The sequence below is a fragment of the Gouania willdenowi genome, chromosome 6 (assembly GCF_900634775.1).
Source record: "Gouania willdenowi chromosome 6, fGouWil2.1, whole genome shotgun sequence".
Taxonomy (NCBI): domain Eukaryota; kingdom Metazoa; phylum Chordata; class Actinopteri; order Blenniiformes; family Gobiesocidae; genus Gouania; species Gouania willdenowi.
Window position 1 is genome coordinate 9,366,530 of NC_041049.1, and position 119,619 is coordinate 9,486,148.

Below are 119,619 nucleotides of genomic sequence, written 5' to 3' on the forward strand. Positions count from 1 at the left end.
ATTGAACAAAACAAACACTGACCGATTGTGCACAATAATGTCTCTGTTGTCTGCAAGTTATGTCCCCGAAAACAGTAACAGAAGCGCTGGTTTGGAAAGGAAAGCCAAAATAAAAGAAAAAATGTAACATTTCTTTCCTAAATTGAGTGTAAAAAAAACCCAACAAAAACAAAAAACACCCCATAAAAATCCTTTAGTATTCCATAAAATAGCTAGCTTATTAAAACATTGACTGACAACAACATGCACGATGCTTAGCCGGCCACGTTGGAGCAGGCCAAGCACAGTTTGTACAATTTGTAAGTAATATTCTTTTTTTTTTGTGAATGAATGTTTCAATTTGATCCTAAACAACACGTATTTACTCCATTACGAGTGCCATTAGCTGTCATTCATCCGGTTCTCACTTTCCAGGCTTGTTTTCCACAGAAAGCTCCAAGTTCGTCTGCTTTGAAAGTCTTTTTCCAAACACTCGGCCAGAGTTCAAATGCTCGGAGGAAAGAGGGCAGCAGCTTCCTGACAAAGTCCCCACACCTGGACTCTCCACATATTAATACGTTCATTTCCTTTCAAACAGACGCCTCCACATTGTTTCTCCAAGTCTATTTTTTTGTAGCTTATGTACAGGGGGCTGCAGCGTCTGCCAGGCGGTATCCCAGGCAACCGGACATGTCCTCACACTTGAACGGGACGTGTTCCAGTTTTTCCAGTCCTCTCATCTTTTCTCACAGGGTATGTGCATTTCTGGATCTGTCTTTAGAAAGAAAAACATTTTACTGTTGTTGTTGTTGTTGGGATGAGAGACCCTATAGTTCAGGCGGCTGTTATGAGGATGTCGTCGGACTTTTGGGAACACAATGAATAGACGGTGTTGTGCATGGGTTTGTGCTTGTCTATCTCCTACTTTTTTGTGCTTCCCCCTCTCAAACACTTCGCGGAGGTCTTTGGAGCTCATGGGTCCTCCTGTTGCGTCCCTTCTTGTTTTCCTGCATCCGTCTCCATTTTGTCGCATGCTGGCTGTTCGCTCGAGGTCCCCCCACCACCGGAGAACCCCCTATCGGCCCCTTCTGGCTGTTTTGTGATTTCTGGTTACTCCTAGCTGCTGGGTTGCTCAGCATACCCAGGTTTGGTTGAGCTTTCTGAGGCCCCTGGCCCCGCGTGGGTCCCTCTACTGTTGGAGAACCAGACTGAAGCCATGGTTTGCTTTGGGGGGGACTTGCTTGCTGCTTTTGAGCATTCGGTGCCAAAGCTTTGGGTCGCAATGCAGCGATGGACCCACTGGTGCTGTCGGTTTTGTCCTGGTTCTTCCCACTGGGGGTCTTCACCCTCTTCTGTTTACGCTCTTTCTTCCAAACTCGATCACAGAACTCTTCCACGCTATTGAGCTCAGGGTGATCCAAGAGAGACAGAAAATCCCGGTACCACACCCTGTGCTTGGCTGAGTGACCCGTGCCGCCGCCCACACCAGGAATTCCAGGAAGGATGTCGCCAAGTCTCTGGGTGGGAATGACTTGGATGTTGAGGCGCAGCAGAGGCTGGATGAAGCCGTGTTCCACAGCCTGGCAGTGGTAGATACCAGTGTCCGATTGGGACAGGCTGCGAATCAGCAAACCCTGATCTGTATGAACCACTCTGTCGTCTAGTTTGATCTAAAAAACACAAAGAGATGAGGGAAATGTCATTAAAGGGGCAGTATTATGAAAAACTCACTTTATAATGGTTTTGCTACAGTAATGTACATCCCTTTAGCCTCATTCAGAGGGCCACAGTTGAAAAAGTTTTGTTTCCTCCCTCCGTTGGTTTTCCACATTTTGTAAAAAATCAACTCCAAATGGGCGAGTTGGATTTTTCTCAAGTTGTGACATCACATCGTGGAAACTCCTCCTCCTGACTAATCTGGCTCTTCCTACCCTATATAAGAATGTGAGCTCCTCTCTCTCTAACTGCCCCACAGGTAAAACAAACACTGCGGTTAAATATAGAATATACATTATCTTTATTGTCACATATGTAAAGCTACATACACAAAATGTGTTCTCTGCATCTAACCCCTCCCTGAACAGCAGTGGACAGCCACGGAGTAGTACCCAGAGCAGTTCCACTTTTAGTAGCCGTTATGCCGCCTCGTATAGCCTTTGACATGATCTGACAGGTTTGTGACACAATACGATGCAGCGGTTGGACAAAAAAAAAAGATTATCACCTTAAATGGACAAGTTCTGCGGTTAGGAGAAAGTATCTTAGCAGCTTAACACTCCACTGAATGTTTGAAGCAGATGACTCAGCGAACAGTTTACTCTGCTGCCGTCGCTGCTGCTGTGATTAACACAAACCCTGAAGCGCTGAGACTCACAATCACAATAGCCGCTTAAATAGCCATGTGTTTACTCTAATGTGCAGTTTTTTTTGCCTGAAAACAAGTGTGTGGATAGCAAAAGAAAATGGCTTTGGTGATAGCTGACCCTCGCAAGTGCAAGGAATGAAGTGTGCGTCTATAGGCACGCCCACTCGTGCATATGCATGAAGGCCCCAAAATAGCCTGTTTTTAGAAGTGCCATGAAATTGACTTTTCAGAGGGCTAAAACTCCAGAAAACAGCCAAGTTTGTGAAAATAAACATGATGGAAATGGGTGAAAAACAGAATAATACTGGACCTTTAAAACTGATGACAGTGAAGACTTATAGAAAGTAATGATGAACCAATCTGCTTTTCTCACCTCCAATACCGATTTCTGGTGTTTCTTACTGGCCGATACCAATCTGATCCCAATACATAGAGAAAACGCTTAATTACCCAACAAATGGTATGTCTCATTGTGGAAAATACTGAGATCAGTCTTTCATGCAAAAATGTTTTTTTAAATTAAGTCAACTATTATTTTTCGAATGATAAACATTGAATGGGGTCAAATTGACCCCAAGGATAATAGGAGGGTTAAAAGATTGACCAATAGCTTCAAAATAATGCAACTGTCAAACCCAATGTAGAGGTGACTCCACCCAACTGAAGCTGGAAACTATTGTTTTACCAGGAGATCTTCCCAAAAAAAAAAAAAACAACAACTATGAAACCCTTTTTTCTCCATTTGATAAACTCTCGGAGTCTTCAATCTCTAACTTCAATCAGATTCTTTCCTTGGCTCATATTTCTCTTTCTTGCTGATCTAGAAACGATATTCCCTGAGCGCCTTGCTACAAAAATACAGGCAGGATGAAAACTTGCAAAGTCATCGGTTACTTCCAAAGGTCACAAGTTAATCCAAACATCCACACCCTGGGCTTTTGACGGGTTTCGATGAGGGGTAAAAGATTATAAGTCAGAGGTCACTAATGGATAGAAATGCGTTATGTCTGAAGGAACCTCTATTCTAGACATGGGTAACTGGTGGCCAGGGGGCCACAAAATAAAAGCAAATATACACATACGGACTCTAAAAATGAATAAAAGCAAAAACAGAAATAAACAAAAATGACTCCAAAAGCACAAAATGACACGAAAAATACATAAAACTAAAAATTACTCTAAAAACACAAAATTGCAAAAAAAATAAACAAAAGAACAACAAAAATACTCAAAAGGATAAGAACCCCCCCACCCCCGAAAATTACTCCAATAACACACAAAACCACTACAAAAATAAACAAATACACAAAAATGATTCCAAGGGCCTATGCTATGAATCTAGATAATTATATCCTGGATTAATCTCCATTAGTGGGCTTCAACTAACCAAACATTCTCCGTCAGAGAGGAGCTGTCTTACAACGGTCGATAACAACACGATAAAACACATAAAAGGGGTGGAGATTGCAGAGTCTGACCAATCAATGCAGAACCTGGCAGAGCGACCGTATTTACAATGGAGGGACAGCTTATCATTGTAAACAAATGAATTTAAATCCATGATGACAGCAAAGAGCAACAGTGCAGCGGACCAGGAGGCGGAGCTTTAATACTTGCTCAGATCTGATCCACTTCATAATCTGGTCACGACCAGGTTAGGTGTTCAGCTTAAGTTTAAAATTAGAGTGTTCACACATCACCTTTTATTGGACAGCTCGCTTTCCAAGAGAACTGATTGGTCAGGAGGCGGGACTTTAGCACTCGCTCAGAACCTAGCCAGAGCAAAAACTTCTCCTGACCAGGCTAGTCGTTCAGCCTAAGTTACCATGGTGATTTAGCTCCGTAAAACATTAGTGAGCTTCATATTCTAGCACACACTGATTAAATCCTGGAAGTTAGCACGATAAGAGGTAATCTCGCTTCGTAACATAGGCCCCAAAAGCACAAACTACTAAATAAATAAACAAAATGATGACAAATAATAATATACAAAACAACAACAAACATATACAGAATGACAGAAAAACGCAAAATCAATCTAAGAACTCACAGAAACTCATTGTTGTTCCCTGTATTAATGCTAAGGTTGGTTATTATTCTAATTGTCATCATGAATGTTGACAATGTGGCCCTTAGATCAGACAAACACGTTTGTGGCCCCTGATGTGATAAAAGCTACAAATCTCTGCTCTCCATAGATGTCGTGAGTGTCTTTGAGGACGACAGTATTTAAAGGTATAGTGTGTGTGTTTGTGTGTGTGTGTGTGTGTGTGTGTGTGAGTGTGAAGCACACACCTCAATCTTGCGATCGTCGTTGGGTTTCTGCAGCTGCCAGTAGATCAGAGCTCTCTGGGACTTGGGGCTACACTCCAGGAACATGCTGCTGTTCTCCACACCAAACACACTCCTGTCCTCCACACTGGCTCCTCCCTCTCCATCCACATCATCTGATCACACCCAGGGATACACAGGCAGTGGGGTCAGGTGTGTGTGTGTGTGTGTGTGTAGGCCTGTGTGATGTAGTACGGTACCATGATGCTGGAGGTCAGAGCACTGTGAGAGAGGATCTCCATTTCTGATGTCTTGACGTCTGGTTCGTCTGTGAATAAATTAAACTCAAAGTCACGTGTGTGAAACTCAAGGTCTGGGGGCCAAATCTGACCCGTCAAGCAAATGACAGAAAAAAACATGATTCATTGTGTAAATCACAAGCTGATTAAGTTGTAGATATCTCAGCCCATCCAAATACCAAAAATTCACTAAAATATTTGATTTGATTTACATTTTATTTTTAACATGAACACAAACAGCAGTAAATTTACCACAATGAGAAAATAATAATAATAATAATAATAATAATACCCTGAGTACTGTACTTTATTTCTATACATTAATCTTCTTATAATGTACACCTATTTACACTATAAAAGGATACATCATTATAATTATACAATTCACGTAATCCACTATACATTCACCTGTCCAAACGTACACATACATAAATATATACACATCTATTTAAAATTCAACATATAATAACACTTATGCTTCAAGAAGATACATTTTATGTATTTATGTTTAAATTGCTTTAAATACAGACATTTTTATTTATTTTTTTCCACACACAAACTGTTCCACAACCTGGTTCGCTTTTCTTTTTTTTTTTTTTCATGGACCACAGTTTTCTTATGCTTATATCACATGATGGAAGTCAATTTCAATCCTAAATTGTTACAAGAACTCTTGATTTCTTTTAAAATCCTGCAATTGTCCTTAAATTACCCCAGAAAATGTCCCTGAAGTGAATAAAAATTGGTCACAAAATAAAGGAAATTACAGTGAACATCCTGGAGATATCAGTCGCTTATTACCTGAATATTGTTGGTGTCTTACATACTTTACATTTCATTTTTACATGGATAAGTGCAAACTAGGGCACATTAAATAATAAAATTGCTGGTTTTTCAGTCTAAAATCTGTGGCCCTTTAGACCTCATGCTTGGCCCCTGAACACCTGCTTTAAGTGAATGAATGCATCACATGAGCTGGTACTATGTGATTTGTGGCTTCAACCACCAGGGGGCAGTGTTACCCAGTGAATTAGATTAGCTTGCAGATTTAAAAAGTAAAACATTTATTCCCTGGTTAAAGTGTGTTTCTGTGTTTTTAAAGAGAATGGCAGAGGTATGAGACACAGCCTGCTACACTTGTTGTGATGTGTGCTCATAATGGAACGCAAACAGGATTGTTTTGCCCTTGAAACAGCTCGTAAAAAGCAGCCCTGCATTTTGTCATCTAGATATTTACAAGGATTTGTAAGGATCTTTGAGATACTTGCTTTTCTGACTAAATGTTTTTTTTTGTTTTGCTTTGTTTGTTTTTTTGTTCAGCATTTTAAAAAAGTTGGAGTGCACAGTAAAAATTCAGATAGCATGAGTCAAGTGCAAGGCCAGGATGGAAGGAAATGTTCAGATAAAACACAGGAATATGTAGTTAAAAAAATAATACAATCCAGTTGTGTGTGTGTGTGTGTGTGTGTGTGTGTGTGTGTGTGTGTGTGTACATGAGCTATTTCAGCATGTGCATTTTTTTTTTTCTAACGTCTGTATGTCCCAAACATTTAGGCAGAGGTGTAAATAAAACTGATATATCCTACTCAAGTAAAAGTACTGTAACTGAAAATGTACTTAAGTACATGTAAGTCATTAATAAAATACTGAAATATAAGTAAAAAGTATCTCAATGAAATAGTATTCAAAGTAAATATTACTATTACTTTTTGGTCATAAATCTTGCCACAGTTCCCTTTGCATACAGTAAACATATCATGTATAAACTTAAAAAGGAAGAATATAGGAAAAAATAGAAAAGGAAAAAACAAAGAAAAAAGGAAAAAATGGGGGAAAAGGAAGAGAAATTCTTGCACAATTGGAAGTTAAATTATTTTTTTCAAAGGCATCTGTATAAAATTAAAAGTTTGTCAAAATGTACAATTCTTTGAAAAATAAAATAATAATGGCTTAGATTTATAGAGTGCTTTTTTCGAGGAGACTCAAAGCGAGTTACAGGAATCATTATTCATTCACACCAGTCACTCATATCAGTCATACCGGTGGTGGTAAGCTACACTGTAGCCACAGCTGCCCTGAGGCATACTGATAGAAGCGTGGCTGCCATTTCGCGCCTACGGCCCCTCTGACCTCAATTCATATCCATTCAGGGTAAAGTGCCTTGCCCAAGGACAACAATGACTCGGATAAAGTGGGGATTTGAACCCCCAACCCTTCAGTTATTTATCCACTCTACGAATGAGCCACGGTCGTCCCTAAATAACACCAATAACAGATGCTTTGTCACCATGGGTTACATAGTGCTTGTTGATTGTCGTAATAACAATAATAATAATAATTATAATAATAATAGATTTAATTTATAATGCACTTTTCGTTCAAAGGAATCTCAAAGTGCTACATTTAAAAACACAATAAAACTACACAAGATTAAACACTTAAAAGCTTTCCTAAACAAATATGTCCGTTGATCATTTTGAAACAGAAAATAATCATTTAGTCTGTAATGTTTGTAGAAATGTAAATAATTACTTTACTTCTTTTGAAACATACTTAAGTACAAGTAAAATTACTGATATGTATAAATATCAATTCATCACTGTAACCTGACAGCTTTGATTGTTGTGTATATCTGTATCATATTTGTACATTTGTATTATTATTATTTATCTTATTTTATTATTTTCTACTGTAATGTGTGCACTTGTATTTATTCCTTATTCTTTTACTTAATTATGTACGTTTTTCTCTCTTTCTTTGTTTAGTGTTTTTTTTATCAATCTTATTTGTTTCTTTCTTGAGTCTCTGTAATGCAAGTCATTTCCCCCTGGGATACATAAAGTATTTCTGATATACTCAGTACCTCTGCATTTAGGTCCTATAGTTTTCTCCCTCTTTCTTTCTCACACACATCCTTCAGTACATTTCCTGAGCTAACATTCCTGTCTTTCTTTCTGGCCGTCTGAGCACGTGCACGGACGGGCGTCTGCTTTTCATTCTGGAAGAGGAAAATATTTGCAGTCAGTCCTGGCCTTAAAACATGGACTGTGCCACCTCGTACGCAACGCTGCCAAACTGGAGGATACCCACTAGCCTACTTCTGCCAGTGTGAGAAGTTTGGGATGAATGAGAGTCAGAACTGTCCTGTGTGTGTGTATGAGTGTGTGTGTATGCGCAGTGGTCAGCCTAAGCCTTCTGGATACAGCAGAGGGTAATTTGAGGGTGTGTATGTTCATACCACTTGGCTTTAGGGTGAAGCGGTCAGACAGCTCCTGTTGGCTATAATTTAGCGTGCGTGCTTGCCGTATGTGTGTGTGTGTGTGTTGGGGTGTGTGCTTTTACGTATATAGTCACTAGTGTTTTTTGGTTTTTTTTGTCTGTGTGTGTAAGAATCTGGGCTGCAGGGTGATGGAACCACAGCCCAGAACAACTGTCGCTGGCTCAGGACTCAACCAGTGGTGGTGAATCACACTCTTCGGAATGCAAACTTTGAAAGTTTTCTAAATCTAATGACTGTTTTGGACGTGTGTCACATTTAAATTGCTTCCTTGTTTAGAAGTTTTGGAGCAAGTTCTGCTTCTGTGTTAAATTTTGCACTCTAGTGGAGTTCTCAGTTAAAATAAACAAGGCTGTGTATCATAATACCTTGAAGCATATGCTTTTTAAACTGCAACGGTATGTAGCAGGTGCTCTACCAAATACTGAGGTGTATTTATAGCTGCTGCGCAGCAAGGGTCGGGGCCAGGCAATTGTAGGCAAAACAAGACAGCAGCTGTTAACGTGTACATGCAAATTTTAAACGGCTGTCAAAAATGTACTTTAATTTAGTAAAAACAAAAACAATACATATAACTTAAAAGGAATGTCACAAAACCAGTTAGTTTCCAAAACAAGTCAAAAGTAATGAGATTTAATAAAACATTTACACATTCAAAAAAGGAATAGGAAGAAGTCTGACTCATCATGAATAAAATCAGAAACTATACATATTGCATCTAGGCAGCATGGATGTGTTGGTATGACATAAAATGTGGAAGTTTTCCAAATCCTCTACAACATATGTGCCAAACTCAAGGACTGGGGGCCAAATCCGGCCCTTTAGAGCATCCGTTTTGGATCATGCATTTTTTTCTCAAATGATTCTACAAAATCTCCCCAAAAAATGTGGCACTTATTGCTAAGATATTGTTGATGCCTTCCATGCTTCAGGTCTAATCTATAACTGGAAGTGCAAACTTGGGCGCATTAATGTTGACAATGTTTGTTTTCCTTTTTTGATCAAACTGATCTGTATTGAACTAAAATGAGTTTGACACCCAGTGACTCTAAAATTTTGTACTTTTTTCAAATGAACATTGAAAATATATTTAGCAAGAGTTTGCAAGTATATGTTTACAATACTGTTTACAGTCAGAAATTGTATTCACTGTAGGCTCAATTTTTGATAAATTCAAAAAATCTGTGTAGATGGTTTGTGTAGGACAGTCTGAAGATTTGCTGTAGCAACTTTGGTGTCAACTCAGCAAAAATTGTAAAATAAGATGATAAAACATTTTTGAAAGTTGCACTTTTGTGGCACATATTGTTGCTTTTTTGTGAATATTCAAAATTCTAAACCTTAGAGGCTTACTGTGGCACCATCTTTAACACTTTTGGCTTGTTTTTGCAGGCATGGGACTGAACCTTTGTGCAGAATATGCAGGATAACAATCAGTTCCGTAGCGTAGACTGCCTGGCTTCATGACATGAAATAACTTTAATACAATGCTGCTAAAAAGTATCGCGAATGCTGAGGAAATCTAAAGGTTAAAGAGAAGACTATCATGCTCCTACCTCTTGGCTGTAGGAAAGTATCTGGAGCACTCTGCGCCGTCCCAGGCACAGTACGGGTCTCGGGCCAGGCAACACTCTGCGCACGCTTTCCCGTACACCTCGCAACGGTGCAAAGACATCTGTGATACACCCAGGGCTGAGCCAAGGTACAGCTGTTGCTGTAGGAACCAAAACAACAAGAACGTTAAATAAAATAGGTTAAATGTTTCTGTGTGGATGACATGGGTGGCTGTGGGTTTTTCTCTCAGCAGGAACATTAAAAACATTCATTCATCGTTCAATCTGGGCTTGATTAAAACCCCTGATTGTCCTGCTGCAATGTTATTTATACTGGACTCAAAGCTGCGTCTATAACTTGAGGATTAATCATGAGGTGTGAGAACAGGATTTTACCTGTTTGGTGGACAGCTCCATGGCAGTAATGGTCGTAGGCTCCTGTAAAAAACAACAAATAAAACCGATCGTCACCACATCTGCAGACGACTTGTTTAGTTTTCAAGAGGTGGGTTTCACAGATTGGATTTTAACACTCAATTTTCAACATCGTACCCTAAAGACAGTCATCTCCTCAAGCACCACCTCCTCCAGGTCGTGCCAGCTTTCTCTGGGGATTGTCACTACCTTCAGCACGGTTCCCATATCTAGAAAAAAAACATTAAAGTTTATCCAACCAGAGAAGATAAACACAGTTTCCCTCCACATTTTATCGCTGGATCTTTTCACGGTTTACACAAATTCAAGGCTGTAAAATATTTTGTGAAACTCTGAAAGCAGCTTCCAGGAATTCTTTTTTTTTTTTTTTTTAACTTGCCAAGCACCGTGTTCTTACGTCAGAGCTATTTCTTCACAAAATACCAAAAAGCTTTTAGTGGAAAAGACAAACATGAAAAAACAATTAACAGCAAAAGCAAACCGATGACAACATCTAACATCTGCATGGAGTCGCTTACCTGTGCCAATGAACATAACATCGTACTGGCCGTCCTCCGCCTCCACTCTGTCCACCACTAGCTGAGAGAACTGGTAGTCTACATCGGTTCGCACCATAATGGGACGGCCTCCTATCGGTAACACTGGGTTGTACATGGCAGGGTGGCCCCTGGCAAAGGTGATCACATCGTCTGGAAGGTCCTTGGTAGAGTCAAAGCCTCCAAATGTTTTACTGGGACACTAAGATTGAGAAACAGCACAAGCTCAGTTGTTAAAGTACAACATATGTAATTTCAGTCAGTTGTTGCGGAACTCCAATATTAGCACTTACGGTGCCGGGACGAGGGTAAGGAACTCTCCCTTGGAAGGGCACCCACTGGTAGGTGGGCCCATCTCTGTGGGCGTATGGGCCAAGAAAAACTCTTCGAATGTCTGCCATGTTATACATGCACACTGCTGATCCTTTGAATATGTTACTGTGGAGAAAACAAGAGAACAAGAGCATGAATGCACAAACCTTAGCCAAGCGCAAAACATCCTTATTTCCAGATATTGGCAGTTATCAGTGATCCTGATCTGCTTGGAATACATTTCTATCCCCATTAATAACGATACACTAAGTCCAAATCTATGGGCACCCCCAGTTCTTCAAAAATTTGTGATTAAATGGGCAACCCAAGTCCAATCCAGATAAAACCCACTGGGGTATTTAAGGAACCAACCTGACGTAACTAAGTCAAACCTCCGCCAAGCACCAAAATGTAATCTCTGCCCGATATCGATAGTTATCTGGATCAGTGATCCTGATCATGGATCCATGATCATTCACACTTGAGAGGCTTGGAAGAAGTTACTACCTCAATATTAACGATGCAGTAAGTTAAAATGTATGGACACCGCCATTTCTTCAAAAAATTGTGATAAAATGCGCATCCTGCATCGGATCTGGATGAAACCCGCTGGGGTATTTAAGGAGCCAACCTGACATAACTGAGTCACTCAGAGAGCGCAAACATTTAGAGGTACTGTATCTACACTACCTTCCGGATCATCTCCAAAATCAAAGTAGTTTTTCCTTTTGAAGTTGTCTATCAGCTTACCAAATTTGTTTTAAATCCGTTCAGAACTTTTTGAAATATCCTGCTAGCAAACATCCACATTAAACAGACGGATGGACAAACGCCCGTGAAAACATTACCTCCTCCACCAAGATAGGAATTTTGGAAATTTCTGCATATGAGAAATAGTAATTTTTCCATTTTTGAAACTGGTTCCGATTCTGATTATTAATCCAGATACCCTCCAAAATGTAATGGAATCTTCCATGGCATAAGGTCTATCTTTGGTTAAAATTTTGTCAAAATCTATTAAGCACTTTTGACGTTATACTAGCAAAAAACAAACAAACAAAAAAACACGTGTTGATGAAAATATTACCTCCTTGATGGAGAAAATGAGTCAAAGGATAAAAAAATAAGGGTGTAGTGGTGAAACGAACATGGATGTCAGAAGATAAACAGGATTGATGAATGAACAGTCACTGGACAGGATTAGGAGTTTGTATGATACTGAAGACAGACAACTAAATGACCGTTCATCCTGCAAAAACCAAGGAGGGCAAGGCTGTCATTAGCTAAGCATAGGAATGACAGATTGAAACTTCTCTTTGATTGCTTCCAGCCTCTTGAGAACAGACAGGAATTTGGGCTCATCACCAACAAATGGAAAACAACACACACCCTGCTTTTGAGCACCTTTATACTTGAATCACAATGGGTGGATTTGGCTTTGGGAAGGTCCCATGGAAGGTCGAGCAATGTGGTTTATAAAGCACATTGATGGGGCTTTAGTGACAACTGATACTCAATCGGGGGGTCATCCAGAATATTCCACCGTGACTCATTTCAATCAAGGAGTTCCATATAAATATCCTAAGACATACAATCCCGTTAGAGACTGTGAGTAAGCACACTGGCTACTTGCTGTACATAAACACCTCAAAACCATTAACCACACACTTTGTAAAGATCTGCTTACAAATTGGCTTTGCTAAGTGGAGTAGTTCAAAATAAGCCCAAAAGTTTATCCACTGACATTCCTAATTCTATTTTTTTAGCAATGATTATTTTCCTTTTGACCAAAAATCTCCCGCTACCACAGGAACTAAATGCCTCAAAAGATTCAAGGCGTCCTTTGTTTGGCTGACTGCAAAGGGGAAGCTGTATCGGGCTAATTAGCGACGTGGCTGGAACGCACACAGTCAACAGTACTCACTAAAGCGTGGAAGATGAATGGATTAGCATTTGAAAATGTTAATAGCAGGGAAATTTAATTAACTCTGGGGAGTCCAAAAAAGACACTCAGATATTTGTTGTTAAAGAAAAGAACACGCAAACATGGAGGGGAAAAGTCAGCATCTGAAAAATGCGCAAACGCAGTGGAAGCGTCGTCGTGCTTCATTAAGCATTGGTATTAAAAGCATGTCCCTCAGAACATTTGCTCTATTTATCTCGGAGAACCGGCCACTTAGAAAACCAATTAAAGCACTCTAATTCCTCAATGCTCCTTAATTGAATTTTAAAGAGTACAAGTGTGTATGTGTGAGTGTGCAGAAAAGGAAAAAATGCCAACCGGTGAAGCAAAGCGGCTGTCAGCATGCGATAGCTTGTACTGCTGTTCTATTCAGCTTGTCTTATCATTAGCTGTGATTGATGGTGAAGTGTTTGTCCTCCTTTGAAAACGCTTCGGAGACGTCACTGGACACAAAATAACTCCTTCTTTATAAATGCAAATGAATCGCCATCATCATGATAAGTGCCACCATCTGTGCCATTTCCGCTCACTAATACGCTTTGCCCCCATGCCTTTACCTCTTCACATGCTTCAATAGAGCCACACCCGGCTTCTGAAAACCCCATTCATGACTGGGGCGCTGGCCAGAGGAGAAGCCTATGTTCCTAGTAAGCGACTATCATGTTTCTCTTGCTCCCCCATGCTCCATAATCTCATTTAACTACAAGCCTGCCAGAGTTTCAATGAAAAGGGGGGCAGGTATTGAAGAATGAAGGGTTCAGATAAAAGCAATTTCCAATGTGAAACGTGTGGAAGGTTGGCATTGCAAGGGAAAGCAACCGTAAGACACTCGTAAGTGGATTATGGGAGCTCCGTCTGGGAATTTGATGGCTGCACAATCTGCCGCCTGTATAATGGCACGTCATTGTAAATGGATGAGGGCTTAAGGTAGGGCAGGGATATAAAAGATATTGGGGAAAAGTAATTTAGCCACATAAAATATAACAGTAAACTTAAAGGTAAAGGTACTTTTAATCAACAAAGATCGGAAAACACATATCGGTCAAGGTTAGCCATATAGTTAAACTCGACCCTAGCCAGACAAGGTCAAAGCACTCAATTTCATTACTTGAGTGAAAGTACAAATACTTCTTGTCTAAAACTACTCAAATAAAAGTCAAAGAAGTCTAATCAAATATTACTTAAGTGAAAGTGCTGAAGTAATTGAAAAAAAACCCTAATGTATTCAAAGTAATTAAAAATCTTGAACATACTGTTCATCATCATAATTAATAAAAAAGAAACAAGTTTATTGGATAGAAATATAGAAATATGTTTACATAGAATATATATATATATATATATATATATATATATATATATATATATATATATATTTATTTATTCAACAATGCAACGATTACCCAATAGTAGCACAACTGAATAACACTATGTGACCTTCCATTAACAACCATAGCATTTAGTGTTTATGTTACAAAACCGTTATAAACCACCGAATGCACAAAGTAAGATGAGTAAATATACTCTGTTATTGTCCACCACTGTACCTAGCATGCATCTTTTAAAGGTGGAAGACACCAAAGTACCCAGAAGACACGCATGGCATATTTTCGAGGTCATCAGTAAGAAACGTACCTGGATGTGGTGAATACCCCGTATATCACTGGATTCTTTGGATCCTTTGAGCTCATGAGAAAAACATCCTCTGAAAATCAAGCACAAGAGGAGCTCAAGGTTAGAGTCTGAAGCTGGAACTTAAAGAGAAACGGGGGCGTTATCTGCAAAAAACGAGCAAAAAAACCAAAGAGTAGAAACGTACGTAATTCGTCAAAGTGTGTGTCAATGCCGTTGAGCCCTGGGACTGAACACATGAGCCGAGCCTTGAGGAAAGTGGTCCACTTGTTTACAAGGCTCCGGTGCCCTCCCATGTCATTCTGAAACAAGACGACACATCACTGTGGGCTCAACAAAACAAAATCTAAACACTGAATACTTTTAATTTGACTTTGACTTCACATTGTGTGTTTTTTGGGCGTGTTGTTACCTTACACAGTTGTCCTATTCTGGCAATGGTTGCCTTTCCAGTGTGCTCTCCATCCATTGCGTTCTCCTTAAAAAACAGGAAGATCTTGTCGTCTTCTGGGTTATCACTTTCAGGGATTAAGTTGACACCGATGAACCTGGGATCTACAAGAAACAAAGAGAATTTTTTTTTTTAACACCACTCATATCATGACTATCCTCTAACTTATATCTCGCACCACTGGAACCAATCCCCCTGTACGATTCTCCAGTCACAGCTTTGTAATAGAAGTCATTCACTATGATATTACAGTATCTGACTTTACCTCGAGTGAGTGCCATAAATCCAAATCCAACATAACCCCTTTTCCCCAACCACATCCTTACAAACACACATGGCTCTGATTGTACTGGGTAACACTTGAATAAATTCATCACAGCCTAAACCATTGGGTAAAATCAAAGGCAGGCAGACAGGCTTGGTCAGAGGGCCGAGATATTTCTTGATGTGTTGGAGGCATAAAGGCTGAGGAAATGTGGCCACAGTTGTTGAGGCGTCGTCACGCGTAAAACGAGCCTGGGGTCTGAAAGCTTCAGAATTAAATGGAAAGAAACAAGCAGTGCCATGTTACACCTTCATGGCTGTTTAGGATATAGAGTGGCTGTGAAAAAAGAGAGTGCGGCCAAAGTGGGAAGCAGATTTATATGAGCTGTGTGTGTGTGTGGGGCAAGGCCTTTGCTACGGATCACATATACCCCACACAGGCTTCATGATCTTGTTGTGATAAAAATGCAATTAAATCTACACCTTTGTAAAATGTATCCATGCGTGATCACATGCCAAAACAAGCTGCTGTCGAACACTGGGGTAATAAAATGGATCTAAGTCTAAATATTCCCAACAAAAGGAAGCTTTATTATAAAATGGCCTTTACAGGTAACGGAGGTGATGATTCAGGTCCTTGAAAACCAAAAGCCTTTAACAATCCCCCTCTATTAAAGATACATTTCCCAGGTTTCCCTCTTGACACATCCGAGTACCATGTTGCATTGTTGATAAAGGCTCAATAGAATATCCCCATTGCAGTAATCCATGCAATTACAATCCCCTCTTTGTGGAAAAGCAAATGGATTTCACCAAGCCGAAGGGAAACGATCCTCAGCGTGTTTGTTTGAACAAGGTGAAAGATCGATGGGGATTAACGCCACAATGACTTCTCCTTCTTACATCGTTCTTTATTAATACGTCATGGTAATCAGCGCTATAGAAAACCGTGTTTTGTAATCCCGAACTGGGTGGAGGAGGTTTGTGGTTTAGGGGGGGACTGGTAGGAATTTGACTCCACCACAGGAAAACAGCTGAGAGTGGATTAGTTCTGAGAGAAAAAGGGAGACAGAAGAGGGATGGCTCAGCTTGAGGGAAAGGTCTGATACGACCTTTCGTGCCTTTTTAGTCCACAGTGGTGGTGAAAGATAGCTGGACGGACGAAAGAGAATGTAACCCTCGCAGCAGTGCTAATCTTTCCAGTTAAAAGAAGATTCTGTGAGTTTGTAAATGAGCTCTGATATCTGATGTCTCTATGTCAATGGATGTCTTTGGAGAATTCAAATCTGCTGAAAAGCTCAGAGGTCATTTTGTCTTTAAAAGGTAGGCTTTACAGTTTTTGAAGTTGAACTAATAAATACTAGAACACAATAAATCAATTTAAAATTATCCAATTGAACAATTCAGACATAGCAATTTATAAAAAAACAAAAAAAAAACCCAGAGTTTGTTGGATTGACAACAAAGTTCTACGATGCTCAAACTCATTGATTATGATTATCCAGACGAAGACCATGCGTGGTCGAAACATGTTGGATTTTTAATGATCTGGCCATTGTAATAAAGGCTTTTTAGTGTCTCTTTCTTCATTCTGATTTTTTCAATTTTGGAGTGCCTGGTTTCCCCATTTTTTGACACATTCCTTCCCCGTTTTACCAAGAGCACCCAAAACTGCTAAACTTTAAACACTTTAAGCACTCAGTGCCATTGATTATGAGTTTAAATTAAACTACCTTTGAATTATTATTTACCATTTAGCCATCTTGAATCATGCTGCTCTGTTCTTATTGGATGTTGATCCCCGAGAGTACGAAAGATAGCAAAGTCTCTTCCCATGAAGTCAGCAGATGTACCAGAGTACAGCTCTCCATCTGCCAGCGAGAAACTACAGTTAGAAGCAAAAAAAGAAAGCAAACACTGTATATTTTCCACACAAGCATATAAATAAAGGGATTACACTCACCAAGCAGAAGCGAGGCAGAGAGCATTTTGGGGTCATAGGGACTTTTCCCGCGGCCGTTCTCAAAATGCAGAGCCAGTCGAAAGATGTTGTCCTGCGGGGAGAAGGTCAAAGTTCAGGCCGAGGCCAATGATATAGAGACATTTATAGCCTGTGTTTCAGATTACAAAGGATTCTTCACTTCTTTTAAAGCTCAAATCTATCCAGGGGTGGACTGGCCATCTGGCAAACCATGGATCGTCCCGGTGGGCCGTCGACCCGAAGTGGGCCGGTCTGGTCCCTTTTTTGACGAGGTGGACGAAGTGGTGGCAGATATGGTAACAGGTGGCAAAAATTGTCCAAATGTGGCAAGAAAGAGTTAAAAGTGACCAAAATGGACAAATAAAGAAGAAACAGGTGGTATGTAATGGCAAAGTGTAGCTTAAATGGAGAAAATAGTAAAAAAAGGGCAAAAATGTGGAACAAAAAGAGGCAAATTGTAGAAGAAAAGAGAAACAAGTGGTATTTATTGGGCAAAAGGTAGCTTATTTGGATGAAAAGTGGAAACTTTTTTGTTAAGAATTGGAGAAAAGTGTCAAAAAGAACTAAAAAATAGGAAAAAAAAGGAATACTTATTAGCAAAAGGGGTTTAAAAGTTTTCCCCTTTTAAGGTTTTCTGAGGGAATAATAATTAAAATGAAGACATAAAGAGCCACATGTTGAGCATCACTGACTTAATAACGGCTTCTACATGGTGTCCGCTAATAATGTAGTGGGCTGGTCTGGACAGGGCTGAATTTTTGTCCTAGTCCACCCCTGAATCTATCTAAGGAGGATATTTTACCATTTGTTACCAAGTGTTGCTAATCAAATTCAACAAAGACTTGCTTTAAAATACTTTGTACATTACCTCTGCCCTCTTGCCCATTTCCAGATAGGCGCAGATTGGGTGAAACGCTCCTGTGCCACAGATGTACAGATGTGTCTGGTTGTATGGTTGGAGGACTCGGATGAAGTTCGAACATTCTTTCTAAAAAAAAAAAAAAAACAAAAAACCAAAAGAAGCATCATCAATCACTGAACGATCGATAAAGACTTGAGCATGTTTTATTTTATTTTTTGATGTTTTTTTAAGCATGAGAAAGTTATGAGGATTTAAATGAAAGAGCTGGCAAGAGCAGAATTCTCATGAAGCCAATTGCCGCCGACACTTCATAAATTAAGTCGTACCCTTTGGAGCAGAGGTGACATTTTAAAATAATGATACAAGTTTTGAGAAAATAGTGACTTGGAGAAGGCAGGGGCCGAAGAAACATTTTAAAAGTAGGGACTTTCCATTTGGTAATGATACAGCACCTTAAAAGCTGGTCTGCTTCTTCTAAATCCCACCTATAAGCAAAATCTACCATGGATCCTTCATGACACATATGTTAGAGTTTAGCAAAGGTATTTGGTTTGCCTTCAGAGTAAATCCCAACAGTGAGAAACTGTTAATTAGAAATGCTAATCAGCAGGATCACTTCATATAAGAGCGTACCAGCCGTTAGAACTTGATTTGGGTACATGTGCTAAAGAAATTAGCCAGGGAGTTGCCTGATTATAAATGGTGTGCATGTTGTATTTGCACCTAACAAATAAAAGAACATTTGCTCGGGGATTTGGAGCCACAGAACACTAAAATGCAGGAATTAGCAGCCCTCTTTTTTAACACATGTATCTGTTTACAGACATCTTGGTTTGATATTGGCCCTCCTGCAAGAAATAAATAGATTTGGGGGCAGTGACATTTTCCAGGGCAACATTGAAATAAATTTACAAGCAGAAAACAGCCTTTTGTCATTACACTATCAACTTTTTACAACTTTTCATAAATCCCTGATGCACTGAAAGTAGCCTTTTTAAATTTCTCGGTAGAGATTTGGGTATTAAACTCAATATCTATTACTGTTTATTGGCAATGGTAACAGCTGGTTGTACTGGAACAGAATGATTCTAATCTGGTGAGCCATGACACACTTTATGTGCTGGGACAAAGAAAAGTTGCACAGAAAACAAATCTCAAGATACTCAAGTGTAACATTCTTAAGTTAACCAATACCACACACTTGAAGTTAGTGTTATTCACAATAGTGAATGCTCAAAGCACTGATGCACATCTTTTAGGATTTTTATGTTTTGTTCAAACCACAGTTGTCTCTTAAGATGGAGCCAACCAAGCTAGAATCTAGACAAGCTAAGATTCTAGTTTGGCTAGCTAAAATCTGAGCTAATTACACTAAACTCACCCAGTTAATTAAGCTACCAGTTTAGCTAAGCTAACAGAATATCAGCTAACAGAACCAAGCTAACAGCTTAACTAGGGCGTCTAATTGTGTCAAAATTACCTAAATTCCATTTCAGGGTTGACCCAATGCTGTGACACGCCAATGTCACGTTACACTTTTCTGTTTTGTTTCTGTTTCATCATCTTTCTATGTTTAAATTACTTTACTGACTATTAAACTTCCCCAAATCGTACCAAACGCATTTTATATGCTTCATATGATCTACAAAATTGGTACGGTTAGGCTGAAATCACGTGGGATTACGTTAGCCACAATGCTAAACCCTCAGACACCTGTTTAACAAGAATAATATTAGGAAAATGTGTGATATGGTTCCAAAACATTGTTTTTTAAAGCTTTAAGTACCGCCAACTGGCAAATCACCCTCACGTTTTGCACAAAACCCCACGCAGCCATGTAATTGTAGATGCTTCTGCCGTGAATTGTCACCATGTAAAATGATCACCAGTTTAGTCATTACACCATCAACTAAACCAGTCTTAATACCAGAGCTTTTTCAGATTTCAGTGCGGTCATATTAATCTGGTCTACTTGTTCATCACACCCATTAAAAAAACATTTCAGATGAAGCTCTGCATGTGTTTTCAATCACAGGTTTAACACAAAGGGAATGAGACAGACGGAATTATGGGTGGAATTGGACATACTGGTCCATTTATGTCAAACTTTCTAAACATGAAGTCATCAATTTTCCAGTCAAAATTAGCATGTAAATGCGTGATGTATCGGAAAATCAGAGGTCCAACTACTTAACTACAAGAATCAAATGACTATATACTTGATCTTGTCGTACACCCAGAACAAAACAACTTTATTGAAGATCTAATCTGAAGAGCTCATACCTAGGGAGTATTTAATTAGTAGATGCACAAATACAGACAATAGCACTGCTTTATTTGGTTTATAAAAAAAGAACATTGGAATGTTCATGTTCCCAGATCCTTCAATGGAAAAACTTGATCTTGCTATACTGCAGTGGTACTGAGTTCCAGTCCATCGAACGTCAGACAAGTCTATTTTTTCCAATTTATGCTATATTAACTTTTTCAAAGCACCATTGAAACCCTGAGAGAATTGAGGGGCGGATTCATTAAAGGTTTAGGGGTGTTAAAAGGTGTGCAAACGTCATTCCATGCGCTAATAAGCTGTACAAACCCCAGGTAATCAGGAGTGTGCGGCTGCTGCCTGTCGCCCGTTGCAATCGTTTCCCTCTAATGAATATGTATAGGAGGCGGAGCTCACAAGGGGAGCAAAAATATGGGAGGAGGAAATGCAAATAAATTAATGCAGGGGAAGCAATGCAATTCATCAAAGCTGGACTTTATTGCTGCCTCTGTTTTTCCGTGTAACCTTAACCGTAACCCTTCCGCACAGCCCACAACCAGGTGGTAACTGTCAAAGCTTTTTACGCAGTGATGGCAGCAGTGATATTTGTGAGGAGACAAGGCAGGGGAGAGGAAAGACAACTGACGGATGGCATTTTCAGACCTTGAGTTAATATATTAGGGATGAATGAATTCACAGTTTTAAGAACTTGTTAAAACCTTTCCCGTTTCGTCTCCCCACCGTGGCTGGGGGGACACAGCGGAGATCCGGAGGCTGCTTCTCCTCTAGGGATCACTCCCGTACACCTCACGCTTGTTAAAGATGGTACCGCGTAGGAAGAACAGGCCATTTTGTTGTTATAGAGCTGCACTTTATTATCTGGCTGCACTATAGACATAAGCTTTTTACCGATATGGCAATCTGTACATATACTGTATTTACTGTTTGTTTCTGTAAATACAGTATTGTTTGTGCAATGTTGAGCAATTTGAATGCACTACCCTTTTATTTGGATTAATATAAACTATTTGTAATTAAAATAACTACTTTAAAGAACTCTAAATAAATACTCAATGATTTTGACATATATGTAGTTAGTTTCCCCCGCAAATGACCTACTATATTGTGCTGAACTCCAAGGTCCTGTGATGATAATAATCCAAAGCAAATAGGCATCTCTGTGATTTAGACAGAAATGGGCGGGATCTGATACGTGACTACGCGTTGTTTTGTTTCCGGTGTCACAGTCTGAGTTTACCTCGTACGGAGATCAATTATGAGCATATTGTATATGTGCGAATGCAACCCTAACCTTAACCCTAATCTAATCCAGTAAACTAATAAAAAATATGTCCGTTTACTTTGACAACAAAAATAAACATGCGCCACATAAAAAGCAGACTTTGGGGGTCATTTATTTATTACATGTGGTCCCTCGGTAAAACTAATCCTGTGCGAATAGAGATTAGAAACTAAACCTTACCCTAAACCCAACTCTAACCCTAACCCTAAAAATTGTTACGATATTGGGTTAGAACCTAAACCTAATCCTAACCTTAAACCTAAGACGCTACGTACTTGTACTTCGGTAACCGTACCAATAGCACCGGGGGTTGTCCGTACGGCAACCGTACAAATAATCTAAAAATGAATTAAATTGTAAAACGATTGAGTGGGTGGATTCGAGGTTTTAAAGTGTGTTCATGAGCCACTTTACCAATAACAGTGTTAGTTACCTGATGATGCTAGCGAGTACATTTTCCATGGTGACAGTAAACTTTACCTTCCAATGCGGTTGGTTCACTGCCTGAATTCACCATAGAGGCATAAAAACACTTCTAACAGGTTTGGGTGTTTTTTAAATTTCCACCATTAACTGATTAGTGCGTGAGCTCCTGTTGAGCCGACACAGAACAACCAGCGTGAGTGATGTCTCACAGCTGACCTCAGCCCGTGCTTGTATGTGACTGTGTAACTTAATGACTTTACCCTCTGTGTTTCCTTCTGTCCAACAGCGGGAGCGCATGTCCCCACACACATCATTCCCTTAGCCTTATTATAAGCATTTCATCAAGCCCTATTACGGCCCCTCCAGGGTCGGCTCCGTTTAGGGCTTATACACGGCTGTCTTTGTTAGACTCATTAGCCCGTGCGGTAGGTAGAGTAAAGTAATCACACACACAGGCGTTAGTTATGGTCATTCTAATTTGCCGCTCTTTGACAAATGGCTATTCTGATCATAAACTGTGTGATTATGTGAAAAACCACAAAATCCACTAAGAATTTGTGAATGAAATAAATGACTCTCACTGGACTGGGTTTTGGCAAAGACAGTCCATCGAATATACAAACAAAAACCTACAGTTTGATTTGTATATATTGGGTTAACTAAAGTTAAAACACTTGTTTTTAAATCAATGCAAATGACCTTTTTAAAAGCCAAATCACAGCACGCCAAAATGTACATCCATGCACTCTTTAATGACGCTTCAATTTGAACCCACACGGGACAAATAATAAATCAAATCCAACAAAATGTGTAATGTTACACAGAGATTATCTTTTTTACAATGGACAGTGAGGCCACATTCTGGCGTTTTTAAGGGGCACAGCTGTTACATTTGTTCCACACGGCTATGTGTATGTGCTGCAGTGCCTTACTCAACTCAGGGTTGGGGTCAATTACAATTTTCAATTACGCTTACGTCTTTAATTATCCATGTTTAATTACAACTCAGTTATGACTACAATGCAGTGTTGGGTCAATTGTAATTGTAATTGCGTAATTGATAATTAATTACAATCATGGCATAATTATAAAAAATCAGTAGCTGCCGTAATTGTAATCAAATTGTAATTGAGCTCAGATAATTGACTTTGCAATTGTAATTGCCATGAAAATCGTATAAAAATTGTCAATTATAATTTAACGCAAAACTGGGGAACCATGATACAGTCCTATGTACAGTTCTACACATATGTAGTTAACAATTATTTAAAAAAATATGTTTCATATCAAGCTTTCCCACATTTTAGCATTTAAAAAAATATAAATCAAAGGCCATACTGACACAGAAACGGCTCAGATGCCCAAACCAAAAACATTAAAACCTATATTTTTATTGATTAGGAAACCTAATAAGATAACCAATAAATAGGATGGAAATTAGACGATAGATATTTGTTTTTAGTGTCTTTTAGAGCTGATTTAGGATCAGTTATCATGAGAGATGCTAACAGAAAGCTAACACAAGAGGAAGGTTAACTTGTATTAGGTTATTTATTTTCAGGCTCAGTAATTGTGATCAATTGTAATTGTACTTTAGTAATTGAGAATGTAATTGTAATATGATAAAAAAAAAATAATAGTAATTTAAGTGTAATTGGAAAAAATGGTGGTCACTGTAATCGTAATTGAACATGCGTAATTAACGTAATTGTAACTGAAGAAAGTAATTGACCCCGACCTTGTTACGGTGACTGGCATGTTTTCCAATTACAATTAAAAGAATAATAATTATTTTCCCCCTGAAAGTAAATTACAATTACCTTTTCAATTACTAAAGTTCAATTACAATTAATCACAATTACTGAGGTTTTAATAAATAAGTCCATAAAATGAAACCTATCTACCTATATACCTTATGATAACGGGTCAATTTGGACCCATGTCTTAAATCAATTGTAAAATACCATTTAATTTGTTTTTTTGTTATCTCTTGGTTACCTTGTTAGGCTTCCTTATCAATGAAAATATTGGTATTCATAGTTTTGGTGTGGCGGCGTTTTAGCCTTTTTATTCTGTCAGTATAACCCTAGATTTAATTTTTAATTTTTAATTTTTTAATGGTAAAATTATCCTGAGTCGGAAAAGTTGATATGAAACATATTTTAATGATGATTATTAACTATGTACATTTTTTTACATTAAATTCTGTAGTAATAAGAAGACATGATGAATGTTTTTGAGCAGTTATTATTAACTACGTATGTGTACGCCAGGTTTGCGTTTTAATCAAATTGTAATTGAACCACGTGATGTTTTTGTCAAAAGAAGTTTCCATAGAATTGCAATTACAATGATCTAAACCCAATTACATTGAAATTATGATTACAACAGAAACACATTTTTTCAAGTACAATTTCACATATAAATACGTCATAATTTTAATTATTATCAATTACACAAATACAATTATAATTGACCCCAACCCTGAACATTTCCTCAGTTCTTAAGTACACGTCCTTGTATTATTATGTTACATTTGACTGTTTATCTCTATATGTGACGCATCAGAGCTGCAGTGTCACTTTTGTGCCAGTAACTTCCTGTCTGTTGGTCTCAAACGCCACCAAGGGACTCACTGGGATTTAGAAAAACTATGTAATTCTAGATAATCCTAAATCCCTGCAGCCCTGCACTGTAGAATCATCCAGCCATGAAATTGATATCAGATATAACACCAAGCAGGGATGGAATACACGACCACAGTCAGAGAGCGAGAGGCGTTCAGGCAGACTGGGACAGAATTGAACATGTGAGATAATACACAGTCAGAGATAACAGAACTCACACCATACACACTGAGGACCACACATACTGTAAATGCACCGTCAAAATAAAACCGTGCATCAGGCCGAGCAGGCGTGTTATTTTGGTTGACAAAAACAACATTGTTTTTAAAGTGACAATAACTCCAACTATAACTATATTAAAAAAAAAAAAAAAAAACTAAAAAAACAAAAAAACACACATTTGAAAAAAACCTGTATCAAAATATGTTGATATTTTCATCAACTAATAAAAACTAAACTATGATTAATAATGTGTTCAATAATTTCATTTGTCTTTTGATATAAATGTGTGTGAAGTTGGGACTCAAAGGTGGGTCTCGGACCTGTACTGGGTGGGTCGGAAACAGCTGGTCAAAATTAAATAAATACTTAATGCCTCTCATAATGGACTTGTCTTTTATTTTGAAAGACACTTTTCTTTTGACAGGCACATGTTGCACAGAAAAATATATGGATTTATGTTTTTTAAAAAAACTTTATATATGAGCTATTTTTTAAATACTAACTTTAGTTGGTTGAAAAACGGTGCGTCACGATTTAATGGCCTTGGAAAAATGTGGGTCCCAAAGTTCAACTAGTTGTGAACCCCTGTTCTAAGTGTCTATTAGCCTTTATTGTTTGTGTTTATTGAAAGGGGAGGAGCTCCTGTACAAGCCCATTGGGTTTCACTCCCTCCTTGCACCTTAAATGTTTGTTTTTTATGTGTGCTAAACATATAAATGAAAAAATGAAAATTTAATTTCTTCACACGTGATGAAATCTAATCAGAATTGTTCAGTGATCATGTGTTCTTGTGCATTAATCAAATCTGTCTGTGTTTATTTACAAACGTTAATACTATCCCATATCAGGTTGATCAATTTTAATGGAATCTTTAAAAAAAAACAAATGGTTAAACTCTTTCACTTTATATTTAATCTTAGCCTTGGCAACAGTTGTGCATATTCACAGTAGGTACATGTTTCTTTGAATATTATTGTTTTTAATTTTCATTGTCCCTTGAATAAATAAACAAATCAAATCTGATCAAAATTCATTTTGTTGACTAAAACTGGAATTCACGAAAACGTCCTGATGACTAAAATTTGATCAAAACTAAATCAAAACTTGTTGTCAAAAGTAGACGTACAGTATAATGTGTATTTGTATAGATTAACTTGTTTGTTTTAATATGTGATGATTGTCTCCTCTCAAACACTGTTGTTTTTTTTTATATTTAAATGAAAGTTATTATGTAGTTGCATGTTATCACAATATATTTTATCATATATTTCCTGAAATTTAGTGTAATTTGTATTCTTTTAAGGTGACAATTGAACCGTCTGTCCAGGGACTGCAGATGAAAAATAGTCTTTTGGCTAATTTCTGGTATATTTTCAGTATTCATTTTAATGTACACTGTCTCTTTTGAATAAACCGATAAAATGAAACGTATGCTTTTCACACACAGGTTTCTGTTTGTGTTGGACGGTAGAGATGATTCTCTTTTGACAGACAATATTTCTTCTAGTTTTCGAACCACTGTAGCTGCATTCACACGACCCTGTTTAATGGACATTTATAAGGCGTGGGTGACCGAAACAAAGACAGTCCATAAAAGATGTTTTAACTCCCACTAAAGAGAAGCCAATAAATGGAAAAGCTCATTTAAAGATATATAGACTTACCCCGAGGTCCTTGCCTGCCCATTTGCATTCATCCCTCTTAGAGGGGGTGGCGGGCCATGCAATCTGTGCGAATATGAAAAAAGACACATTAGTCACATTATCCTGTAGATGAAGAACAGTGGCTATAGAAATATGTTAATGCAGGGTCATTACACTGAAACATGTGAAAGCAGCGGCCGATTAATGCATAATTTATACAACTAGAAAAGGACTGGATTGGACAATTTGTATGCTAAATCAGTGGTTCCCAAATAGGGGTACGTGTATCCCTAAGGGTACAGGAGCAAATTGCAGACGGTACTTGGAAAGATTTAACAGTTAATTGAAAAATAATCTGGAGTAGTAACAGTAATATTGCTCAATAAAATACTACATTTTCCTGTAATTTATTGAAACAGGATTATTTTGTGCTGTAGAGGCCAATTTATCACACTTTTAACAATAAGGAAGCAATATGCCCAGCATTAACATAGTAGAGCTAGCGTTAACGTTATCTATTATTAACATTAGCTAGCATTAACATTAGCCTAGCATTAACATTAACCTAGCATTAGCTAGCATTAGCATTAACCTAACATTAGCCTAACATTAGCAGTAACCTATCATTAACATTAGCGTATCATTAACACTAACCTAGCATCATCAGTAGCCTAGCAATAACACTAACCTAGTATTATCATTTTTATAGCGTTAGCACTAACCTAGCATTAGCATTTACCTAGCTATAGCATTAACCTAGCATTAAGATTAGCCTCGCAGTAGCATTAGCCTAGCATTAGCATTAATCTAACATTAACATTAGCCTAGCAATAGCATTATCTTAATATTAGCACTAACCTAGCATTAGCATTAACCTAACATTAAGATCATTCTAGGAACAACATTAACCTAGCATTAAGATTAGCCTTGCAATAGCATTAGCCTAGCATTAACAGTAATCTAACATTAGCACTAGCCTAGCATTAGCATTAATCTAGCAATAGCATCAATCTAACATTAGCACTAACCTAGCATTAGCCTAGCTTTAGCATTATTCAAGCAATAACATCAACCTAGCATTAGCTAAACATTAACCCAGCAATAGCTTAACATTAGCAATAAGGTTGAAATGGGTTGAACGTATTAGCTGAACATGTTGAAGGTTGAATGGTTTATAATTGGTTTGCAAAGATTTTAAGGTAAAACTGGAGCAGCTCCACTAGTTTAACCAGCTGTTCACTATACAAATGGGATCAGAGCTGAAAAGTCAATGCAGTTTCACAAAAAAATTAATAACTCAAAAAGTTACAAATTATAAAAGTACAAACATAAAACTTGGGAACTTTTTTGAGAGCTTATTTGTCAAAATCGGACAAACGCTGTAGGAGGAGTTAACGACAGACGAAAGAAAAAAGAAGGATGGCTCCTGCATCCTCACTAATTATGGAGAGGGTACTAATGATGTGAAGAGAGGGTCAATATGATTTGACAAAAATGCGAATGGGAACCATTGTGTTAAAGCTTTCCTTTGTTGATAATGCAAGGTTGAATAAAACAAGATCACATTTGTTTATGAGCAAGTGCTGCACTTGTTGTTTCTGCAGAGCTTATTGAGCGTCCTACCAGGGGTTCTGGTTCACATTACAGTGTCAGAGTCCTCGGTACGGTTCAAATCCTCAACATAAGGTTGCACTTTGCACTTCAAATATGAAGGAAAAAACTAAGGCTTCTTTTGCTATTTTGGAGAAAAGGATGGGTTACATGGGGATCCATCTGTTGCCCCTAGTGTCGCATGAATTATAAGTGCACATGGAGCGTAGGAGCGTGCATGTGTGAGCTGCAATAAGTCAGGGAACCATTGTATCCTCATAAATTGGGCGTGATGGAGGCTCTGGATTTTTGCTGCGAGCTACGCAGATGTTAAATGTCAATATAAATGTATGCAGATGCATGTCCCGTGCATTATTTCTTTAGAATGTGAGTCCTCTGTCAGTTACTACATTTTATCGCCTCTCCATAACAGCTGAGTTCTCCGCTCAAAGGAATCGTAGCATAGCACATTTCGGGGGGTAATTACATTCGATTTGCTTAATCACTGCTTTTTAGCCTCCGTCTGATAATGATGCAAAGTTGAGAACAAAGGGAAGGAGAAAACACACACATCCGTGCCAAGGGCAAAAAGAACTCTCTGCACTGACTATGTATTTTTCAGCACTTTTCATTCCCCTGCTCAGCGACTCGCAGCCTGAAGGCAAGTGTGTGTCAGTCTTCTGTTTCTATGATAGCAGCCAGAATCAGATAAAAAGACTTTTAACCTAGTCCAGGTGGAGTAATGGACTTATGGAGGGCCTCGTCTGGAAGGAGGCAGACAGAGGGAGGTGGAGAATGTACTGAATAATGAACACCAGAGGGATTTTTCTGTTGTTTTGCACTGAAAATGTTGAGTTTTTTGTTTTTTTACCTGTCTGTGGTCTCTGTTGATGTTGACGAGGTCAAATGAGAAGATGTGGTCCTCTGCTCCCACCAGTAGTCTCCCTCGCTCCTCATCCATTAGAAATGTGTCATAGCTGGAACTGTTCGCCAAGCCGTTAAAGGTGAGGAGGTTACTTGACTCTAACATCTCTGTAACACAAGAGGAAAAAACATGGGTTGTTTTTTTTTTAATGCAGTGGTTCACAACCAGGGGTTTGACTCAATTTAATTCCCAACAAAATAGGACACATTTACACTGATGTCTACCCCATATATAATTACATGCGACCAGTACAAGACAAAACCTAGTTTGTAGTGGTAGCATTTCAGAGCATGGAGGATGCCGCAAGACGTTCAATATAAACCTAACCACGAGGAACGAGTGTATCATAGTGTATCATGTTTTTCCCTGCAGTCTGTGCCTTCTCCTCGCCCTCCGAGGGCTCTCTTTTCTGTTTCTCGTATCTTGATGCTGGAGCTCACGGTTCCTGATCAATGGTTTGCGGCTCAACTAGTCTGGAACACTCGGATGGACTGATCAATGGTTCGCGGCTCAACTAGTCTGGAACACTAGGGCTGGACTGATCAATGGTTAGCGGCTCAACTAGTCTGGAACAGTAAATGCTTGTTAATGTGGATCTTGTTGGGTTCTTTCTTTCTTACTATGGACAAAGTGCTTTGAGATGACTTTGTGCTATATAAATAAAGTTGAATTCAATTGAATTGAAATTTCTTCATCCATTAATAATAAATTGTGGCATTTCTTGAAATCCATTAAAAGGTGAAGTTCAAAATCTAAAATAATAATAATGCATTGGATTTAAAGAGCGCCTTATTTTGGTGTCTCAAAGCGCTTTACATTACATTTATTTATGTACAGGATAAACCCCTAGAAATTAACCATCTCGTTTTCAAGGGGGTCCTTGGTAGTGTTCAAACAAAAAAAAATGAACAAGACAGAAGCAGCTGTACATGTAAATTAAGAAATAAACTAACAAATGTAAAGTATGAGCAAGAAGACTCAAAAACAGTTACATACATTTTGATGGTATTGCACAAGAGCATTTTAATTATATTAAGGGAGGTTAGAGAGGAGATAGAGGTAGGAAGATCCATCCAATCAGAGGGGGCTTTATAATCAAATGAAAGTTTGCTGATCTGGTCCGAGGAACAATAAAGAATGTTTGAGAGGTATGTCTGAAATTATAGGAAGATCTAAAAGGAATAAATATTGTTTCAATCAGTCAGGATAACTAAAACTAGTGCATTTAAAAATGAAAAGTATGGCCAAAACATAGACAAAACAGATAAATAAAAGGCTTAAATCTGAGGTTATTGTTGGACCAGATGCAAGAATGGGTTCATACGCTTACACAAATAAACGATGCATAACATGAACTAAGGGGTACTCGTGATTTGACAGAAAAAAAGCTATTTTATTTATCTATTCATGTATTTATTTTACTTTGTATTTGTTTATTTGATCACAATTGTATTAGTTACCCAGATGTATGTGTTAGCACATGTGCTAATTTACATCTCCTCTGGAGGCATTTAAAGGGTTTATAGGAAAATAAATAATAGACCCTTCAATGGCCCATGTCACGAGTGATGACGCTTGAGGCAAAAACAGGAAACGCCGCTGGCTAAAGCATAGATACAGTATATATAAACCCTAGATGATGCTGGATTCACAAGCGTAGCTCAACGATGGCCATCTTACCTCAGACAACTGATATTCTGACGCGCTCTACGGTAGATGTTGGAAGGTGAGTGATCAGCTTAACCAAAAATACCCTTAACTCAATGAAATCTTGACAGATTTACAAACAATTTGCCTTATTATACATAGCTATGACATAGGATGCTTATACATGTTGTAATTGCCGCTTGCCTTTTGAAAACTGGTTGATAATTGACCAAGTGAGTGTTACTTAAATAGTACAGGCACCACTGACATCAATGTACTGTAATGAGCGGGGCCAGCTGCCCGCGGTAAGATGGCCACCACTTTGCTACGTCGCACCCCATTGTCTAACAGAGCGGGTAAGTCATCTATGGTGGTTTGCCTCCAGGCTAAGCCCCGCCCAACAAAATACGTCACAATGTTTACAAAAAATCAAAGGGTGGAAAAGAAAGTAAAGAAGAAAAAAAAATGCACTGCACAAAACAATAACACAACAAAAAGAAAAAAGCAATATTTAAAGTTAAATACAGTCAGTTATAGGGCAGAGACAAAACCGGCAAACACGAAAGCTACATGGGACAAAACACATAGCACAGAAATATGTAATATGTAAGCTTTAATACTAATAATTATTGGATGGACATCATAATACACAAACAAGTCTTTCATTTGACTAGTTTGTGTATTATAATGTCTATCCATCCATTTTCTGACCCACGAGGCGGGGCTATTATAATATGACCAAACAGATTTTTGGTCATAATATATAAATCCATAGAAATAACAGGTTCAGCCTATTTTATTGTGATGCCTCACTAACGTATTCTACAAACAAACATTATTGATGCAGAAAAGGACAACTAATTCTACTTTATTTATGGAAAAAATGGTTTTTGATATGTTGTTTCAAGTAAAAGCAGGTATTAGTTTTTCCAATATAGGTGGAAAAAAATGATACAAATGTCAGCCAATATGATGTTTTTATTGCTAAAATCGGCCGATAATATTGGTGTGCCAATAATACCCATCCATCTCTACTAAATACTTTTTTTAAAAATTGAAAACTATAATGGTACTGGCATAAAAATGTTAATCACATTTACTATATACAGACAAGGACTAGTCATTTCCTGCATGCTTATTATTATCATTATTATTAATTTTTTTTAAACAGCATGATTAAATACATTTAAAAAAACATAAATAAAAAAGTGTCATTTTTGTTAATATTTAATATGTTGTCTCAGTAAGAGCACATATTCGTTTTTCAATATTTGTTAAAAAAAAAAAAAAAAAAAAAAAAAAGGTTACAGATGTCACCAAATAATATCACATTTTATTGCTAAAACCACCCGATAATATCGATGTGCCATCATAATAATATCGCCCATCTCTACTAATTTCCTTTTAAAAAGTGGGGAAAAACAGTACTAGCATAAAAATGCTAATCACATTTACAGTATATATAGAATAGACAAGGACTAGTCATTTCCTGCTTGCTTATTTTTCTATTTTTTTTCTAAACAGAATGAATAAATGATTCCTATCCTTTTGGTTGCTGATTATAATAAACTGTAATATAAAAAAAAAAAAATCACTTCACATTTGCACACACTCACGACAGACACATGCCAGTCAAGTGCAGCGTGGAAGCGAACGCAGCGTGTCCCAATCAGGGGACACAGTTCAGACTGTTCAGCCGTGTGATTGGTTAAATAATTCATATGGCTCCGAGGCCAGGGGAGCCACTTTGTGTCAGTGAGCATGTGTGGGTGCAGGCCTGTACCTGGGAATGGATTATTATGCAGATTAACCTTAATGAGTTTTTGACCGCACACACACTTCATGCTCCGTGCTCCACTCAGCTGAAGAGAAAAACTAACAGCATGTCGTATAAAGAGAAAAGGGTAAAGTCGAACCTTAGAAATAGCAGACGGTTAAAATGTAATCCCCTAAAAGGAGTTTGTGTACCAGTGTTGGGTTAGCTGTGTGTATCTGAGTGACTGTAGTACAAAAACAAAAACAGGGACAGCTGTAAATCACACAGATTGAAACATGTTACGTATGAAACTGAAACAGATGCGAGACAAAACAGCTGAACAGCATTATTTTCATGCACAATGCTTTTGTGCACAGCACGCTCACATTGCATCGAGGCTGTTGCACAATTTGTTCAGTATTCAAAGGCTTCTTCAGGACTTGGAGCTGCTTCATTGTGAGCCAACAGAGAACGGATCAGTGCCTAAATGTGGTTTGAACTGTTTTTCCTCATAAATATTATAAAAACAACACACAGGAGGTATTATAACACAGGCCAAGCGATGCATAAATTCACAGTGGTTAAAACTTCTATTACAGCAACGTGTTTGATGGAGACGTTGGACACAAAGATGTTTGGGTTCAGGAAGAAGAGCTCCAAAGCTCCTCTCTGCCACATATTGGCAGTTATGTGGATTAGTTCTGAACCATTTTGGAAAATAATCTAATAATGATTTTTTTTCCTCAATATTGCAATTTAATATGCGATTATTTTTTCAAGGGCCTCTTGTCATGTATTTTTCAACACGAGCAATAAATCAGTCTGTTTAATAATAAACAATTTCAGATTTATTGCAAGTTTAAATAAACATAAAATATATATTTTAAAGCACAGATTACAACAATAAAGCAAACAAATCTGTGGCTTTACATATCTGACTAACTTCATGTTTCATGAATGGACTGCACTTCTTAAACACTCTCTGAACTTAACAGGACAAGAAAAAATAAATAAAAATTGCAGCCTTTGCGATTAGAAAATCTTGTTTTATGATATCGTGATAATATCGCAAATGCAATTAATCAGTCAGCCCTAATCGAGATCAGTGATATGACTTTTGTTGTAATTGGCGCTATCTATCTATATATATATATAAAGTTGAGTTGAGTTTAATTGGAAGAAATTTCTATTCCCATTAATAAAGAAACAATAGGTCCAAATGTATGGGCACACCCATTTTCTCAAAAAATTGCAACGAAATGTGCAATCTAGATCTGATCTGGATGAAATTTGGTGGTTATTCAGAAAGCAATCTGACATAACTGAGTCAGATTTCATAAAGATTGGCCAAATATGACCCGAGATATTGAATTATCGAATTACGCAAATGATGATTGATGGAGATTTGTGGATTATTTTTTTTTTTTGACTGATCAATAATTAGATTATTGGTCCAGATCTCTTCTATGGTGTAAGATCTTTCTTAGGTTCAAATGTTGTCCAAAGTACTTTGTAAGTAATTCTGCTAACAGACAAAAAAGTAATAAATGACGGTGAAATTACCTGGCAAAGGTAAAAAAAAAAAAAAAAACATTTTGTAAATATTTGATGTCTTCTAGATCTTTTTTCCTGTGCTAACCAACATTCCTTAAACTGTTTACAAGACATTTCTTTTTATATTCATTATACGCTTCTAGACCTAGTGTCAAACATGTGGGCCGAGTGCCAAAAGTGGCCTTTTCAAGGCCTACATTCAGTCCAGTGGATCCAATTGCAAAGTAATGTACATTTGTAGATCCTTACTAGTGTTTATGATATAATACATATGGTATATGTTCATTTTATATTGTATATAACATTAACTGGGGGATTAATTGTCATTTGAATGCATATTACATTGTAAAAGTAGATTAAACGTAAATATGCCTCAATAATGTAGTTTACATGCATTAAAGTGTGGCTAAATATGTTAATATAAAAAACTATAAATGTGAAGAGTGGTTAATCAGCCCAATTTCCAATTCAAATTGGATTATTGAAGTCGTGATTTTTGATTAACAATTATGAATTTGATTTTCGATTACTGATTATTATTGATCTTATATTTAATATCAGATAGCTGCTGAATTATTATTTTTTTAAGAAAAAACTTAAATATCACCTTTTTACAGAAACTAATGCCTCTTTATAGTCCTGTCTTTTAATATATGTTGTATTGTATTGTTTTAATCCTGTAGCATTTTGAGGTTTGGCATCAAATGTTGTACTACAAATAAATTGCATTATTATTATTATTATTATTACTTCTCTTTTGAGTAACGCCTAAGAGCACCTTGAATATTGTATATTTTAATAAACATTTCCAAATTATAATTACTATTTTTCAAGAATGAATAATCAACTCATAATCGTCAATAACATAATTGTGTTTAATCAAACATATTTTTAATTTTTTTTTCAAAAGTAAATGCTTTTTTAGATCTTTTAAATTAAAAAATGAAATTTCGTGTAGGAAGTTAGGTAAATAATACAAAAAATAATAATAATGAAGTCTACAAACCTATGCTGGTTTATTCCACAGTTGGCAGAATGTCATTACCAAATTATAGTTGACTTTATGAAATAAAAAGGTGAAAAAAAATCAATATTTTTGCTACAAAAAGTAAAATAAAATCCAGTTTGCTTCAATCTGCTTCTGGTTTGTCTTTCTAAAAACATATGCCGTGTTGTTCAATCATCCAGAGGAAAAGTCCTGTGATACGTCAGCCTGGGATCAGACGTCATCCATCATCATCATCGTCACTTCGTAACGTGGACACACACACGGGTACGTAATATCGACCCGGTCCAAGCAAAAGCATGTGTATACGTTAAATGTATCTACAAGCATGGCGTCCAGTGGCTTTGTGATCTCCCCCCACGGAGCTCTGATTGACGGACTGCTATAGGAGCCATCTGTGCCCACTCACACTGCCTAAGATCTTGGACATCTGTGTCTACATAAAAGAAAGGAACTGATGGAAGGGGAGACGTAGGAAGTGGCGTGTACCGGTGTCGTGGATGAGGGAGGGGTTGTCACCTAATAAAGACGCTTGCAGCTCATCTGCGTCGGTTTGAGGCTCCAGAAACGGGTCGTGGGTGGGTATGAATGGAGGCCTGTGGATGAGTGTTTGTAGCGTATCACAGATGGATTGAGCATGTGTGTGGGTTTCAGCGTGTGTGGGTCTTTATTCTGCACCAAGACGTGGGAAACCGGCGGCCCGGGGGTCACAATTTTATGTGGCCCCCGAAGTAAATGTACAAAATGACAGAAAAATCCACAAAATAAAAGCAATTATACATTAAAAAAAAATACAAAGAATTACAGCAATGCAGAAAAATACAGTAAAAGACAAGAAAAACACAGAAAATACTCCAAAAACACACAAAACGACTACAAAATGAACAAACTGACAGCAACAACACACAAAATTACTCCACGTAACACTTAAACAACAACATAAACACACAAATTGACTCAAAAAGTAGGCAAAAAGACTGGAAAAACAAAAAAAAAAAATGACTACAAACCCACAGTACTAACAAACAAGCAAAACCACAACATAAAAACACAACAAATATGACAAGAAAAAAATGCAAAATTACAACAAAAATACACCATATGACTCCACTTTACAGGAAAAACACACAAAAGGAAAACAGAATCGCACAAAAGCAAGAATACATTAAAAAGAAAATACAAAGAAATATAACATTGCAGAAAAATACAGTAAAAGACAAGACAAATTAGTGCTGTCAACAGATTAAAAATATTGTGATTAATTAATTATGCTTTGTGATTAATTAATCTAATTAATCTCTTTTTTAATCTCACCTAAAAAATGCTGAAAAATACCCTCAACTTGAGGTATTTTTCTTTAAATTACATTATTGTGGCAGATCATAAGAATGATGTATAACAAAGTGGCTTTAATAATATTATTTATTGTTTTTAACAGGCTTGAAACATTTCCATTCCTCTGTATGAGAGTCTATAAAGGGCTAATGACACCTTTAGTTTAGACTTCCATCAATCTCCAATTAATAGAAAATAGAAGTGAAATAAAACGTCAGGTTCATATGTAGTTTGATTGATTGATTGATTCTACTTTATTAATCCCACGAGGGGAAATTCAGTTTCCGTTGCATCCCGACCAATATAAGAGCTGTAAGTTAACACATCATAAACAGTAAGAACAGTTTTCTGAGCAACACAATTAATGAACACGAACTCTCCTTTAGATAATATAAAATGCATAAAACAGACCCATCAATCACAGTGCTGTAAACTGCTACAAAATGAACAAACAGCAACACACAAAATGACTCCAAATATTACAAAACGACAACAAAAATACACAAATTCACTCACAAAATATACAAAGTTACAACTAAAGTACACAAAAAGACAAGAAAAACACAAAAGAAAATGAGTCCGCAAACGCGCAGTACTGACAAGTAAGCAAAACTACACCATAAATACACAAAGACTAGGACACAAAATTCCTCCAAATAACAAAAAATGACAAGAAAAATACACAACATGACAAAAAAATATACAAATTTTCCAAAAATTAAAACATAAGTTCACAAGAAGACAAGAAAAACACAAAAATTACAGCACTAACAAACAAGCAAAACCACAACATAAATACACAAAAATTACTACAAAAAAGGCAAAATGATGACATAAACACACAATATGACTCCAAAAAGCATCCACTACAGGAAAAATACACAAAAGGACAACAGAAATGTACAAAATGCAATCATAACAAACAAGAGAAGAAAAAGACACAAAACAAAAGCAAGAATACACACAGACAAAAAAAAATACAAAGAATTACAACATTACAGGCAAATACAGTAAAACACAAGAAAAACACAGAAAATACTCCAAAAACACACAAAACTACTACAAAATGAACACAGAATTACTCCACATAACACAAAACGACAACAAAAATACACAAATTCACTCAAAAAATACACAAAATAACAATAAAAGTCCTCAAAAAGTAACTGCGGGTTTGTACTCTGCAAACCCGCAGTACAAACAAACAAGCCAAACCACAACAGGAATACAATATGACTCCAAAAAGCATACACTTTACAGGAAAAATACACAAAAGAAAAACAGAAATCCACAAAATGCAACCATAACAAGTAAGACAAAAAATGACAGAAAATAAAGCCAAAAATACATTAAAAATCTACAACATTGCAGAAAAATTCAGTAAAAGTCAAAAACGGAAAACATTCCAAAAACACACAAAACTACTGCAAAATTAACGAACTGACAACAGCAACACACAGAATTACTCCACATAACACAAAACGACAACAAAGTATACAAATTTACTCAAAAAATATACAAAACTGCAACAAAAGTGTGCAAAAAGACAAGAAAAACACAAAAATTTTCTCTGCAAACCCGCAGTACTGACAAACAAGCAAAAAAACAACAGAAATACACAAAATTACTTCAAATAACACAAAACAACAAGAAAAATACACAAAATGACTAAAAAATATACAAAATTACAGAAAATTAAAAAAAAAAGTTCACAAGAAGACAAAAAACACAAAAAATTACTCTGCAAACCTGCAGTACAAGCAAAACCACAACATAAATACACAAAAATTATTACAAAAAATGCAAAAAGACAACATAAATACACAAAAATTATTACAAAAAATGCAAAAAGACAACATAAATACACAATATAACTCTATAAGGGGACGGATCTGGATAAGCAAAATGCTTTTTTCCGTCGCCCTTTCCGGCATGCAAAAGGACAAAAAAAAAAGAAAAAAAAAAAAACAATTATGTGATTTTGCTCTGAATGTCAAAGTGAATTTCTGTGATTGCAACCATGTCGGAAATGAACTGAATAAATAAATAAAAAATAAAAATAAAGCTACACTAGAGGAAAAATATACAAAAGGACAACAGAAATGTACAAAATGCTATCATACACAGAATGACAAAAAATGCTATAAAAACTCTGTTAATTATTGTGTTCATGCTCAGATTGGTCATTATTCTAAATGCTGAAATGATTGTTGATAATGTGGCCCTTTGATCAAGCAAACACATTTTGTGGCCCTTGCTGTGTTAGAAGTTGCCCACCTCTGTTCTACACATTTGTGCACAACGCAACCCTAACAAAACCCCCCCTTTCTCACAACACTCACAGCTAGACGTACAGTAAGAGGTGTTCACTGAGCGGTACTGGTAACGTAGAGCTACCAGCACAGCGGATAACCTTCCTATTCAACATTCACCAATAATATATGACACAGCAGCGTATGGGAATGTGTGCGAGAAGAAAAGAAAGGAAATGTGATTTCCAGTCAACACTAGATCTTATGTTTCAGTTTGGTGAACAACCAAAGGACGGCACAGTGAGCCAAGTCAGACAGTGAGGTGAAAATGATGGAAAATCTAAAAAAGAATGTGTAAAAACCACAAGAAAAGATGTAAAGATTTACAGATTAAATGTAAAAACAAAGCCTGATCAATTCATTGATCTGTTTTTAGCCGATTAATCGACACTTGTCAATACCCCGGTCGATTAATCGATGTAGCTAAGATATATGAATTCTGTTGCTCTGTTTTCTGTATTTCGAATGGACACTTTTGAATTAGCAGTAATGATTAAAATGGGAGGAGTGCACTAGTTATTATTTACAGCTACATTTTGCCTTTTTGTTTATTTAATATTTTTTTTTACATTGTATTCCAAAAATACAGTTTACACCAGTATGCCTTGTCCCATTCTCTCCACCAATATTTTAGCTGCATCTATTGATTACTTGTTTGTTTGATTGTCAGGATTACATCAAAAGTACTTGACGGAGATTGATCCCATTTTAATCAAAGATAGACCTTATGCCACTTGTGTCAAACTCAAGGCTCGAGGGCCAAATCTGGCCCTTAAGAGCATCCAATTTGGCCTGCAGGTGACGGTAGAAATGAGAAAGCATTAATAGTTGCGTAAGTTACCAAAAAATATCTCAAAATGCACAATTTTAGTGAAACTCCACAATATTTTAGGGACTTGCAGTTTTCTCATGCTTACTAACTTTTTAATTACAAATTGTGGAAAGAACTGACTTTTTTTTTCTCCCTAAATCTTGCTATTTCTCTCAAAGAATTCTGAACATTTCCTCAAAATTTGGTAACAAAATCAAGAAGTTGTGAAGTGAAGATCGTGCAGGGACTGATATTGAAAACTGGGGCACAATTTTGTTGTTTTTCCCCCAAATAAAATCTGTGGCCCACTTAAGATCAAACTGGTCCATATTTGGCCCCTGGAACTAAAATGAGTTTGACACCCCAGCCTTATGCCATAGACGATTCCATTCAATTTTGGAAGACATCCAGATCAATATAATGAATCCGGATAAATTTAAATTAAGAAATATCTCTCATTGTTTCAAAAATTCCTGTCTTAGTTCGTAATTGATGGATCTTTATGAAATTGCACTCAGTTTGATCAGGTTGGTTTTAAATTGCCCAATCGAGTTTCATCCAGATTGGTTCTGGTGTCACGGTCTGAGTTTACCTCGTACTGAGGTCGATTATGAGCACGCCCACTACCGGAAAATGATTTTTTGCTACTTCCGCCGTGCTGAGATTGAAAATTCAATTTCAAAGCTAATGTTCAAAGCTAATGTTATTTGACGAGTGCTGAACGGCTCCTTTCCTTGGTGAAAAATGTACAACTGCTCAATATACGAGGCTGGAGAGGTTCCAACGCCACAAAGAAAACACAGACAGGTTAAAAAAAAAAAACATTATAATATACATTGTAGTTAACCTAATGTAACTTTACAATAATAAGCTGTTGTATTCATATAAATCTGATCATGACAATCATATTTTCTTTTATCAATGGACAATTTTTTATCGATGGTCGACTGATGTGATGTTTTAAGCATTTTTTTTAAAATCCGCACAACAATCTCTGTGCATGGCTAATCCAGCACGGGTACATCTCAGTACGTAGCAGTCACCATTCTGAGATTATTTTACAATCTCAGTACGGAGGTAAACTCAGACCGTGACATGGGTTTAGTGCATTTTATCACATCTTTTTGAAAAAAGGGCGGCGCCCATACATTTAGACCTTACTGTATTGTTATTATTGAGGATATACAATTCTTCCAAGCCTTTGAAATGTGAATGATCATAGTACCATGATCAGGATCAATGATCCAGATAACTGCCAATATCTGGATAAGATAATATTTGGTTCTTGGTGGAGGTTTGTGTTTTATTTATCAGTGGATCTACAGTTAAAGCTCCTTATTTTAATATAGTCTTCTGCTCTTTGTCTTGAATCATATTTTGGTTATTATTAGCGTATTTTCTGTGTATATCAATGTTCTTATTTCATCTATGGGCTATTGACCGATGGTTATCAGCAGATACTTCGTATACCGGCCCTAAAAAACGTGTCCACATTTCCTAACTTCCATCCACTGCTCCTTCAGCTACTACTGATCCATTCTACGTCTGCTAAAAGATCTGAAAGCAGAAGCGACGACTGTGGTCCAAGTCGAGGTCCGTCAGGAACAGTTTCCCACAGATGGTCCCAGAGAAAAAATAACAGACACACATATTTCAACACGTAGTGATCCCTGACAAAGACAAGGTGGCCTGTGTACACAAAAACACACACAGAGCGGCCTTTATCCAGGCCAGGATCTACTGCGGTTTGGAAAATCAGAGGAACTGGGGCGTGAGCACCCCAGGATCTACAAGTTAAACACAGACACGCTCATTTGGAAAGGGGAGCGTATGATGACTGAGGGCACGCAGCGCAGGGACCAAGGAAAGGGTATGGACACACACTCTGCAAACACATATAATACATGCTTTAGAGCAGTGGTTCTAAAAGTTTTTTGGCTCAAGTACCCCTTTCTCTTATTTCGGAATCTGAGCACCCCCTTAAAAAACTATTTAAAAACAACTATAGAGCATAATGATGGAATGAACGAGTGATAACACACATTTAAATAATCTAATTATTATTAAGTTCTACTTCCAAATAAATCTGTTAAAATGTTGTTTTATTTTGCATGAATGCTAATATTTATGTTTGGATATGATACAGTGATGTAAAATTACTCCCAATTTCTGCTTAATTTCAGTAAAAAATTCCCATGAAAAGTTTCTATTTTGTAATATTTTCAAAATTCCAGAGCATTTGTTGATTTTGTAAATGTAAATGGTGAGTATTTTTTGACTTTTGTGCACTTTCCAAATAACTTATTTATGCATTTTGTATTGATGATTGACAGATTGTATTGTATTTATGTATTTTAAGCCTTGGGAATAATGTTTGTTTTGTGACCCGCCCAAATTAGCATTTTTGGTAACTCTGGCGCATTTACACATGTTCATCAATGTGCATTGTTTCTTTCAAATATATTACACATTATTATATCAATATTTTACACCCTTTTGCAACCCTACTGAGACATACACAGCTAAATTATTTGGTAATTTACACAATAGTTCATGTTTTTTTCATTTGTACTTTACCCTGCGGGCCGGATTGGATGTTTAAAAGGTCCGGATTTGGCCCCCAGGCCTTGAGTTTGACACATGTGCTTTAGATGGAGAAAGTAGAAGCTAAAACAAATATATTTGTGAACTTAATTAAACTTGAATCACATTTATTCCAAACAGATTTGAAGCTTCGACGACCAACTGAATTAATAACAGTCGTATTTTACACTTGTAAGCATTCACCAATCGGCTTCGTCTATGTCCACATAAGCTTCCCTGAACACACTTACACACACACACACACACACACACACACACGCACATGCACACGCCCTTCCACTCAAAGTTGGAATGCAATCAGAATTTGTGCTTAGCCAGCGTTAACCAGCGGTGAAGTGGAGCGCACTCAGCACCTTCTATACCTCCAACACACTCCCATGTCCTGGACCCCCAAACTCAGCCCCCAACGCAAACACACATCCACGTATGAGTGTATAGTCAGTCTGCCATTATGCATACAAAATTATAAAGATGTTTGTATTCATCAGTGTTTATTTTGACAGGAATTTAAATGTTCATTTTTGTAATAAAAAGGCACTTTTCATACATAAAAAGCAGCTGAAAGTGCTTTTACAAGGTGAAAAACATCCACCATGTACAAAAACCTGTTCACAACCCTGGTGAAATGTGACTTTAACTTAAATGTTGAGTTTTGTTTTATTCATTTTATGGTATTCTATTTAATTTTCACATGAAAGATGCAAGAATGGTATAAATTTAAAGCACACAGTGAAAACCATAAAAAACCACAATCATAAATTTTAAAAAAAGAGGGCAAGCAGCACATAGAAATTGACAGAGATTATGGATACATATACAGTCACATATTTTTTAAATGTTTTAGTTAGACTTTAGTCCACGGAAATCAGTTTTAGTTTTAGTCTCATTTTTTGTTTTTTCAAGTAATTTCACAGTTTTGTTGAAAAATGATGTTTCTCGTGCTCGTAAAAACTCCATCGTAACCATTAGATTAGATCAGATTATACTTTATTTAATCCCACAGTGGGAAAATTCACACATTACAGGAGCCAAAGACACAAAGAGTCACCAAGAAAACAAAAAAAAAATAGGGGAAAAAAAATAGATAATATTGGCCAGGCATACATTTAACTATGTTTGGTTTATTTTTATTTTCTGCAATATTTATTCATAATTTACTACGCTGCTACCTCTAAATACTTAACCTATCAAACCTAGAGTTACTTTATTATATTTTTCTTCTGTTGTTTTTCTTTTTAGCTGTGTGCACTTTAAGGTGAAGACAAATAATCTACAACTGTATAATTGTATAATGACAATAAAGGCATTCATGTTCTAAAACTACATTTTTAGTCATTTAAAGTGAGAATGTACCCTATTACTCTTGTATAATGAAAAATGTCTAAAAGTGCTACGTAATCATGCGTGCAGGTCGGATCACAGTGGAACCTTCTCACTCTGCACATGGACTATTCAAATCTCTCCCCTCAGGCAGGAGGTTACAGTCATTCTGGACCAGAACCTCTCGCCATAAGAGCAGTTTCTTCCCCTCTGCTGTTGGACTTATGAACACTATGTAACCATATAACTCGTTGCTTCAAACCCCTTTTACAGACTCTACAAACTTGACACTTTATATAATTTGGGTCACTTTATAAATCATGTCCTTAATAACCTGCACTGATGACATGTTTATTGTATATATTATCATATCATATTTATTTAGTGTATATAATATATTGTTATCGAGAACGTATTATTGCATGCCTTTTTATTTATTTATTTTTATTTTTTGTAATTTATTTATTTGTTTATTTTAAATTTAACTTAATTTTTATATTTTAATTTTTTTTATATTTTTAATTGCATTTATTTTTTATTTTATATTTTCTTATTATTTTTTTTATTATTTTTTATTTTATCTTATTTTATTTTAATTTTATTTTTTTAATCTATTCTATTATTTGCTATTGCACCTTTTTTTTTAAGCCAAAGCAAATTCCGAGTTGTGAATTCTGTTAATCAACAATGACAATAAAACATTCTGATTCAGATGTTCTTCATAAGTTCTTGTTAATTTTCTCTATAATTGAACAAATTACGTGTAACATGGAAGAACAAAGCTCCAAGTTAAAATTTAAATTCAGATATTTAATTGTTTTAAAAAATCAAAGCATTAAGGGTTATAATCCAGCATCATCTTCTACGTCACATTTTTACTCGTCAGTTGATATTCAACACAGATTAGGTTTGAATCATTTTTTGTCATCAGTACTTCTTAAATTTATGTCACAAAATAAAAGACCAACACTTTTTCTCCATTTAATTAATATTTGATGAAATTACCACTGGTATTTGTGTTTATTATTCCAAGAGCACAAGAGGTTTTTACTCTTGACTCATGAACACATGCCATTGTTCCATAGATTTACCAATGCTTGTATTTTCTTTGCACATTTTCAGTCCAACAAAGGCTGTTCATTCAAATAAATCCCGATTAGATTCTCTGTCATTGTCTGAAATGGAAAAAAAAAAAAAAATCAACAACCTGGCTCATCTCTTCCACAAAAGAAGCTTGATTTAAAAAAAAAAAAAACACAAGTGCAATTGTGTGTGAAGCCCTCTTCACTCCTCCATTCCGCGAGCAGGCGGGCGGCAGTATTCTTTATTTTTTGGACGCCTACATGCATGCCACGCGATTGCGGAATAATGAAACCGTATGAAAGAAAAGGCGAGAGGGCATTAAATTATGTTTACGCGGTAGCTGGAGTGTGTGTTTGAATGGCATTGCACAAAAAAAAGGAAAAAAAACACTTGTTTGGGATTGAAAAGGACAGATGATATTCCATTAACATAATGTGGCTCTTTTTTCAAGTGGTTTTTCCTTTACACGTATTCAGCCAAGCTGAGCAAAAACAAGAGGAAGGTTTTTCACGCTTTCATTCTCTGTTTGCTACAATTTCTATAAAGACTCTTGGTGTGTAGTCGTCTGTGTTTCTGTTTTGTTTTTAATCAAAGGTAGGGATGTTTCTTTACTGGGTTGCAGAGAAAAGTGGTAAATTGCATGTTTGATTTTCAACTACAAAGCCAAAAAAAATCCCAGCACTGTAATATGTGCAGTGGTTTAGGCATCATGCATGTCAACATCTGCCTACGAAGGCGTCCTTTTTTCTTCTACGTGTGTGGCACTTTTCGCCGCTCTCAGGACGACCTCGGCCACAAAACACAGGTGTCGGTTAAAGAAAAGGAAAAAAAAAGAATAAAAAAAAGCAAAAGAGAGAGAGAGAGAGAGAGACGGGCGCCCCATGGAAATGTGCTGAGAGCTTTACTTAACAAAGTGCTCAAATGTTATCCCAAGCTCAAGGATATCCACACACATGCCTCCAAAGTTCACCGTCCTCGCCTTCTTTCTTCTCTACCTCCACAGTGGCGGTTGTGGGCTGGTTGCCATGACGACTGTCTGCGTGGCACAACCCAGGGGCCGAATGCGTTTTCAGAGTGACATTCCTGACAAGAAATGTGTGGCCTCAACACGCGGTGCACCTTCGACTCTGCAATTAAATCACACTCTGATGATGTTCCCCGTGCACAATGAATGCAGTGTGAGGTCATGGACTATTTTCCAGCACTTCATTAGAAACCTGTAACTAATAATAATAATATATTACACGTTTTACAAGGGATTGACCGATATGGATTTTTTAGGGCAGATGCCAATACCAATATATTTATCATCCAAAGCCGATGACCGATACGGACTGCTGACTTTCTTGAGCCAATATTTGGAGCCGATACTACTTTTGCTCAATTTACATTTTAAAAATGACACAATGATGATAACAAATGGTACGAGACTGAATTTTTAAAAGGAACATTTATTGAAATTAACAAAGGTGAGGTAGAATGACAACAAGTAAAAAAATATTTAACAAATATTAAAAACAGGTGATGTAGAACAAGAACAAGTAATAATTATTTCTGCTCTCTGTAAATAATGCGGATCGGCAAACGCAGCAGCCCGCATCGGCCGATGCCGAAAAACGCAAAAATTGGGCCGATAATATCAGCCGGCCAATTTATTCGTATATCACTACTTTTTGACAAATTTTCCAACAAAAATGACTATGCAGGACATTATTTCTTTTGCAAATTTTACATTTTAGTTCATAATAATTTATCTGGTTACAAACTTGGAAGAATACCTATAATTCATTAAAACTGTAAAACGTTCTGACAATGGAAGGATTTGAAATCCCATCAGTGCGTTGCATTGTGGGATTAGGTCAAAGGTCACGATAACCAAAATACAAGTATGGTAAAAGGCAAAGACCGGAGAAATATGAACTATAGACTTTTTTGGTTCTTTTTTCAAACATTAAATTTAAGTGTAGTCGTTGCTCTTTATCTAAAAAAGGTAAACAGTAGCAACATCTACTCTTAAATTTAATGTCTGAAAAAAGAACCAAAATAAGTCTATAGTAATAAGAAGACGTGATGAATGTATTTGAGCTAGAAATATGAACTAATGGTGAATTCAAGCACTAGAAAGTGCATGAATTAAAAAGATAATTACAGTAGATGATGCACAGCGATGGTCCGAGCAAGACATTTTTAGGCTAAATAAGACAGCAGCTGTTAGCGTGTAACGCTGTCAGAATGCACATATTGCATCTAGACAGTAATGATTTATTGGCTCCATTAGTGAAAGTCCCATTTTCCACAAGGGTGAAATTCTATATCCTGTATAAAAAAAATTCAATTTTTGAGATACAATTCTGACATTTTCCCAAACATTATCTACCTTTTTTAGCAAGAGTTTGCACATATTTATTTATATTATTGTTTACAGTCAAACATTTTGATGGACTTTAGATTCAATTTTTTTTTTTAAATTTGGTGTGGCTTGTTTGTATAGGACTGTCTGAAAATGTGCTGTAGCATGTTTGGTGTCAATTAAGCAAAAAATTATGGGAGAAGAAAGATTTCATAAAAAACTACAGTGCGACCTTTAGGACCATTAGCTTGTTTTTGCAGCTGAGGCAATCTGATGAGATGTCAGCTGTTAAATATAAATACATTTTAAAATGTTTTATAACAGCCTTAATCTTCTTGACGGATGGGAGGGAGAAAGTGACGAGTCTGTTTGTGGCCCCTGTATATACAGTATATACAGTATATATATGTATATCAACTTTGAAGAGTTTTTAACTGAAAGAAATGCACAGACGCAGAAACTGACCCGTGGTGACGTTAGTTTGATATTAAGAGTTTGATTTGTCTGAAAATGCTGAATAGCGTCCATATTTGTTTTTTACCCAGGTGTTTGACACATTTTTTAAAAAGTTTAATCTCACTGACAAACCAAACAGTTTGAAAATATTCAAACCAATTTGGTCAGAAATGGACCGATTTTTAGGAAAAACAGACCTAGTAAACATGTATGGTCTGATGTATAATAATAATATATCCATACAGGTATCGCTCCCATTACAGCTGCTTCCTGTAAATGTGAAACAGGTAAGATTTTTCACATGAACATTGCATTAAATCACAGTCTTTCCCTGAATCACCTCCTCTCTGATCCCCTCTGGCTGCTAACACATGCACACACGTCACACCGTTATTTATTCTATTAACATTTTCTTATTGATTATTTTTGATTTTTGACACATATTTTCAGCCCTGGATTAGGAAGTGGGCTCATGCATTTTTAAAAATACTTTATTTGATTTTATTTGGATTTATTTGATTTTGTTACATTTATTTTAATATGAATGCATTTTGTTACATTTATTTTAATATGAATGCATTTTGTTACATTTATTTTTAATATTAATGCATTTTGTTACATTCAACCTTAATGTATTTAATTACATTTTGTTATATTATTTTTTAATAATTATAATGATTTAATTTAGTTACATTTTATTGCAATATTGTACTCTGTAAAATAAGTTTGTCGAGTTATTTACGCTTTTCATTTGAGAAATTATATCCTGCAGATATCAATTATTTGATAGAAATAAAGCTACTTCATATCTTAGTGTGTCACATTCAGACTGCCCAACACAGACACATTGCACCGTGCAACAGGTAACAAGTCAAATATAGTATGTATTAATTTAGAAAAATGAAAGCTATGATAAGAAACGTACAGAATTATTCACATTGGGGTGTAGAGTGTATTATTTAAACATAAACAGCTGAATAACTCCTACTATGACAAGCATTAAAAAAAACCAAAAACTCTTGTTCACATTAATGTATAACATGTATATTAAAAACTAGCCTTAGGGTTTATTTGGGTGAGTCTTGTCTTATTTAGCGATTAAAAACAACATCTCCAGTTTTCCTGAGATTATGAGATTATTATTGTTGTAATTATTCCTATATAAATAAAGTTGAATTGAATGAAATGAGAACTTTTCACCATTTCACTTTTGGTCTTCCCTGCTTTTGCTTCTGCCTCCTGCAATAATGAAGAATAATGTATTTGTTCAATAAATGAACTTTGATTTTAAAAGAAATACATTAAATATCTTTAATAATCAACAAAAAATAATTTTGGGGGAAGAATTTGGTCAAACAAATAAGCAGTTTTTCATTTGTTGACCCATTTCTGACGTCCTCCAGTTCATTACAAATGATATTCATTAAAAAAGGCTATTATTTCTCTACTATTAAAATGTTTAACATCATTCTGAAACAAATTGATAATACTTGAATGCTACTAATTCAATGTATAAATAATTACTACTAAAGTAAAAAAAATCACAAGAAAAGTTCCCATATCGTGCCGTCTCATGGTGTGTCATTGTAAACGACAGGAAGTCCTAGTAAAAAAATCAGCATCTGTAAAGTTGTTCCACAACGTGAAAATATAAAGTCCAAAATGTTCATAAAAAGGTGGGCTTGGTTACAGGAGGAAACAAGGGTTTGTTTTTCTTTCTACGAAAGTTGAAGAAAACCTGTGGTACAGGATTATTGTTTCATATGTAGACGTAACAACTCTAACAGACGTTTAAAAGTCGGAAAATAAAACTGCTGGGGCTCCGAAAAGGTTAAACGGGTTGAATAAAGAACGTGGATCACGAGGCCTGATACAGAAAACCACATTTAACCCACACTAGATCTATATAAGTCCACTAAGTGGGTGTTGGATTTCACCATACAGCACCATTCATCTTTTAACCCAAATGCTTGACTTCCTCGTCACCACGACATTCCGCTTCACCCGAGAGAAGGAGAGAAAAGGAAAGAAAGCGAAAGAACAAGAAAGAAGACAAGCACTGTAAACTACAAGATTTGACAGGAGGGGAAAAGCTTGGACGGACCAAAAAATAACTCTCAATCAGAAATAATGACGGCGAGCTGAGGTCCAAACATGAGCAGAAAGCTCCCACGTTGAATATGGAACCGTTTCATTAGCGTGCGCCTCCTCCTGTCATTGGCGACACAGACCGACTGAGACCACAGACGGACCGGAGGCCCAGCCATGGTGACCACACTAAGCCCACTCACACACCACTAACTGCTTATTCTCTGGCTCCTCACAAGGAAAAACACACACAGACAGAACAATACACTTATTTATACTCGTAAATCCATTATTTGGGTAAATGTGTAATATATGAGTGTTTGTGTGCCGTGTGGATAGAGGAAATCAGTGCTACGTATCCTGAGGCGGTTTTGATGAATGGACCCAGGCTGTGGTTATGGTGGTCATGTCTGGAGCCGCTGCCTGTTAGTGCAGCCTGTCAGCCCAACGCTGCACGGAGCTCAATGTCTGCTCCCCGGTTTTATTACAAATTAATGAGGCAGGACCGACTATTCCGAATGTTTCCCAGGAAAAACTGTGATAGAAAAACACAATTATGCCATCGAAACGTGGAACTCAGCCTGATGCTGAATTATTCACCACTTTTTACACCTTCAATTATAAGAGCTTTGTGTTTTGAATAGACATAATACATGCATTTGAAGTTGTAATTAATATTATTGTAGTGTGTATTGTGTATTTAAACATAATAGTTATTGAGCAGTGTATTCTGGGTAGCGTGCAATAATTTGGCTTCTATTTGTCTGGTTTTATCCTAGCTTAGCTTACTTTAATAGTTATTCATTTATTTCTTTATGTATTTATTTGTTTATTTATTGTTAAATTGTATTTTAATCCTTTATTGCATGTGTCTTTAGTATATGTATGCGTACGCCTCTCGCTGTTACATGTATATTAATTATCTGTAAGTTTATTTATTGTCGGCAAAGGCAGCTATAGTTGTATAGTTTTCTCTGTAGCGCTTATTAAAAAAGTGTGGACATATTTCATAATTCCAACAAGTTCATTTTGTCTTCTTTTTGAATAATATATTAAGGTTTCATTTATTCAGACAACTTTTTTTTTCCGGAAATCGACATGTTTCGACTTTCAACTGCCAGTCTTCTTCAGAGGCGTCTGCTGATCCGTTTGTTGTTTCCTTGACATCCAGGTAATAATTCCGGCAAATTCATTTTGTTTTCTTTCTGAATAATACCTGATAAAAAAAGTTGTCTGAATAAATGAAACCTTAATATATTGTTTTACGTGGAAGTCAAGGAGCACGTCAAAGCCATCAGCAGACGCCTCTGATTAAGACTGGCAGTTGACAGTTGAAACGTGTCAGCTGATCAAAGTCAATTTCAAATGAAACCATAACATATTAGGAAATAATTCAGATTAAAGCTCATAGTTCAACTGATGTTGTGATGTTTTTAATGATATTAATAACTTGTAATTTCATAACTTTTGTCATCTCTGGATCTCTGAGTCCTGGTGGAGTTTTCTTTTCCTTATTGTCTTTTCTTTTTCACTCGTATTATATCGTTTCCACTAATAAACACAAAGATGACTGTAGTTATATGAATTAAATGTATTCTTGTGCAACAATTCTGTAAAAAAATGTATGTACAATGTACTCTAGTAGTTTTTTTGGGGGGTTTTGTTCTATATTTATCATTTTTTATTTTCTCAATACTATGTTCACTATTTTTGCTGGTATATTATATAACTGTACACTTGTGTACACATGTTTGTACAGGGTTTGTTTTTTGTCTTTTGCTGTTATTGTCTCTATGAAAAGAAGAGGAATGACTGGGTTTGGGTGGGGTGGGGTGGGGTGGGTGGAGAAAATGTTTTACATCTTTCCCTTTCTTTCATTGTACCTTTGTAATGCACCTTTTTTCCCCCCCCGGACACAAAAAGCTGAAACATATAAAAAAAAAAAACCTTTGGTGGTTTGGCTTTTAAAAATATTCATATTGTGCCTTTCATATGGTGGAAAATGTTTTCCCTGCACTGGACGTCTTCTGGATCCACAAGTGGCTCCACCTTCCTTCCACGTCTGTTGTCCATCAGTCTTTCACTCCGTCTTTCTGCAAAGATGTCCCTCTCATTTGTAACACGACTCTGCTCAGATTGAATGGTGCACCCTTTTTTCCTCCATCTGACTGACAAGACTTAGCAGGTGGCGGCTCTCCATTCATACCCATGCATGCTCCAGCAATCTGCACCGCGCTGTAACCCAAGCCTACATCCCCAACGCAGATGCAAAGACACAGGGATATTTATTTTCCCATGCAGCATGCCCTAAACGCTGCCTGTGTACACAAAGAAACGCACGCTGAACATCTACAATCACCCTGTGCACAATGGGTTTATATCTCTGAGCAAACTATTCCCCGCACTGACCGTCAGATTGTTCGTCATTGTTTCAACAACAAATAATATCACTGAAGTGAACAAAAAACCCCCCCAACACATACAGAAAAATAAAATGTGAGCCAAAAAGCACAGACAGAGGGTCAGTCAGCGTCACTGAGTAATGAGAAAATACTCTCAATGTTTCTCCTGCACTCGCTTTAAAAGTGTGACGACATGAAGTCTGGGATTTTTTCAATTATTTCACGAATGCTTTCTTGTTTTCAAAGTTTCACTTGTGTCTGTAATCAAGATTCATTACAGCAGGGGTCTCAAACTCTTTTATTTCAGGGGCCAAATATGGACCAGTTTGATCTCAAATGTGCTGCAGATTAGATTTTAGGTGAGAAAAATGACCATTTTGACATCAATTGTGTCCTAGTTTTTAACATCACTCCCTGTCGGATCTTCACTTTAAAAAATTCTTGATTTTGTAAGCGATTTTTGTGTATTTTTGAGGAACATTGTGGATTGTTTGTACGAAATGTCAAGATTTGTGGATCAAAAATGAGCGCATTCATGTGATATAAACAAAGGAAAACTGCAAGCTACTACAAATATTGCAGAGTTTCATTAAATTGGTGAATTTCAGATATCTACAACTGGATTATTTGTTAATTTACTCAATTATTCATGTCTTTCTGTCATTTTTTTCTCCTGCGGGCCAAATTGGATACTCTAAAGCAGTGGTTCCCAAACTTTTTGTACCCATGGTACACCAGAGGACAAGTAAAAATTGTGAGGCACACCTATTGTGCAAAATAGTCTTTATAACACGTGTTATCACTCATAGCATGTACAATATCGGTAAATGTGCTTAATTATTTACTAAAGACAACTATATTACTCGTGAAATATTTATTAACAAAATATTATTATTATGAAATGAGTGCATACAAAGTAGTAAATTAGAAAATAATTATTTTTGTGTAGTTGTATATTGCAATATGTATGGTTGTCACAAAATCCCACGGCACACCCGGACATGCCTCACGGCACAACGTTTGGGACCCACTGCTCTAAAGCACGTGTCAAACTCAAGGCTCGAGGGCCAAATCATCCAATTCAGCCAACAGGAGAAAGTAAAAATAACAAAGAAAACATGAAATATTGAGTAAATGACCAAATAATCCAGTTGTAGATATCTCAAATTCACCAATTTAATGGAACTCCACAATATTTTTAGAGACGTGTTTATATCACATGACTGCAAATTGTGGAAAGAACTCTCAATATTTACACCAATCTTGGAATTTCTCACAAATAATTCCACAAATTTGCTCTAAATTACACAAACAATTGTAACAAAATCAATAATTATTTTAATTGAACTGATATTGAAAACTAGGGTGATGTTAAAATTGTTCTTTTTCCTTGACCTAAAATCTGTGGCCCACTTGAGCTGGTCTGTATTTGGCCCCTGAACTAAAATGAGTTTGGCACCCCTGCTCTAAAGGGCCGTATTAGAGCATTAAAGCATCTCTGCTGTGGGATCATATTCAACACTGTGGGCTAAGATCACAAAGGAAATGTATTCAGATTTAATAGAGAGGGGTTTAGTTAAAAAGAGCCAGTGCTCTAGTCTAAAACATGGGTTTTACACTGTTGGAATGTAGCCGTGGGATTGCTAACGGATGAGGGCAACTCGCTGTGGGTGTGTTTCCAAAGGGAGGCGAGCAAAAGATATGCATCAACTGAGCTGTATTCAAAGATGACAGGAAAAAGCGGATAAGGAGAGGGAAAAAAAGAAATGGAAAGACACACATACATAGAAAATGCATATAGATTGTAGTTGGGGTTAGTGGTGTGGTTCTCTGAGAAGAAACAGGAGAGGGAGGAGGGGCAAGAACAGATGACAAATGAGAAAGAATGAGAGCGAGTGCGAGATCTCTAAAGTAGACACTTTGTGAGAACACCTTATAATTATCAGCATCCGCTCAGTCCACAACGTGGTCACATACAGCTGCTAGGAAACACTATTGTCCCATCACATATCAAAGCTGAACTCAAAAAAAAAAAAAAGAACTTGAAGAACTCCTAGAAAACATACAAATATACTTCATTTTTCTTTATTTTCCACTAGAGTCAGAAACCAGTAACACTGACATGGACACACACAGGCTTATTATGGTGCCCAGTCCAGACTGCATGAGTGCGGTTCCACACCAGGAGTCTATTTTAAAGGCTCGCTTGCCAAAATTCCAGATTCCTCATCTCTTTTTCTCAGTCACCCATCATCTTCCCTCCGCAGCTCCACCCGTGGAGCCCACGTGGGGCGGCGACCGTGGCATCCGGAGGTCACAAGCCAGAAGACGCCATGTTTACCAACTCTGAAAGTAATTATCGAGCTGTTTAACGACAGCTTTTAAGTCATAAAAGTTCATTTAAAGGCAAAATGAAAGGGTCGTTTTGATCAAACTGCCGACCTCACACCTGTAGGACGCTGTCTGCTGTATGCTGATTGAACTTTAGGGGTCAGTGTTCCCTCTAATGGTAAACTGTTATTGATCCAAACCAGAAGTGCAGCCATGGATTTAGTCTGACTTTAACTGTGTCAGCAGAGTTCATCTTTATTTAGTTTTAGTCATAGTCTTTTTACTAAAATGCATCTTAGTTTTAGTCAAAATTTAGTCACAACTGAATGACATTAGGATTTTAGTCTAAATCTGTTATAGATATAGTCGACTACACCGTAAGAGTTTTTTTTGTATTTTTAAGATTCAATTACCACATATAAACCTGATATGGAAGGTATTAAGGTTTGTTAATACACATATTTGATGCGATCAATGCATAAAACCACATGATCACATGAATTCTAGTATGATTTTGTCCCATGTGACCAAATTATAGAAACATTTTTATTAGTTAACAACAATATCAATACATTTTGATATGATATATTAAGGTTTTATTTGTTCAGACAACTTTTTTTTTAGGAAATTTACTTAAAAAATTGTCTGAATAAATTAAACCAAAATGAACTTGCTGAAATTATCTTCATAGTTTTCATCACCAGTGTTTTTTTTTTTTTTAATTAGTCATAGTCCAGTTTGGTGCCCCCAGTTTGGGGGCACGCCCCCTGCAAAAGCATTTATTTTCCTTTGTGCTTTATTAATATTCTAAAATATGTGATTGCAAATTGTGTGTTATTTGAAGAATAGCCTCCATTTTTATGTTTTTCAACAACGTGATGGGGTGGGCTGAGAGGTTTTCATTCTTCATTCTGGTTCAGGTATTTGTGTTGACAAAAACTATAACAAAGATTCTTAGTTAACAAAATGAAGACGTGTATGAGGTTTGATACTTTACAAGAAAATTACTCAAATGAGGATGTAAATTCTCCTATATTTATCTAAGTTTAGCATAAACTGGCTGATGAGGATGTATTTAGTGAGACTGCACTCCTGGCCGATCCAAGCAACAACAAAAAAAAAAAAAGGTAAGAGCTATTTTGGTGTGAAGGAGAAGAGAAAATCATTAACGCTTGTGATCACGCTCATGTTCCCATGAAGCCCGATCCTTTTTGCTGAATGTCTAACTGATCACACTGGGAAATCATTTACTCTGCACTCGCACCACCAGCCGTCCCTGGAGAGGTCATTTTATCTACCTGTCTCCATTACTCACTCAGTCCTCAAAACCTGCTCACTCTGCAGTTGTTCGTTCGTCCTTTCACAAAAAAAAAAAAAAAAAAAAAAAAAAAAAAACAAAATCACAGACATATTTTGTGCTGATTGGTCGCGGGCGGCACGTCATCAGCGCTCATTTGGGAACGATTACATGATCACATAGTCTGTGGGCACTGAGGGCTTTCACTCAAAGCCTGTTTGCTACAGTGTCTGTTCATGATGTTACCCAGTCCTTTTATGAGTTGGAGTTGCACCTTGACTGTGTTTGAAATTGCATACTAACATACTACTCATACTACTGTGCTACTCATACTAAGTCTGATGTCAAATTGAGTATGTCGTGCGTTTACATTAGATAGTATGAAAAATTTGAGTATGCGAGAAATACGCTGTTGTATACTATATCGTCATACTCAACCGCCCCATAATGCATTGGGTGCCTTGCATAGGGTTCTTGCTTTGAAGTTAAACGTAAGGTTGTCAGTACCACAATGGCAGGTCTCTGAAAATCTCTGAAATGTTGGCATGAAATGTGTACATGCAGGTTTTATGGTTGAAATGACCACATGTTGATATTCTACTTGCTCACTTTCTCGCATAAAATGTTTTCAGAACTTTCAACGGTGGAGAATCAAGATATTTAGCCTCAGTGTGCTTCAGGTTTTTGACGTTGAAATTTGGAAGTAAACTTCAGTGGGAGTGGTCCTCATCCTAATCCTCCTAACCATACTTATACTATATAGTAGACAGTATACACTCTGAGTTTGTAGTGCAGAGTATGGAGTATGCCTTTTCAAACACAGCCCTTGACTCTGTGCCTGTTTGACCGACAATCCCAGGAGGATTCCTCCATGTTGTTCCTTCTAATTACAACAGTAGACATAGAGGAGTGACGCTTCACTTCACAAACAGCCTCCCTCCCTTTTGCGTCACCTACTGTACATCTGCCAGCTCTTCCTTCATTAAAAGCAAATCCCATACATGCGCCACCATCCTTTCCACCATCCTCCTCCTCCTCTTTCAACCATCCATCCATCCATCCTCCACAAAGTGATCACACCTGTGATCCTGAGATGCTGGCCAACGTTGACACACAAAGAAAAGAGCACACGACGCAGCCTCATGCAGACAAACACTGCAGTCGGCCATGATTATGGAAACACTGAATTGTGAGTGTGTGCACCGGCACCAAAAACCAGGTGTCTAATTACCGTGCACAAGGACATTCAACACCTGACACAAACACGCACACAGAGACATCGCTTGCAAGTCGAACAGGAGGAAATTACAAGAGAAGGTGTTGAGTTCTCACACTGAGATGTGGTAGGAACATTCACACACAGGCAACACAACAAAGATCCACCAAAGTACGTCATGACAGACAATTTGACAACACGCATCTATCACTCGTTCACCCAATCGACGCCCGATGACACATCCTCCAGTGTCTAGTGCTGTTGTCAGTAACGTGTTCACTTGTCAGACTGAACGCCAGTGAAGAGGATCACATAAGGGGAGCAGATGGGAGGGAAACCATGTTCACATTCTTTAAACAGATAGCTGAGCAAAGAGGAGATGACATCTTCTCATCAGGCCTAAAGGCTTGGTTAGGATGTGAGCTGACACGATAGAGCTCAGTAGATGTTCTACTATATGTACTGTAGCAGGTACATTTAAACAGAAATGTAAATGTTAAAGGAGCTTATAGCTGAATTCAAAATAAGGCAGAATTACTTCAACAAGGATAAAATATATTAGTATTAGATTTTTTTTATGAACATATAACAAACATGACAAAAATGCTCCAACATACAATAAAGTAAATCAGAAGAAGGGGCAAACTAAATTAAAAATTCCAGTAGGATATATCTATGTTCATCACACTTTGGAAAATTTTGTACAGAAACTGAAACTGTTGATTTGCAGATTTTCATTTTAAACATGAAGTTGAGGAAATAAACGCTGCTTCTTCATTATAACCTGAGGTTAATGTGTTAATATTAAGTCACGGTACAGTATAACTTCAGAGAAGTCCTACAGCAAACAAAAGAAAAAAAATGAAGAAAAACACTCATACCATATTGCAGCCTAATTGAGCTCCATACTGCCACCTACTGGCATGGAAGAGCATCTGATTTTAAATACTAAAGGGTAATTTACCCATGAATAGCAAATCAACTGCAGTATTAAAGAGGCACTGTATCCTGCGTTCTAGACAACTTGGAACTCTAGCTAGATTTTTCGACCTTCTACTTGAAAAAGCGCATTAGAAAACCTCGAATCACACAAAAATGAATGTTTTTATTGTAAATACTCTAGTTTAGTTTAGTCTTTATTTTAAGGGACAAATGCATAGAGACATTAAGATCATAAAAAACAAAGATGTTCTACACCAGAGTATAGCTAAACAGCTAGTTTCCATCTGGTTAGCCATGTTTTGGAAGTATTTCAAACGCAACATGGAAATCACAGTTTTTGATATGGAAATGCCGGTTTCCGAGTCATATTGAATGCAGCATCAGCCTTACTGTTGGACTCCCGGAGAAGGATAACTTGCACCTCTTGGTGGTGCAAATCTAGTCAAAATTCTAGTGCGGCTAGAGCCCACATAAACGTCACATGATTACAAACTGATTACGAACTGACGCACCATTTTGTGTTGAGATTGGATGCTTTCCTCATCTTCCCACTCTCCCTGTGACTAGAAATACGAGTCTGTGGGACTTGATTATGGTTGTTTCAGGGTATGTCCACACAGAAGAATACTAGAACACACAAACGTCCAGAGCGGATCAGGCAGGTGGATTCTAGAGTGATTACTTTGTCAGATTTGGAGCATTTCCAATTGAAGTCTAGAAAGATTCAGGACCAAACACAGGAAGTATCGGAAATGACGTAGAGCACACGGCGTTGAAGGAGAACTGGCTACGGCATGAAACAAACATCAAAACCACCAAGAACATGGCAATTTGTTGCTGCTGCATTGTTGAATGTCGGGAAAGAACAAGCGAAGAAGGCGGAAACACTAGCACATTCTTCCGTGTTTTGACCAATGAGAGCCTCTTCTTCTCATTTCTGTTCGTCTACCGACAGAAGTCTCTACTCCAGTAACTGCGCCCCCAAGAGACTAGCTCATTCAACTGCAACACAGGCTGTTTGGAGCAGATCAATAAGTGCGCTGTCAACACAAACTGAGCCAAATCAAGGTGAATAAACCATCAGCTGTTCTTCGGCCCAAGTCCGGGACTATACCAGCGTAACTATACCTCAACGTCGTAGTGAGTTGATTCACATTTAACACACCTCCCAAGCGCTTTCCAAACACATTCCAAATGACAAACACTAATGTAAAGAACATATCATGAAGCAGACCCCGAGACACAATTGTTTCTGGTATTAAAAATGAATTAGTGACCGTCATCACATCTACTCGCCGGGACGTCTACTTTTACATTCTGTCAGCTCCAAAATTGATCACAGAGCAGCCAAATCCTAAAACCTCACAGGAGACGTTTTACAAGAAAAGCAAACACTAAAAATAAGGCAAATCCAAGAAAAAAAAAAAAAAAAAAAAATCAAGAAATCTTTCCTAAAATAAACATAGCTGAGATGAAAAGTCTGCGATTACAAAGAGCTTGATTTAGTGTGGGGTGTGCGAGAGGAGACCAGACACGGGGAGCAAGAGCGGGTGAGCGAGGAGGAGGAGAGGAAGAACCGGCGCTCCGCAGTCTCCCCTCAAAATAACACAGAAGGAGAGAGAATAACATGTTTGCTGTGTATGAGAAAAAAGACCGGACGTGTGCAACATCAAGTCAGATGAGGCTCTTTTTTTTTACTCTCAGCCAAGAGATTATCCTGCTTAATATGTTTGAGTTATTCAATATTGGTTTTTCAAGAAAGAATTCCAACTGTGGAACAAGAGTAATGAGAAGCTAAAAAACCTGCAGAGCCATATTTTTTAAAGCAGTTTTTGGGACACAAGCCATTAAACCAGAGGATCTACTATACAGGCTGTTCATTGCACTTAACAAAGCTTTACATTACAAGAAGAAGAAGGGGACAGCAAGAGGGGGGGAAAATCAGCATTGGGGCCAATATATACATTTAACTTCAGGCAAGCATATGGAAGCAATCGGCCTTATTTGTAAAGAGAATAGACACACGATGTGAGTGTGGGGGGGAGGGAGGAGGAGTGAGTTAATGAGAGGGAAGGTTAAACTAGAGAGATAGATCCTGTGTGCTGACCATGAGGGAGAAAGAGTGAAAGAGACTGTCAGAAATAGTCACAGAAAGAGAAGGAGAAGAAAAAACGCCTAGGCATCAGATGGAAAGAAAAGGAGAAAAAGAGCAACCGAGGGCAAGGGAAAATAAACTGCCCAAGCTGGACGCTCAGTTAAAACCCCCCATGCAGCAGATATATACGCTGGTTGGTGGGCTTACCCTTGTATGACAGCCTTAGCCTGGGTACGTTGTGTTTGGGTTCCGCTCCTCGTCCCGGCTGCACCGTCCCACACAACAGCACTACAATCCCAAACAGGTAATCCATGGTGCTGGAGTGTTGCTGCTGGCCGGCCTCCAGACCAAGGGCCACTTACAGCCGGACCACTACCCCCAAGATCAGGGGCTTCCTTACAGCCTGAGGGTCCCTCCACTTGAGTCCTGGAAGAAGAAGAAGAAGAAGAGGTTCCAAGGTGGAGGAAATCCTGGCTCCCCAGGTCTGAGTGCACTTCGTAGGGGGCCTTTTTGAGGTGCTGCTCACATGGCTCTGGGTGGTGAGGTCCAGCATAGACAGCCCCTCTCCACAGGTAAATAAAGGTTCTTCAGTAGAGAGGAAATTATAAATAAAAAGCACTTATCCACAGCTGTAGATATGTTCTTTAACAGAGAACCAGGTTCATCTCTATCTCTATGTCTTCCTCCCTTTGAGCAGACACTCTCGGCAACCCTCTAATCCTTGTGTGCAGCTTCAACAGACTGTGAGGGTGAGAGAGGAAGTGAGGGAGAGCTTCACCATCAGAGGAGGAGGAGGAGGAGGAGGAGAGGGAGGGAGAGCAGCTGGGAGAGCGAGTGTGACAGAGAGCAGGAGAGAAAGAGAGCGAGAGCTGTGATGAAGCCCAGTGAAGACTTTAATCAAGTTTACTCTATTTCTCATTAATTTCCTTCATTGTTACTTATCCCTTCCTTCACTTCCCTTATTACACACCTGTTTCCTTAATTCTTCTTTTCACCACCAAACCCAGTCCTATCTGGTCACTTATCAAAGTAAAGAGTGGGAGAGTGAATCCAGACAGTCAGAAGTTCAAATCCCCTTCTTCAAGTGATAGCTCTCAATAAACTTAACACACTTTAAAGGTCTAACTGAAACTGAGTCTGCACTATTTTTTTACTAGAAGACTCCTGCGCTGTTACTGGAGTTTCCTCCCATTATTTCCCTGTTAAAGATTATTGGGAACGTTTTCAGGAGGAAGGTGATTTCTATTCTAACCTTTCAAGAACTCTACCAAAGTGAAGTGAAACTTGATTTTGTTGTCAAAATAAACATACATGGAAACTTTTAATTATTTGTAATTAAAAAGGAAAACTTTGCAAAATAATAAATAAATAAAAAGATTTTCCTACAGCTGTCCTAGACATCCAAAGCTCTCATTTAGGGTGTATTCAATCCGAAGGCGCGGAGGACATGTGATCATTTTATCACCTTGGTTTGCATTCAGAGAGCAACTTCTGATCCACACCAAACAGCTTCTGGTGCAGTTACATGAGTTAACAGCTTGAGGGGGCTGTTACTGGAGTAGAGACTTCTCTAGGCAGAAAAACAAAAACCTGAAGAAGAAGCTCTCATCCATGGGTCAAAGCGAGCGCTTAAAAGTGTGCAGGAACTTCTGCCTCCGTTTGTTTTTTCATAGCATTCAACAACGGAGCAGCAACAAGTAGCTGCTCTGTTGGTGGATTTAAAGCCCTGTTTTGCGCCGTCGAAGGCCCTCCTGATTACCCACAATACTGCACCCTCTACATCATTGTGTATTTGATCCGCTCCAAGAGCAGTTGTGTCCACGGTGCATCTAATCGCTCTAAACTTTGATTGGAAACACTCCGAGACCGACAGAAACAATTTCAAGAGAATTTGCCAGTTTGATCCGCTTTAGACATTGTTTGCGTGTTAACCTAAACAAGGTGGACTATCCAAGCAAATGAATCTTAGCGTGTTTTAATCGCTCATGGGTCTGTTGGTGTGAATGCATCCTGAGAAACAACATTCACACCACAGTCATAATGTAGAGGTATACTAGAATTGTACAAATAGAAAATAGAAATATACATTTTCGGAACAGTTTCACGTTTTACTTCTGGACTTTAAGTACATGAACAGTTTGAACTTTAGAAGCTCTTCTTCACTACACATTTCATCAAGTTTGCATTTAAAAGTAATTCAATAGGTGTCACTAATGAAGTGTCCTTTTTAAAAAGAGTTTTATTATGTAGTAGTTAAGATGAATTAACTAAAGCAGATGACAATAAAGCAAATTTTTTATGGTTTGTCTTCAAAGCAGTGACATGCCGTCAGGGTAGGCAAGGTAGGCAGTTCCTACCCAAGAGTGAATTGATATGTTGATTATTAGTTTTAATTATAATATAATTATAAATTATTTATTTTTCCATTTCCAATAGCCTACAGTGCCTATAAGTTTGAAAGTGTCCGCATTTTGTGCTTTTCATAGCCCAAATTACTAAACAGCGCTATCTCCTGGAACAGCTGCAGTCTTTTTTTTTTGTTTCACTCCACTGTAAAGCAGAGGGAGGCCACGCCCCCTCCCAAAGGCACGTTGCTCCTCTGCCTCCGTTCCCATTGCGTGGTTGTACGTGTTTGCACATGCGCAGTCAGGTCCCCATGATGACAACCATTTACATGCAAAGGCAGCGTAGAGAGCTGCCTTTGCATGATTCCCATTTCAAAAAAGGGCTCAGAGCATCTCATCATATTCATTCATAGAGTATTCATACCAAACTGCATTCTGATCTAACGAGAACTAACGGAGGAGTAGTCATTTGAAAAATGGGGCCCCCGGAGGCCGCCTGGCGCCCCGTGACATGCACGTATATATTGGTATGTGCCAATGATTCGGTACCACCAACCGTCTTAATATTTGATTCGCAAATAAATGAGAAATCGAAGCTCCTAGCTTCGATGCGTACACATCCACAGATTACATTTACCAAATTTCAACCCGATTCAATCCGAATAACAGAGGAGTAGTGATTTTAACTAGTGTACACAACAACATGAACAAGAACAAGAAGAACAAGAAGAACAAGAAGAAGAAGAACAAGAAGAACAAGAAGAACAAGAACAAGAACAAGAAGAACAAGAACAAGAACAAGAAGAACAAGAACAAGAAGAACAAGAACAAGAAGAACAAGAACAAGAAGAACAAGAAGAACAAGAAGAACAAGAACAAGAACAAGAAGAAGAACAAGAAGAAGAAGAGTAGCCCGGCCTAAAAAAGCCCTTTAAACTCATACTTGTGGAGGTTGACATGTTTGACAAACTGCAACGTAGTGATTACTCAAGAAGTGCTTCATTCACGTACTGGTTTGATGAAGTCAAAGCATCCGACGGTTCGCATGATAGTGTAGACTTTTCCCTTACCGAAAAGATATGTGTGAATCTGTAGTAAGATGGCTGATAGTGGCTAACAAAAGTTGAGCCCACATGCATTTTCAAAATCCCATTTCTACTTTCCTGGTCCGTGCAAAGGAACTGGATAACATGTAACTAAGCACTAAAAAGTTACATTAAAATGCTCTTTCACCATAGAAATACTTCTGTTTTCATCTGAAAGCCTAAACAGGGACAAACTTTGCTAATTAGCCAAAGATAAAAACCTGTATGCATGACATTTATACTTTGTACGTCCTATGAATCAATGTAACATGCATTTTGTCCCTGTCAAATACACAAGCAAACAATAAAGAAATAATCCTGATGTGACAACAACATGATATACGATTGCAGATTGGCTGAAATCTCCAAAATGGCGACTCCCACAAATAAAGGGATATTACGTGAGTTTGAAGGTTAAAAGTTTATAAATGACTCCAAAGAGATTTCTTACACTAATTAGTAACAAAGTTTTTTTATTCAGCTTGAAGGTGATCAACCATAGGGTTGCGTATCGCTTTAATAGTAAATAACAGTTTAAATTTTCCGTAGAAATGATGACTCCTGGTTTTCCCACGGGGAGCAGAGCTCCTCCATGTGTTTGTGACTTCTCCAGATGAACACATGCTGGTAGTTAACCTGCATAGTCTGAGCTGGATCCTGTCTCTGCTAAAGTCGTTCACATCAGGGAACGGCAGGTCATCAACAAACCTCAACTCCCCTCATCTTAACCCCCGCCAGGCCTCTGCAGGTGCTGGTGTGTGTGTGTGTGTGTGTGTGTGTGTGAGGGCACCCCCTGCTTCCTCTGGGCGTGACGGAGCAGGCGGTGTTGAGGTGATAAAAGCTTTGATAAACAGGAGTGCTGATGTGTCAACTCACACACCTCAGGACTCAGGAGGAAACACTGCGTTGTGGGGCTGTGTGGTTAAAGTGAGGAGTGTTTGTCTGAGATATGAGGGTCGCCTTTACATTGCTGCACTTCCACCAGCATCTGGAAAGCTTTGTACCCACATCATGAAGCAAATCGGATGTTACATTTTTCTGTGAAGAATAAATAAAGTACAGTAGTTGGTGATGATGATCATCTATGGACTTTTTTTTTTAGCCAGTAGTGAAACGAACCATTGCTGAATAAGCAGATAAATTCACACATCAGAGATTAAACTTTTATTATCTTAACCCTTGGTGGAAAAACAGGGTTAAACAAACAAAAGGTTGTTTTTGAGTCAAATCTAAATGGCTTTGTAAACTAAATATCAAAGTCATGTGACAACATATCATGATGTTAAAATATATTTGTGTATAGTTATTTATTATTCCTATTGAGTTGAAAAGGTCACGCCCAAAGTATGTATGTCAAGGTAAAGTCAAACAAAAGCATGGTTAATTTTCCAAATGTAAATTAATTTTGTCTGTTTTCCTGCCCAAAAATATTGTGTAATTATCGCAAGTCCATTATCGTCTATCGTATCATGAACTCAGTGTATCATCCCACCTCTACCACATTACTAATTAAATTCTGGAGGACTTTATGGAGTCACTAAAGTCTTACCATTGTAAGAAAATTACTTGCATGTGTTTCTCGGCTTTATCTTGTCTTTATCATTCTAGATTTTTTTTTTTTTTTTTGTGCACAATACAAACACCTTGAATCTATCATTTTATTCTAAAAAAAAATAAATAAAGAATATCTAGCCTCCTGTTTGTCATTAATGCATAAATACATATTACTATGACTACTCCTACTCAAAATTTAGGTAGTTACGTTTTTAAGTAATAATAACAATTTCAATGATCATCATTTATATGAAATACTATATTATTATTAATGAAAATTAGGGCTGGGACTTTAAAGCGTTAATTACAATGAATTAATTACAGAAAAATAACGTACTAAACGCAGTTAATAGCTGTTTTTTCTGAAGTTGCTATTTATTTTTTAATACACAAAAACAAAATTTGTTTTAGAAAGTTTACAAAAATCCATAAAAGCATGAATATAGCTTACTTAAATTTGAGTTTGGACTTTGTGAACAATGCAATTTATTCTGTGTTCATATAATCATATTGCACATTGTTAGTGAGAAAAATAATGAACACAATTTTGTCGTTTAAGCTAATTTTCATCTAGTTTTCATTGATTCAGTCATATGCCAAAATCCATTTAATCTGGAAAAAAAACGCTTCTCGTGTCAAACATTGTTTAGCGATTCATTTAGATTACTCAAGATGAATTAATTACAAAGTCTCTAATTAATTTGATATTTTCTTTCCATTGAGTCCCACCACTAATAAAAATGTCACTTTACCATAATCCATTGAGTCATTTTATAACTGAAAAAGATCAGGTGAAGAATGTGAAAAAGAAAATGTTAATTCGCCCATTTCTTTTAAAAACATAACCTTGGTTAAGTATCATTTATTGAGTTTTGATTCCATTGTTTATTCACTTGCACAGCCATGGCGTACCCTGCCTCATTTCTCATCACCGCCTTTGTTTTAACAGCTTTTTTTAGTTGTTTATGGACACAGAAAGTTCCCTCCCAATCTCAGTCTGTCTCCGTTGACCTTTGTTTTTCTCTCCTGCTGCACATTGGTCCATTTGTTTCCATTTCAAAAGCTAATAGCGGCCCAGCTACCTGCATCCACCCTCCACTGGTGGAGCGGGATGTGCTGGAACACGCCTGGATGCGTTGCCCTTTAGGGAGTGCAGCAACAGTTCAACCTATCGTCTGCCATCTATTTGCGACATCCCCTGGCAGCTCGGCAGCTGGAGCGTCCCTGAGTAATGACGACTTAATAAATGGTGACACGCCGTTGGCGGTGGAATGAGATGCCCATTGACAAGGAGCTTCCAGAGGCTTTCAGCGCCTGTTGGTAAAAATAGAGAAGGACACGAGACACCTCGCTTATGAGGACAGAGGGAATGTCCGACAGGCGTCAGAAAGGTGTGTGTGTGTGTGCCGCGTGTCAATGTGTCATGACAGTGTGTCTTCATCTGGTGGTTTGGGAGGTGTTGTTAATGTCCCACATGTGCGTTAGAGAAAATCATTACAGTAACGTGAACCCTTAGTTCAACTCTACAGAGAACATGGGAAATGTCCCACCCTGTACTTTGACCCTATTCCTTCATCAGCACCAGCCCACTAACGTCCCAGAGACACACCCCCACCCACCCCCCACCCGGGCTTCCTGAGGTCATTGTCGCTGAAGCTACGGCGAGGTAATGAGCTCCTGCTTTAATGAATCACAAAGCGAGTTCAAGGCAAACGCAGCCATAGTTTCCTCGATGATGCAGGACGTTAACGTATGACACACTTCCTGTTTCCGAACCCACCCAACAAAGGTCAACAGAGGTCAAACAGCAGCAACTTACTCAGCAAAATGTAATTACAGGAAATAGGAGAAAATGTATTTCAGGATGTTAAGAAAGCTTTGCATGAGTTTGTCAGTTGGTTTTAGGAGAAATACAAATGTTACACTTTTGAGGGTTTCAGGTGAGATCCTTCATTTGTAAAATATTTTTACTACTTTACAAAAAAAAAAAGAACATTAAAGCAATGTGTTTATCTACTGTAGTATTATTAATTAGTAATTTGACCCAAGCATGGGTTATTATAACAATTTAATCTTTGCCAACATGTACTATTTACCTAACTTTAGTCCAGTATATTTGTATAGATGAGTATTTTATGTATTTAAAACTAGATATGGGCAATGTTACTTGCTGTATGTGTAAAGCAGAGCTGACACAAAGTTAGCATTTAGCATAGCAGGCTAGCAAGCATGCTCTGATTGGCTGAGTTGATGATGATTGGTATATTTTTCTGCATACCTGTTAAGTTTTGGGAAATAATGGAAAATTTTCTGGCGCTCCGGTACAAGCCGTCCCACCACCCCAACAAAGCTCTAGAATCCCTTATATTTTAAGACAGGTGTGTAAGAAATCTAAAATAGCAACTTACTAAATACATAGGTGTTTAGAATGTGGTAGGCCTACCTTTGTTGACATTGAAATGCTGTGAACACTCCTATGTTATAAAAAAAAAAAGAGTATATGAAGCACATTATTTCATTTAATATAATTACAGTTCATTTACAAGTCAACACGTTGCATATTTACTGTTCATTTCACGTTGCTTGTCTGTAAGTTAGACATTTACATTTAATTTTATTACATATTTTCTTTTAATTTCTCATGCTCACTAATGTGGTTCTCTCACTAATGACTTATTAGACATTTGTTGCAGACTTTACATCCTTTAACACTTAAAAGCAGTGTATTTGTAGCGCTTTTGCTTCATGGATTTTTTATGCGGACTTACGTCGTCCTTTGCCTGGTAAAATCGCCGAAATCGCAATAACAAATCTTACCGAATGAGTAACTGTGTGTTCCGTTTTTCAAGGTATTTACACAACTTCTTAATTTTGTCACAGAAATGCCTTCTAACATCCAACCATCTCTCCTCTTAGTGGTTTTCGGGTTTGTTCCCGTTGTCACCACTAATATTGCGGGCACTGCCACCCAGGCCACTTCAAGTGGCAGTTCTCGCGAGGGTAGTGACAGCGTTCAGTTTAGAGAGGTAGAGGAATGTTTTTATTCATTTATATTTGAATTATTATTACATTATAATACGGGACATTTATGGGATAATACTAATACTGGAGGATGGAGGGAAAGAGGGGTAAAACAGGAGACGACAGATATTTAACGTACCTCTTAACAAAAGAGACGCTATTAGCTAGCAAAGATGCTAATCAGCATTGCACTTAGCAAACATCTGGACATGTACTTAGTTGGCCGTAGTGACTTATCAGTGATTTCCTTAGAAAAGTAGTAGTAGCACAGCTATACCAGTGCGATTTATAGTCTGGAAAATATGATTCAGATTTTGTTTGGTTAAAATACATGACCCTTGACATGTAAAGTAGTTTATAGATTATATATTTACCTACTATCTGTCTGGAGCCTTTCTGTGTCCCAGATCAATGGTTTAATCCCACGATTCTTAGTTAAAAGGTCTGATTTGATTAATCAAGTGCACACTATAGAGGCCTGCCCCCCCAAAAAACTACAGAAAAATATCACAAGAACGAAAGAAACAATCGGAGTGAAAGAAAAGCGTCCTGAAGGACTGAGTTACACAATAAAAGAGTATCTTTGTAAAGTGTCACTGCTGGATTAGCGATCTATTAACAGTCCAGACAAATAACACCATTTTAACTAAGAAGACATCTGGAGTGTGTCGGAAACGTGGTCTGACAGTTATGTGATATACATTGACCTCATTCTCAGTCCCTCATAAAAAAATAAAAAATAAACCCTTGAAATCATCTTATCGTCCGTCCAGTCAAGTGACGACACCTGTTTCTGGTCTCGCATGCTCTTTTCACGCTGCCTTCAAACGAAGAGGAGGTTTCACAAAAAAAATAAAAAAAATCCACTCTAGAGCTCATTAACAAAGCTTCCTCCACATGAGAAGGACCTCCAACCACAGTGCGGGGAAATGGGAGGTTTCCCTCCATTTCATCACTCCTCAAAAGGTCAGAGGTCGACCTCCGGGTTTACAATGGGGTCATGCAACCCCATCGTGTGCATGATGGAGCTTGGGTAATCTCTTTGAGTGAGGCTTTCCACCTACACACACATACATATACACTGCACACATCCAGTTTCCGCATCCACTCAGGACAAGTACGGACATCGGGGCATAAACAAACAAAAGGGGGGGGGACCACACTGCATCATGGGAAAGAACGCACCACCGAGCTTTAACATCTGTTTCACAGAGCCGAGCATGAATAAAAGGAAGTTGTTGGGATGTATTTATTTGTTTCTAATACGCTTTTCATTCATCATCGGGTGACGAAAGCCTCCTGTGGAGCTGTGCCTCTCACAGATGTGTCCTCTCTATTCACCATGACGTTGGAAGGAGGCGGATCAGGAAACCAGTTACAGGAAGCCAGGAAATCTGACTGAAATGTTACACTGATTCATCAAATCTCATTTACTCACTCGCTGACGCTGAAGTGGAGGAGGAGGAGGATGGAGGAGGTGATGTTGGCCAACACGTGCTGGTTGTGCAACAGTTGAAGAATGTCCACATGGGGGATAAACATCTTCCACACAAAGCGGAAACCACTGGCTTTTTAATAATGAGAGCAGTGAACAATTCCACAAATGAATGGTGAACTTTCAGCTTTGAGATGAAAGTCTTCCAACTTGTTAAAGTCCAAAAAGAAGCTCATCACACAGCATCACTGATGCGGAAAGGACCAATAGACGTCGTTAAGAGAACAGGGGATTGGACTAATCCAAGACCTTAAATTGTATGTATGTAAATTTCAAAACACTATTTGTGAAGAAGAAGGACTTGTTGGGGGAGGATTTAAGTCCAGAGTTGGGGAGAAACAACAGGAAAAAAGCTCATTATTCTCCACGTAGCTAAACCAAGGAGCTTATATGGCTCTCAGAAATCTGCTCACCTCTTCCTCACATCCACACCCACAGGCTAAATGAATAGGAACTTTAACAGGCCTCTAAGAGCATTATCTGCTCTGCTCGATGGCTGAAATTAAAGTGTCGCCTAATTAAAGACAGAATATTTAAAGCTGCTACACCCAATATTTTTTTAAAAATTAGATAAAATCATAGTGTATGCATCATGGATCAATGACTTGAACATCATTTACTCCAAAAACAAAGGAAAAAAGTCGAAATTGGGGCTTGGAAGTTTGTTTTCATTTCCACTGTAAACCTTCCATTTATTGAGATTTTTTTGCATTGCATTATGGGATGAGGAATCAATAATCAGATGCAGAGAAGTGTTCTTACTTCATTCCCATTGTGATTTATTGTTTGTTTGGGGTTTTTTGTCAGACAAGGAGGAGAGTAATTTGTTTGACACCAATTTTGTTCTGGTTTCTTCCAGATATTCCCCGTGATATCAGAAAGAAGTAAAAACATTCCTATGCACCCGACTCCGAGACTGACGTTTATGACATTACTGAACTATCACATGCATAAAAGTGCAGTGTAATCTATCATCTTGTGGTGATTGTAAGACAGACAGGAGCAATGGAGAGACACAGCAACACAATAGGCTCTGCATTTATGATGGCTTTTATGTCAGGAAAGAAGCTCATAATTTAAGACTACTTAAAGAGTAACTAAACCCCAAAACCACATATTTCTGCTGAAAACGAATGTATTTGGGTATGAAGAATTGTTTTTCATTGATCCTAGTCTATATTTTGACATCTTAGTCAAAGTATTTCAATTTGACATATTTTTGTTGTGAAAATGTAATGCTGCATTCACACTGAATGCATCTTCTGCGACACCTGACGCATCTACCACACGAAACGTTCCGCAGCGCGTTTGAAGCGAAGCACCGCCCACCAGCAACACATCCAATTCGATGAGTTTCACAGCCTGCATAAACATAAACCACCAGTGAAAAAAGCTGGTGTGATTAGCGGCTAATGCTATCCTAGCTCAGCGCCGACTTTCAAAGATGAAAACTACAGAGAGAACTTTTACCTGCTACTACCACCTCCTCGCTGATTCTCCTCCACGCCAAATCCTTCCTAGTCCGGTCTTGGTTATAAAGGTCGTGTCATACAGCTCCAGGCGGTCACACACAGCTTCTACTCCATGGTTGAATGGGTGAACAGACCGGTGTCCTTGTTGACCGCCTGATGTTATCGTCGACAAAGACTCTGATTGGCTTTCGTCATACTAAACAGTCGCAGGAGTTCAATATTTTCAACTCTTGCGAAAAATCTGGAGCGCACTCACACGGCCAACGCTCTTCACACTCTCGATTGTGCTCTTGATTGTGAGAATTGTGAAAAGAGAGCTATAGTGGATATTGAGTTGCTAGTTAGCATAGCATAAAATGTTCTTTAGAAAATTTTAGTCTAGACTGGGCGTGTCTTAACTGCACCAGGAGTCCCGCCCATAATCAAGGCATATTTTGAATTTCTAGCCAAGAAACAGGTCAGCCAAAACCTTGGGGTTGAGTTACTCTTTAACAACAATTATTTATTATTCCCTAAATATTTTATTCACCTTGTCCACCGTTGATATTCAAAACACTTAAGGCTACTATTGTTCTTCAACATCTGATTTACTTCATTTCAAACATTTGAAAGAGCAGATGTCAGGAATAAACCTAACTGCTGAAAGAAACAACACAACACAATAACCTGATTTTACTGAAATCAACAAACAAACAGCATGAACACGTCCCAGAGTTGTTGTCTAATAGCAGTGTTTCTGAAATGGGGGGAACGCGATGGCACTACAGGGCGTACTTGACAAAGGAAGAGAGTGAAAAATTCACAAATAAAAGCATTAAAAATATGAGGGTTTGTGAGGTTTATTTTTTAGTTAAGAATGATAATCATAATGATGATGGAAATTATCTTGATTAGAACGAAAAATACCAGGCGGCAGATGACCGGAAATTCCACTTATTTACAAAAAGACATTCTTTAAAATGTGTGTTATCACTAATTACATCATCATGCTCTTGGATTTTTTTTCCCCCACAGTATTTTGAGCAAAATATAGTCATAAAAAGGGGGTAATTAGATTCAGAAATAAGAGAAAGGGGGTACTTACTACTGGTCTATGGCATAATTAAATTGCGTAGTTGAAGCATTTACACATTATTTAATTTAATTGTATTAGACCTGAATAGAATGATGGAATATTGTCAACATCAGTGTGTGACTTAAATGCAGTAGACCTTAAAAAAATGCAGAAATTGCAGTGTAAGCCTTGGATTTTAAAACAAAAACAAAAGCAAATACAAACCTAAACAATAGCTGCCATAATGGGGAAGGCTGTTGATCCTTCATCCAGTTTGTTACGTATGGAACTGGAAATGTGTACCAGCCGCCGACTCCTTTAGTTTGTCAGTGACAAACGACCAAAGAATAACAACAGCCAAGAATAAGTCGTCTAACTCCTGAAGCTACAAAATGCATTTCCCTTGTCAAGACGTTATTCTCCAATGGATTTTTCTCTCTCGGCAAGAGTCTGACAGGAAGAGAACAGTGACACAGCATTCCATCCCACTCGTCAATGAAATATTTACATGCTTGTGAAACACATAAAACTAACCACCACCACTCACATTACTGTGAAGCTGAGGAGTCACATTGAATGTGGCTCATATTCACTTCCAAATGAGGAACTGTGCAGAGAGACAGACACAGAATGACTGACAGATAAAAACACCAAACAGGTCCTTTGGGAGCTCATTTTTCTTTAAGTCACACTGACGGGTAAGAATTCAGGTAGCTTTACATAATTAAAGCATCTGTCTGAACAACACAAACACAGAGCTTTTAACTGAAGACAATGACTGCACCAATAATTCAACATGCCAGGAATGTCCTTTGGTTCAATCCAGATTAGATCAATTTGTCTGTTGGTGGCTGTCATTCATTTCAATACCTCTCAGTCTGGAGCAGATTATTTAATACTTCCTTTCCACCGCAGCCACAAAGAAAGCATAAATTGCCGCCCAACCCCCTTCAGATATATGAAAGTACTGTAAAATGAATTATGCAACATGTTTCTACATGTGCAAGATAATCATTAGCAGCCCAGCCTCACACACCACACAGATGAGAAACAATTCTGTTCACTGGGAGTTAGGGCTAGGCAATTCTACGCTTTAAATTTAAATGTAATACCATTAAACTTATTTTATAATTTATACTTTTACTTTTGTTCATAATACAAGTGTTAGGTGGTGCATTTTATCAAACTTTGTATTGATAATGACAATTTTTGGAAGCTAATGCTAAGCTAAATAAACAAAACAAATGAATACTAGAGGCGGGACGATACACTCAATACGATACGATAGAAGGGCTTGCAGTAATGATACTATATCTTTTATGTTTTTAAGAAGAAAAATAAATTCAGTTGTAAAAAAAAACTGTGCTTTTGGACTAAATGGAAAAGTAATGCAATGGTTTAAGTCATACTTGGAGGAGCGAAGCTATTTTGTAAGCATTGGAAACTTTGAATCTGACAGATTACCAATGTCCTGTGGGGTTCCTCAGGGATCTGTTCTTGGACCCCTTCTGTTTAACCTTTATATGCTTCCTTTAGGACAAATTTTACAGAACTGTAAGGTTGATTATCAGAGCTATGCAGATGACACACAACTATATCTATCACTGAACCCAGATGACCATGGTCCCATTGAGGTGTTGTGTGACTGTTTAGAAAAAGTAAACTGCTGGATGAGTGAAAACTTCCTTCAACTAAACCATGACAAGACGGAGGTGATTGTCTTTGGTAACAAGGAAAAGAGGACTGCTGTCAGCAATTATCTTGAGTCTCGATCTTTAAAAGCTAAAGACCAAGTCAAAAACCTTGGTGTTCTGATTGACTCAGATCTTACATTCAGCAGTCAGATCAAATCTATCACAAAAACAGCCTTCTACCACCTAAAGAACATCTCCAGAGTGAAAGGTTTAATGGCTCAGAAAGATCAGGAGAAACTGGTCCATGCTTTTATCTCCAGCAGACTGGACTATTGTAATGGTCTTCTGACAGGAATCCCCCAAAAGAGCATCAAACAGCTACAGCTGGTTCAGAACGCTGCAGCTCGGGTCTTAACCAGAACAAAGAGGTCAGAGCACATTACTCCAGTTTTAAAGTCTTTACACTGGCTCCCAGTCAGCCTCAGAATAGACTTTAAAGTTCTGCTGCTGGTGTATAAATCTGTGAATGGGTTTGGTCCAGAATACATCAGTGACATGTTAGTCAGGTATGAACCCAGCAGGTCTCTCAGATCTATGGACACAGATCAGATAGTGGAGCCCAGAGTTCACAGTAAACATGGTGATGCTGCTTTTAGTTGTTATGCTGCAAAGAAGTGGAACAAACTGCCAGCGGAGCTGAAGTCAGCATCCAATGTGAACATTTTTAAATCAAAGTTAAAGGCACTTTTTTTCTCTACTGCATATGATTGAGAGAGAGATTTTTTTGTCATGTTGTTGATGTAATGATGATTTTACTGATGATTTTAATTGATTTTACTGATGATTTTAATTGTTCTTATTGATTTAAATGTTCTTATTGATTTTAAACAATTGAATGTTTTATCATGTAAAGCACATTGAGTTGCCTTGAGTATGAAATGCGCTATATAAATAAATTTGCCTTGCCTTGCCTTTTATTTGAATTGATTTTTAATTCAACCACCCACCCACTCCTCGTCAGAATCAGAAAAGTTCACTTACCAAGTAGAGTTTAAACAATACAAAGCATGTGATTTGACAGAAACAGTATAATTATAAAAATAATATATATACATATAAAGGATGAATATGAGCATATATGCACTTGCAATATCACTCATACCCTTGACGATATTTATCTTGTGTCATTTGATATTGCGATAATAAAGGATTTGTGTACTATATTTTATTTTTATTTTTTTTCTCATAAACACATGTATATTAACCTCTCCTTAAAAAAAACTACCCTTGATCCAAGTGACTTCTTCCAAAATTCTTGAAAAAAGTCATTGCAGGTCAACTATGTGATCACCTACATAGGAACAATTTATACCAGAGCTTTCAGTCTGGCTTTAGAGCCCATCACAGCACAGAGACTGCTTTAGTAAAAGTAACCAATCATCTCCTTTTAGCCTCAGACAGAGGGTTGGTTTCAGTTTTAGGGCTCTTAGATCTCAGTGCAGGCTTTGATACAGTGAATCATCATTAATTGCTGCAGAGACTGGAAAGTGTTTTTGGAATTAAAGAAACTGCACTAGGTTGGTTTAAATCCTACCTATCAGACAGAACCCACATTGTTCATGTTAATAATCTCAGCACACGCTAGAGTTAATCATGGAGTTCCACAAGGTTCAGTTTTAGGACCAATACTCTTTACATTACATATGCTTCTACTAGGTAACATTAACAGAGAACATGATTTACATTTCCATTGTTATGCAGATGACACACAGCTCTATTTGTCAATGAAAACAGATGAAACTCATCAGTTATTAAAACTCCAGACCTGTCTTAAAGACATCACATCCTGGATGAGCTGTAATTTTCTCCTTCTTAACCAGGATAAAACTGAAGTGATTTTAATTGGTCTAAAACACCACAGAGAGAAATTATCAGAGCAAATAGTGTCTCTGGATGGCAATACTCTGTCACCCAGCACAACAGTAATAAACTTAGGTGTTATCTTTGATACTGACTTATCCTTTAACTCTCATATTAAACAAATCTCAAGGACAGATTTCTTCCACCTTCGTAATATCTCTAAATCAGGAATATCTTGGCCCAGAGTGATGCTGAAAAACTAACCCATGCATTTGTTACATCTAGACTAGATTATTGTAACTCCTTACTTTCAGGATGTCCCAATAACTCACTAAAAAGTCTCCAGTTAATTCAGAATGCTGCAGCCAGAATGCTAACTGGAACAAACCTATGTTGGCTTCCTGTAAAATCTAGAATAGAGTTTAAAATCCTCCTGTTAGCCTACAAAACTCTACATCGTCCAGGCAGAAGACTCTGCTCTCTCAGTTTGCTGGTTCTTAAAGTGTTTATAAGTAGAACAGGAGACAGAGCATTCCGCTACCAGGCTCCTCGCCTTTGGAACCAGCTCCCAGTCTTAGTACTGGAGGCTGCTACTCTCTTAAACTTATAAAAATTTACTCAAAACCTACTTATTTGCTAAAGTGTATACTGTATAATAGCGTTAAGCAAAATAGGAACTAAGAACTAAGATTATATAGTAGAAAAACCAACACTATATTCGACTCAACTAGTCTGGGACACTCTGATGTTCTCTCTCTCTATCCTGTTCTGTTCTAGTCCTTCCGTCCACTAACCCCAACCAGTCAAAGCAGATGGCTGCCACTTCTGAACCTGGTTCTGCTGCTAATTTTTTCCTGTTAAAAGGGAGTTGTTTCTTCTCACTGTCGCTTAAAGCTTGTTCATGTGGATCTAGTTGGGTTTTTTCCTTCTTATTATGAATTTTATATTTTGATAGCGCTTTGAGAATACTTTGTTGTAATTTGCGCTATATAAATAATGTTGAATTGAACTGAATAATAAATTGAATCGGTTCATGTATGGCCCGGGGGCTAAATCTAGTCCTTAAGAGCATCCAATTTGGCCCGCAAGAGAAAGTAAAAATGACAGAGAAAACAGGAATTATTGTGTAAATTACCAAATCTGTTGTAGATATCTCAAATTCACCAATTTATTGAAACTCTACAATATTTTCTGGTGCTTGCATTTTCCCTTTGTTTATATCACATGATTGTGATTTTTAATTGCAAATTGTTGAAAGAACTCTCATTTGTTCCACACATCTCACAAACAATTCCACAAAATTCCTCTAAATTACACAAAAAATTGGTAACAAAATCAATAATTTTTAAGTGAATTGAACCGATATTGAAAACTACGGCACAATGATGTTAAAATTGTTATTGTTAAGTGGTCTGTATTTGGCTCCTGAACTAAAATGAGTTTGACACCCCTGATTTTGTCATATATCATCATTTGTTCATATATCACCTGACCCACTTGTTCCTGTTTGGGTCGTGGGGGTCTGCTGGTGTCAATCTTTGGGGTTGGGTAAGGAAGAAAATTAAGACAACAGCCCAATTATCTTTGTGTTCCCCGATCGAACTTAAAATGCACTTAGCTTTTCTTTTTCCTCCTCGACGGCTCTCGCTTAAACCATATAATACACAGCAGTATATCTGGAAGTGGTCCATGTCCATGTCACCTTTAGCTTTCTTTACTCTACTCTGTGTGTCTTGTAAACCAGAGAACACACCTGTCATATACTCACCAATCATTACTATTATTATACTGTAGCTCTAGCTTTCATATCTGGTCCAGGGTGAAGATAAATCATCTATGCAAACACAGACTTCTGTCAGGCCTGTTTATTCTGAGCGATGACTTTCACCTGTACAATAGCACAATACCACTGGAAAAGTCTTCTAAAGTGGTCATGCACGTTTTTTTTTTTTTGGCTTTTTTAAAGTCACACATGCGCACTTGCAGACTGGCTTTATACCTGGGGGCGGCCATCGCTCACAGGAGTAATGACTGAAGTGAATGATTGAAGGACGAGCTGCGGCGGTAATGAAGGATATAGCTTTGCCTTCCCTTCTCTCTCCTGCACAATCACCCCCTTACAAATTGATGCTTCACTTTCGCTGTCCTTTAGACAGCTTGTAAATCAAGTATAATTGACGGACAGAAGTGATGAAATGCAAAGTGGTGCAACTAAATGACTCCATCAAAGCGGCGCCGTTAAAAACCCTCCTAGGTGACCAATTACCCCTCACACTTTGCAGGCAAATAAAACACTGATGGAGTCTAAACAGGAAACTCTTAGCTGCAGAGTTTTATGACCGGCAAGTTTTATACACGGATAAAAAAAGGTTTAAAAAGAAGGAGATAATTGAGCAGCAACAATGGAAAGGGAGGTTTTGAGATCCAGCCAATTCACTGCGTTGTAATACTCGTCATTTTCTCTTAAAAGTGTTGTCGCCCTTGAAAGCATCACACGTTAAAGAGTAAACATTTTAGTTTTAACCATTGGTGCGAATAGACTATCCTAAGATACATCTTTCATTTGTGAGGATGCAGAAGACATCGTCACTATTGTTATCCGTTTTTTTCTTCCGTCTGCTTTAATAATGCTAGGTTAATGCTATTGGTAGGCTAATGCTAGGTTAGTGCTAATGCTAATGCTATTATTATTCTTATGCTCTTGCTAGGTTACTGTTATTGCTGGGTTAATGCTAGGTTAGTGCTAATGCTTTTATTATTCTTATGCTCTTGCTAGGTTAATGTTATTGCTGGGTTAATGCTAGGTTAGTGCTAATGCTTTTATTATTCTTATGCTCTTGCTAGGTTAATGTTATTGCTGGGCTAATGCTAGGTTCGTGCTAATGCTATTATTATACTTATGCTCATGCTAGGTTAATCCTAATGCTAGGTTAGTGCTAATGTTAGGTTAATGTTATTGCTCGGTTAATGTTAATGCTAGGCTAAGGCTAGCCAATGCTAATGTTGATGCTAGCTAATGCTAATGCTAAGCGATGCAGGCTAGCACCCGTATCCCCACTTGCATTTTCTTCAGGAAATGCTATTATTCTAGGTACATCTCTTCTCTCTTCTTTTCATTGGATCAATCCAATGAAATTATTTTACATTTTTAGGCCAGACTACATTTACACATTACATCCTTTAAGAACATATAAATTCAGATTTTGTGGCAACTCTGTCTTGCAATATTAAACCAATGGTCTGACTAATTAAAAGCGCTGTCCACAAGCTATTTAGATTTCATTATTGCCAATGAAACACCCCATTAATATTTACTGTCTCCCAAAGTAATGTCTCTGAGATGGAAAAGAATAAATAAAATTGGAGTAGGGACTGTGATGCAAGCTTTATTAGAGATCAGAGGAAAAAGAGGTCAGCAGTTTGGGATTCATTAAAAAAAGTCCTCTTCTTTCAGGTTTCTTTTGTGAGTTGGGGAAACTTCAATTGTAAAATTGAAGAGACATTGTTCAGTTTCACTGCCTTTTAAATCTTATTTCTGCAAATCAAATCATTTTTCAAGACCGCAAACTGCCTTTAAAAGATGAAAGTTTGAATTTGCACAGCCTGGTTTAATCTCAGTCTTTTTGGCAAATTTGGGACATTTAGGACACAATCAGAAACAGAGCTTGTGAAAGTTGTTTGCTTCCAGTATGAAAATAAATGGAAAATTAGTGCCACAAGTCTGACAATCACTTGCTGGTCGTGAGCACCTTTCATGGATATACATCTAGGAATTGCATCGTAGGTACTTGCACTGATGTCAAACTGCAATATATCGCCAAACAAATGTCCTATCTTCTTCTTTTACATTTAACATCTATGTGATTTTTCCAAATATCCATTTAACCAAATCCTGAGTAACAGTGTGCTACACTATCAGGCTGTTTGATGACTTTCCACCCTCCCCTTACAGCTTCTCTAATTAACGGTTCCAAGAAAACATCTGAGAATTCTTCAGTTCTGCAAGACGACGAACAGCAGCGAGTGTCTGTGTTTATTTATTTGTTTATTTGTCTGTTAACAGGATTACATTAAAATTACTTGATCTAAGATATACCTTATACCACGGAAGGATCAATGTACTGATTCTGGATCAGTCCCAAAAATTGAAAATCCTTGTTTCTCATCACTGGCAAAATTTCCAAAATCCATATCTCGGTTTGTAATTGACCAATCGTTATGAAATTTGACCCAGTTGTGTAAGGTTGGTTCCTCAATTACATCGGAAATAGATTGCGCATTTCATTGCGATTTTTCAAAACATTTGATTGGCCATACACTTTGACTTACTGTATCGTGATTTATGAGATTTCTTACAAGTTTTTGAAGAATAAAAGATCAGGATCACTGATCCAGATAACTATCTGGCAAAGTGGATATTTGGCGCTTGGTGGAGGTTTGCAACACAGTTCACGTGAGATACAAAGGCAAACCCAAAAATTGTTGCAAAATCAGAAAAGTCGAATAAAGATAATGGGAAAATAAGCTTTGGTTGAGGGAAGGTGGAAGTAGTTGGCGTACAACTTTCACAAAGCTGTCTTTGCATCATCAACAGCTTTGTACTGTGTAAACAAAGGGGTGCAATGGGAATGATATTGATATACACCACTATTGAGCTGTGGTTTGTTCAACTATTCATGTTCACAAATAGGAACTTTTTTTTTCCTTGTTAAAGTGCTGACAATACAGAGGCAGTCGATACTTAACTAAACTCAGTCAAAGTCTATATAAAACATGAAGCAAAGGCAGTGGAATTTGTTTGGACAGTGGGTGAATGTCCAAAGATTTAAGGGGACTTTGTAGAAAAGCTGGGGCAAGGGATTGGTCCCGTTCTCCTTTAATTGAAGGTTCCGTCAAAGCTTGTTAGACGCATCTTCAAACCCAACATGACAATAGCACGTAAGGTCATACACACTATGTACAAGCTAACAGTATTGTGCTCAACTTGTGTTTCAATAAAGACGGCCAACATGATACTGTACATGTGCAGTAAAGGGGCTTTGTGTGTGTGGTGAGGTGTTGCTTGATGTTAAAAAGAAGTTCTGGAGATGATACTGATGTATTAAATATCACAAACAGCTGTATGGCATATGTTCTGGCATTGAGCCTCGCCTTTGAACTGAATGCTTTTGTCATGACTGTAAAATAAGATGTACTACTGACAGCATAAAAACCACATCTGTCACCTGAGCAGTGAAAGGACCATAATGGTGCACTGTTCAAATTAGCACAGCTTTCTACTCCAGCTGCAGTCTGCTTTATAAAGATGCCTCCAAGCCAAATATCTACTCAGAGCTTCATACTGATGATAGATCCATTGAAGATGCACACATATGTCCAACTTCTTCCTACTCTCTTGTCTCCAACCATACAAAACAGTTTGTTCTATATTATTCCAGGTTTCTAGGCTGGTCGTCACCCATAGGCGAGAAAACTGATCACCTCTTGTTGTTTTGAGGCTGCTAAAGGTTGGACAATAGCATTGCATTGCATCCATGCATTTTTCTCTCCAGGGCGGATTCTAAACGAAGCAGTGTCCTCCTGATTCCCACTGATGTTTGGACTATGGATTATCCCCGAGCTCAGTGTGGTTGTTTTGGGTGGATTCTGCTCTAATCTCATGTGCTTCTGTCACTGTGGGATGAAAGACAGTCTGTTGGTATTGGCTCAACACTGAGGCTGAGTCACAGGCACAGGTGCACCACGACAGAAGAGAATTCTCACCACAGGATTTGGAGCCTTACAGTGCAAATGCATTAATATTTGCTGAGCGCAAGTCATACAAAAACATTTGATTTCCATTCTATATCAGGCAACATTCTAAACCAACAAACAGCCTGATTTGGCAGGAACCGACTCGTCATCTTATCGAAATTTAGTAGTTCCCACCCTGTAATCCTTTAAAAGGAAGGAGGTTCTGTAAAACAAACCTGTCACCGACTTCTTTGTTGTTGGCTTTTTTGAACTTGACAAGCTTAGCCTCTGCTGTGGAGCCATATGTGATCATCACAACCTCATCTTCTATGTGCAGGATTACTTTAAAAAAACAGCTGTAGGCGCAAATATGTAGACCGAACCCACAACACGGAGCGAGACATGCCCTTTGTCAATACACATGCCTTTACATCAAGTATGTACACAAAGATGTGTTTAGGGCCTCTGTCGTGATCGCGGAAAATGGACGGAAAACACAGAATTCAAGTTTTGGAATGAGAGAAGCTATTTGACCCCCCCCACAATTTAAAAAAAGGCCCCAGTGTGACTTGGAGATGCCTCACATGTCATGTTTTAATATCATGCATGTATATACTATTTTTCACAAGAAAATGGGTCACTGAATGTCTACAAAGTTTGAAAAATGGACAAATGTCTAATTCCTTCCAGAACCCTGTTCAAAATCTCAAAGCGTTGCACCGTCAATCACAGCTGTGAGGGATTTTGAGGCAAAATAACTAAGCGATTTGCTGGTTGGTCGTAATTAAAGATCTCACAAATAATGTTTTGGGACCATATAGCACATTTCAACGGTATTTCTTCTATGTAACTCAGAGTCTATCAGTGTGGTTAACAGACATTTTAAGCTCTCACGATGTAATCTTGTGTGATTTCAGCATAACCCTCCAGTTTTTGTATGTCAATTAAAGTGTATCAATATAAAATCAATACCACCCCTTGACTCTAATAACCCAATGTAATATGTTTGGTACCAATTTGGGAAGTTCAATAGCCAGTAAAGTCATCTAAACAGCGAAAGACGAAACAAAAACATAATGGAAAAGTGTGAAAAGAAACGGAATTAGGGAAATTTTAAAACGGAAAATTGGACCCCCTATTTGTTATAGCAGGGACATTGCAAGTTTAAATTGACATCAGTATCTTCAACATTTAAAGGGGGAGAGTTTAATAGAGCATTCGTCCCTTTAACTAGGTTAGAGTAGGCAGCACAATTATTTGATATCTTTTAATGCATAGAATGTTCCTGTGCTAAAACACTGTATTAACTTGAGACAGGTGGGAAAACCAACAATGTGGGACAGGAAACAAAGAATAATCATTGCATATTTAGCAGTAGCAATAGATGGATTACTTAAGCATTTACGATATGAAAGTATTTTTATGAACGCAACAAACACAAAGTATGTAAAACGTGTAGCTGGAGGATTTCCAACCTGCTGCTAGCAACTATAAAGCCTTTAATCCTGCCCGACAACTCCTATATTTTATGCTTGGCTGAGTAACAACATGTTTTCATAACAGCCATTGAGCATTAAACCCAGAACATAATTCTAATTTGGAAAAGAGGTGGGGGCAGGTTTATTTGGCCCTCTACCTGCTGGGGTGTGATGAGTCAATGGTGGCTCTGATAGTAGTTGGTGGTCTCGAGCGTTGAACGGTTTTCTGAGGCTTTGGCCCTCTGGGGAGCAGTCCTGATGAACAGGGGATTACCTCAATCTTCTCTCCCAACTTCACCCCTTCCAACTCGACACTTCAGACTCAAACAAAGGCTCAGAATTTAAGGGCCTCAGGCCCCTGGCGCGCTGCTAATCCCATTCCAGCTGGACAACAATCCGTCTGGCCGGTGGCCCCTGTAGGGCTCTAAGCCTTCAGTAAGAGGCTTGGAGGAGAAGTCAGACAGCTCGTCAAGGATGAGGACTTAATTAACCATGCAAAGTCAACCTGGCTAATTGAAAAGATTTTGACCAAAGTGGCGCTACAAAACAAGCAAAATGGTGTTTTTCTGATTTCCGTGTTGTTGAAGTTGTTTCATTGCCAGGTGCAGAGCATGCCAAGGATGAAGTACCCGTACTGCTGTACAGTTGGCTACATAAAACGACTACTTGTAAGGTTAATTGGGCTGCACACAGTGCCAAGATGAAGTATGTTGGGACATGTCATGAAGTGTTTGACTGGATTTGATTCTGATCTTTTGTGATCAACTCAATATTGTGAGGTAAAAGGTAGAGTTCAGGCACTGACTTCACAAACTGCCTTCAAAATCCGTGTACCCTTCGTTGTGTGGTTAGTCTGTTTTACAACCAAATCAAAATAACAAATAAACAGTGTGGTTATTTTGTTTTACTGACTTAAAACCAAAACAGAAATACAGAAAAGGCATATTGGATATTTATGTTGGATATTTAAAGATATTCACGGGGAATCAATGGACGAGAACTTCATGTTTTAAGCTCACCACACAGGAGGAACGCATAAGTCACACAACTGGTGAATTGAAACGTTATTCATACATAAATAAATTAAAACAAAAAAAAAAAATGTTACATAAAACGCACACATGTGATTAAAGGAACCAGAGCTGGTGTAATGAATTTACTGTGCTTCTCGTTTCTTGTGATCAACTTCCGTCTGTGTTGACGGCTGCCGTCAGTGACTCCCAGTATTATAACATGCAAAAAATATATTTTTTTACTGCCGTCAATAAAAAAATGTTTTTGCAAAAGTGTCAAATGTGTCAAAACACTTCCAACCCGGGATTTCAACTGGATACGTCTTCGCTGTGTTAAGGCTCAAATACGCTTTTGCTCCGCTGTCCAGCAATCCCCACCGGTTGCGTTTTGAGAGTACCACGCTGCAGTCCGATTGAGGTCACAAGACAGAGGAGTTCTCACAATATTTACATAATCGCGCAAGAACGCAGTTAAAGGAAGTGTTATAAAACCAACAAGAAACAGATAAACAGGTCAGTGTTCCTAGCAAAAGAGTACAAAAAGAATTATGATGTTTTGGTGATATAGTTAATCAAAATATGATCGGCAGTGTTTTATTTTGAAAAGTAACCGGATGTTTTAATGTTTAGCATGTGCTTAACTTCTTGTTTCACTGTATTTGCTCTGTGCTGAGTCGATGCGTCGTGCTGGAGGGCTCCGGACTGTCGGAGCTGGGACGGAGCAGATATGCAGCGCACTGGACCCGGTGGAAATGAACACAGAGTTAAGTAAAACTGTCGAGGCGGAGACGTAACGCAGCGGACTAACATCTATTCCTTACACCAGCCTCAGTCACCAGTTTATCTGGATACTATTTGGACCGTAACATTGTTTGGTAAAGTTGGAAAATATTCACAAATTCGGACTTCCAGCAACAATAAATTTTTAACAAAACGTCATTAACACAAATTATGCCTCTTTGCCATCAGTGTGAGGTGGACAACATGCTACAAGATAATTTTTATCAAACGCAGCAGAGTAAAAGTTTGCCCCCGTCTGTGGGTCCCCTCTGTGAGGTGAGCTTAAAACATAAAGCTCTCGTTCATAGTTTTCCCGTAAATATCCAAATATCACACAAACAAAAATAACCACATTGTTTATTTGTTATTTTGATTTGATTTTAAAACGGAATAACCAATAAATTAAGGGTACACAGACTCTTCATTTCACGTTTTAGAAAAAACCAGGATAACTAGGTGTGCTCATCCTTTTTTTCTAGTTCTCTTCACATTTGCATTCTTTCTCATGTGCTTGTATGTTTGTCTTGTTCAGTTCATGACTGTACGTGCCTGCCAAAGAGCTTGGAGGTCTGCACGGAGGGGAAATGAATTGCTCTGGTCGGTTTGTGTACCCAGGCTCAGCCGATGTCAAAACTCAGTCAGCACTCACGGGCAGACAAAGCGCACACCTCGCCAAAATAAAACAGACACTCTCTTGACCTCCTCTCTCTCTTTCTACTCTCCATAAACGCTCTGTTTAAGCACGCCACGACTGCTTCACTATAATGTGTTTAGAAATGTTGCACTCACTCAGCCTCTGCGACTCTGTAACGCTTTCTGCTACATGACCCCCATCTCTCTTATCCATAATGTGTTTGAATACGCCATCGCTCCCCAAACACAGGCTGTTTAAAGAAAGCCACACTCTGACTCTCAAGTTCAATCACTGTAACTTGTTTGAGAGAGCCGGCTACCTCTATCTTTGTAATTTGTTTGACAGGGCTGGCCTCTTTGACCCCACTTACACCTAATGTGTCTCAGTGCTCACACATCTGCACACACACTTTAGTGATTTTATTTATTTCAAATCACAAAGCAAAAAAATTAGTAAAGATAATGGGAAGATAAGAAGAATAGAATTGAACAGAATATACCCTTATTGCTCCCCAGTGGGGAAATCCAGTGGTTGCAGCAACACGATAAAAAAAATAGTAGACAAGTAAGAAACTAAAATGAATACCAACATAGATAATAGGGCAAATAAATATCAATATAGATAATAGTGCAAATAAATATCAATATAGATAATAGTGCAAATAAATACCAATATAGATAATAGTGCAAATAAATACCAACATAGATATTAGCGCAAATAAATATCAATATAGATAATAGCGCACATCAATATCAATATAGATAATAGTGCAAATAAATATCAATATAGATAATAGTGCAAATAAATACCAACATAGATAATAGTGCAAATAAATACCAACATTGATAATAGTGCAAGCTGCAAGTGGTTTCTGCAGGGAGTCATAAAGATTGCTTTAAATTAACAATGTCATTTCAAGACAAGAGTCTTCTAAGGATAGGCATATTCAAAATAATAAAAAAAAAAAAACAATTTGGCATATAAAAATAACCTCCAGCCAAGCCAGTTTCCTAATTTCCATTTTATGATCCTCCAATGTTAATGGATGCAGCTTGTGTTCCAGGACACACACAGTTAATGCAACTGTAAATAGCAAAGGCAAAGATTTGTCTCAGATTTCAACACGAAAGCCTTTGGCAGTAAAGTAAAGTAGAATAACAGATAACTATACTCCATCTGTTTATGTCTCTATTACTAGTTATAGGGTGCAGAGGACTTATTATGTGCAGTGTATTATACAGGTTGCACCTTAAACAAGTCACCACAAGTGTTATCAACAGTCTATTCATATATCTAAGATATCCCATAATGTGAACTATGGAAGGAAACCAAAGAAACCCCTTTCCAAACAAGGAAAGTGAAGCATAAACCTCCAACCGTCCAAACGTGGCACAACTCATCAATTTTGCCCAGTTAGCCCCTTCAAAAAGGGGCTAACTAGGCAAGAAAAGCATTACATTAGTACAGAAAAGTATTGAGCTACACTGTAGAGAGGCAGAAACGGTGAGCTCTTTGGCATCACATCCTACAGTGTAAAGTTTCATAGGAAAATAATGCATTTTAATGAAATAAAGTAAAATTAGCAAGCTAATGTTTTCGTGCTAGCCTAAGCCCGTTTGAAACCAGATGTTTTGGCACAATACGTTTGTGAATTGAGTCATTTCAAGTTACAGAAGGGCAGCTAGTAGGGCTGTGACGAGATCTCGTGCCATGAGATTCCGCAAGATTAAAAGAAAAATATAATGTTTTTTATGTCTAAACTTCTATTTGTGACCTGTGGGGGCAGTAATGCGCCTTCGCTACCTCTAGCCTGCCAGGACCTAAAGCATGAGAAGAAAAGAAAAAGAGGAGTACATTTTAGTTCTAGTTTCAATTTGTGGAAGAAGCTCATGCTTACATCATACATGTAAAGACTTTTAATTACATTAAAGACATTTCAAAATGCATGTGCAACTCAGTTAAATGAAAGTCTGTTGGTCCAGTCATATATTTTGTCATTGTGGTTTTCTCGTCTCCTGAGCTGAGTGTATCATTACACCACTAGCAGCTAAAGGTCTAAAGCTGGCATGTCTGCCTCACAACAAGATGTTACTGGGTTTGTTTGGTTCTTTCTCTGTGGAGTTTATGTTTTCTCCTTTTGCCTGTGAGAGTTTTCTCCAGGTACTCCATCAACAGTCCAAAAACATGTGCTGGGTTCAGTGGAGTCTCCAGATTGGAAGTGTGAGTTGTCTGTTTTTGTTCAACCTGCGATGGACTTGCGCCCTGTGCAGACTGTACCATCAACTAGCGCCATTTTTGTACCAGCAGACGCATTTACGAAAATTAATAACTAAAAAACAAGCTTCAGATGGTTTTTACACTGTAAGATGGTCTGGTTAGGTGAAAATGATCTTAAGGCATTGACTTCAGCAATGCTAACATTTAGTAAGTAACGTTTTCAATAGCTGAGATTTTGACTACAAAGCATGTAGAATAATGGATAATTTAAAGCAGTGTTTCTCAAATGGGGGTACGCAATGTAACTATAGGGGGTACTTGAGAGAGAGACAGTGGGGAATTAACAACTGGCGTGAGATGACCAAAAATTATAAAAACTATAGAAACAAATATTCAGGAGCTACTAAATCAGTGATTTCAACCATGGGGTTTGGACCCCATGTGGGGTCACCTGAAATGTCTGAAAAATTCAAATAGATTTTTTAAATTTTTTAATTATCATTCTTTTTTTAAAATGAAAACACAAAATCTTAAACAACTGTATTTCACTTTGTGACTCTAGTTTAAATAAAATGTAGTAAAAATAAATACATGTCTGAAATATGATTAAAAAAAAAAAAAAATGTCTTTGGGGTCGTGAGAAATTCTTGATATTAAAATATGGTCATAATCCAAAAAAGGTTGGTAACCACTAAATACTGTTTCAGTCCACTTGTTTCCAAAATGAGATTCTTTAAAATTATTATTACTATAGTTCTCTAAGTAAAATGTTGTAGTCGGACAAAGAGGGTACTTGAGCCACAAACGCTTTGAGAACCACTGATGTAAACACAACATTAGTGCGAGGTATTGCTAGGCAACAAGGTAAGAAGACATCCTTACCGGACAAACATACTGCCCGATAAAAATAAACTTTCAAGACATTTTTGTTGTACCTTGTGTATAATGACAATAAAAATTACTGCTAGCTTAAAAATGACAGAAGTACTGCTGTATCTTACGGGGGCCCTAAAGGGCCATGCTTTCATACATTTTTTCCCTCTCTGTTTTCCCGTGATCACGACTTGTATTGATTATTTTTTTTTAATCTTTTTTTAATTTTCAACAACTTTTTCAAAAATACATTTACAAAATGAGAGGAAAAACACTAATGATTTTTAATTAAATATATATTTAACGATTAAATATAATATACATATAATCAAAAATGTAGAAAAGGGTATTTTAGCTAAATAAGAGTTGTAGTATGACCAAATAAAGACCACCAACGTTCACAGTAAATTTGGTCACGTTGCTATGCATGATCAGAGACTTATTATTATTCAATATTTATTGTGTCGGTGGTTGCACTTTGTTGACGGTCCCTGCGCAACGTCTCAGCATCAGCTGCTCATAGGAAACAATGGGATATTTTCTGCTGAAATGACCAATAATTGTATTGAAGATCAGCTTGTTACAGCTTGTAGCTCATTGGCTATCTCATAACGGTTAGAATGAGACCTTATTTGGGTCTTTCTAACTTTACTGAAGTCCTGATGTGGTCATCTATATGCTCCTGCTCCTCTGACACTGTTACACTGAATGATGTTTCCTGCAATGATTTATTACACTACACTATTGTTTCGTTATCTCAAGATCTCAAGATAATTATACCGTTATCACGGGAATGGAAAATGTGGGGAAAAAAAATGTATGAAAGCATACCAACTAAATATTATCTATACTTAATAATTCTTCTCCTCCTGCTACCACAGGGCAAAGAAAGCAATCATCCTCAGCTATGATGCTAATGGTCTTCATGGGGTGACGATGCTGCTCATGCAGCAGTCACAGGGGATTAGAGTGGCGTGCCGCCCCTGGACCATCACTCATGGATGAGGACAGCTGAGAGAACCAGTGGTTTCAACTGAAAACCACTGAAGGGTTTTAAATAAGGTTTTGACTCATCTCTCCCTACAGGCACGCTTACTGTATTGCAACTACAAACAAAGGGATTGGCTTCATTATTTGTGTTATTTCAGCAACATCCTATGAATTAAACCACACCCCCATTTGCACGTGTAAATAATCTGCAGGTGCACGGTTTGTTATCGCACTGATCTGGTCTGTTTAATATCAAACACAATCCTTTCTGGAATCAGCTGGAATAACACCGCTGGTATTTCAAGCAATTAACCTTCTCTACTGTGTAAATGGCTCGGGGGGACAAAGAGGAAGTCAAGTGGGACTGAATGTCTGCCTGCGCGCTTCATCCACTCCATGGCACATTTCAGGGAGGCCCCAGCTGAGACAAGAACCCAGCCCGTGTGTGTGTTTTTATTGGTGTTGAGGGGCGGGAGACGAATGTGAAAGAAATCAGTGTGGTGTGCACAGCCCTGTTTGGAGTTAATATAATAGGGGAAGGGGGGAAAGCTGATGGTAATGGGGGAGAGAGAGGTAGAACATTAATAAAAACCAAATCAGTCAGGCTTGACATAAACACCCCTTTGTTCTGGGAGGAGACAGCAGTAGCTACACAGTGGCCACGTTTACATGGAAGCTTTAAATAATTCAGAATAAAAGTAAAATCCTCTTTAAACTGACATTGCAAACACTTAATTCCTAATGCAAATTTAATTCTGAATTAAACTTAAATACAAATTAGGTGGCTGGTTTGCTACAATTTCTTGTAAAACACTTATTTTCGTTACAGTTAATTCCGGTCGTTATGATGCATGCGCGACTTGCCGCGATGACACCATGGTGATGACATAGTCCAAAATCGCCCGAACTAAAGCTGAGACTATGTTTTAAATAAGAGCCTTAAAAGATATGAATATAATGAAAAGAGTGGATGGACAGAAGCATAAACATGCAGACATTCACACGGATGTCGGCAAACGGAGAGGCTTCATCAGGGCATCAAACACCAGAGCTTCACTAATGATGCGCGGATCATTATAAAGTTCATTTTTCACTCAACCTCCTGCATAGTGGAGGTAGAACAGTCGTTGCATTAACTACTGGCCTTGATTGAACAAAGTACAAACTTCAATCTCTCCTCTGCTCCGCAAATCAAGCGAAACTGTATGCTATCGTCAAACTGCTGCTCCAAAAATACAATCAAAATAAAATCAAAAACAGTTCTCATGTGGTCTATGTCTATAGCCAAAAAAAAAAGGTTTGTTGTGTGTTTTTCCCCAAAGGATGTGATATGTTACGTCCGCCCCGTCCAATCAGAAGCCTTCCCAACACCCAGACCAAAAGCAGAATTAAATAAAACCGAATAAACCTGTTTTCCATGTAAACCTCAGTTCAGAATGACTATTTCCATGTGAACACGTAGCAGAACACTTTCATTCCAAATAATTTAATTCGGAATAACTAATTCCAAAATACAAAAAAAACATCATGTAACCGTGGCCAGTGTGAAATGTACACTTCTCAGGAGCAGCCGCACATCCCACCCCAAAAAGATCATATACAGGGTTCTCACCAGGCATTTTTCACAGCAACGGGGGATTGTGTGGCGCGGAAAATTTTGAAATGTATAACTCGCTAAGGGCCAAATTCAGTAAAGTAAAGCTAAAGTTGTTGGTTTTTTTTTGTTTTAATCTTTGTTACTACATTACTTTACAGCCAAACCAAAAGTTATTTGTTGAATTGGTGAAAGGTCATGATGAATGTTAGTTACTCATGCTTAATATAGGTCCTCCACTAATAAATACTCACAGACACTGTATAGACAAGAAATAACATTTTATTTCATCCAATATGTGCTTTTCAAACAAAAATGAGGTATTTTGTGGAACCCGCAGTAATATTGGGACTGTTAAGGAGACACATACACACACACACACACACTGTTTATACTGGATGGTGATTATGGGTTACAAAGTGGAAGATGCACACAGTAGAGCTTTGATCAAACTGAAAAAAGACATGTTTCAACATGACGGTATTCACATCTGTGCGCGCGCATGTAGAATGATCCGTTACGTGTTACTATAAACACGACGAGCAGCTTCACGTGATGTTAAACGCTACGTCTGGTTGAAGCACTGTTTATATTGGATAATGATTACGGTTACCAAGTGAAGGACGCACACAGGCAGCATCGGGGGCAGCTAAGTGGCTGCAGGGGTCCTCGGGGTCCTCAGGTGAAGACGGGAGCATCCGAGCAAAGCGCCTGTATCAAATAGATGGTGCGTCTGATGCATGTGTTTCTCGGTTATGCAGATTAAAAAGAGAGTTAAGAGTTTTTATCCAAGTGTGCAACAATTATGAAGACGGTACCAATTAAAAAAAGAAAAAAAAACAACAACAGAGACCCCCCCCACGCTGCTCAAAACAGCAACATCACTCCCATAGGGCAGACATAGGCAACCGGCAGCCCGGGGGCTACATCTATATTTGTGCGGCCCCCAAAACAAATACCCAAAAATTTTATTTCAAGAAGTTGGAAGGAATATAAAGCCCAACATAATACACAAAATAACTCCCAAAACACACAAATCAACAGCAAATTGCACAAAGTACACAAAAACACACAAACAATTTACTAAAAATACACAAAATGACTCATAAAACAACAACACTTAAACAGTAAAATTACTACGAAAACACAAAAAACAACAACACATTACAGCATAGCTCCAAAGACACACAAACTGAGCTTTTGATTACACAAAAGGATAGGAAAATACAGAAACAAGAAAAATAACAAAGTGACCCCAAAAACGCACAAATCCACAACATAAATGTAGAAAATTACAGAAAAATACACAGAATTACAACAAGAACACAAAAAAATAACAAAAACACACAAAATGACTAAAAACTGACAAAACAACAAAACCACAAACAAAGACAAAACTATTTCCCCCCCCTTTATAAATACTCAGGTCAATCATTATTCTAATGCTGACATCATAATGTGGCACTCGGAGCAGATACAGTCACATTTTTGTGGCCCCTGCTTTGATAGAATTGCCCATCCCTGCCCTAGGAGTTCAAAATTACAACATCGGGGGCCCCTACGCTCAACAGCGCTGGCAAGAACTCTAATATACTCACATTCTCCTCGGCTTGACCACCGACTGTCACATACAGTACGTACTGTATATACACACTTTCCGGCTTAAAGCGTCCCCCTCCCTACCTCCATCCTCTACCTCTAATACCCAGAGCTTGATAATAAAAAGCTGTGTCTGATTTGTGTCTCCAGAAAAAAAGCCATGAAATTACCCTTCTATGCATCCAGGGCTATAACACGAAGCCGCACCTCAATCAGCAGAAGAATAAGGCCTATTGTTCGAAGCCAAAGCTTTTTGGAAAGTAAAAAAGTAAGTGATCCTACTTAAAAAAATATATGATAAGACCTGATATCCCTCAGTTGGCGCCCAGAGTTAAAGCTTTTAAAAAATCCAGGTCAAGCCTTCCTCTAACTCGTTGAGATCTCGGTAGAAACTCTGGAACACGTGATTATTAACCTTCAAGTGCAGGAAAAGCTCTCTGAAAGGGTTTCAGTTTGTTATCTTGCTTTTGTCTTCTTAAACCGTTCAAGTTTGGCTGAGGCGATATAACTTGGCAGCAACAAATCGTCATTATCCTCTTTTTCAGTGATATAATGGCATGTTGCATTGTAACAGTGGCGGCCGTTGACCCTGAACACTAAAGACAGAAACGGGTTTTGCTTGGAAGGTTTCTGTCGGCCAGAGGTCATCGTGTCATGTTTGCCCTGCCTGGAGTGAATAACAATAGAGCCGGGTGGCGACAGACAGCGGCCGGCAGGTAGACGGATGATTAGATGGATGGAAAGATAAAGAAGCTGAATGTTATCAGTGAGGAACGACAGGGAGGAAGACGCTATTTGATCACCATGTCAACATGAGTTTTTGTCTTGTGGCCATCCATGAAGCTTAACAGCTTCTTAAAATGCTCTTACAAAGGATAGTTGAAAACACTTTATCAATGCTAAACTGACTGATCAGTGTTTCTCAAACAGGGGTAGGTGTACCCCTAGGGGTACGCAATGGCACAACAGGTGGTACTGAAGAGAGAAAGAGAGGAAAATTAACACATGAAAGCATTAAAAATATGGGGTTCTGTGATGTTTATTTTTGTTAAAAATGATAATATTACTATTATCAGCAACTCACAAAATGACAACAAAAACACAAAATAAGAGAAAAATATACTGAATAGTAAAAAGAACAGAGAAACAGTAACAAAATGCCAACAAAAACACACGCACTAAGAGAGAAAAATACTATTAAGTGCAACACAAAACCACAACAAAGACATACAAAATAAGAGAAAAATATACTGAATAATGAAAAGAACAAACAGCAACAAAATACACAATATGAAAACCAAAAACACAATTTAACACAAAAACACACTAGATGACGTTAGAAATGATCTTGATTAAACATGAACTAAAAATACAAGGGTCAGGAGAGAGTGACAGGAAATGATAAAAACTATCACAATAAATCTCTTCAGGAGGCACTAAATATTGTTTCATTCCACGTATTTACAAAATGAGATTCTTTAAAATGTGTATTATCACTCATTCATTCCATCTTTACGCTCTATAGTTGTTTTTTCATCGAATTCTGAGTAAAATGTTGTAGTTGGACAAAGGGGAGTACTTGGATTCAGAAATAAGCCAAAAAAGTTTGAAAACCACAGCTTTAAATCAGCAATTCTCAACTGGTGGGTCGGGACCCAAAAGTGGGCCGCGGACCAGTACCTGGTAGGTCGCGGACAGCTGGTCAAAAATAAATAAACACTTAATCTGTCTTATGTTGGAGTTGTCTTATTTTGAAAGAAACTTCTCTTTTGACAGGCATGCACAGGAAAATATATTGATTTATGTTTTTTAAAAATATTATATATGTGTTTTCAACAGCTATTTTTGAAAAACTAAATTTGGTTGGTTGAATTCTGAAAAACAAGTGGGTCGCGATTTAATGACCGTGGCAAAATGTGGGACCCAGATTGAGAATCCTTGTTTTAGATAAGCTGTTGATTTTAGAGACTTTTTTTAAATATACAGAGCGTATTATATTCAAAGAAATAAAGCAGAAATTTAAACAATTGTGCTTGGGTAACCTCAATGGAAGCCTTTTGTGAGTCTCTGGTAAAAATCTGTAAAATCCAGACTCACTGGTATATTAACCAGCTTTGAGCATTTATCTGGTTATTTTTAATGTTTACTGAGAACATGTTCCCAACTATAACAGTTATAAATCAGTCATGCAAATTATAAAAAATACTACATATGAGAGTTTCCTCTAACAAAAAACAGCTTATTTATTGCATTAGTTAGTTGACTTTATGTGATCTGTCATTTTGCCCACATTACACACAATCATTTATAACAAATAAAGTGTGTTTTCAATTTCGACTTCAAAGAACAGAACCCCTGGATCAGCTTTTCAGTGTGCAAAAGGCCAGAGAGAGAACGATTTACAACAGGAATTAAGTAGAAGAGTTTCAGTCATGGATCAAAAGAAAGACAAGCTCTGATAAATGCTTACCTAATTAGTCAAGGTAGAACAATACTTCCATCAATAGCTGCTGGAGGTCAATAACTTTGGCTGCTTTGATGGTTTTCTGATGCAGTGACAGCATTGTGGGCCGCGATCGATCAAATTTTCATTAACAGTGACTGACTGGCGTTCGAGACGGTCGATCCTAAACCCAGGAGGGACATTGACCCAGTTCCCTCTCAATGTGAGTCCTGCTTCATCCGGTGTCCATCATTGCTGTTATCAATAGTGCCTCCCTCAGAGCAAAACGTGTCTGTACTGATAGTAAAGAGTACATGCAGACAAGAGTAATACTAATGGAAGCACGGAACATCGGCAAAAATTATCACCCATCACTGGATGGGACGACTCACTGAGTTCCCAATAGAATATATCATTTTGATAAGGAAAAAAGACAAAAACAGTTTACGGTCCATATACATTTCCTTTTCTGACCTGTAGGGATAGCAAAATGGCTCTGCTGCATCTCGTCTGCTAAAAGAAGAAAAAAATGGCTAATGGCTGTTGACAATCAAGCTAATAGTGCATGTACGGGCATTAGCTCGATAGGGATCCATACCGGTATTTTGCACATGCACATTTCCTCCAGCGACCATCGGCCGGAAGGAGAAGGAGATTAATGGTGGTAGGCAAGCAGAAGAAGCACTTTTGGATGGACTTTACCAAAGAATGTTTAAGCTAGGTATGGTAGATACATCTAAGATTGTAGATTGTATCTGTTTTAACAGATTTTTTTGAACAAATACCTCATAAAAATCAAACTTGCATTAGTTTTTACTGTCTCACTTTGTGGAACTAGTTCAGTGTCACAGTGGTGAGAAGGCTTCACTATAAACTGTGACTTCCTAGGAACAAAACCATTGATGGTTTAAAAAGTTTTTCATTCAATTCTAGCAATATGCTATTGCAAGGCAACGTGCTAATTATTGTTTTCTTTACAACAATTAAAAAAAAATTAAAATTAATAACATATGCAAAGAGAAACATTTATCCCAAATACAGTATCTAAAATACAAATACTATTCTTATATGGAGAATCTACAAGATGTCAGATCTAAGAAGTATTACCATCTTGACTAAAAGCAAACCTGAGACTGGCCGTAGACATTTTTGATGAATTTCAACCTGAAACCAAAGTCTTTACCAAAATGGTATGTGTCAATCCGACCACATGCCTTTCTCAAGATGCAGACCCCATCTCCAGTGTCATAGTCCTGCACTTTGTTCCCTTATGATCAACCCTGTGACCTCACCGCAAGCACAAAAATGCTTTTTTTTCACCCAAAAAAAATGGTGCAGCATAGTAATTTGTGTCTCTGTGGAATCCTACTGCTCATGTGAGGAAAACTGGATAGAGTTACAGTTCATGTACAATGGTATATACAGGCAATATTATTTACTCCAGGCTACTGGGATGGTTAAAAGATGCAACTTTGACTAGTTTTGGTAGTGATCACTAACAGAAATACTCCTACAGACCAAAAACTATCTTTGTAAATTCAACAGTAATTCCAGCAAAAATGAATAGTATGTTAAGGTTTCATTTACTCAGACTGTTACTTATGAAATCTAATTATCTGATCGCAGACGCCTCTGACGAAGACTGGCAGTTGACAGTCTTTGTCAGGAGATCAAAGTCAATTTCCTAAGTAACAGTTGTCTGAATAAATGAAACCTTAACACATTATTCAAAAAGAAGACATAAAGAATCTTGCTGCGATTACTACACGGAAATCAAGGAAACTTCAAAAGAAACATCAAAGCAATCAGTAGACGCCTCTGACGAAGACTGGCAGTGGAAAATTGAAACATGTCAGGAGATCAAATTCAATTCCCTAAGTAACAGTTGTCTGAATAAATGAAACCTTAACATATTCAAAAAGAATCTTGCTGGGATTACGACGTGGAAATCAAGGAAACTTTAAAAAAAAAAACATCAAAGTGAACAGCAGACGCCTCTGACAAAGACTGGCAGTGGACAGTCAAAACATGTCAGGATATCAAAGTAAATTTCCTGTCACAGTCGTCTGAATAAATGAAACCTTAACATATTCAAAAAGAAAACAAAAAGAATCTTGCTGGGATTACTACGTGGAAATCAAGGAAACTTCAAAAGAAACAACAAAGCGATAAGCAGACTCCTCTGACAAAGACTGGCAGTTGACAGCTGAAACATTTCAGGAGATCAAAGTCAATTTCCTAAGAAACAGCTGCCTGAATAAATGAAACCTTAACATATTTAAAAAGCAGACAAAAAATATCTTACTGGGATTACTAAGCGGAAGTCAACAAAACTTCAAAGGAAACATCAAAGCAATCAGTTTTCTAAGTAACAGTTGTGAGAATAAATGAAACCTTAACATACCATAAAACTCAACAGGTTTTTTTTCTTTTACATGGTTTGATATGTTCTAAACTTTAAAAAGTCTCACTCGTTTATGATCAGTTTGGAGATGTTTATCACAGAGCTAAAAATGTGGATACAAATCACATGCACCAAATAAACAGAAATGTTAAATTTCACGTGCGATGCCTGCCATGTTTCCATTGTTTACATGGACTGTTTAACCTTGCACGTTCGATCATCACTATCGTCTATTTTTGTCTGTCAAACATGGTTTCCCATCTCACACCAATCCCCACTTCACGCAATGTAACGCGACGACCCAAGCTGGAGTACCTTCTCTCCCTCTCTCTCTCAACACCAGCCCCCACTGCTGCTGCTGCTCCCTCCTTCCTTTCCCCCAGGGAGTCACTCCAACAGACAGGAACAATTTTCTGCTAATTGGGCCTCAGGAAATTACTCCCTCGTTTTAATTTACTCCTGGACAGCCATGAAGACAAGTGAGCTACCAATGTCCTTTTCTCTTCCTCGCTCTCTTTCTTCTCCAGGCTCGTCGCAGGTGTGAGGATGAGGGAGGAGGTGTACGACGCTGCACCTTCTATTACTCTCAGTCTTTGCTAAACACATTTTAAAAACGTAGGATGATATAAATATTAAACTAAAACGCAGATATAGCTGTTCTGTTCAGATTTGAGGGTTTGTATTAACATATCAGGAAGCTCTTACACAATTATGTCACAATATTATCTAAACCACAAACGCTGCACACATTGTCCAAACAGAAATTGCATTCGCTGGAAAAATAACTGTGTACAATTGTTATCAGACGATGACGGCTGAGTGTGAGCTCACCAGGATCAAATGACTGTATCTAACAGAGCAGTCTCATCTCCACGATCCAGGAGATAAGATTAATTGCCTTATAATGACAAAACTAACACAGGAACCGTAACATTAGCAACACAGATCACTCTGTTAGCAATTACTGAAGGGATATCAGTGTAAATCTACACCACACATGTTGATACGAAGAAATTAGGATATCTATAGTATAGACTGATAGGATAGCTGTTTCCCCTTTGCCGCTTGCTAAGGTGTGACAGATGATATTTAAATACATATAAATAAAAGGCCAACAATATCATCAGAAAAATATCATGCTGAGCCTTTTTACGCCGAGCTTTTTAACCAAGCCGAGCCTTTTCTAATCACCTTAAATATTGTACACTGCATGTTGCAGCTTTTTTGGAAGATACTTTTTTTTAAAGAGCTTTTTTATCTGCTGATTATGGTATGTGAAATGTGTCGTGTATGTATATGTATGTGGTCTTTACAGCATTTTATGCTTTGTTTATAGCACTTACACTCTGTCACAAAGGAAGTTCCTAATGGAAAAATAAAGTTCTTTGAATTGAATTGATTAATACAATGTCACTCTGCATGATTCAGCTCGAAATCCACCATTTGTGTGTTTATTACGGAAAGCTTGAGTTAATATTACCATATTAATATTACCACTTGATTTTATTATTTACGTCAAGGGGGTAATATTTTCACTGGCGTTTGTGTTTTGTCTGTTAGCAGGATTAAGTTAAATGTGTTTAAAAGATTTTAACCAAAGAAAGACCTTACACGATGGAAGATTCCATAACATTTGGAGGGGATCCGGATCAATATAATGATACTGAATCCATTTCAAAATCTAGAAAAATTCTTATACCTCATCATTGGCAAAACTTCAAATATTAATATCTTGGTTCGTAATTGACTTATTGATTTATAAGATTTGACTCAGTTATCTCAGGTTGGTTCCTTAATTACCCCACCAAGTTTCATCCAGATGGGATCTGGATTGGGCATTTCACTGCAATTAAAAAAAAAATGGGGGTGCCTATGCATACTGTACATTTGTGCTCATATATTTGGACGTAACTAAAAAGTCTCCAGTTAATCCAGAATGCTGCAGCCAGAGTACTAACAGGTACAAGTAGGAGAGTGCATATTTTTCCATTATTGGCTTCCTGTGAAATCTAGTATAGAGTTTAAAATCTTCCTGTTAGCCTACAAAGGTCTACATGATGAAGCTCCTGTATATATAAGACCTGTGAGTGCCCAATCGTCTGGGCAGAACACTCTGCTCTCAGTTTGCTGGTCTACTGGAAGTTCCAAATGTGTCTAAAAGTAGAACAGGAGTCAGAGCTTTCAGCTACCAGGCTCCTCGTCTTTGGAACCACTCTCTCCACCTTTAAGGCTAAACTCAAATCCTACTTATTTGCTAAAGTGTATACCATATAATAGCATTAACTTAACCACTATAGGAACAAAGCCCTAAACCTCAAAATAAGAACTAAAAACTAAGATTGGGTTGCAATGTGCGATATTCAAAAAGTTGGGCCGGTTGTCGTCAACCCCCTACTTCTGCCCCTCATTGTACACCCATCAAACTGCAGAGCACTTGGCAGAGGTTTGTTCCAACATAAGATTATCTAAAGTTACTTTACACATGTGGACAGAGTTGTAGTCTGTGCAATTGCTTATTTCCAACCTCAGCTGGCCTCAATTCTGGCATTTGTTTGGGGAAAGGGAGATGTACTCATGAACCCCATGAAGTAACCTGGAATTGTCATTCAAAAACATGTTTATGTCATCTAGAGTTATGTATCATGACATCTATTCCAAATCTGAGACTAATGTTTGTCCACACACTAAGAGTTATTCTACATTTTTAGCTTATATCTGTTAATCTATTTACCTTACTCATTGGGGAAACTACAGGAAGTTGTAATTATTGGTTTAGTTTCAAGTTAGCATATGACTAGGCAAAACCTGTGAAAGATCCAGATGGACAAGACTGTGTTGGAAAACTTTGCTGCGTCAGCTGTACGAACACAGCAAAGAACTTTGGGTATTGTTTGTAGTTTAGCCGGAACTACAAAGAAACTATATATTCTAATTATCTTTGTGTTTTACTTATAATTATTTTCATCACTTTGTGAGTATAAGGCAGTTAAGTAGTAAATGTATCACCTTTAACTTGTATAGTTGATTTCATCGAACCATAACTACCCTTCCTTTATCAACTTTGGCTGTCACCATGGCAACATGATACTATGAAACCCATTATTTGCCCTTTGCCCACTTCTTCATATTATTAGCATGTGGTTTAGTGCAGAGCACATCAGATTACTTTTGGTGGTACAGTATATGTTTGCCATTTGATAAAATAAGACTTATTAAAGTTAATTAAGTATATCTCTATCTGTTCATGCTATCATTAGCTGTCAGCCGTAGGATATTATGACATTTCAGGTGTCAAACAGCAATATTCCCAAATAATCCCGTACGTAATTACTCAGGGAATGTATTTATTTTGGATATTACCTTGGTAACATGAGGGTTGTGCTCCTAATTCCAGCAGGGATCATAATACGAGGCTGATACAAGGATGGATGATTCCCTGTGTTCATCCAACAGCTCTTAATATGAAAGTGTTTGTTCTTAATATGAAAGTGGTGACCTCTTCACTGATAGAAGGCTCACCGCCATCGACTTCCCATGTTCATTAATCCGATATATAATTTGCAGTGCCAGCTGAAGTCAGAGACACTCCCCACTACAACGATAAAGTCTTCCAACATTGTTTTTAGTTTCTTTTTAAGCCATTTATCATTTTCATGCCAATTCAGTGTTTGTGTGTGCATGCTTGTATAAGTAGTAGTGTAGAAAGCGTGAGTCTACCTCTTTTCTTAAACCTCTAAACTATTCACACAATGCAAACTACAATATTTGCATTTCCTAAAGAAAATGCAAGCGAGAATACAGGTGCTGGCCCGCATTGCACTGCATTAGCTTAGCATTAGCATTAGCATCAACCTAGCAATAGCATTAACCTAGCATTAACATTAGCCTAGCAACAGCATTAGCCTAACATTAGCATTATCTTAGCAATAGCATTAGCCTAAAAATAGCATTAACACTAACCTAGCAATAGCATTAACCTAGCATTAGTATTAACCTAACAATAGCATTACCCTAACAATAGAATAGCATTAGCCTAGCATTAACCAAGCCTACACTGATCTAGATTGGACCAAACAGCTTTTAAAATATCAAAATTTCCTGAGAGAGACATTTTTCTGTGCATCTATAAATCAATGTCTGTCAAAGAAAACATGGTGAAGCTACTTTGTGAATCTCACAGAAATGAAGAGGATATAATCATTGTGCTTGTTAAGCAGCACAATGTCCATGTTTACAGAGAAGTTGACAATACTAGCACTGAAATGAGTATTTTCTGAATTCATTTTGTTTTTAACGATTTAAAGTTAATTTGCACAAACATTAACAATATTTTGGTGAAGCATTATTTTGTATCAGGCTTTCCTTAAAAACTGAAACATAACACAAGGACATGTGACTAGTTGTGGTCAGTGTGTGTTAAGAAGAGACACTGTGCTGTATACACGCTGTCATTCATGTGAAATTGACTGACATTGTTTTGTAATTCCTGTGAAATGGATTCAGTGCAGTAGATACATTAGATACGGTAGATACAGTAGATACAGTGACAGTTATCGCATCGCGAGGTACCTGGCAATACCCAGCCCTGTAATTCAGTATGCTTTATGTACGTACGTCTGCTTTATGTTGCCACCTCTAAAAAAATTCCTGCCCCCCACTTGCCACCCCATTGAATTCTTTCTGAATCTGCCCCCGCCTGCATCCTCACTAATTATAACAGATTTGTGCAGCTGAAGAAGTTCAGAAGTTCAGTTCAGAAGAAATCCCGTAATTACCCATGAAATTAGTGTTGTGCATGTAGCTCAAACACATGTGGATGTTAAGGATCAGTTTGTATAACATAAGCATGTAGATATTTGAAGCATCACTCAGACAGTGCACGAGCCCTTTCTGTTGCTGAACGACTGGATTCAACCTTGGCTGACATTCGCACCAACACATCCATGGGCCCTGAGGGCCCCCTTTGACCCACGCCGAGTTCATTTGCATCAAAAAATCAATAAACAAATGTTTTAGTGCTGAATTCCTCCACTGCAGCCTGTCAATACAGACGTGTTGCCCAGTCAAACATCCGTCAGGCACGCCAACATGTTTCGGAGGCACCGTTCTCCATCAGCGACTGATGGGGGATGTAAACCTAATGACCTTCTATGAATTATTGACATTTCAAACATTCTCCGATATGCAAAGCCACACTTCCACACATGCAGTGACCTTCAAAGGAAAGACTCGCCGCCTCATGTAAAGATGGCCTTTTCAGCATTGATGTACCATGAAGTATAGACGATGGCAAACAGGCAGGAAATAGACGCGTGACTTGTAACAGTGCTCATTCATTTTTAGTGTTTGGTAGGGTTGGGGTCAATTATAATTGTAATCATGTAATTGATAATTACATTTATGGCACAATTATAATTGTAGTTGTAATTTTAAAAATCTGTTGCTGTAGTAATATTAACTAAATTCTAACTAAGTTCAGACAAAAATTGTCAATTATAATTTAATGCAAAACTGGAGAACCTGTTACAGTTCTATGTACAGTTCTACACGTATGTAGTTAATTATCAAAATATGTTTCATATTAAGCTTTCCCACATTTTACCATTAAAAAGAAAATTAAATCTAGGGGTATACTGACACAAAAAAGGCTCAGATACCTACACAATAAATATTAAAACTTATATTTTTATTAATTAGGAAGCCTAGCAAGGTAATCAATAGATTGGAAAGAAATTAGATGGTAGATATTTGTTTTTAGTGTATTTTACAGCTGATTTAGGACCCGTTACCATAAGAGATGCTAACAGAAAGCTATCACAAGAGAACGGCTAACTTTTATTAGGTTATTTATTTTAGGCTGAGTAATTGTGATTAATTGTAATTGAACTTTCTAAGGATAAAATGTAATTGTAATTTCATTGCAATTGGAAAAAAAAATGCTGGTCACTGTAATCATAATTTAATTGTAAATGAACATGAGGAATTGAAGACGTAATTGGAACTGAAAAATGTAATTGACCCCAACCTTGGTGTTTGGTAATACTGTGTCCAATATCCATCGACAATCAGACATGGAAACAAAGTCACGCACATTCTAGAACGCAGACATGATGAAAAAATATATTCTTTGGCGCACACACACACACACGCACAGCTTACTGCAAGCACCCTGCTGCCCGTGGTCAGATAACAACTTAGCACCTTCAACCTACTTTCACACTTTCCAAAAAATCCTCACAGCTCCTTCTCAGCAGAGCCCATTCCCTCATGTCTTCCATGAACAGAGAGGAAAAGGAATAACTCAAAAAATCTGACCCTATCTCATCGGTTTGATCTACACAGACCTAAACGGTTCATCCTTCAACAAACTGCTTCTTCAATGAAATTGGAAAAAAAAAACTTTCCCCCCAAAGCCAACAAGGGGCTCTGTTGTGACCAAAATCTTCATCCATCATGCAGATTGGTATGTGTCCCTGGAGGGGACTCAGGCACTCACTCAGGCTGTTGTAATAAAGCAAAGACTTCAGTCAAGATGGAGCAGACTTATTACTGTCTGTGTGGCCTCCTAATGTGTTGCACAGCCAGTAAACCTCCTGCTGCTGCTGCTCACTGTGCAATAATACCACTGTTCAAAGTGTAGCTTTAGAGTCAGTGGGAGGCAAACAAGTGTAAAATATATCTGTGTTTAGCAAAAATGTTAAGACCAGCAGTGACAATAACACATACACTATACATTGAACACCTAAATATGAGCTTTAAAGTAGAACAATGAGCATTTTCTTCAATTTATTCATTTTCAAAAATATTTTACTACAATATTTACTGTAGGTTTTAGGTTAAGATTAGGGGTGGGAGGATATACAAAGTTCATGAGATGAAAGAATATACTATACTGGGCTTATGATAAGACATAATGATATTTTTTTTTTAAAGGGGGGAAAAAAGACTCCAAAAAATGGAGCTTGAAAAATAACCATGCTTTCATTTGACTTTAACTCTGAGCATACTTACATATACTCTGGGTATAACCTTTTCAATTACCAAAAGTGTCACTTTTAGACAGAACAGTCTACACAGCCCAGATTTAAGACATGAACATGTTCTTTTTCAACAATATTAGCATTTCTACATTTTCTGGCAACAATTGAGACATTTGGTCATTGGCTATGTCTCCTGCAGTTGGAAAGACACACTTGCTTGAGACAGATGTTGAACGGTATGTCTCCCACCCCTCCCCCAAAGTCCTTGTGCAATTTCATGATACCACTCATAGAAATCGGCAATATATCTTGTGATATTTTATTATGTTGTCACAATATTATCATCCCACAATTAGTTACAAATTAGCTAGTGATGTCAATCTCTTTTTTAATCGCACCTAAAAATAGCTGAGAAATGCCCTCAATGAGGTATTTTCATTTTAATTACATTATTGTGGCAGATCAAAATGTTAATATATTACAAAGTGGCTTTGTAAAGTAATTTATTGTTTGTGACTAGAACAGATGCAGGCGCTTCCATTTACATTCAGCTGTATTTGAGACGAGATATTTTGTCAATCTGCAAATAATAGAAAACACAAATGAAATAAAACGTCATATGTAGTGATGTAAGTTAGCACATCATAAACAGTAAGAACACTTTTCTGACACTGAACTTGTTGCTTTTTCTCTCCTTCAGATGATAATATATTTATCCAGTGAGTTTATTCATTTGTCAGTCACGACGTACTTGCAGCATGTTGCAGTTAGCACTGTCCAAGTGGCGGCGCTATCTGTCCATGCTAGCTGTCCGTGCTAGCTGCTACATTGAGCTGGTAGCGAAGGCTGCGGTGATAAGGCAAACTCTTTCATGTACAATTCGCACACAGCTAGGCCTTAGTTTTCCATCCGCTGTTTTTAAAAGCCAAAATTAACGCAAACGAAGCTGAGCAGCTCTGCACTCTCCCGTCTTGTATTGTAGTATGTGCGTCAGTACTATGGACACTGTGCGATTTTTTTCAGTCGTTGTACTCAGTTCCAGCTCAAACTGTGCGACTCAATAGCAGAGTCTGAATGTTCGCAGCTCACAATTCATGTTCTCACACTATACGGACCGAGACTCTGACAACTTGACTGCTCACACTGTACGTCCGTATACGACACGTTGGGGTCTTGTTTCTGGAAATTCAACGTACAATTTAGAAGAAGAACTCTGAAGCGTTGACGTTAAAACAGAAGAAGAAGAACCTGGAAGCGGATAGACACTTGCGAATCTCAGCAAAAAGAGCTTTAAAAAGAAAAGGGGGAAATGTGATGGACCAGGACCTTGCTGGACAGATGTGGGCTGTATAGTCCGTCAATTACGGCGTTCGCGCAGTGTGATAGTTTGAGGAAAGCCTAGAATTTCAAAGATGTTCGGGAGCTGGTTGTGAGGTGTTAATTGCTTCTAGTGTCCCCATGTATACTACACGATGAACGACACACGATTTAGCCGGGACTCGGCCCGATCCCAAAACTAGATGCACAAATGAAAAATCTGCAAAGTTTTTATAAAGAATTGTCACAAAGTTGAAATACAATATCAGCAGGTAGCCTGAACCAAATCATTTAACACAAATGTCAAATTCATGAAATATTTTGTTGATTGATATACAGAACTGATAATAAATTTGGAGATATACAGTATGTAACTAAAGCTAAAATCTGGGGGATTTGAATGATATCTGAGTGACTGAGCTATAGCCGTACGACCCCTGGATGTCACCAGTTCAGTTTAAGAACCTCTGCTATGAGTTACAACCACCACTGCACATTGTATAAATCCCTCTCAGCTAGCAAATCATACATGATGAAGGACCACTTTACTGTACCTCAGGCAAACAATGGATCCATTCACCAGTTGTCACTTAACGAACCGTGTCCTGTCTGTTGTGTAGTTTGATCCAGGTCAAAGCTAAACTTATATTTAATATCCATCTACTACCAGACAAATAATTTACAACCCTTTTTTCTTTTCACTCCAATGTTCCTTCACGTGGTGTTGATATATTTTTTAATAACACAGATGGATAAGTCATGTCACCGCACCTGGACAGCATCTGACAGTATAGCAGCTAGCAAGCCATTAGCCGCTGTTTGCTGCTCTGAGTCTTAAACACACCTTTACACACACGCTTCAGTTTAACTTCCCAACAGGAATGCCTTCATATGTGAGCCAAAGGTTAAGTCATGGCAAAACACTGAATAACTTGACTTTCCGCCCAAAAGCCTTGAGTATCAGTGCAAGCCTGAGTAAATCACGGTATGCGTTTTTTACACAGCAAACTTGAACATACGTTTCAGAACTTGCTAGGTTTAACAGCCTAGCAGGTCATCTGCGTTATTTTTGAGAAGCCTTCGAGCAAAAAAAAAAAAAAAGAGGGAGAGCTCCAGCTCCAGCAGATTACACCTGGGTGGTGAGCAGTAAAGATACAGTGGGAGATCACTGGGGAGGAATGTTATGGATTTATGAATGTCAGGTATCACCTGTCAAAGACTAGGAGGATATACAGACTGAGATTTATAATGAACCTGTGAATGAGATTTCCATATTTTGAGGCCAGGTCTGCTTCTCAATTCATCACACCTGCCTTCACCACTAGCAGCTTTTTCATTGTCTCTGTTTGGTTCGTATCCGGGAAAGGCCTCAGTGGAACCCATGACTTAGAGTTCGGCAGCAAAACTGTCACATAAAAAGAATCTTAACTCTTTTCTCTGACACTCTGGTTCATTTTCCTTTATGTCTTTACTCACTTTCTACTATAGTGTTACGACTGTTTTCTCCATCCATACTGAAAAACAAACGTTCACTTCCAAGAGGAATTGGCTAACCATAACTTGAAAATGTCAAGTCGGCACAGCAGGGCTGTCAAACTATGAGTTTTTTCTCATGTGCCAAAGCCAAACAAGAATGAGGTTAAAATGAGCCAACATAAATCATTTAGTGGACTAAAAAAAAAAAATTGAGGATAGTATATCTGCTTCACACCAAAAAGGTCAAGGGTTCAGGTCTTGATGGAATTGGTCTTCTGCGTTGGAATGAGTCAATTGGATAGAACTGTGAAATACTGAATGTATAGAGGATGATTGAAGTTGGAGTCGGCATCGCTCATGTTAGCTTACCTTCCAAAAGAAGATTTGGCCTTTTTTCACTATGTCAAGGATCAGCCTTACGTAAACATATCAACAGAATGATTGACAATTAGAAGGACCAATAGTTAAGATGATCCACCTGGAAGTTGAAGCCAACATAGCATCGTCCACAATACCTTTAACATACTCTAATATGCCTTACAAGTCAATATGTATTGGTAATTTAATTATAAAAACTTTCAATTTGGTATTGACTAGTTGGTACACAATGACAAGACAATCAACCTCAACTGTTCACGCTACATACCGTATACTAGGGTTGGGGTCAATTGCATAATTGATAATCAATTACAATTATGGCATAATTATAATTGTAATTTTAAAAATCTGTTGCTATTGTAATCATAATTAAATTTTAAGTGAGGTTAGATGCTTGACTTTGTAATTGCCATCAAAATTCTATAAAAATTGTCAATTACAATTCAATGCAAAACTGGGCAACCATGTTACAGTTCTATGTACAGTTCTCCACATATGTAGTTAACAGTTATTAAATATCAAGCTTTATCGCATTTTACCCATGTTAGGACCCATTAGCATAAGAGATGCTAACAGAATGCTAACACAAAAGGATGCTTAACTTTTATTAGGTTATTTATTTCAGGCTCAGTAATTGTGATTAATTGTAATTGAACTTTAGTAATTGAGAACGTGATTGTAACTGACATTCTGAGGATGAAAAAGTAGTTATAATTGAATTGTAATTGGAAAAAATGCTGGGCACTGTAATCGTAATTGAATTGTAATTGGAAAAAATGCTGGGCACTGTAATCGTAATTGAATTGTAATTGAATATGTGTAATTGAAAACATAATTGCAACTGAAAAATGTAATTGACCCCAACCCTGACGCACACATTGCAAAATGTATTAAGCTCTCAAATGGAATTATGAAAACATCCATAAACTTTTGTTCCGTAACTAACTGCAGGTGTTGTCGTACGTCATCTCCACCATCTCCTGGGCTTCTACTGTTCAAACAGGGAATGTGCTGCAATCCTCAACCCCAGCTGAGAGCAACGCAACGTTTTCCAGGTCAAACTCTGAAGGACTGCCTCTTCTTCCTCCTTGGGTCGTCAGCTACAGGCTCTTTCCTCTAACTGAGAGATTTGGGTCTGCGAGCATCAAAGGTCAGGAAAACACAACAGCTCCATCATGATACCCATCACCTGTCATTTTACGAGCCAGGTAAATGCACTTAGGGCGCCCTATCGTGCCTTAGGGGTGTTTCTCTGTTTTAAGTATCCACAATCCAAACTCCTTAAAATATCACTGGTTTCCCCCGAGGCTCTGTGCACCAGCAACCTTTGACCTTAAAGGTCAGCTAACTAATTAGCCAACACCTCTACAGAGCAGTGGAATGCTCAGAGCTGAGGGCGAGAAAAACAGAAGTGGGATCTGTCAAATCTCCTCCCAGAGACTATAGAGACACTCAAAAGAAGATACTTGGAAACAGGTGAGTGCACAAACACTTGTGTATTAAACCAGTGTTTCTCAAAGGGGGGTACGTGTACCCCTAGGGGCAGGGTGGACTGGGACCAAAATTCAGCCCTGGCATTTTCTGTCAGCGGACACCTAGAAGCTGCTATTAAGTCAGTGATAATCAACATGTGGCTCTTTATGTCTTGATTTTAATTATTATTCCCCCAGAAAACGTTAAAAGGGGGAAACTTTTGAACCCATTTTTACCTATTTCCTTTGTCCATTTTGAAACTTTCGTTTTTGACATTTTTTTCAGACTTTAGCTACCTTTTGCCAATAAATATCCTTTCTTTAATTTTTTGGGACACTTTTCATCCAAATAAGCTACATTTTGCCCTATAAATACCACTTGTTTGCTTTTTCCCTACATTTTCCCTATTTTTGTTCCACATGTTTGCCCTTTTTTGTTATTGTTTGCCACATTTTGTCCATTTAAGCTACCCTTTGCCATTACATACCACTTGGTTCCTCATTACTCGTCCATTGTTTGGCCACTCTTGACTGCTTTTGGCCCAATTTTAGTTACTTTTCACGCCTTTCTTGACATGTTTTTGCAACTTTTGGACAATTTTTGCCTCCACAAAAAAAAAAACATGTAGCACACCAGGCTGACCCACTTCGGGTCGACAGCCCACCGGGACAATGCTCGTTCGTCCACCCCTGCCTAGGGGTACGCGATGGCACTACAGGGGTACAACAATAGAATACACTAAATGACACCAACAACACACAAAAAGAGAGAAAAATACTTACTATTAGCAGCAACACACAAAATGACACCAAAAACACACACTGAGATAGAACAATTTAGAACATGTCTAGTTGTACGGTTGCCGTACGAATAACCTCCGGTGCTATTGGTACAGTTACCGAAGTACATGTACGTTAGATTTAGGGTTAGGTTATAACCCAATATCGCAACAATTTTAAGGGTTAGGGTTACGTTTAGGGTAAGGTTTATTCTTAGTCACACAACCTAAACTGGCCAAGGACTGGCCTATCACGTGACCTAAACTGGCCAAATAGGGGCGCTGCGTACGGATAGAATGTCTGTATATTGATACAGCAACCGTACGGATAGCCACTGCCAATAAGTTAAATAATACCAACACACAAAACCACAAAAAACACACAAAATGATGATAGAAATTATTTTGATTTGAACATGAACTGAAAATAGAAAGAGTCAGACTTGGTCCCACATCAAGAGGAAATGATAAAAACGAGAAATAAATCTATTCATTTACAAAGTTAGATTATTTAAATTGTGTGTTATCACTCATTCATTCCATCATTATGTTCTATAGTTGTTTTTTTTATTATAGTACTTTGAGCAAAATGTAGTTGTCGGACATACGGGGAGGGGTTCTTGCATTCAAAAGTAAGAGAAAGGGGGTATTTGGGGCAAAAAGGTTTGAGAACCACTGAATTAAACGGTAGGACTTACTGTATCTCTGGTTCTGTTGAAGGGAGATTTGGTGCAAACCAAATTTGCTTACCTGTATATAATCCTAAACTACTTTGACCTTATTTTTCAAACAAGTTAGAGTAGTTGTTAAAAGTGATGCAGTATGATTTCATATATAAGGTTATGAGCAGCCGTCTAATAACGTGTGTCCTACTGGAGTTTATTGGCTCTTCAAGGGCATAATGATCGTCAATGGTCATGCATTACACTGCAGACCGTGGCCCCCATTAGGTTCAATAGAATCTTTCATCTTCTAAGTTAGTGCTTGAAGCCAACAGAGGATCCTATGTCATTGTCAAAATGCTCTCCCTCATGGTACAGGAATCAACTCCAGGCCACCTTGACACAGAATTCAACATGATTGATGGTAATTGCCTTTTGTGAACAGCCATTGCCAGTGAAGACTCATTTTTCCCCTTTTTCCCTCCGTGTTTTTCAGAAAGAGCCTCTAAAGCACTTATTTTGACCAAAGTGGTGGCCATGTAAAGAGAAGTATGACAATTCACTTTTCGGCTACACTAATCGGCTTAATTACACTGATGACATGTTGCATTTCATTGGCCAATTTGGACATGGTGAATGTCGTTTAACAGAGCCATATTTTGAGAGGATAAAAAGACTACTCTGTGTGTGTGTGTGTGTGTGTGTGTGTGTGTGTGTGTGTGTGTGTGTGTGGGTGTGTGTGTGGGTGTGTGTGTGTGTGTGTGTGTGTGTGTGTGTGTGTGTGTGAAATAGAATAAGTTAGGAAAATGTATAAGGAAAGGGATTTGAAACTAAAACCAGATGTGCCACCGTGTATATGTTGGTTTCCATGAAAATCATGCTCCAGACTGTAAACTTTTATGTTTGGCCATAAACATTTTCTGGCCATTAAAATTAAAAAAAATCAGGAAACAATGTCAAATACCTAACTGGTCAAGAATCAAGAATTGTTGAGAATGAGTTTTTTTTTTCTTTCTTTTCTTGAAGTCAAATTTAAATGTATTGACCTCACTCACAAACTAAAAACAAAAATACCTTCAATGATTGATTCATAGCCCTTTGTTAAAGAAGTGGCGCACACAATGATTTCTGTTGTTGTGTTCCCAGGATTCAGAAACAAATTAATTTGTGATGACATATTGCTGACAAAGCTTTTTTACGATGCTAGCCAATAAATTACGTCCACCTAAACTTTCAAAATGTACCCTTCCCTCGCACCTTGAATATTTCCATCCCAGTTAAATATAAACTTCCCAGGTGCACCAATGAAAAGGTCAAGTCTGCCAGACTGGGGCCAAGAGCTGTTAAACTAAGAGGCGTGATTTCAGTGTGCCTTTGTATTAGCTTGGGAGCATTGGCCGCTGTGATGGTTGGGGAACTCCCCTTTCATAACTCCAAATGGTCTTTTACTGACAGGTGCCTGCTAACATTTAAAACATGGTAGATTCATTCACTTCTCTAACATGTGACAAAGTGGATTGTACCAAAAAAAGTCACTTAAGAAACTTTAGCAGGCGCCATGAGGCTAAACTCCTTTAAGTCTTATAGCAAAATTAAAGCAAAATTACTGAACAGGGGCTTATTGAGTAGAAAACCACATCATTGCTTTTTTTTTCTAAAGATCTGCTTGCGGATTAATGTCTGCACATACTGCTGTGAAAAGTGTATTTTATAGACGCTATCTGTGTTAGCGTATTCAGACTGGCAAGAAAACGTGCTGGTTCTGGAGAAGCTTGGGTCTTCCTGGCTCGCTGGGCAGTGTTCACACCCTTTTAGGGAAAGCCAAGGTTGTATAATGTGACTAGAGGGACACACAGATTTAGCTAAACCAGTGTTTCTCAAAGGGGGGTACGTGTTGGACTGGGACCAAAATTCAGCCCTGGCATTTTCTGTCAGCGGACACCTCGAAGCTGCTATTAAGTCAGTGATACTCAACATGTGGCTCTTTATGTCTTGAGTTTAATTATTATTCCCCCAGAAAACGCTAAAAGGGAGAAACTTTTAAACCCATTTTTACCTATTTCCTTTGTCCATTTTGCAACTTCCGTTTTTTTGACATTTTTTTCTATTTTTTGCAAGTTCTTTTTGACACTTATCCGATTTTTGTCCTTTAATTTTTTGGGACACTTTTCATCTAAATAAGCTACATTTTGCCCTATAAATACCACTTGTTTGCTTTTTCCCTACATTTTACCTATTTTTGTTCCACACATTTGCCCTTTTTTGCTATTGTTTGCCACATTTTGTCCATTTAAGCTACCCTTTGCCATTACATACCACCTGGTTCCTCATTACTCGTCCATTGTTTGGCCACTCTTGACTGCTTTTGGCCCAAGTTTAGTTACTTTTCACTCTTTTCTTGCCATGTTTTTGCAACTTTTGGACAATTTTTGCCTCCACTCGCTCATAAAAAAACAAACAAAACAAAACCCACTTCGGGTCGACAGCCCACCGGGACAATGCCCAGTTGTCCACCCCTGCCTAAATTACTGAACAGGGGCTTATTGAGTACAAAACCACATCATTGCTTTTTTCCTAAAGATCTGCTTGCGGATTAATGTCTGCACATACTGCTGTGAAAAGTGTATTTTATAGACGCTATCTGTGTTAGCGTATTCAGACTGGCAAGAAAACGTGCTGGTTCTGGAGAAGCTTGGGTCTTCCTGGCTCGCTGGGCAGTGCTCACACCATTTTAGGGAAAGCCAAGGTTGTATAATGTGACTAGAGGGACACACAGATTTAGCTAAAGGGCGGATAGCACAGATTGTGGACAATATTTTTCTTCTGTTTCTACAGATGTTAGTTTTCAACATTTCAGCACAAACAAATGTTCAATGAGAAGATGTAGAAAACGTAAAATGCAAACGGTAAATAAAAATAAACATGTATACTAATTTGCCGACTAAAATGCTATCAAAGCAGATATGGCTGGTCTTAAATTCCTGAGCAATCTAACATTTCTATAACTCAGATATTCAAACAGTTTTGGTTCAGAATTGTTCAGATTCTGTAACACTTCAAAACTTATCATTTCTAAACTAATGCGCTAACAATATATGAAGAATGAAAAATAACCTTAGCTTTCACAAGTTTAAAAGTATACAAACGATTTTATGCCAATGGATATTATGGATATGAAAGCTAAATATAGTGTTATATACAAGCTATTATAAGCAAGTTTCTATATATAGACCTTTAAGACATATTCATGTCTTATATAAAAAATGATGATTTAGAACTGTGTTTCTCAAATGGGGGTTCGCAATGGCATGACTGGGGTACTTGAGCGAGAAAAAGTGGAAAATTAAAAAACAAAAGCATTAAAAATGTGGAGTTTTAGAATGTTTATTTTTTAGTAAAAATTATATTCATAATAATGATAATAAAAATGAACTTGATTAGAACAGGACCTGAAAATACAAGTCTAGGTCCCACACCGGGTGGTAGATGACTGAAATGTAGAAATAAATCCATTCAGGAGGCACTAAATACTGTTTCATTCCAATTATTTACAATGAGATACTTTAAAATGTTATCACTCATTCATCTGGGCAAAATGTTGTAATTGAACAAAGGGAGTACTTCAGAAATAAGAAAATAGGGGTACTTGGGCCAAAAAACTTTGAGAACCACTGATTTAGAGAACGTAACCAATAATAACAAGTTTATTTGACAATAGCTGCGTTTCCGTTACCCTTGGAAATGTGCAAAATCTAAATATCGCAATAAAAACTGGTAACGGAAACACCTGAATTTCGAAAAAAGACTCAAATATCGCAAAAAAGGTTTTACGCTTTCATGAGTAGGTTTTTCAGACGTTTCCATATTAAAATGTGTAGCAGAAGTGCCATGGAAACACTTTGTCCGCAAATACACGACACAGGACGTGATGTACCTGGTCACATGACCACTTCTCTTCCAGTAAACATGACGCAGCGCGTGTAGACAGAAGAGGAGACCGGGACATTTTGAGCAATATACTTTAAAATGATTACTGCCACGTTAGGCGTGAAACAACAAAGGAATACGGAGTGTTATAAGGAGGTTTAGAGGGTACGTCTTCCTGCGTCGAAGTCTAGCGAGATGAGATTTCAAGGGAGTTGCGAGGCTCCAGCCCAAAATAACCTTCAATGGAAACACGTTCAGAGCACAATTATACTTTGTTGACATTTAGAAATATTTTTAATTTGTGTAAATTTGTAATGAAAACACATCTAAAGTTTGGTGTCCTTTGAAAAGGGTAAAAATGAGAGTGAGTGGTTGTCTGTCTGTGTTGCCCTGCAATGGACTGGCGCCCTGTCCAGGGTGTACCCCCGCCCAGCGCCCAATGAGAGCCGGAGATTGGCACCGGCAGACCCCCGCGACCCTGACAAACAGGAATAAGTGGGTCTGAAAATGGATGGATGGATGGATCAAAAAGGTATATGTCCCGATACCACTTTTTAATTTCCGATAAGATACCGATATTGCAGCCATGCGTATCGGCCGATACAGATAATAATTCGATATCAGCATGAATCATACATTTAATTTTATTTATTTTTTTAATTCAATAAAAAAAAAAAATACCTTTTTTGTAGTGTGGAATATTAGAAAAGACTTGATCAAGGTGTGTTACTCAAACAGAGAACAATAGTCAGCAACAGTAGGTATGAGAAAAACTGACCCATTTATTATTAACCAATTGGTTACATACATTTTAACCTTCAACATAATATCTACAGTATTGTACAATTGAATAAAATAAATAAAAAATGAATTGGAACAAAATAAATTAAATAAAAATAAATAAAAAATATCGGTAAATTCGGAAATTTGAATCCAATATCCGATATTTGTTTTCAGGCTAAAATCAGACCGATATTTGATATCGATATCGTCTCGGGACACCCCTAGAAAAAGGGTACACACCATATGAACCCTTAAAACAATATTTGAACAATATGATTACTAGGGATGGAATGATTAATAGTAAGGCAGTTAAAAATCGATTCATAGGTATCACGGTTCACATCGATACTGTGAAAATTGAATCGCAGTACTTTTTTAAACAGCAGAGGGCGCTATATATTTATCCTCTTGTCCAGAAGTGTTGGTGTTGGGAGGAATCTGTTACTACTTTCTTTCTGGCCACCTTCTACTCTTAAACATGTTCATAAATGATTCCTTACCCCTTTAGCACCGAAAGAATATCTGTAAAAGTCATGTTTTTCTATTAGTTCTGTCTGCTAGCATAGCATTTCTTTACTGCAAGAATATCTGCATGCCAACCGACCACTGGGTTACCAGCGCCCTCTGCTGGTCCAAACAAATATCTGACGTAAATACAGTGCAATGACTGGGTGTTTTTTTAAAGTCTAATTGTTAAGGCACAAAATACATTTTCGGTTGCACTTTGAACTATTATGCAGTTTCGCATTGTTTACTATAGAACCAGAATTGAAATTAACAGGCTTCTTCTTCATTTGTATTATTCCTTTATTTATTTCATTCAAGATATATTTTTAGTTAAATTGCATTGTTTTGAATAGTTTATCAAGGGATTCTTTTGACAATGAAAAATAAAAGGAGAATAGTACAGTAATTTCTAAAATAAATAAAGGAATATTTTTCAGTCATCATTTGTCTACAGTCCCATTTTGTAAAATAAATTGTGAGAGAATCGTATCGTGAACCCAGTATCGTGAATCGAACCGTATCGGGAGTTGAGTGAATCGTTACATCGCTATGCTATTTCAAGAGAACCTGAAAGCAGACGACTTTCTGCACCCACAAGGAAGTCTGTTGAAAAAAATGCCACGAGTTATTTCTAACTGATGGATTGCAACACCTCTCAACAGCTCTAAATTCTATTCTGGATTTCTGAGTAAAGCCTTAACCATCAGCAGGTCTGAAGCAGTGGAGCTTTGTGTCTGAGGTTGAGCAGTGCCAAGGAGCTGAAACCTGAGCAGAGGAAAAAAGGGCACCTCCACGTATGGAAAGCTTTAGGTGGGCAGTAAACTCCAGCTTTATGGAACTGATTAGAACCACCTGGTCGCCGTGGCGATGTCAGCCACGCAAATCAAAAGCGAAATGGATGATTGAGAGAGAGGCAGCAAATCATGCACCTCCTGATCGCAAAAAGCCCAGAGCTGTGAAAAATCGCCTGACCCAATGACGCAAGGCAAGAAACCCAAGACACATCATCAAAGACGGGAATCAGAGGAAATACACATTCATCAAATACTGACTTGTAAATATTTAATAACCAAGGAAACTTCAAAATAAGCACATACTGTGTTCTCTATTTAGATTTCTATGAAAGACATTGCCTATTGTCTTGAACAAATATACATTCTGGTCACATCACTTGAAATATGTGAGTTTCTTAGGAGCAGATTTGTTTTCTTCGTAATGCATCAGTGGTAATGATGTTGAGGGTGGGGGGGAGAAGTCACCACAGAAGTGCTAATGGGGAAAAAAAAAATCAACTATGAGTAGAGGATATGTAGTTGCACATTTCTCTTAAACCTACAACATTTTCCTTTATAATGTAATCTTAATGTTTATCTCTGTTGCAGTCATTCTGAGTGCATTTTCACATATTCTTTCTCAAGCGCCACAAAAAACACTAAAACAAAGGTGAATCACAATGACAGGTGGCAGTAGATGGTGCTCGGGTGTTTCGTTAAAGGTCTCACTAAAAATGCTATATATCATTAAAACTAGTTATTAATTGATTGACAATATACTAATATATTATTTTTTGCATCATTTGCATCATGGCATTGACAATATCACAATACCACAGTATTACAAGTACCTTGACATCGTGGTGGCTATGTCCCGGTATAAAATAATGAGCCGTTGTGTTTAAAATTATCTTTTGGATTGGCTGTAGTGGATCGTTCCATAATGCTTTGGGGGCGTTGTCATAGGTTACAGGCAATTGAGTCAATGGGGTGCGACAGTGCCAGCACGGAGGGAAAAGGAAACATGGCGGATGGTGGCGGCCGGCAAAGCGAGAAACGGATGAGTTTGAAGAAATTGTGCATGATGCAGCGGCTACAAGTCAAAGGAGTGGAAGCATTTTGGTTTCACCGCATCAACAAACCGTAAAGGAGAAAAGGTGGACAATATGCAATCACTGCAAGTGTGCCCTGCACTACTCTTCCAAAATACGAGCAACATGAGAAGCCACTTAAGAACCCGGCATCTCGAAATGTTTAAGGATTGTGTCAATCAAACAATCCAGTCTGGTCTAAAAACTCCAAAGGAAGCATTTACAACCAAGCTTCATGATAACAACTCAAGAAATAACAAGAGATGTTGCGTAGTTACGGCTGTTTTCTGTTAATGACAATGAGGGTTTTAAAAGATTAGTGGATACATTAAATGCTCAGGGATTACTGCTAACCTCAAATGTTGACATGTCCATCTTTCTCTAGAAAAACCTCCAATTAATCGGACTGCATCTAAAATGTCTGATATATATTATATCTATTCAATTGTAGAATACTGTAGATATTATGTTGAAGGTTAAAATGTATGTAACCAATTGTTAATAATAAATTGGTCAGTTTTTCTCATACCTACTGTTGCCGACTATTATTCTCTGTTTGAGTAACATCACTTGATCAAGCCTTTTCTAACATTCCACACTACAAAATAAGTAATAAAAGTGCGTATGATTCATGCTGATATCGGCCAACACCCAAGGCTGCAATATTGGTATCGTAACCGAAGTGAAAAAGTTGTATCGGGACATCGTTAGTAGGCAGTAATCAGTTTATAATGTTATGAATCTAAAATTATGACAATAAATACAGTAAAAATGGTGAACAGATAATTTCTCAATGGTCATTATTCTTGTTATTGTAGCATTGCTGCAAACTGTGTGGCTTAATGTAAAACCATGAGCTTTCCCACAATCTTGCAATAATAATAATAGTACCGTAATTACACCAAACCATGAGATTTAGATATTGTTACATCCCTACTACTTAATAATCATTCATGATGTGGTTTAAAAAAGTGCTTAACAGAGATCAGATAAAAATGTCTCTCAACCTGTGCTGTGAGATTGGTTTGTGGATTACAAAGGGTCCATATGAAAGGCTGTTCACGACCTTCTGACTCCGTGTGCCTCCATACCTACAGTGTATTAAAGACATATGAGGAGAGGACAGGCTGCAATGCTCTGGGCTTATACTCCTGTGCACTAGTCTGCTGTTTCTGTGCTTGTGTGGGTTGGCGTGGCTTCCAATAGGACTGTCAGATGAGATCCTGCTGAGAGCAGTTGTCATGGCTTGATGTCCAAACTGGCAGAATTCACTTTCCACTGGAAATCCCGAGAGAGAGTTTGGCACGAGTGGAGTTGATACAAACAACTGCCCAGTCAGTCATTTAACACTGCACATACACACATGCTAACACACACACGCACACACATTTGAATGTCATGCTTTAGGAGTGTGTTATTACATTACATTGCATTATGCTATCAGTCAAAAAAGGAGGGGAAAAGTGCTGGATAAATGTTCTTCTAAAATATGTATAGACGAGAGCCAAGTTTCTCCTTTGTGTCATCAACTTATATACAGTACAGGTCTTTGCAGCTGAAGGTTTTAGATGATATCATACATCCCCAGGAGTTTAACAAGGACATGCAGACATGTTTTATGAATGGTAAGAGGCTGCAGACATGGGCCCATGGTCATTATAAATACAAGCACACTCCAACTTGTCTGTCTACTCTTATAAATGTCAAAATACACGATGCACATAAGTACTTGTTTGATTGAGGCACAAATTGTCAATTGGGAGAAACAAACTTCAGAGATCAGATAATCTACGGCACGCGTTCAAATACGGCCGTTTAGAGCAGTGGTTCTCAAACAGTTTAGGCTCAAGTACCCCTATCGCTAACTTTTAAATCCAAGTACCCCCCTTTTCTGCTCAGAATACAATGAAAAACCAACTACAGAACATAATTATGGAATTAATGAGTGATAACACATTTTAAAGAATCTCATTTTGTAAATAAGAGAATGAAACAATATTTAGTGCATCCTGAACAGATTTATTTCTATAGATTGTATAATTTACTGTCATCTCACGCCTGGTGTGGAACCAAGACTGACTCTTTGCATTTTCTTGCGGTTCATGTTCTAATCAAGATCATTTCTGTGATTATTTCTGTGTTTTTGCCATTTTTTTGTGTATTTTGTTGTTGTTTGTCTGTTCTTTTTGTTATTCAGTATATTTTTCTCTTATTTTTGGGTTTTTGTTGTTTTTGTGTGGTTTTGTCTCTTACTGTGTGCGTTCTTGGTGTTTGGTTGTTTAGTATGTCTGTTATTTTTGTGTATTTTGTAGTGATTATCATTATTAACTAAAAGTAAACATTATAAAACCCAATATTTTTAATGCTTTAATTTGTTAATTTATCTCCCTCTCTCTCTCTCAAGTACAA

General features: G+C 37.7%; 1 protein-coding gene across 1 annotated transcript; it reads right to left on the minus strand.

Moving 5' to 3' along the window:
* Positions 1–612: 612 nt before the first annotated feature.
* On the minus strand, positions 613–60,100 carry LOC114464701 (semaphorin-3ab-like). The gene is made up of 17 exons (XM_028449171.1): positions 59,995–60,100; positions 29,129–29,289; positions 26,689–26,751; positions 18,187–18,306; positions 17,301–17,391; positions 17,089–17,208; positions 15,035–15,177; positions 14,810–14,924; positions 14,626–14,695; positions 11,009–11,153; positions 10,698–10,917; positions 10,297–10,388; positions 10,141–10,182; positions 9,748–9,905; positions 4,876–4,943; positions 4,640–4,791; positions 613–1,649 (listed from the first exon to the last, which is right to left on the minus strand). The coding sequence occupies exons 1-17, from the start codon at positions 60,098–60,100 to the stop codon at positions 924–926; spliced, it is 2,592 nt and encodes an 863-aa protein (XP_028304972.1). The 3' UTR covers positions 613–923.
* Positions 60,101–119,619: the final 59,519 nt, after the last annotated feature.

Coding starts and splice junctions, on each gene's coding strand:
- LOC114464701 (XM_028449171.1), bottom strand. CDS start 60,100: ATGGATTACCTGTTTGGGATTGTAGTGCTGTTGTGTGGGACGGTGCAG. Junction 17,209..17,300: donor CTCTGCCTCGCTTCTGCTTG/GTGAGTGTAATC, acceptor TCTCGCTGGCAG/ATGGAGAGCTGTACTCTGGT. Junction 4,944..9,747: donor TACTTTCCTACAGCCAAGAG/GTAGGAGCATGA, acceptor ATTTATTCACAG/ACGAACCAGACGTCAAGACA.